This window comes from Podarcis muralis, chromosome 4 (genome assembly GCF_964188315.1).
Source record: "Podarcis muralis chromosome 4, rPodMur119.hap1.1, whole genome shotgun sequence".
Taxonomy (NCBI): domain Eukaryota; kingdom Metazoa; phylum Chordata; class Lepidosauria; order Squamata; family Lacertidae; genus Podarcis; species Podarcis muralis.
This window is the reverse complement of record NC_135658.1, coordinates 98,442,807-98,586,985: the sequence shown is the minus strand read 5'-3', so window position 1 is coordinate 98,586,985 and position 144,179 is coordinate 98,442,807.

The window sequence follows — 144,179 nt, the reverse complement described above, 5'->3', positions numbered from 1 at the left end:
TAGTGGCGCCAGGCAGAGCAGGGAATTTGCATCTATTGCTCAAACCATTGGGATAGGAAATACTGTAAATCTCAATTAAGCAGTCAATTTAAGCACAATCCACCGGGATATCTTCTTCCACAACCCTGAATGAAATAAATGGGAATGTGCTATTTTTCTTTGGCAGGTCCCTTTTACAGTGGTACCTCGAGTTACAAACGCCTCAGGTTACAAACGCTTCAGGTTACAAACTCCGCTAACCTGGAAGAGTTACCTCGAGTTGAGAACTTTGCCCCAGGATGAGAACGGAAATCGTGTGTCGGTGGCGCAGCGGCAGCAAGAGGCCCCATTAGCAAAAGCACACCTCAGATTAAGAACAGTTTCAGGTTAAGAATGGAACTCCGAAACGAATTAAGTTCATAACTAGAGGTACCACTGTATTCCAATGGGATTGCATAGGAAAAACCTCTAGGTGGGATGCTATCTTCCTACTGCAGAACAAGTAAGTTCAGAAATAAGTGCTTCTTCATTGGTAGAATGCCATTTTTATTTTCTTCAGGAACAACCTGTCCTACATAAAATCATGAAACTAGATTCAAAGCTATGTAAAATAAAATTAATTAAATGGAGAATTAATTGGGGCATGCTGCTTTTTTTTAAAAAAAATAGCATGAGCTATATTTTAGACTTATATTTTGTTACATGTTCAGAGGCCCCTGGGCATGGGTGGCCTATAAAAAATAATAATAAAGGGTGAAGAGAATTATTTCAATGGTGTTTCTTGTATACTAGGAGAAAATACAATTTGAGGAACCTAGCAATGTGGATCATGGAACATCCAGAAAGTTTGTGTGTTGAGGGGAGTGTTTTCATAGTTGTTTTTTTAATGACCTGTTACAGACAAAAGGAAACATCAACAAAAACACAAAACTCTCACCCCCCCCCCCCAAAAAAAACTGAACAGTGATCCAAAGACAGCAGCAAGAGCAGCAAAAAATAGTAAATAATACGAGTATGGATTCAAGTATAGAAACAAAGATTGTAGTAGTGGATTCAAGGCTTTGTTCTTCCTAAGATTGTAATGACAATGTATAAACAATATAAAGAAGGCAAAAGAGATAGGAAAATGCTTTATGAATTCCAGATAGAGGCAGACGGAGATCAGAGATGGAGGAATGATATTATTCTCCTTTATGTATGCATAAGATGTAAAAACAAAGCAGGTTTTAATAAATTTATCAGTCTCGGAAAAATCTTTAATAACCCTCATTTTAAGTAGGAGTTTCTCTGTGTGTGCTATGTACCACACCTTCTGATACCAACAGGGAATCAAAACCTTGCAGGTTTTCCCAGTGCTTAGCAAATGTGAGATGTGCAGCCATAAGCAGATAATATGCTATGCATTTATTATCACCATCAGGGCCCTTGTTTTGGTTCATGAAAAGATTCATCATGGCTAATTGTGGGGTCCTGTCCAGCGGTTGGTTTCTGATTTTTCTGAATTTCATCAAAAGTAACATTCCAAAAAGCCTGAGCCCATGAACAGGACCACCACATGTGATAGTATGTACCAGGCAATAAGGAACTTTTCCAGCAATGAGGCGACAAATCAGGATCTGTTTTAGACATAATCTTTCAAGTGGTGTGCCATCTGTAAATGAGTTTGAGCCTACATTCCTTAAGTTGATTTGATGCTGAAACCAGTAGTGAGTTGGACCACCACACTGCTTCCCAGTCCTGATCCTTCCAACACCTGACCCCAATCCCTCTCCCAGACCTGTTGGACACCTACTTTGTTCCTCCATTTTCATGGACCAGCATTGGTTTGACTGATTTGGGAGACCAGATCTTTCATTCTGTTCTTGGCAGCCATTATGATGGACTCCAATATTGTAAATGGCTGAAGGGCTTGCCCTATGGCAAAATATCCGCCCTATGGCGAAATATCCGCTGCAATAAAATGAAAGAGAGTGGTAAATTGCCCAATCTCTTTCTCACTTCTGCTTCTGTGAAGGGCCTTTCTTGTCTGTAAAAGTCCCTTTTCAGTGTACTTGCATATATTTACCATAAAAGTCCCATGAAAACATAGCAGCACTAGAGGTGAGTTTGCGTGTGTGCAACGCCAACACTTTTAACATGCACAAAATGAAGGGATTTGCCATCATCTCTTTTCAAGGAGTTGCTCAAGCAATAAAAAAGAATTAAAATATTTAGTGGGGTGTATAGGATATGGCTGTTTTCCAGTTGTACCCAACATTTCACACTACCATCTAGGCAAAAAAATCCCAACCAATAAGTCACATAGTTAGTTTGTCTGAAAGTAAGGTTTTAGTTGGGGGGAGGGGTATTTTAATGAGGAAAAAGAAACACGATTTCTGTATCTTTTTTCCATTCTCCTACACAATCTCCACGCAGATCTTTCATCTCTGTCTTTCCCCAGCACCTATGGCACCAACTGTCTCAGACACCCTTTCATCTTTTTTGATGGGTTTCCTTCAGGACATGATCCTAAACAACTCCTCCTTCAAGTCTACCTTCCTCTCAGGTCTTGAAATAGCTTTTGTCTTTTTTGCTTAGCCTTACTCCCTCTGTAAATTGCACACTGGACCCATAGAGAACAATCAAGGTCTACTTAAATATTACCAATTACTCTTGTTTTCTCAGGAACAGAGTATACATTTTGTTGCTTGAGTCATCAGTCTGAAAACACACCTTGCCTTCCTTAAAAAAAAAATCAGCTTGACTACCTGTTTTTGATGTAAAAATCCATTGTGACATTTTGACAGCCAATGATTAAAAGACTTTTCTAGTATTTTACAAGCAAATAAGAATTTTAACCAGATAAGTAAACGTACAGAAATGAAATATTCCATTGTTGTTGAGCATTAAAGTAGCTGTCAAGGCTGAAATGCTTGCAGTTAGTGCAGCACAATGAAGGAAATGTTAAGAAGAAACAGGTGAAGCATGACTTGTGAGACCTGCTCAGCTAATGAATGCAACTTACTAGACATGGACTGTGACCTGCTTAGTGCTTGGCAAGTAGTTGCAATCCCAAGTAGGCATCAAAAACAAATGTATAGAGCAGCAAGAGGTAGGGAACTTGTGGCCCTCCAGATGTTGTTGGACTACAATTCCCATCATCCCTGGCCATTGGCAATGGTGGCTGGGTCTGATGGCAGTTGGAGTCCAACAACACCTGAAGGACACAGGTTCTCCACCTCTGATTTATTGGCTGGTGGGCTGTATTGACTTGATGAGTCATGTGTTCTAAGAGCCCAATTAGTGACTTTGAACCTTTAGTCTTGTTTAATGATATTGCCAATGACATCACAGTTGGATCTTTTGGATTCATAACACCAGATGTTGTTGGGTTCCAATTCCTGTCACCCTGAGGATTGGCAAGGGGGGTTGGGGTCCTGGGTGTTGGAACCCAACAACACCTGGAAGGCACTCACTACCTTGTGAAAACTAACTCACCACGCAATTAATCCAGCCCATAGTTCATGGATTTGAGCCATTTGAGTTCAAACCAACTTAAATCTAAATTGTCTGATTAATGGGGTCCAACAACAGAATGGTGATGAGTGGCACAGAAAACAGAGGGATATGAATGAACAAGGAAAACCTAGGGAGTCATAGAATCATAGAATCGTAGAGTCCGAAGGGACACAAGAGTCATCTAGTCCAATGCTCTGCAATACAGGAATCTCAGCTAATAGAATCATAGTCATTAGCTGTATTTAGATTTAATACTGTGTTTGCTACATGAACAAGCTGTATCAGGGGCCAACAATTAACCATGGCTTCAGATCATGATCTGTTGGCAAAAACAAAAACAAATCTTAGTTAAGATGTTAAGTCATGGTTTAGTGACATAGCATGACTTAGCATTATCTGTAAACCAGATTATCCTATAGATCATCTTAGGTTTCCAGACTTGCCTTATTTCCAAGTGTTAGAATTTGCCATTTGTTTGTTTGTTTCTCATGTATACCCCCATGTAATATATATGAGAACTATTACAATCTGCATCATCTATTATACTAGCTGCTTTAGCTTTCTCCTTCACCAGAAATATGTCTTGTCTGCTGTTTTATCTGTTCTAATTCATTCTATCTACTTTATCTATTATAATAAGTTTGTCCCAGTACAAGATGGAACCATTAATTTCAAGAACTGGGCTGGGGCCTTATTTGTAATAAGGGATAGCTCTGAACTGATTAATTGGTACTGGATACTCAAGCGCTGTGAAGAATGATGCTTGCTACCTGATTGTGTCTGGAAAGATATTGTGTGTTGGTGGCACAAGACAGGACAGCCAGCTGTTTCATTTTCTATTTTTTTCTCAATTAACCTTTGCATTTTCTGCAAGTGTCTGAATCTGCATTTTTTGTTATCTATTTTTGATAGTTATTGTCACGTGTTGTGATTCAAAAATAATTTTTTTTGCTTTTAAAGTTGACCTGATGAGGCAATATCCGCTAAAGATTTCTCAGTATTATTATTATTATTATTATTATTATTATTATTATTATTATTAGTCTTATCACTGTCATCATTAACCTAACCCTCTGCTCCCAGATTGTGCCCATGATCCTCGTCTGGGTCTTCAAAGTTCTCCATCCCTTGCCTTCATTTTCTCTTCATTTTCACACTTCTCTAGTTCAACTCCACCAACATCAGCCACCCAACAGTTTCCTGCTTCCTCAAAAGATATCACCCTTTCTCACTCACTGTCCCACTTCTCTTCTTTCAAATCCCTCCTCAAGACCCACATTTCCCCCAAGGCCTTTGGCGCAACCCCACAAGTCCCTGTGCTCAGCTACAATTAAGTCTGAAACCAAGCTGAAGTATGTGTCTCTGAAAAACCACTCTCCCTTTCCTTCTATATGTTGGCTTGCATTTCCTTCCTATTTTTGTTTATTTAATTTATTCTGATTAAGATTTCTTACCTACCCTTCAGCACAAAGGTAAAGGTAAAGGTACCCCTGCCCGTACGGGCCAGTCTTGACAGACTCTAGGGTTGTGCGCCCATCTCACTCAAGAGGCCGGGGGCCAGCGCTATCCGGAGACACTTCCGGGTCACGTGGCCAGCGTGACATCGCTGCTCTGGCGAGCCAGAGCCGCACACGGAAACGCCGTTTACCTTCCCGCTAGTAAGCGGTCCCTATTTATCTACTTGCACCCGGGAGTGCTTTCGAACTGCTAGGTTGGCAGGCGCTGGGACTGAGCAACGGGAGCGCACCCCGCCGCGGGGATTCGAACCGCCGACCTTTTGATCGGCAAGCCCTAGGCGCTGAGGCTTTTACCCACAGTGCCACCCGCGTCCCACCCTTCAGCACAAAGTCCTAGTTAAAACAAATTACAATCAAGGATATAGGATGGGACTATATATTGATCGATCTATTGGTCTATCTCAGGTTACATAATGAAGATGCTAGGTGCATCTCTGAATTTCACAGTTTGGGGACAGCCAGAAAGAATGTCTTCTTCTGCACTGACACCTGCTGCACTTCTGAGGATGGTGGACAAACTGACTGGCAGCATCCGCAAAGCTCTGTGCACTGTGCTTTTCAAGAGTCAACCACAAGCTGATCACCAGAGATTGTATGGTGTTGCGTGACCCACTTTGCACGTTTCAACTGCCACCTGATTGTTGTGGCACACAAAACACAGTGCCCTTGCCCTCACAGTTTGGTTTCAAACTGCACAGCCAAAACAGGTCACCTGATGCCATTGTGGTGTCAGGTGACTGGCACACAGGCAGCCCCACACACCTCTCAAATTGGCCCGTGGTGGGTAGGAAAGATAAGGATCCAGTTTGCCAAACAAATCCAATTTCCCACCTCTGCTTTCTAGTCACTTTGACCACCACTGAATTGTAGCACTTAGAGTGTTGGGCTTTGGTTTGTTCATGAGAAGTCACATGTACTGTGGCAAAGTATCATCCTCCCTTGTCCCCAAATTCCACTACCTATCAGTAGGGCCACAGAGTCCCCAATCTTTTTCTAGTACCACATGTTTCCAGCTCATTGTGACTGACAAACCTCACCCTCTGCAGTTATGGCAGTCAATATCCAATCTTAGTGATCCAGATGGCTCTGAGGGGGTGGTAACAGGAAGAGGACAGAGGGAATCAGGAAGGAAAAGACACTAAACTTCCCTCCCAAATGTAGATGCTCTGTTTTATTCAGCACCACTAAAAGCCCAGCCAGGAAAGAACAGCAATAAGTTGACACAATAAATGGAAATCAACCAGCCCAAAGTTACAGCCACTCTGCTAAACGGACCATGTATGAAGCTGAGAAGGTAGGATGTGACAAGATCAACATGTGTAGTTGGAAGAAAAGCACATTGGTACATGGTCCATTTCCTGCTCCTCAATGGATGCTGCCATTTTGTTTACACATGACAGCCATTCTTAAAAAAAAAAAAATGAACACGCCAGCTCATGAACATCTGCATCTAGAACACAGTAACAGTGACATCAATAGGCAAAGTATTGATAAGGAAAGTGGCAGTTGAAGGTATTTGACAATAATCTCAATCAGCTTTACATGCCTTTGTTGAGGACAAGTTCAGATCTGAGGCCTGAAGAAACTCTAGAAAGATCACCACAAGTGAAACCCACTTTCAAGTAGCATTTGTTTGACCATTCCACTAGCAAATCTGCAAAAATGAATGAAGGATCTATTCAATTGTTGTTGTTTAGTCGCTTAGTCGTGTCCGACTCTTCGTGACCCCATGGACCAGAGCACGTCAGGCACTCCTGTCTTCCACTGCCTCCCACAGTTTGGTCAAACTCATGCTGGTAGCTTCGAGAACACTATCCAACCATCTCGTCCTCTGTCGTCCCCTTCTCCTTGTTCCCTCCATCTTTCCCAACATCAGGGTCTTTTCCAGGGAGTCTTCTCTTCTCATGAGGTGGTCAAAGTATTGGAGTCTCAGCTTCATGATCTGTCCTTCCAGTGAGCACTCAGGGCTGATTTCCTTAAGAATGGATAGTTTGGTCTTCTTGCAGTCCATGGGACTCTCAAGAGTCTCCTCCAGCACCATCTATTCAATAGGATGAACCTAATCAGCAAATATACAGAAGTCAGTATCTAGGAACAACATAATTCAATAAAAGTTTGCCCAAGAACAATAACAACAAAAATGCTGATGAAACATAACTACACTTTCACATTCATAAGGATGAAATATTATAATTCGGATGTCTGTTCTTTCTCTGGAAAGTTAGCTCCTTCTGGAATATATTAATGAATAATAAAACTGACTTGATATTTCCCACTGCAGTCAACTTTGCTGTCATGCTATTAATGATTCATAATGACTGTATGCCTAATAGTTTTATGCCAGATAAAAGCAATCCAACAAAAGAAAGTAGCCAGTATCTTTTCCATATGATTGCTCTCCAGATATTTTCAGCAATATTGCTAAACACAATCACTAAACATAAAAATGCAGAACAGGAGAGCTACAATAGGAGAATGGTTTTAAATCATTCAACAACAGAGCTGAAGTCATATGAAATACTTCACTGCATTACCTCTGCTGGAGCGGAGAGACAGTTGCGCGGGTGTGTGTGTGTGGAGACAGAACCCTGAAGATTGTTAGAAAGAAAACGTATTTTATTTTCCTATTCGAAAGCCAATGTTCTTCCCCATATAAAGCCAGGAATTGGAAAACCTAACCAGACAATCTTAAAATGAGAACATATTTACACTTGGAATGTCTTCGCAGAGTAACACTCAGATTAATTGTGCCCATAGTAATGATATACACAGGGATTTCTTGAAAGCTGTCGGAGTTTATCAGCTGCCTATGTAATTTTCGCCCCTTCCTTTGAAGAAAGTCTTTGCAGCTACAATGTCCTTTTAAAAAGTCTAAAAACAAACGAAAGTGCACGCACACACAAATGGCATTGTTATTCTGGCACTTATTAATAGAACAACGGGCCCTACAACAATTAGATATGAATATTGCAAACGGAATTCAATATAAGACTGCCTTTGAAATGCCACTTTGCAGCGGGTTTTCAAATGCTTAAAGCACAGCAGGAGGTTAACTCTATCTTCAAATATTAAATCAAAACCTGTTTTCAAACCAGTAATTTTTATAGGGGGAAGAAAACCCACACTCCTTTCCATACTTGTTATGGTATCAGGAGGGGATGCAACCTCCCAAAGTTGTTCTTGGCACATTGTCTGCATCTGTAATGAGCAGAGGTTATGATGGGAGAACTTCCAATGTTTCAGCACAGAACTTGGTATGTGCACTCCCCCGCCCCTCCAAATAACCATGCTTACCATATTAAACAGCTATTCTGTGTCTTGGCTCTACCTTTTGGTGCTGTTGAGGAGATTTTTAGGTAATTGCTCGGATGGGTGCTTGATCCTTTCTTTCAGGGATGAGATCTCCTTTCCCCTAAAGGTTGGGTAGTGAAATCTAAATCTGCTTTTGTGTAAAAGAACAAATAAGCTGCAGTTTTAAGCAAAACAGGGACAGAGAATAGAGAATATAATAATAATAATTTATTATTTATACCCCAGCCACTCTGGGCGGCTTCCAAAATACAATAGTCTGTTAAACATTAAAAGCTTCCCTAACTAGGGCTGCCTTCAGATGTCTTCTAAAAGTCTGGTAGTTGTTTTTCTCTTTGACATCCGGTGGGAGGGTGTTCCACAGGGTGCCACTACCGAGAAGGCCCTCTGCCTGGTTCCCTGTAACTTGGCTTCTCGCAGTGAGGGAACCGCCAGAAGGCCCTTGTCGCTAGACCTCAGTGTCCGGGCAGAATGATGGGGGCGGAGATGCTCCTTCAGATATATAGAACCGAGGCCCTTTAGGGCTTTAAAGGTCAGCACCAACACTTTGAATTGTGCTTGGAAATGTACTGGGAGCCCATGTAGGTCTTTCAAGACCAGTGCTATGTGGTCCCGGTGGCCACTTCCAGTCACCAGTCCAGCTGCCGCATTCTGGATTAGTTGTAGTTTCTGGGTCACCTTCAAAGGTAGTCCCATGTAGAGAACAGAGCTTTGCGCTAAAAGGACGAAGGCATCTGTGGATGAAGGAGTGTGGTGCTGGGCAGCAGATCTAGGAGCTGTCTGCTTCCATCTATGCCAAACTTGTATATTTATGAATTAATCCAAATCTTACAAAAATGGCACAAATCTTCAGGGACTTTTCCTTCCAGAGTGACCCAAGCTTAAGGCTTAAGTGGCTCATATACTCCAGAATCCAATTCTCTCATATTCTCTCTGCGGGATCAGGCTAGTGGCTCATATACTCCAGAATCCAATTCTCATAGTAGGCCAACAGATGCCTATGGGAAGCCCATGTGTCTGTTAAAACCCTTGGGTGGTGTTTAATTAAGTCAGTAGAACCACTGAAATCATTGTTAGGTTCGATTGTGGGGTCACTTGCTGCCGTAGTCACCTCTGATGCTTCTTCTGAAGAATGCAGAGCATCCTCTTCTGGTATGCCCCGCAGAGGACCTTAAGGTCCATGAATAATCATAGTTTAGAGGTCCCGGGCCCTAAGGAAGTCAGACTATCCTCCAACAGGGCCAGGGCCTTTTCAGTGATGGCTCCGACCTGGTGGAATGCTCTGTCCCATGAGACCAGGGCCCTGCAGGATTTAACTTCCTTCCGCAGGGCCTGTAAGACAGAGCTATTCCACCTGGCTTTCAATTTGAACTTAGCCTGATCTTTTATTCCCCTTCCTTCCCTCCCCCTCCGCTTTTTATGAAGATTACCTGCTCTGGGATCCCACAGCTAATTCTCCCCTGGTCTCTTCGCTGGCCCAAATAGGACTAATTTAGCCAGCTAGCCCTGGTGATCATCTAACATTTATTGGATGGATTTTCCCCCTAAACTGATTTTTGAATTCTGAATTTATTGTTATTCACGTTTTATACTGTATTTCATGCTGTTTTTTGTTGCATCAATTAAGTGTTTTAAATTTGTTAGCCGCCCTGAGCCCGGTTTTCTGTACTGGGGAGGGCGGGGTATAAATAGAATATTATTATTATTATTATTATTATTATTATTATTATTATTATTCATTTTTGGAAGTGCTGTGTCTATAATCAACCATCCCTGATCAAATTTGGCACTGATCAAATTTGGGATCATGGCACATGAGGACAGAGGGTTTGAGCCTTTTCTTCTGTGCCATTGGTTTTTTTAAAAAATAAAAAATAAAATCACACACTTCCTATTAGCCCTCACAGGCAGGGCCTGCCTTTCCATTAGGCAGATTGAGGCAGCCTCAAGGTACTGGTGCTGTTGTGTGGATGGGGGAGGCAGCAGTGGAAGGCCTTCTGGGTTGGAGGGACAGAGTTGTGTGTGGGCCTCTGCACTTGGAATGGGGGGGGGGTTATCATCTTGTCATTTTCTTACATAGCAGCAAGATGTCTCTCATACAAACCTACCTGGGTTCTTGGGTCTTAGGGTGATGCCAAGCTATGGGTCTCCCCCACCGTTAAGCAGTTGAAGAAACTTGGCCACTGCATCCAGGATTTGGATGCTCATTTAGCCTCTGCCCTCCCGGCCTTCTATTATTGTGCAAAAATGTTTGATTTAATAATAATAATAATAATAATAATAATAATAATAATAATAATAATAATAATATTTATACCCTGCCCTCCCCTGCCAGAGCTGGGCTCAGGGCGGCTACCACCAATAAAATCACAGTAAAAGCATAATAGGAGGGAAAGAAAAAAAAGAGGGGGGGAAAACAATTTAAATTACAGGTTAAAATGCAATTTAAAATGCAGCCTCATTTTAAAAGTAGCCCATAGATCAAAACCATAAGGGGAGGGAAACATAAGGGTCAGACTGAGTCCAAACCAAAGGCCAGGTGGAACAGCTCCGTCTTGCAGACCCTGTGGAAAGATGTCAAGTCCTGCAGGGCCTTAGTCTCTTGTGACAGAGCGTTCCACCAAGTTGGGGCCAGTACTGAAAACACCCTGGCCCTAGTTAGGGCTTTTGAGGTGGGATAGAGGCAATTAGTTTGGCATTGCTATGCTCTTTGCTGCCCCACAGCTTTTATCTTTTGTCGTTCATTGCTATGGTTTTTATTGTGTTTGGTGGGTTTTAAAAACGTGCATTTGAACTTTCGTTGGTTAGCAACGCGGCAATGGCACTGAAATGCAAAAGTGTGTAACAGAACATGTGGAAGGGATGTTGTGAATACGAGGAGAGAGGGGTGCCCAAGGTTGTCTCCTTGATACAGAACTTGAATAGTGACCTGAAATGGCTTAGCTAATAATATAATGAATCAAGGAATTGTAGAGTTGTAAGGGACACTAAGGGACTTCTTGCCCAACCCCTCGCAACGCGGGAATCTCAGCTAAAGCATCCATACTTTTAAGCTGTATCCTTGAAGAATTGAATTGTCTGTAACTTATATGTTTATTTATTTAATGCATTTAAATCCAGCTTTTCTCCCAAGCTGGGACTCAAGGCTGCTTACAACATGTTAAAAACATCATTATAAAATACAAAGTAATAAAAACAAGCTACTTAAAACGACAGTCAAAATAAAACAAAACCCATTTAGAACCAGCATTGAAATACCAATTACCTAGAGGTCAACATTGTCTGCCCCTAGTTTTCAAGGCCTGTATGAATAGATAAAAAGATAAAAAGGAGGGAGCTGATCTAACTTCTCTTGGGAGGGAATTCCACAATATGGACCAGGCACTTGCCCCCTGTCGCCCTCTGGTTGCACCCGTGCCTTTCTTACAATCATGCTTGCTTAAATGTAATTCCACTGGTCTTCAATGGACCTTATTCTCTAGTAAGATTGCTGAGGACTGCAGCCACACACCCCTTCCTATCATAGCACATTATTAGGTCTTAATTGAATGGATAAGGACTATTCTTCAACCATTTAACTCTCCACAAAACTGGCTGTTTTGTTTCAGGTATATTTCAGGGGCAAGGTGAAATTCTTCTGAGGAGAAGCCAATGAGAGCACCCACCATTTTGTTTTCTCCAGAATGCCCTGTTATGAGGCGCTGGTTCATTTTGGGAAATTCAAAATGGTCGCCCTCCATAGACAGCAGTTGACTATATACCGAAAAAATACACACTTTTACAGAGTGGACAGATTAACTCCTCCAGCAGCTTGTTTTATTTGAGAGGTGCCATTTAAAATAGCTCTTCATAGAAAGGGCAGTGACTGACATAGTTTTAACAAGCCTACTTCAAAGTGTGCCATTGTATGCAACTCTGTGTTAAATCCTAAATACTAGGAAAGGCTTAGATGTTCAGACTGATGATCACACACTGCATTTAACATTTGCATTGGGGCCAAAGACATGGAGCCCAACACATGTATTCAACATAATAATGTAATAGCCTGCCTTAACATTGGTTCATCTAGCCCAGCACTGGCAGCACAGAGTGGCAGCATCTCTCCAGGATTTCAGACAGGTGTTCCTCCCACCCTCACCTGGAAATGCTGGGGGTTAAACCTGGGACCTTCTGCATGCAAAGCAGATCCTCTACCCCTCAGCTATGGTCCTTTCCTAAGTATCTTATAAAGCAGAGATATCACCTTGCCAACAAAGGTCCGTATAGTTAAAGCTATTGTTTTCCCAGTAGTGATGCATGGAAGTGAGAGCTGGACCATCAAGAAGGCTGATCGCCAAAGAATTGATGCTTTTGAATTCTGGTGCTGGAAGAGACTCTTGAGAGTCCCATGGACTGCAAGAAGATCAAACCTATCCCTTCTGAAGGAAATCAGCCCTGAGTGCTCACTGGAAGGACAGAAGCTGAGGCTCCAGTACTTTGGCCACCTCATAAGAAGAGAAGACTCCCTGGAAAAGACCCTGATGTTGGGAAAGATTGAGGGCAAAAGGAGAAGGAGACGACAGAGGACGAGATAGTTGGACAGTGTTCTCGAAGCTACCAGCATGAGTTTGACCAAACTGCGGGAGGCAGTGGAAGACAGGAGTGCCTGGCGTGCTCTGGTCCATGGGGTCACGAAGAGTCGGACACAACTAAACGACTAAACAGCAACAGTAGTAGTAATCAAAATCATAACCTGTACATCACAAAAGGAGTGATGGTTGCTATTTCACACATGCATGCATGTGACTTGGACTTTGATGATGTTATAATTATTTTAAAATCTTTAGAGCACTTTGCTATTAGTATATACCAAAGCGGCATAACAATGAGATAAAAAAGAAAGAAAAACCACTCACTCAGTACTTGGCAATGCTCAGCTGATTGTGTGAACTGTTAACATTACAAAACATTGTGCGGGAGGCAAAATGTGGTGAGACAAAAGCGATGATTGACTGACACGCACATGCAAGATATAATTTGATACTGCAAGAATTCCTTGATGCCGCAGTCATCGAACAGCAAGCATGCATTTGTGGGCTGGCTCTTAGCTTTACCACAAAGTTGAAGTTTTGTTTCTCTGAGTGGTGTGAGTTTGAGTATCTTTCTTTTCTTTTTCTTTTTTCTCTTTCGCTTTCTTCTGATGGGTTTGGGAATGGAACAATTCCAACCGTGTACAAAAATGGAGGTGTTTTCAAGAACTCAGCTGGGAGGTATGTAGACATTTATTTTAGGTTGGTGATTCTCAAGGAAGAACGTCAGCCATCCATTTGGAATGCGTATCCAAGCCCCGAGCAAACATTTCACTGATGTATTCGAGTGACATCCAGAAATTCAAAGGAGCGAGCGGAATACAGTGGACTGGAGAAATATCCTTACCTCAGCAGCATTTGTTTATAACTTAGGCATAATGTATGATGCAGTTTTTTGAGCTGTGTGATTTATCCAAACATCTAAAAAAGAAAGACATAACATTGCCAGAAGCTTATTCCGGGGTGTCAAAGCACATTCAGGTTTTTTGCATCAATGGCTGACAATCCAAGCTCTTTTGCTGAAGAGGCTGTCAGAGCTGTTCAGAACATGTACTTAAAAAAAAGGAAAAGATCTGCACTAGGGGAAATGTCTTAAAAGCAGTTACGGAGAATTTTCCAGGAGCCTTAGAAAGAACAGGGAAAGGAAAAAAAAAACCATAGGTAGCAAAATGCTGTTCACAGGAGCATTGAAAATGAGCCTTGCGCTTTGTAGTGTTTTTGGCAGAGAATCATCTGGGATGATTGCACATTTCTTGATCGGGGGTGTCAGACCTGGCCAAGTTCCAGAATGTATAATAGCTTTGTGCTAACCTAAATTCCCCCCTGCAGCTTTAACAGAGGAAGTTCTTTTACTTCTTCACTTCATGCACCAATCTTTTTCCTTGAACAGCTTTATGTTGTTGCACACTCACACCCGCAGGAAGTTGTAGTAATGCTTGAATATTATGTGTGTGTCGGTAACAGGTTCTTCATTTTCTTTTCTTTTTATAAGTCCTGAGGTACAGATTATTTGCCATTTTCACTGGTGTCTGAAGCCTCACTTGCTGACTTCTGGATCAAGCCAGTTTCATTCTGGACAATACATGAAATTACAGCGCAAGAAATTATGGTTTTAGCATGCAGTCTCGATCTTATGGTTATAGTTGTATATTGCAAACCTCTATTTATTTAAGAAGATTTATAAACCTCTTCATCAAAGAGCTTTCTAAGCCCTGTACATAATAAAACATAGCTAAAAGCCCCCAAAAGGAATATACATAAAAATAATGATCATTAAAACACAGTGAAACTTTAAAAGCAAACATAGGTATTAAATTATAAGCAGGTATAGGTTTGCAGCCACAGTGTGTGACCCTTATCACATTTAAGACAACCCTCATTAAGGTTGCAAGATGAACCATCCAGAGAATGACTTTCCCTTATAGAGTAGTTGGAGAGGGATGAGGCAGGAGATCATACTTGGTTCATTCAACTAGTGGAAGATGGGGTTACTGGAGAGAAATGGCATACACGTTTCATTGGATATATATATATTTGACTTGTGAAATCCCAAGCTGTGCAAACCAGTTCTAAAGGAATATGTACTTGTCATTTACAGTGGTACCTTCGGTTACATACGCTTCAGGTTACAGACTCCGCTAACCCAAAAATAGTGCTTCAGGTTAAGAACTTTGCTTCAGGATGAGAACAGAAATCGTGCCCCGGTGGCGCGGCAGCAACAGGAGGCCCCATTAGCTAAAGTGGTGCTTCAGGTTAAGAACAGTTTCAGGTTAAGTATGGACCTCCGGAATGAATTAAGTACTTAACCCGAGGTACCACTGTATTTAAAATATCTATACCCCACCTTGTACAGTAAAATACTCGGAAGGCAATAAATGTGTTGGGTCCAGACTTAGGGAGCAATCCTGTTCACAAGAAGCTGCTGTAAAGCAAGCCAGTATAAGCTAAACTGGCTTAAAGTTACACCAGATCCAAACCCCTTTTAGCAGCAGGGCTGTTGCTGCTCTTCCTAATCCTGGAAGAGGCTATGAGAGGGGACCCTTTGAAATAGCATTGGTAGCCTGATGCTGTCATAGGATGAAAGTGTGTTCAGCTCAGAAGGCAACAAACCGTGTGCCAAGTCAGCCCTTCCCTGCTACTAAATGGGGTTTCTGTTGTGCTACCAGGAGCTGCATGACTTGGAGGCAGCTCTAGACGCATGATCCCACCCCCCATCTCTATCTCTCAGTGTTGGTTGACTACCTGTCAGTCTAGACATACCCATCACATATAACTTTAAATGTTCCCTATGAGCTTCTTTAAAAAGCAAATACATCACCTTGCCAACAAAGGTCTATATAGTTAAAGCTATGGTTTTCCCAGTAGTGATGCATGGAAGTGAGAGCTGGACCATCAAGAAGGCTGATCGCCGAAGAATTGATGCTTTTGAATTATGGGGCTGGAGGAGACTCTTGAGAGTCCCATGGACTGCAAGAAGATCAAACGCATCCATTCTTAAGGAAATCAGCCCTGAGTGCTCACTAGAAGGACAGATCCTGAAGCTGAGGCTCCAATACTTTGGCCACCTCATGAGAAGAGAAGACTCCCTGGAAAAGACCCTGATGTTGGGAAAGATGGAGGGCACAAGGAGAAGGGGACGACAGAGGATGAGATGGTTGGACAGTGTTCTCGAAGCTACCAGCATGAGTCTGACCAAATTGTGGGAGGCAGTGGAAGACAGGAGTGCCTGGCGTTCTCTGGTCCATGGGGTCACGAAGAGTCAGACACGACTAAACAACAACAACAACAACAACATGAGCTTCTTTTTCATTCTGTGGTTCTGTTCTCTGAATACTGAAAGGCTTTTAGTTATGAAAATATGCTTTTAATCTGTAAATACAATGTACCTTAAATATTCACGGTCCATTTTTTGTGTGTCTCCCTCATTGTTCAAGTTCTGGGAGTGGGAATGGAAACCATCTCTTCCATGCTAAACATCACACTAAACATCTGAATTTTACTCATAAATTCATCTTATCAGTGTTCAAATAGTGCACAGATTTCTTTACCATAGTTATGGGTTTCACTAGCAACTAAGTGAAACATTACTTGTTGTGCATACTTATCTTGAAGCCCAAGTTAAAATTACATTTCTTCTGTTAAAAAGACTGAAGTGAATAGCATTATCCCAAAATTATGTTGATTGGCGTATGCCAATTTACTTGTCAATCATAAGCACCACTTACAAAGGAGGTATCATCCTTGCAAGTCTATTTTTAACATGCAGCAAAAGTTTGATTGATTATTACTTAGTCAAATGTTTCATTTTATTGTAGAAACAAACAAATATTTTCACTTCCAAGACAAGGAATTCAAATTGGATAGATGACTTGAAATGGCTTCAGAGTTAGCCAATATGGAAATGCAGTAAGTGTCTTTATTTGCCATTCTATATTCTTCACTATAGTCAATAAAAAAATAAGGATTCTGTGCTATGTGGACAGGTCCTCATCTTTCTAAAGTCATTATATACTTAGTAATTTCTGGAATTAATAAATACAGTCATATCTCACGTTACGTCCACTTCATTTTACGTTCTTTCAGGTTACGTCCTGCGGCGACCCGGAAGTACCGGAAAGGGTTACTTCCGGGTTTCGCCACTCACGCATGCGCAGATGCGCAAAATGACATCACGCGCATGCGCAGAAGCAGCAAATCGCAACTCGCGTGTGCACAGACACGCCACTGCGGGTTGCGTTCTTTTCATGTTGCGAACAGGCCTCCGGAACGGATCCTGTTCGCAACCAGAGGTACCACTGTAGTGTATCTATGAGGTTTTCTAGAAGAATTAAACTAGCACACATGATCAACATGACTGCATTGGGGTAACGTAAAATGGAATTATGCAGGCCCAAATCTAAAGGTCTCTCAGGTATGTTATCCATCTCAATCATTCCCTACATATAGAAATCACATGGAGAAAGGTATTTTGCAAAATGTTAAACCACAGATTAGGGATGGACAAATCTGTAAGTTTTGATTCTCCAGATTTCTCGTTTTTCAATCTTAAATTCAGTTCTTCATATTTCTGCAACGATTTGTGATTTGAAAAAGAAATCCTCATGAAAATTTGCCAGTGTTTTAGTAAAAATTTCTCCTACACATTTTTGCAAGCATTTCCCCCTAGTATAGTGCATTCCAATTTTTTATTAGTTTTAATATATATATATATATATATATATATATATATATATATATATATATGCAGGTTTTGGTGTCCTCGGGTGTCTTCCCGTGTAAAAGTTGGGGTGTCTAGGCGACGTTTCGACGAGGTCTCACTCGTCATCTTCAGGCTGGTGCTTTCGGCTTCTTGTTACTGGAACAGAGCAGGATCTCAGTGTTTGAGTTCCTATAAATACTGTTGAAGGTGTGGTGTATAGCCTCCAATGTTCTGGGCGGAGAGGAGGTTCCCAGGCTAGTGTGCCTTTTCTTCTTTTGTTCCTTAATTACTTGAGGGATATCTTGAGTGATTTCTTGAGTGATATCCTGAATCCCACTTAGGTGGGTCATTAGGTGTGGATTAGTTGCTCAAGCCTTTGTGTCTTGAACTCTTGAACTTTGTGAAGAGTTTTTCTGAGAAGATGGCTGTACTGCATTTGGTTGTGCTCTGGCTTGGCTTCGTGTATAGGGGCGAGCTGTGGTTTTGTGGCCTGTGCCAGCCAGATCTGTGTAGGGGTTGCGGGGGGGTGCAGCATCCGGAGGTGCCACCATGGTTTGGCTACTGGATGGTGTCTGTAATTTATCTGTGGAGAGGGTCTGGGTTTGGGTCTGGTGTGGTTGATTGGTGATGGCGTTCTGTGTGCCTCTGGATCTGGTAAGCACCAGCCTGAAGATGACGAGTGAGACCTCGTCGAAACGTCGCCTAGACACCCCAACTTTTACACGGGAAGACACCCGAGGACACCAAAACCTGCATTCTTGTACCCGTGAAAATCTACGAAAGCATATATATATATATATATATATATATATATCACCCTTCATCAAAAGATTTCAGGGCTGACCACAAGATAAAAATGCACGATAAAAGTACAAATAAATAGCTCAAACAGAAACAACAAAACACATTTTTGTGTTATGTTCAGTAATGCATGCATTTTATGTGTACTTTAGTACATGCATTTTTGCACACAGTATTTCACTAGAAGGATGCATTGCAAAATTCAAGAAGTGCCCATTTCAAAGGACAGCTGGCGTTTCAGTTCACATATTGTTTTGAAAAGTGTGAATTTGGTAGGTTTGCCTTTAAATGTTGACTGAATTGAATTTATCCCCCATCCCAACCACAGATACACTTCCATGGTCTCAGTACTTTGGGGGGGCCACAGTTCTTTTTAAAATCATGGTGGTGCGGGTGCCCTTGGAATTCCAGTTGCAATCCCTCTACCAAGTGAGAGGATTATATCATGATAGCTAGTTTGATGTGTGAGACAGCCCTAAGAGCTCTATCACTTCTTACATCTGGCCATGTGTGCTCCATTCCTGACTGTTTGGATTTAATATGAGGAAAGACTTATGTATTTTGGCTGTTCTGGATTAAAGAATATGAAACTACATCTTCTGTAACCTGAAGTGAAGTCTAGCCAGCTCTATCTGAATGGAGAGAATCCACTTTCCAATACTCAAGAAAGAGTTTCCACCTCCCTTCTGAAGAGCTGCGAGCATTCATCTTTTTGACTTGTTCTTCACTTCACCTAAACCATTTGGATCAAATATTGTCAAAACAACCTGATTAGCTGATAATTTTACCTCACCCCTTGGATGTCTTATAGTAATGGCCAGCCAGTCAAAATGCAAAATATTAAACAAGGTCACAGTAGTATCTCATCCCACTATAATTCACAGATTACAAAAGGCATTAAAATTCTGATACCCCATTCATAAGGAAAAGATTGTAATGAGAATAGAAAATGGCACAACATTAATTCATTTTGTGACAAAAAATATAATGAGAATGGGAAATAGTACAAACATAACTCATTCTTGCTACAGCTATAAGATTGTAATGTCATGGTTCATATCACATACTCAGAAAGAGAGGTAGGGCCTCAGAAGTATTGCAGTGCAAGTCAGTGTTGAATTTAGATGCCATTATTATACCTTCAGTATTATAAATGCTATTTTAGCTGTTATATTAAAATTCCTAATTTTCTATTTCAACATGTTTGCGATTTTCAAAAAACAGTTTTATTGCATGTCTGTCGATTGTTTTAAAACTGTTCATTTTGATCATATGGTTATCCCTTAAGCAGAGTACAGCAATTTTAGACTTATTTACAATTTCTTGTTTGGAACCAGAAGCATTGAGTGATGGCTGACATACATGGTAGGATGTGTGCATTGGATTCAGATGGATCATGAGTTGAAATGGAATTGCTCAGAGGTATTTTGGACTTGCCAGAGGTGAAGCAGGATCTCTATGAGGTCAAAGTAGGAACTGTGAAGTGATCTGAGGTACCTTGGTGATCCAGATATAAAAAATGAATGAATGAATGAATGCTGTGGGCTCGACAGGTCTAGCTTGCCTTCAGAGGCCTTATTTTATAAGCACTCTCCAATCCTGGAACTTTATTGGAAGAATCTCCTTTGCAACTTTTGCTTCTAAGCTAAACCTCAAGATGGCAGGAAGGGAAACAGGAAGTGTGTGGAGAGACAGCTTCATTTGTGACCAACAGGTCAAACCTGTTACCAAAAGGAACAATTTTACCCAGAAAGTGAAACCTTAGTTCTTCCCACCCGAAAATCAACTTCAAAGGTGCCTAGCATCAAACTGCCTGCAGTTTGACAGATTTCTCATTCAGAGTTGCCCTTCTCATGTCTCCAGTTTTCCCACAAAACATTCAGGGAGATCAAGTGGTTCTTATACAGAAACTGTAACGATTGCCCTTGTGGGAGAACTACTACAACTATCGTTCTAAAATGTGGGAGGATTCTTACTTTTGGAAGGGGCTATCTTGCCTGCAAATTTCACTTCAAAATGGGAAAAAAAGAGTTAAAGATATTTTATTTTACTTTTTAAATAAATAAATCCAGAATTTTTCACTGAAAATTGTCAAGTCAGCATAGCATCAAACTGTCAATTTATCACACACACACACACACACATTTGGGGGGAAGATAAATATTCCCTGCAGCTCTGGGGTGTTGTCTGTTCTTAAAATGCCTCAACAATATGGTAAACAAAATGTTTTATGCACACACATACTTGTCTTGCTGAAGCCTGAGGTCCCACGAACAACCTTTCTCCCATGAAAGCCCGCGGTCAAAACAAGCATGCCTACTTCAACACACACAGTAGGTCTGAAAATGGTTCAATAATTTGTATGGAACAGATCTGTGGACCACATACTGAAACCCCCCGAAGAGTTTGGCATGGCCCCAGGCCTTATGTTTGGCATTGCTGATTTAGAAAGAGAGCTCCGGAGTTTGCGCTCTCCGACGCTGTCATTCTGAGGGATGATTCAAACTCCTACCAGTCATTCCACATGGAGTGCCCAGGCATGCAGCCATGTGGAGAAGGTAACACCTGACTGGGCACATTCGTGGTGCAGCTGCTGCTTCCCAGCTGCTCGAGCCTCCCCAGGTGTAACAAAGACAAAACAAGTTTCCCACAGGTAGGGATTAAGGGAAGTTAAATATTTCATTTTGTTCTATTTTAACATTGCATTTGATGAATAGGAAATCGAGATAGGCTATCCTCCTGACCCAGGCATGGCACAGCATGGAAGACTTGAGCAGGAAACTCAAACTTGCACAGGTGTGTGCTTATAACTGCCTACTTGCGCTCTCAGCCCTTGCCAATCTTGGCTTGTTTGTGCAAGTTGAGGGGGTGACCAGGTACCCCCGCATCTCTGACGGGGAGCCCCCCACCACTGTGAAAGATAAAACCCTCCTTAAAAAAAAAAAATTATGATTTTCAGGTTTATACATTTCAATCATTTTACATTCATTTTCACATTTCAAAACTGGACTTCCTTCCCCCTCTTTTTGCGGTTCATTAAATTTATTTTTAATATTTTCTGCATATCCAAATCCAAAAAAACATTTATTCATCTACTTTAAATATATACTCTTATGAAAATGCAGGCTATTACAATAATCATGGCAATGCTCTTATCTGTTTACAATTTGTCTGTAAATATTCAATAAACCATTTCCATTCTTTTGTAAAAAATAATAATGTTATCTTGATTTCTTATTTTTCCAGTAAGTTTCACCATTTCTGCATATCCCATAAGTTTTTGTATCCATTCTTCTTTTGCTGGGACTTCTTCTTCTTTCCGTTTTTGGGCAAGTAACATTCTTGCCGCTGTAGAAGTGTACATAAATAAGTTTCTGTACCATTTGGGTAGTTCTGTCCCTATAATTCCCAAAGATTTGGAAAGATAACACACTTCATGGGTCCTGAAGTATTGGACAACTGCCACTTGGTGGTTCAATTGCAGAAACACATGGAGAAAACTAGTTGCGTGACCAGACAGCGATAGCCCCAGCCCCCAGGGATCATAAGGAAGGAATAAAGACTCTGACAACATTATATGGAATTAAAATTAGGCCACAACTTTATTAAACTTCCAAATGTAGGAAGACCTTGGTTTAGGCCTTGGGGGTGTATCCCTCCCAGCCCCACAGCTGGGGGGAACTGGGGCTCATCAGGGTAAATGGGATATGGGGCGCTCTGCGAGACGTAAGTGTAGCAGGCAGCCCAGCCCATATCCCCACATGCAGGGTAGTTCACTGATGACCTTTCAGTGTATGGCCAGGGACACCCATATATATAACCCCTTTAAGAGGGGGACCCTGGAATCGCCACCACAGGGGGGTGAGTCACCACTTCACGCCCCCCCCCCCAAGATAGGGAAGAAGAGATTAAAGGATTCCACCCAAGGCCATAACTGCCAAAGTTGTGATGAATTGCTATGGGGAAGACAAAACCTGCCAATGCAGGAAAATATCTTCCCGGTCCTTCAACAGCAACCAGTCAAAGACCATAGCAGAGCCCACTAAACAGGAAGAAAAAGTTAGCCTGCAAACAAGAAACATTAAATAAAAGGAGGGTAGGGAGGAAGAATCTCCAGAGTCGGCAAGAAACTTGATTACTGAGGCTGGGCGTGAACCTCCAAAAATTAACACTGAGAGGCAAGCTAGCCCCTGTTTGCCACTAAGCTGTCTGGGAACTGTAGCATCACGTGCGATCCTGCAAAGAGAACCCACAATGTAAAGTGTGGTGCTCATTATTTGGGTTCATTCCCTCCATCAACTTAACTCCGGTGCTCCCGCATGAGTCGTGTGACCTGCATGAGATCATGGAACCCAAGAGACACAGTTTTTTGGGGTGCTTGCATGCCACCCCAAAACATGTGTGGCCCCAGGCTGTTGCCCCAGAAAAGCCACCTTTTCTGGGGTGAAATCTTGGCATGAAATTTTGCGAGATCATGGTACCCAGAATAGCAACCATGATCTCCTGCAAGAAAACAGAATGTCCAGTTTTTTTGCAGACACTTGCGGAATATTCAATCTGGGTTCAGGCCTGGTTTTAGCAGGGAATCAGACTTGGCCATCCTGACTAATGGCCTTCTCCCAGAGAACAGGGGAAGTGTGGTGGATCTTTTAGTGGCTTTTGGCTACAATATTCTCCTGGACCATCTCTGAGTTGGAGGTTGGAGGCATAGGTTTGGTCTCAGAGAACAGCATTAGGAACTATGCATTGACACTGCAGCAACTCAGTTGTGGGCTACCTCAGGTCACTGTTTTGCCCCTTGTGCTTTTTGACATCTATATGAAGCTGTTGGAGACAGTCATCAGGAGATGTGGGGCGCAGTGTCATCGGTGTGCAAGTGACACACAGCTCTATTTCTCTGCTACATATGAGTCAGGAAAGGCCTTCAAAAGCTGAACCAATGTGTGGAGATGCAGGGATGGACTAGATAAGGGCCAATAAACAAGCTGAATCCTGCTAAGTCAGAGGCATTGTAGGTGAGTGGTTCCTAGTCCTGAGAACTGTGAGGTTTTTAAGCAGAGGTTGGATGGCTACCTGTCATGTATGATTAGTTGAGATTCCTGCATGGCAGGGGGTTGGACTAGATGACTCTAAGAGTCCCTTCGAACCCTGCTATTCTATGAGGATCTGTGCTCAGGCCGCTGTTCACAAATCCCTTTCCTAAATTGCTGAAAGGGTATACACTTTAGAGAAATGGAAACATCTGCAAGATCAACCCTCTGTATATTCTTAACACTAGTTAAAATTAATCCCCTAAGAAGGGTCATGCATAACCCCCACCCATCAGCCAAGAAGGTGACAGTAAATATGTAACCAACAAAAAATGATCCTTTAAAAATAGAAACAGATACTACCTTCTGACCTTAGCTAGATATATATTGACTAAAAAAGTGGATCCCTGCACAGAAAAGCTTAATGCTGTTTTTTTCGTTATCTAATGATTAATCCATACATATTTCACTGAAAAGCTAGACTCAGAAAAAAGCTTGATAAAATTGCCTTGCATTGATTACATGACTGCTGTTCAGTTGTCCTGAAATCCTCCTTCTGACTGGTATAACATATATTTTAGATATGTCAGCAAGGCCAGCTCTAATAGCAAAGCAAGATTTTTTTAAAAAAAGAAGGTTCCATGCGCTTTGTGCAATCTACATGTCCATATTTATGTCACATAAAAATGTTTCAGAAGGTGAGGGGATATCTTTTTTAAAAAAAGGCTTTTCACTTAGTGCAATAACCACTTGCACAAATGACTCCGGACATCCTCCCTCTTTTATGCAAGCGACAAATGGAAAATATAGGTGCTATGTGTTTTGTTTTAGGCTAGTAACCCTTTGTGGACTTATTTCCAAGGTTGATTTAGGGTTCACCTCCAGAATCCAGTGCATTATTAAAACATGGTAGCATACATTTCTCTGATGAAAATAAGGACTTCCTATTCCATAAGGACAATTTTACTCTTTATACCCCATACATCTTACTGGGTTGCCTCAGCCACTCTGGGCAGCTTCCAACATATATAAAAACATAATAAAACATTAAACATTAAAAAACCCTTCCCTATACCGGATTGCCTTCAGACAGCTTGGGGGTCAGATAACTCCATGCCCTCCAACATTTCTCCAATGAAAATAGGAACATCCTACAGAAAAGTGGGACATTCCAGGATCAAATCAGAAACCAGGATGGCTTCTCTAAATCAGGGATGTCCCTGGAAAAAAGGGACACTTGGAGGGTCTATGGGAGAGGGAGGCCAGTGGACTTTGCGTACTGGGTGAAAAAACATCTGATTGCACAAGGGAATGTTATGACTGCACTATGTTCATAAATGCATCCATCCATATGTAACAGAAGCAATTGTGCATCTGTTACATATATTTATGTATCTTTGCTTGCTCTTTTAGAGATCTTTAAGATTTATGATTGTGGAGTCCTTTCGCTTAAACACCATTAAAGGAGGAAGATGTAACCTGGGTACAATAGGGAATGAGGTGAGACGAGTCTTAAAGTAGGGAATGCTGAAACTGCTGTAGAGTGTTAGTTAATTAGAAACATTTGTCAAGGTTGGGGGGGAAATCTCTCTCTCCGTAAACTCATTTGTTTGGGAAATAGTGTTCATGTACTGTTTATAATGGGGTTGAGAAGGTGCAAACAAGGTCAATAGGTAGTGCCAACACTGAGCCCTTTTATTTGGCTCAGTCTTTTTGACTCTGAACATCTGCTTGACTCAGCCTCACTTTCACATTTGTTTCTAGCATGGTCAGTCATTCAGACTATTTAGCAAGAGGCCTGGGAATGCTTCACATGTGGTTGGAGGCCTCAAGAAGCCTTCAGAGGTCAGAACTCTGGCAATCTGGGGTGGGTTACTTTGCTGTCTATCCAAGTCCTGTTTCCCAAGTTGCTCCTGGTATTTTGAATGCCTCTCTGCTCGTTTCTGGAATCCTGTGTGTCTGAATCACCCCACTGTAATGTGTAACAAACTCCCAGAACATATAGCTAAAGAGGAACATATGCAAAGTATTCACATTCACGCGCTTATCCAAGAATAGGCTTCATTTTTCCTCAGTTGAAGACGACAGCTTCTTCCTTAAACATTCAAACAAACGGTGTCTTTCTCTCTTTTGTTTATTCTCCCAAGCCTTTGACAGTAAACGAATTATTGGCAGTTGCCTAAATGCTATTAATGTGGGCCACAGGCCGGTTGGCATAAGAGGGACATTTGATGTCACAGCACAGCCATGAATGGCTTTAGGTCAGCTTTGGGGGTCTGGCAACCCAATCAGTTATATAGCTGGCAACTCCCATGATGGCCTTTGGAAGCATGTGGTGCCACAAGAAGGCTCATAGCCCAGCTTGGATCACATTTAGGTCGCTGTTGTATGAACCAGTGCCTACATGTGTGTATATGTGTGTGTGTGTGTGCAGGATGAGACTGCTGCTTTTTGAGCTAAATTTTGAGCTGCTCTGACAGTACAGATTGCAGGAAATGCACGAACTCTCTCCACATGGAGGCACCAGCCTTTCCTTGCATCTTCACACAGTCCCCAAGGCCATCATGTTTGGGCTCGTTCACTGCATGAATCGGCTTATGCTATAAAAACCTGAAGTCTAGGCAATCATGGGGTACTGATTAGGAAACAGGGGTGCTTGACCCATACATTGTCTATTTGTAGCAGTGCCCTCAGCTTTGCTGCAAACATCTTAGCTCCAAAATGAGCCTGAGAGTTTGCAGTTTCCCCATGAATATTGCCCCCACTGGAGACAAAAACTTTCATCGGGATTCAGTGCCAAGAACCTGTTATTTAATGCTAGTGGACGCAGAACACCAAAGTGGAATGCATTTGAATGGATATCTGCAGAGTGAAAGGGCAGCTGAGTACTTCTGAGCATGTGCAGAGTGACTCTCCTTTACCACTGAGCAATTATATCCGTACACACACTCTTGCATTTAGTGGTTCAGGTGAATTACTTTTGGGTAATGTGGGCTCATTTAAAAGTCATTGCAGGGATGCCCTTAGCCTGTTCTGCATCAGTTCCCCTTATCAGTCATATCTAATCTCGCTATCATGGGAGCCACTGACTTCGGCAATATTTGCAGACACCGAAACACTCCGGAATTAGAATCTGTACATCTTTCCCCTCTTGTAGGCTCCCTTGTCCTCAAAGGAGGGATTCAAATGTCAATCTATTTTTCTTTTTAAAAAAACAACTTTGATTTTATGGAGGACCATCATAAAATTGGGTAACCAATCCAATTGTAAATTGCTTGATGAATCTTCTTTGAAAAGCTGCCAATAATGCTAATCATCAAATGGTTGAATCCAGCTCTGGAGAAATGCATTTGTGAGGAACGGCAGTGTCTGTGACTTTGACAAAGGAATTGCTGACTTGCATCACTGTTTGTCTTTTGATGTGAAAGAGCAAATCGATTTATAGAGCTTTTGCTTGCAGATGTAGGATATGATTAGTATGCAGAAAGACCTTTCCACAGTGTCATTTGTTTATTTAGCTGTCTCTGCACTTAGCCCTGAATGTGTATACTTAATTAACACGCACAAAGCGAACAGAAATAAAAACCCAGATCTACGACCAAAGAATTCTCTGTGCACTGTGTTATTTGTCACCCCTCCATACCCAAATAAACTATTTCAAAGCCTGCATGCAAAAATATGGTCTCATGCAAGTTTCACAGAATTCAAGGTGTCAGTTGGTTCCGTTCAAATGACCCAAGGGGGGTGGGAATGAAAAGAACATGTCCCATACATATGTGCACACGTTTTGAACAGGGTTCAGTTAAACTTCTGAGGCCAGAACTGAGAACTCTTGCTGTAAAAAGCAACTTATATTATAGGCCGCCTTTTGGGGGGCAAATCCCATTCAAGACAGCTTCTGCAGCATAAATACACAATACAAAATACTTACAAATAGCAGCAGTATTAGCTATCATTTAAAAACATAGGCAAGTTAAAACAAATAAAGCCTTGTAAAAGTCCCATTAAAATAGAGAGCTATTTTGGGATGTCTTTCTTGGGCAATTGCTTTTGAAATTCAAAACTGGATTAATTTTCCAATCATTTTCTTAACAAAGAAAACATTACTTCAAGACTTTATCTTTCTTGCCGGTAGACAAAAAACCCCCACTTGTTCTCTCTGTTTGCACCCTGAGACATGTGCTTGCCAGACCTTTTATAAATTTATTCCCTCCGCATTGTATTTGGCGAAGAGACTCCCCCTCCTTTGTTATTGTTGTAGGGTGCAATCTCCTTTTCATTCTTATGCCATTCAGATGAAGCATTTCCATGCTTTCTGTCCCTCCCTCTACCCCTAACTACCAGTTGTCTTTAAATTTTCATTTAAAACAGTTGTTGAGCCTTTATAAAAATGTCCCTCAGATGTTTTCCTGAGGTCAATGTACTTTGTAAAACATCCTATGAGACCTGAATCATTCTGTTATTCAAGGCCTTGCTGGTCTCTCGCTTGGAAATTTTAGCTGAGAAAGAGCTTAGAGAGAAAAGCAAAGACGCCCGAGACCTTCATGTCAATAATGAATGATCAATAGAGGTCGCGTGCTAGAAAATTGACATTCAGTCAGCAATTCTGCATGTATTCATGTACTTTTTACAAGTTTCTCTGGAGATGGGGTGTTCAAAATCAAAAAGTTACCTAAATATAAAGTAAGGATAACCAGGTAATGGCCTGAGATATCTGGCATCAATAAACTTCGAATTCTTACTATTTTTATGCACCCTCTGTAAACAAACAATTCAACCATTTGACTTCTAACCAAACATGAGGAAAAAGTGGGTTTCTTGGGGCAAATGAAAAGAGAGGAAAATAAAATAGAGAGAGCAGGAATTTCAGGGTAGCAGTTACAAGTCCTATCATCCTTGTACATTGGTCATTCTAAATGGGACGGACAATAGTTTGAGTCCGACAACATCAAGAAGCTGTTAGGATGGGAGAGCCTGCTATAGGCTATGAAAAGTAGTGTTCACCTGGGCTATTAACGCTCAGTCAGGAAGCGGTGGACTGGCCTGGATTTAATCCCTTTCTGCCCCTTCTTCTCTGCCCTCTTTGTGTAACACCCTCTGTCCCACCCTTTTTGTAGTGTGGGCTTGTGCTACTTGTCTTTTTTGAAGGATTGGGTATTAGGGTGGGGGGCGTTTTGAGCCATCTTTGGTACATGGGGCTCCTTCAGACTGCGGGCTACTGTTCTTGATTTGTCCGTTTGGGTCTACTTGATAGGCTGTAGAGGCTGCTGAAGAAAATTAAGATAATTGTGAAATGAGGATTGGGGGTACCTGGGAGATATTCACCCAAAGATACTCACTCTGGGGTGGGTGGGTGCTGCTGAGAGCCCTCAGGGACGGGTATCCATGCCTGGGTAAAACACTGTCTGGGGCCTGGGAGATAGCTCTTGCCATGGCTGGCTCAACACCTTTTGGTGCCTGAGGCAAGACATCTTAGCCCACACCTTTAGATGCTAGACAAAAACATTCTCCTTCTCGCAGGCCTTTAGCTAATTCAACAATCTATGACCTTTTAAATGTGTTTAATGGAAAGATGGTTATTGGGGTGTTTTGTTATGTATGCTGTGTTCTCATTTTGTATTTTTATGTTGTAAACCCCCCCCCCCCGGCCACGATCTTTTGATGAAGAGTAGTAAGCAACAACAACAACAACAACAACAAATGGAATTGCACAAGGGAGAAGCCATGAATATGGCTAGTATTTTTGATGCCTGCCAGTCTTATAATCATAATGCGCTTCTTTCTCAGGTTGAAAAGTGAAGAGAATTCTCTCCATTGCAAGTAAGGCAAAAGGTCTCACATGTTATACTTGCCGTTTGTTTTTCTTCTACATCATCTGAACAATCCAAGTAAAATACCTTCCTGTTAAGTCCCATCTGAAAGCAATGGAATGGGACCCAGCTGGAGTGTGCTTTATTAATAGTCTGACGGTAAGATTCCGTGTCTAATAATGACATTTTATTCATTTTTTTAATATGTAAAACACCTTTTCCTTTTTACAAGCTCACAGACTATGTTCAAAGCATTGTTGTTGTCGTTTAGTCGTTTAGTCATGGCCAACTCTTCGTGACCCCCTGGACCAGAGCACGCCAGGCACTCCTGTCTTCCACTGCCTCTCGCAGTTTAGTCAAACTCATGCTGCTAGCTTCGAGAACACTGTCCAACCATCTCGTCCTCTGTCGTCCCCTTCTCCTTGTGCCCTCCTTCTTTCCCAACATCAGGGTCTTTTCCAGGGAGTCTTCTCTTCTCATGAGGTGGCCAAAACACACAAACAAACCAAATCATAACCATAATAAAAAAATTCAGAATAAAACTCATTTAAAAAACAACAACAGTTGTTGTTGTTGTTGTTGTTGTTGTTACAATAAATAAATTATATACCACTTACTGCCAAAACAGGCTTCTTAAGAGGTTCACAGAGTATTAAATTCACTTACACTTATAATGTTAAACAACTTCAAAAGCCCGACAGAGCAAGCAAGGTCCCCCCCCCCCCCATTACGGATTTCAAGGTTTTCTTGTTTAAATAGAAACCTATTGATGAAGGAGATGTGTTAGCACTTCCAGTTTTTCAGTTTCTTTCTGTTTCCAATAATGCACTGGCAGTTTTGGGAATTAACCTGCCTCCATTACATGTGAGTTGCTATAAAAAACAAACAAACCATTTTCAGGGGGGTGGGAATATCTTCAGTTTATAGACATTAGAGCATCCTTTCTCCATCTTGGGTCCCCAGATGTTATTGGATTACAACTCCCACCACCCCGACTAGCTGGGGATAGTGGGAGTTGTAGTTCAACAACACCAAGGGTCAAGGTTGAAAGAGGCTAAAATCTGACAATTTACAATTACAGCAAAAAGATTCCCAAGAAATCTCCATTGACTCAAATACATACACAACATGTTTAGCCTGTCATTCTCTCAAACTCTCAAACAAGAAAACTAAAATGTTTGGAAGGAAAATGGAGCCTTCCAAAAATACGCAAGTGGCTTCTACGTATTTGAGAAATGCCCTAGGTATGCAAAAGTTTGTTAGTTTGTGAACCAGAACATAATAACATTTCAAAAAAAACAACTGCCTGAGAGGAAACTGTGAGATTACAGAATGTTGATGGTGGTTGAGCCAAGAGAAGAGAAGATTATTAAACCCAAAGGACAGGCAGGACAAATCTATGGCTGAGACACAGAATATGCCTGTATCACAGAGTTAAAAAATACTAAGGATTACTAAGGATTACAGCTAGCAGCTCTCTAGCACGGGGGGGGGGGGGGGATGGACTTTGTGACCTGGTGGGCCACTTCCTTGTAACCCCATCCCGCCTTATGGGCCAACTTTGAGAAGTGGGCAGCGTCACTCGTACTTCTGTCATTTGTATCCCACTTTTTCTTCAGAAGTTTTAACTGGGAGGCTGAGACATTGGATTAGAGATCAAACTGATTTACTCCTCAAAATTCCCCTATGCAAATGTTCACGATAATTATTCTCAAAAATTTAATATTTGTGTTAGACTCCCGTTATTTTCTTCCCAGCACTGGCTATCTGACAATTGATATATTGTAGTATTGGGTAGCTGCCATGCAATATTATTTGACGTTCGAGATTTGTGCTCCGAGCCCCAAAACCCATCCCCCATGGAAATAAAGACACAGTGGAGACAGAATTTAGTTTAAATGTTAATGGGCAGATTTTGGCCACAGCTTTATTAAATACATAAGTGCAGTGGCGTAGCGTGGGGGGTGCAGGGGGGGCCAGCCGCACCGGGCGCAACATCTGGGGGTTAGGGTTAGGGGGCGCAAATCCACGGGTTAAGGGGCGCAAATTACTTGCCCCGGGTGCTGACAACCCATGCTACGCCACTGCATAAGTGTGACTGGTATTGAATAAGGCATTGGTATCAAACTATAACTGGCTCCTGCCCCACCATGCAGGAAGCCTGGAAGGGTAAACAACCAGCAGGGAGCTCCATCAATGTATATTGACTTGTGTTCACCCCTGGGGTTCCTGGGGGTCCTGGCATGGCCCTAGTCCCTCTCTGGGCTTTGGATGAGATCCAGACCCCCGGATTCCTTTAATGGAATACCCTATTAATTGGAGGGGCAGGTAATGGCTGCACCTCCCCTCCCCACATTCCCCTAAACCAATGCCTAACCACCAAACCTTACAAAGTTGTGACGATTGCTAAGAGGTAGGCAAAAACCAAGTGGCCACAGCCAATCTGCCACATTGGAAAAAAATCCTACCCGGCCCCTGTTCCAAAACAGGCGACCAACCAAAGGCCAAAGAAAGGCCAAACGCGACCTAATTAACAGGTGGGTGGGCGGTGTTTGGCAGCGCAAAGCAAAAGGAGGCCCCTACGTCTCGCTGCCAAATAAATACCCCCACCTCGCCAACACTGCTGATTGGCTAAAAGCCATTGGCATAACTGTGGCACCACCGGCTGGAGCGGGGCAAGCCCCACCCACAAGCTGGTTAGGGAAGAGTTTCAGGGCCGTGCACAACATGGACTCTCTGTTAGGAGGATCTAACTTCTGATAGCTGATGCTCAATACAGTGGTGCCTCGCAAGACTTGCGGTTTTTTCGTCTTGCGAAGCAAGCCCATTAGCGGCTTAGCGGATTAGCGCTATTAGCGGCTTAGCGGGCTTAGCGGATCAGCTGATAAGCGGCTTAGCGGATCAGCTGATAAGTGGCTTAGCGATCAGCTGTTAAGCGGCTTAGCGGATCAGCTGATAAGCGGCTTAGCGATCAGCTGTTAAGCGGCTTAGCGGCTTAGCGGATCAGCTGATAAGCGGCTTAGCGGCTTGGGGAAAAGGGGGGGGGAGGAAAAAACCCTGCAGGAACTCGCAAGACATTTTCGTCTTGCGAAGCAAGCCCATAGGAAATTCGTTTTGCGAAGCACCTCCAAAACGGAAACCCTTTTGTCTAGCGGGTTTTCCATCTTGCGAGGCATTCGTCTTGCGGGGCACCACTGTATTTTAGAATTGAGTGCAAACTTGGCTAAAATAAATTGAAAGTGTAAACAAGAACCAAAACAAGGGGGACAGAGGTCAAGAAAGCAGGTCCTTATAGTAAAGAAAAAGAAGTTTATGACTGGGTGTTATCCTGAAATTTACTGTTCCAATGCCTAAACATAAAATCCATCGTTTCACAGACTTGTTTGCCTGTTCCTCATAGTTATATTCCATATTTCCCAGTACCATTAAAAAATCAACTGAGCTGCAGTTTTGGGTCCCAGGTTTGAAAATGCATGGAAATCTCAATGAGTACGGAAGACTTCTCTACTACAGATAGGCATCCCAGAGAACATGGAGACTAGTGGGGACTGAAAGATAGACGTGTAGCTAGTACTCATGCACACACTTCCTTTCTTGTGTATTTATTTAACCCGTTATGGACACTAGAATAGTGCCAGAGTGTTGAGAAGGACTGATAAGTCCTACAATGAGCTACAATGAGCTTAAGGGGATGTTTAAGATATCATTTTAAAAAAACAACAACCCAGAGGCCTTCCTTTTGGGAATAGTAGGCCATGACATTCCCCAAAATATGAGCGAATTATTTTTGTATGCTGCTGTGGCCGTGAGAATATTGATAGCTATGAACTGAAAGAGTGATAAAGTACTGAGAAAATTAGATTGGCAAAATAAATTGTTGGAGTATGCAGAATTGGCTAAATTAACAGAAAAATTGAGAGACCGCATGGAACAAATTTTTATTTTAAAAAAATGGAGTGTGTATAAAAATTATCTTAAGGATTACAGTAATAGTATGAAGTCTGTGGCAGCTCCTGTGATACATTGGAGTACCAGAAAAGAGAGTATATATGAATATAATGAATAATAAGACTGAAATAAATTGTGCGATAGGTTAAATAACGTTTATAAACATGAGGGGTTGGCAGGAAAATGGATCTGTGAGAAGAATACGATGTAATGTAATAAGTACAATTTTTTCTTTATTATGTATAATTTCATTACATGTTGTTTTCTTTATTTTTGTATATAATTTCAATAAAGCGTGTTCTCCTTCATGGAGAACACGTGTTGCAGTGGGGGCCGCCAGGACACTCCAAAGTTGGGGGCGGGCTAATTGATCGTTGGCCACTGATGTGATTGGGACTTCCCTTGTTGTTGGGAAGAAGTTAAAGTTACCATTTGTTGATTGACAGCCAGAAAGCTACGGCTTCCTCTTTTCGCCCGTGCATCGGATTGCCTGTTCCCCCCCCCCTCCCTAGAATTAGGGTTGTTCGCTTTGACCTTGCTATGCCTGTCATGGGGTCGTCTGCTCTTGGGGCAGGGGCCCAGTAGGAATTTTGTCCATCTGGCTGATTGGCTGGGGCCATTTGGTTTTTGCCTACTGCGTAGCAAATCGTCACAACTTGTAAGGTTGCGGTTAGGCATTGGTTTATGGTTTGGTTGGTTGAGGGGCATGGATTGGCTGTGCCTGCCCCTCTAATGCTGCTGCTGCAAGGGATTCCGTTAAAGGAATTGGGAGCTAACTATTGCTTGTCCACTCTGTCAAGGGGGCTCAGGCCATAGCAATGAGCTCCTGGTTGCATTTGGGGTGAGGGCAGGTTCCCTGCTCCGCGTAACCCCCAAGTGTAATTCCCCATTCTGACTTTTGTATCGTGTGGAATGTCAGTCTGTCCCCCACGGTGGGGGCAGATAGTCGCAACCAATGCCTAAGCAACCACTCACAAATTTGTATATTAATAAAGTTGTGGCCAAAATTATGCCAAAAATCTTAAACAAAAAATTCTGTGTGATATGTGAGTTATTGGGGTGGCCCTGGGGATCTCGACACGCAAAGCATTAAAAAAAAAAAAGAGTCTGGGAAGGGTTACTGACACATACTTACACCTTTCTCATTAAGATCACTTGGACTTCATAGTGCTAAACTCAGCATGAATTGCATGCAGTGTATTTTAAGATGCTTCCAAGAGACTGTGTTGCTGAATAAAGCACTGTAAGAAGAATCCATGTTCTGGCTTGACCGTTTGTTGGGAACTGTCATACAGGTGACCCTTCTGATGAGTCTGAAACACAGTGGAGCTGGTTTGGCCAAGGGAGAACAGGCTTGCCCAAACTGCCCTGCTCTCCTGCAGCTGGAATCAGTCAAACCGAAAGCAAACATTCCCTGACTGCCTGCATTTGTCAGTTGGACCTTGCAAATGTATTCTAATGCGTATGTTCAGAGGGAATGTCAAAGTGAAGCATTATAACGTGTATGTTCTGAGGGAATGTCAAATAATTATTAATGGAGTCGTTGATTTCATTGTTTCTGTGAAGCTCTTTTTTGCAGTCCGTGTGAAAATCCTGGTTTTTCTTGAAAGACCATAATTGAAACAGGAAAAAACAATCGACAATTCCTAACCAGAACTTCCTGGGTTGAGGGAGAAAGAGAGTCAGAAGTGACAAGTTAGAAATGGGTGAAACACAATCAGTTACAAACATGCTGTTTTATTCTCTTTTAGAAGCATCAGCCTAAAGGTATAGAAAAGTTAGAGGGGTTTTTTTATTGACAATATTGCTGGTGATAAGACATCTGGCCAAATCGGGCCACACCACACCCTCATTTTGATAATTTGTTCAGAGTCACAGTGAGTTGGGAACATCTTGTATGCCTCTCCCAGAGCTTAGTATTTAGAGTAATAGGGTTGCATTAAACTAAGTACTTCTTAGAACAAACCCATCAAAATTAATGAACCTATGCTAATCATGTCCATTAAGTTCAATAGGTTTACTTTGAGTATGACTAACATTGGATACAATCCATACTGTTCCATTTAGCGATTCATGTCTAATAGTGGATAGAGCTGGACTCTGACGGCTCTGTCTCTTTTTAAAGGGCACAGAAATCCAGGGCTGCCCCCGACAGCTGCTTCCTGTGCCCAAGCGCTAGAAGAGACACAACAGTAGCAACATAACAATTCGGGGTTGACAATAAATTTAAAGGATCTGTTATAAAAGGAGAACGCTGACCTCCCTCTTAGCCTATATTACAGTTGGTTTCTTCTTCTAAGGGCATATAATTGCATTTTAAGATGTCTCTCCAAACGTTTTTGTGTACGCGTGATGATCCCATTTTAATAAAGCATTGAGAAACAAAACAAAACAAAATCTGAATAAAATATTTTTCCTGAAAGGCTCAGTCAAAGGCTAGCTACATGGAAGGGTGAAGAAACGAAACACAAGCTTTTTACAGTCCCTTCTTTTCAACAATGCAACTGCACTTTCAAATGTGCTTTGTTGTTTTCTTTTAATTCACTAAAATTAATCTTATAGATGTAGATGCCAGATTTGCATTAATTAAAACTCCACTGTAGAAGCCAGGCTTAATTGCAATCAAATTTGCTTAATTATGCATGGCGAGAGATTCCCAAATGAGAAAGGTTTTAGTAAGGATTTTTGTTTTTTATACTGACAAAATAAATTGAAATTGTCATTTTTTTGTGTTTTATGTAACACTTGTAAATAATTTGTGGAGCACCTTAAGTCTTCTATGTAAAGCAATGTTATTGCTTAAGTAATTATAACAATCTGCATTTTTCATTGTTAATTGTCGGTGTCAGCCTCATTAATTTTAATTTACAGCCTGTAATGAAATTAAGAAAATTTTATGCTGATCTGCTGAAACTTGTATCATAGTAAGTTACTTAAGGAAACTAAAGTTTTTTGAAAGAGTGGAATTATATTTTGTGCATTGCTGCTAACAGCACCTAAGTCTTACCTTTCCTCGACAAAAGAGGAATGTGCAAAAAACTATTTCCTACATATTGTTTTGATGTAATCATGCCAGCTTATAGCTACAAATAATAGCAGCAAAAAAAGAAAAGGGATTCTGTGGCTTTTTCAGATTTTTGGCGGCCTGTACAGAGTTGCCTAAAGGCGTTTGTGGGGCCACCAACAAGCTTATGGTGTGGAGGTGCTATAACGCAGTGCTTCCATGTGGAGCTTTCAGATACGGCCTCACCAAGGCTGGTGCGACTGTGGTGGCTTCAAGAAGGACCACTACAGTTACACAAACCATAGAGACTGCATAGTTCTTGGGCAAAGGAACCTGTTCAGTCACATGATTCCTGCTTGGCTTGTGGGCCTGCTGGGGGTTCAGACACTAAAGCAATCACATGACAGTCACGTGATAGGAGCTGTCAGGGGTCTGAAGCAGGCAAACGTAGTTTGTCCACTGCTTCCCAGTAGGCTGACTACTGCAGGAAACAAGATGTCGGACTAAATAACTTCCGTTCTCACGCAGCAGGGCTATTACTTATGTTCAATGCTGCCAATGTATGTATTCCATTTCATTCCATGGCATCCCTGGCTGCATTCAGTGATTAGATCTCAATTGCCTGGTACCCTTCAATATTCTCACCTGAGGTCCTTTTTGTGTGCCCCCTCCAATGAGAGATCCAGAAGGTGGCGACAAAAGAACAGGACCAGGGGCACCAAAAATAGGGGGCAGAAGGGGCTATGGCCCCCACAATATTTGTGGGCAGTGGGCCGAGCGCCCCCCCCCCATATTGAGGGGCCCCTAGGACTTGCCGATCAGAAGGTCGGCCATTCGAAATCCCACAACAGGGTGAGCTCCCATTGCTCGGGCCCTGCTCCTGCCAACCTAGCGGTTTGAAAGCACGTCAAAGTGCAAGTAGATAAATAGGTACCACACCAGCAGGAAGGTAAATGGCATTTCCGTGCGCTGCTCTGGTTCGCCAGAAGTGGCTTAGTCATGCTGGCCACATGATCCGGAAGCTGTACGCAGGCTCCCTTGGACAGTAAAGCGAGATGAGCGCCGCAACCCCAGAGTTGTCCGCGACTGGACCTAACTGTCAGGGGTCCCTTTACCTTTACCTTTTACCTTCTTACTGAAAACAGCGGGTGTTCCTAATTATTCCTTAGTAGCAAGGCTTGCATTGGGTTCTGTTTACATTTAGCCCCAAATGTAAACTATGCTGCTTTAGACATGGGTCAGAGCTACTCAGAAGCTCTGATTTCATCATATGGCATCAAGCGAGTGACAGGTGGGTGTGGTCGACTGAAAACCACCTTGTGAACTGGCCGGCCACCTTGGAGGCTTAATTTGGCCTGTGGTGGGTGAAGGGTCCCTACCATCAATCTATGGTCGCAGTCCAAAGAACTGTGCAGGTGGTTCCACAAACCTTTTCTCTAGAATGGCTTCCCTCTGCTCCCTGCAAAGCAAACTACTTCTACAAAAGTTTCAAAAGCATTTAGTAATGACAGGAGACAGCTGGGGCGTGGGTGTCAGCTATGCAGGGTGAGTCAAAAATTCAGTTGCACTAGTGTGCATCTGTTGCATAAGCCTAAGTGCTGTATTTTTTGCTCCATAAGACTCACTTTTCCCTCCTAAAAAGTAAGGGGAAATGTGTGTGCGTCTTATGAAGCGAATGCAGGCTGCGCAGCTATCCCAGAAGCCAGAACAGCAGGAGCGATTGCTGCTTTCGCTGCGCAGCGATACCTCTTGCTGTTCTGGCTTCTGAGATTCAGAATTTTTTTCCTCTTGTTTTGCTCCTCCAAAAACTAGGTGCGTCTTATGGTCTGGTGCGTCTTATAGAGCAAAAAATACAGTAATTTTTATGAATCCTGGCCCTTTCACGAAAAGTGTCTCTGCATTCCATTCCCCTTTCCAAATTAAATTGGTTTCTTTAAATCTTTTACAACTTTTTCAGGCCTACCTTCATCATTAGATAGATGGATGGGTAGATATTGTTAGGAAGCAAGATGCTGGTATTTTAGTACCTGATTGTTATCTGAGATGAATGCAGTAAATCACACCTTTTAGTTCTGATTATAATTCTGATTACACATATTTCAGAATAGTTACCACATCCTGTTTCTGTATTTACAATTTCTAGAACTGCTGCATATATGTTATTCAAGAAGAAAGCCCCCTCCCAATTTGTTTTGGGTGATTAAAGTGTTTTAAGGACCAACTAATCAACACCAATAGATCCCGAGTATGGCTTCTCAAACATTGTTGGTGCCATCATGAAATAATTGACAAGAGATGGAGGCAATGCTATCACATTAAAGGAACTGTTTAGCAAGGTAAGGATAAAATTTGATTGCATTTCACCCCAAAGACTGAACTCATATGAGTAAAAAAACCAAAATACCTTTGCTATGTTTTGAATTATCATAGGGAAATATTTACAAAGCAGGGTTTTGAAAATCTAATATTGACAAATTGATAATGCAAAACTTACTCTGATTTTGGATGACCAGACATGAGAGCTTTCAAGTGCCATAAACTGCGGCATCAAACTTCATCCATCATTTTGGGAAATGCTTGGTGAAGTTACTCAGATTGGAGGTCTTCAAATCTTCAAATGCCATATATCATGCGAGGGCTCAGAATCAAATAAAGTAGTTAATAGTGGGGATACTGACAAGGGCATGTAGTTAGGTCCAAAATGAATTGCAGCACTTCCCAGACAAAGGAAATTAACTTGTCTAGCACCGATTGTTTACAAGGCATTTTGCTGGTTTCTAGAAATTGTGGGCAGTTCCAGAGAAAACAGAGTGTAAAGCAAAGCCCAAGTTTTATATTGTTATTCTCATGGCGTGTGTTACAAGACTAGATCCAATCAGCATGTTACAGCGTCTGCCCAGGTTACCTACTCAAGGGTGGACCCAGCAAGAGACACTGCCTCTCTCTAGGGCCCTGCAACTTCTGAAACTGTTAATGGAACAGCAGAAGAAGGTGAGCCTTTGGATATGACTTACTCACATCTTTTAAAATGCTTTAGGAATGGAGCCTCATAAACGAAGATTAAAGCCCATAAATTCTTACAGAGTAAGAGTCGGAGTCAGACCATGGATTAAAATATAAGCAGCCAACAGATGCAGCATCAAAATAATGAGATATTAAAAGCAGGGTGATGAAGGGTCATCTCTATGAACAAATTTATATAGTGACTCACGATCTAGAAATTGGACAGAATGCAGCTGGATCTCTCCCACCCTCCACCCTCCCCGTTCTCAAGGATTTGTATTTGGAATAACTCCAGTGTGATGGCTAACATGACCTTAATATCAGCTCCACCTTTATCATTTTGGCTGAAGGACAACCCCAGCATAATATGTTGCTTGCCCCAGTCAACTATATTGCATTAACTTGTTTTAGCGATAATCGTAACCCTGGTGAAAATAATGAAGAACGGCGAGGGGACCCAGTTCTTCCCCACGGAACTAAAATGCATCACTTAATTCCCTTGTTTAATGAAGCTGTTGCTGTTTTTGTTGGTTTTCCAATATGATTATCTTGCACTTATTTATTCTTTTAATTATTTCTAAACTTATATCCATTTTTGACAGTACTCCTACAGTGGTCCATTGCAATCGTAAAAACAAAAATGCAGAACGGCAATACTTGCACTGTCAGCAACAACCAAGTGTTGCAAAGTGCAACGCTTGCATCTAAACATAACGATGGCTCCCCGCGGGTTCAAAGGCCTGCTGAAATAATTCTTAACAACAACAACAACAACAACAACAATGTTTCCGTAGTCCTTCTGGGTCAATGGAATGGATCAGACATACTTCCTGCTGAAGCAGCAGGTGTTACTCATTGTTGTCATGTGATGCTATTTGGTATGACAAATATTACTCCATTCAGTATTGGGTGGCCAAGTGGTGTCCTAACTTACAGTCTTATGTTTGAACGGTTGTCAGGGAAACGTCCTCCAATTATACTGTATACAGTGGTGCCTCACAAGACGAAATTAATCCGTTCCGCGAGTCTCTTCGTCTTGCGGTTTTTTCGTCTTGAGAAGCACGGCTATTAGCGGCTTAGCGGCTTAGCGGCTATTAACGGCTTAGCGGCTTAGCGGCTATTAACGGCTTAGCGGCTTAGCGGCTATTAACGGCTTAGCGGCTTTAAGAAAAAGGAAACAAACTCGCAAGAACTCGCAAGACGTTTCGTCTTGCGAAGCAAGCCCATAGGGAAATTCGTCTTGCAGAACGACTCAAAAAACGGAAAACCCTTTCGTCTAGCGAGTTTTTCATCTTGCGAGGCATTCGTCTTGCGGGGCACCACTGTACTGCCTTGATTTTTTTTATGAGTTGCCGGCTTACAAAGATTCTTTTCGATAAAATAAATAATTGAAATTGTCCTCTTCTTGAAGGGTGGCCAGCCCAAGTCTGATTCAAATATTGCCCATCAAGAATCAGCATCTGGACAGCGGTGGTCAAATCCACAGCATACACTCCAAGCACTCTTACAACCATTTTAACAGAACCACAGCTCCCACCCCCAGAACCAAATTTCCCATGGGCAGAGCTTCCTCATAGCTGCCCCCACAGAACCATGGTTCTCCTCTAACGACAGACCAAACCATCTGTGGAAAATGTAGCAACTAACAACTTGGCAAATAATATGGAGAGCCAGAGTTTCTGATGACAGATTTAGAATTTAACTGACTTCTTGCAATTAAGTGAGCTTCTATGATCAGAGGGCAATTACATAACAGGGATATAATCTTTTAACTCTTTCTTCCTCAGCTCTCTAATTAACTTGAATGATTTTGTTGGGCTTTGTGTGTGAGAGTTTTTTTATATAATAAGTTGTTTCCAGGGTCAGGAATCTATTAAAGAAGGTTAATAGGGTATACCATTTGTTTCTTGTTGCTGCTAATGGGTGGTTTTAACTAGTTTTTTTCTCCCTCGACACATTTGCCCAGAATTTACAGCCCCAGTTACACTCAGCTAGCAGGAATAGAAGATCTCCAAGGAGGATCCCTTTTGGATCTCACATCCAAAGCTGTTTTCAAGACAGCTTTTGAAAAAGGCAAAGCCACCTGGATCTGCTTGCAGAAAAGCAAGCCACAAGACTTAAGGTGGCAAGTTGCCATTCATGAGAAACTGTGCAGAACTCAAGACTGGTATGCGTATGCTACTTTCCACAGATCTCCTATGTTTCAGTTTACAAGTGCACCTCAGGAGCAACTGCATCTTTGGCCAACTCTTTGGGTCTCCACACTAAACATATATTGTCAAGTAGAGAATGGCAAGAGCACTGAATTAGCTCTGCACTGCACTGACTCTGGCACCACATTGTCCCAGTGTGGTGTAGTGGTTAAGAGTGGTAGTCTTGTAATCTGGTGAACTGGGTTCGCATCCCCGCTCCTCCACATGCAGCTGCTGGGTGACCTTGGGCCAGTCACACTTCTCTGAAGTCTCTCAGCCCCACTTACCTCACAGAGTGTTTGTTGTGGGGGAGGAAGGGAAAAGAGATTGTTAGCTGCTTTGAGACTCCTTTGGGTAATGATAAAGCGGGATATCAAATCCAAACTCTTCTCTTCTTCTTCTTCCCTCTCTCCCTCCTGTAAGCAGCAATGATGCGACCATCCAGAATAAATAGGCCCGCTGAATATATATGCATGTCAAAGGCACAAACCCCTTTTCTTAAAAGAACAATAGAATAAGATAGCTATAATTATTATGAGGTATTTAAGAAATGCACAACGAATACTCTTAAACTACAACAACAAGCATTTAAAATGCAATCCTATATACACTTTCCTTGGAGTAAAAAGGTAAAGGGACCCCTGACCATTAGGTCCAGTCGCGGACGACTCTGGGGTTGCGGCGCTCATCTCGCTTTCTTGGCCGAGGGAACCGGCGTACAGCTTCCGGGTCATGTGGCCAGCATGACTAAGCCGCTTCTGGTGAACCAGAGCAGTGCACGCCGTTTACCTTCCCGCTGGAGCGGTCCCTATTTATCTACTTGCACTTTGACGTGCTTTCGAACTGCTAGGTTGGCAGGAGCAGGGACTGAGCAACGGGAGCTCACCCCGTCGTGGGGATTTGAACCGCAGACCTTCTGATCGGCAAGTCCTAGGTTCTGTGGTTTAACCCACAGCGCCACCCGTGTCCTTAGGTCCTGCTAAACTCAATGGGGCTTGCTGCTGACAATACACATGTAGGATTCTACTGTTAATCTTGAGTACATTTCAAAATTTTGCTCTGCCTTTCAACACAGGAGTACCAGTACAGGAGTGCCAGCTTGGCCCTACGACCGTGGGTGCTCGGGGATGTGGGTGCCGTGCAGCATGCATGGTCCTGGCTAGCACCAAACTTTGTGGGTGCTCAGCCACTTCATGGAGAATTTTGTGGGTGCTTGGGTACCCAGGGCCCCAGGGAGTTGGCACCAATGCTGGTGTACATCTTTCCTCATCTGTTCCTATGATGGTATGGTGGTTGTTGGCCTCTTTCTGTCTTGGGAGACAATGGAGTGGTTCTCTGGAGGTGAAGTTAAATATCTAGAGAATCACAGCGCTTGCTGTGGCTGCGGAGACTGGTAACTGCTGCTTGCAGCAGTGTTTTTGCTGTGTTAGCAGCACTGAAGTGACGTCTCTGGGATGCAAGCCTGGGCAGTGTGTATGGAGGTCCTGGGCTGCCCAAACAAGAAGTCTCCCCCTCTTGTCTTTGCTGATGTGGTCCAAAGGAAAGCAGAGCTATATGTTGGCACCTGCTTGGCTGCAGGAGTTGCAAGAAGGAGGCATACAAGACGTCATCCAACTATCTTATGATAGGGATAAAATGTCACTAAGGCCATTTTCAGTGACAAGTATGTACAACAGAGAGCAAAAGGTTACTATTTTTTTTAATGTGAACCTTAACTCAGCATGTGAACTTCAGTAGGCAAGCATAACGAAAGACTGATTTTCAAGCGCTCTATCTTGCGGATGTAGGTAATGGTCTAGCAGAGTTTAGCGAGTTGTAATCTCTACAAATATACCTATTAGTCAACTTCATGCAGGTGATGTTGGACTGCAATTTCCGTCAGCCCCAACTGACCAGAGATAACCAGAGCTGCATGCAATTTCCCCTATATTAAATGAAGTTTTGTATATTATTCCTACCAGTGCTTTTTTCTGGGGGGATACAGGGGTACGCATACCCCTAAACATTTTGTGAATCTTTGTCCATTTACTGTATTTATTTTTCCTGATTTGAACTATAAAATGGTGATTTTCTTGAGTCAAAATTAGAGTACCCCTAAACATTTTTTTAGAAAAAGAAACACTGATTTCTACCCATATAAGCATTCTTTTTTGCATTTTTTCTTCGACCCCCCCCCAAAAAAAAACAAGTTTTGGTTGGGGAGCACAATTCGGAGAAGGTCCCATTTTGAAAAGGTAGCTCAATTTTGGTTTGCTACAGGTTTGGAAACTACAAATTAGGTAGGTTTGCTTTAAAATGCAAACTAAATTAAGCTTTCTCCCCTCCCTATTTATGAGTAAATTTGCATAAGACTGTGCTACACAAAATCAGTTCTTGTCCTTACAGTACCTTAAAAAATGAATGAATCCAAGGATTTCAATATTAGAAATTTTATTTGTTTTTATTCTGTAAGGCACGAGGGGAAAAGTTGTTCCTTTGGTAGTTGTGCTGGCTGAGACTTACAATATACTGCAGCCCAAACAAACATTATAATTACAAATATCAAGGGAAATTTAGGCTAAACAGCAAAATAAAAAAGGGGGATGTGACTGTGGAAAATTAAATTAATAAAACATTAAAGCCTTAACAAAGAAATCTGCTTTCAATTATGACTAAATTGCTTGCATAGCTGGAAAGAAAGAAACATTTTCAATGTTTGCATTTATCAGTGTTCCATGGCAGTCGGAACATTTGCTGTGAAATTAGGAAATGAAGAATCTGACTACTTTCAACACCTGCAAGATTCTAGGGAGTTTTATTCTATTGCATGCACACCCACATCCGGCAAAGAACCAATGGTTATCCATGCTAATTTTGTCATGCCTCTTTGTGTACATGCGGGTATAAATTGACATGGGTGAGCTCCAAGTATTGAATCACAGTGCTGCAGCCCTATTGACAAACCTCAGGATGATGCATGTAGCATGCAATCTTTGCTAGGATAGTGCCTAAAGTCAAAATCGAGTACCATCAAAACACATTGGGTGCAATGTTGTTGTTGTTGTTGTTGTTGTTGTTGTTTAGTCGTTTAGTCGTGTCCGACTCTTCGTGATCCCATGGACCAGAGCACGCCAGGTACCTCTGTCCTCCACTACCTCCCGCAGTTTGGTCAAACTCGTGCTGGTAACCTCGAAAACACTATCCAACCATCTCGTCCTCTGTCGCCCCCTTCTCCTTGTGCCCTCCATCTTTCCCAGCATCAGTGTCTTCTCCAGGGAGTCTTCTCTTCTCATGAGGTGGCCAAAGTACTGGAGCCTCAGCTTCACGATCTGTCCTTCCAGTGAGCACTCAGGTCTGATTTCCTTAAGAATGGATGCATTTGATCTTCTTGCAGTCCATGGGACTCTCAAGAGTCTTCTCCAGCACCATAATTCAAAAGCATCAATTCTTCGGCGATCAGCCTTCTTTATGGTCCAGCTCTCACTTCCATACATCACTACTGGGAAGACCATGGCTTTAACTATACGGAACTATTGGGTGCAATAGCAGGTGGGAATGCTAGATTTTTCCTCCAGGTGCCCACTCCCTTTTTATTATTATATATACACTTAAGTGGCAGGTCTGCTGTGAATCCAAGGGTGGGCCTTTAAAGCATTCCTTCTCCCACTCGTTTTGTTTCGTTGCCCTCTCACTGAAATCCAAAATGTTGCTTTGTATGAACCAATGTCTGTTGTCTTTGTCCATGGAGTTTTCTTGGCAGGGATACTGGAGTGGCTTGCCAGTTCCTGCTCCAGGTGGATCACATTTGGTCAAAACTCTCCACTATGACTTGTCCATCTTGGGTGGCTCTGCACGGCATAGCTCATAGCTTCTCTGAGTTATTCAAGCCCCTTCACCATGGCAAGGCAGTGATCCTTGAAGGAGACAGCATCTTAAAAAGCAGAGACATCACCTTGCCAACAAAGGTCCGTATAGTTAAAGCTATGGTTTTCCCAGTAGTGATGTATGGAAGTGAGAGCTGGACCATAAAGAAGGCTGATCAACAAAGAATTGATGCTTTTGAATTATGGTGCTGGAGGAGACTCTTGAGAGTCCCATGGATTGCAAGAAGATCAAACCTATCCATTCTTAAGGAAATCAGCCCTGAGTGCTCACTAGAAGGACAGATCATGAAGCTGAGGCTCCAATATTTTGGCCACCTCATGAGAAGAGAAGACTCCCTGGAAAAGACCCTGATGTTGGGAAAGATGGAGGGCGCAAGGAGAAGGGGATGACAGAGGACGAGATGGTGGGACAGTGTTCTCGAAGCTACCAATGTGAGTTTGACCAAACTGCAAGAGGCAGTGGAAGACAGGAGTGCCTGGCGTGCTCTGGTCCATGGGGTCACAAAGTGTCGGACACGACTAAACCGCTAAACAACAACATGAACCAATGTAGCTTATCATCATCAACATGGAAGAGATAGTAGGGGGGAAGACTGAAAAGCATGGAGTGCGTAAAACAGACAAATTCATTCTCTGGTTCAGCATGCACAAACACACACCTCACATATACAAAAATGTATCAAACAGCCTTTGGGTATTACCCATTTTGTTTTCATCTGTTTATTGATTTTTCTTTAAAGCAAGATTCCACCTCCCCCTTCCTTTCTGCCCGGGGCAATGCTTTAAAATTCCATTGACTAAATAAAGTGTTAACTTTAAAGTAATTCATATGTTTGGTTCTCTTTTAATCTTTAGGCAAACACAACATGTCAAGGACATTATTTTCGTTCTGTAAAAATGCTGAGGACCACCTACAACAGCCATGACAGCTGTACTAATCGAAAAAGCAAACGAGGCCACAAAGGACTGTTCTTTGACCATATAATCAATTTTCCACTCAATGCATTGTTCATTCGTGGAGACTTTAATGCTAGAATTGATTTTAACAGCCATTACAGAAATACTTAAGTCAAAGGGCTTGCGACCTTTTTTTTCATTCTTTCTCTTTTTCTTGTAGCTGGTCCAACAGAAAAAAAGTGCATGATTATGTGGATAAATCAATGGGTGTGATTCATAGTTCTTATTAAGAATATTCTGGGAATCATATTCTGCTTATGTTGTAGTGAGCCAAGGGTGTAACAAGACTGGGAGCACACAAGATTGTCAATTTGCAAATAGGGGCATCAGATGCTGGTCATTATCTTTGATATATAATAAAACTCAGGTAAGGAAACCTTATAAGAAGTCATTAAGATGTAGCTGTGGAAAATACAATTTCCACTTAACTTCAGGTCTAGCAGAAAACCTGGTATGGGCTCATCTGAATTATTATACACATTCAGAGTACTCTTGCATAGTAACATAAACAGGCCCACCAAAAATGGCACAAAGCAAGCTGAAATCATCTTATCAACAATGTGTTGTGGCCTGAGAGTTGGTTGATAACACTCCCTGTTCTTTCTGACATTTTCTGAAGTCAGACAGCAGGCTGTGTGGAGCACTGTTGCGCATTCAACCACTGCATGCCAGCATGGTGCTGGTTTTGCTTCCCCCTTTCAGTGATTCTCCATAAAACCAGTGCCTGTAACATCATGGAGTCACCTCTGCCATGGAGGTTGCTCAATGTTAACAGCCACCACACCACCTCACCAGCCACTGGTTTAGTGGATCACAAGTTGTACAGGCCTGGATCAGAACCCAACCATTTCTCTCCTCAGTCCTTGTCCCCACTGACAAAAATGAATGCAAAAAAGATATTCATTTTAGAAAGAGATTAACACTGTGTCCACCACCATTGTCTCTTAACAAATCCTAAAAAGAAAAGCTGGCCAAGACTGCAGCCATACCCTTCTCCTGACTAGCTACAAAGAGTGTGGTTTGAGCTGTTTGGAGGTGTGGTCTTCAAGGAAATGGTTCTGAGCATGCCCAGAAGGCGGGAAGGACTGCTTTTCAAGCAGCCCTACTTGTCCTTGACAGAGATAGGAACTGCCCTCATAAAAACAGGAGGGAGGGGAAATCGTGTCCTCCCTAAAAGAGGGCATGTGTTGTGGTGACACCTGGAGACTGACCTCCTGTGTTGTGGGTGGGTAATTGGACAGCCACAACACCTGATTGGTAGGTCCCTCGATGTTGAGTTCAATCTGACCAATGGGGCTCAGTCCAAACAGATTGAGGGACCTATTTATAACCATGCACGGGACCCTGAGCTTCCTCTTTCGGCTCGTGCATTCGGAACACCCGCTCACCTTTCCCTATTTTTAGGGCCTTTTGCAATTGACCTTGCTATGCCGTCGTGTGTCGACTGTCGTTGGGACAGGGGCACGGCAGGAATTTCCCCACTTGGTTGATTGGCTGTTGCCATTTGGGTTTTGTCTGCTACATAGCAAATCGTCACAACTTGTAAGGTTGTGGATAGGCAATGGTTCATGTGATAGGGATGGGGGAACGGTCTTGCCATCCCTATGTGAAGGGTATTCCATTAAAGGAATCCAGGGACTCAACTGGTTTGGTCAACCCCCAGGAGGGGGTTGTGCCTGTGCCTGAGTCCAGGGGGCATCTGGATGGTGAACAGAGCCTGTCCCCAGCTTTTCGCCTACCCAGGTGTTCACCCTTGGCTGACCTATGCTGGTGCCCTGGGTCAGCGCTGCCTGCAAGGGTGCAGGGAGCTAGTCGAACCAGAGCCTACGCAACCACTCGCCTTCTGTAATCAATAAAGTTGTGGTCTAAATTCTGCCAAAAACCAAACTAAAATTTGAGTCAAATGTGTTTTTATTTAGGGGGGAGGTCTCTGGGTCTGAACATGCAGAGGCACATGGGAGGGACTTCTTTGCCAGAGCTATGTTTTTGGATTAGAATTGGCTGAGTGATGCAGAGACCTGACTGGTTAGGGTAGGACAGCTAGCTGACAGAAATTTCTGCAGAGCTTCTTTGAGTTCAAATAGATGCGCGGGACAAGAAAAATTATGTGGTTTTGAGATTATGGGGATATATATTTTTAAGATTTCCTAGATATTCTCCTTGGTAAACCTCCTTGGGAAGGATGTGCCCCTGTAGCTCAAGTGAAACAGCCATCACTGGGTCTGTTTCCCTTCCCCATAAGTAAGCGAGTAGTCCTGATTTAGGAGAGTTAACATGTTGGTGGCAGTGAGTTAAAAAATTTATTCAATAGTCCTCCTTTCAAAGAAGTTGGGAGCATGTTTACACTTACTTAAAGCCACACAGAGAAATTAAGCATCAGAGGATTTTCCTAGTGCAGATATAAGCCATGACTTGTATTAAGTATGTTTTGTATACCCAAATCTGGATACATTGTCAGAAGATCAGACTATTATTCCTAGATTTGCATTTAGGGCTATAAAGATGCTTAGTATATGGATTGTGTTCTAAATAATGTTAAATGCAAATCTGATAAAATAGCTGCAGATTTACCGTGCAACAAATTCAGCTTTTTCCCCCTGGCTTGTTTGTTTAGCTCTGTTCTCTGTAACATTGCAGTTCTTCTGCAGAAGAAATGTTGAAATAGTGCACAGGGAAGCGGCATAATTCAGTGGTTGGCTGTGGTGTGTGATGAGACCGTAATTCACAGGTGATAGATAACAGAAGGTAATTTTATGGTTACTAAGAACGAGTTTGCATTTGTTGGGATAGTTACTATATAAATTTATAGATCTATTTGGTATGTACAGCATTTTAAATTTTAGTGGCAGTACATGAAATGGTGGCGGCGCAACACACATACAACAGCCACTGCATCCCTTTTTAGCAGCCACTCACAAAGGTGTACCGTAACTCAACATGAAATAGGGGCAGACTGTTCTCGCAAACTCATTGTAAATCATGTTCCTAGGCAAGGAAGGTGTTATTAAGGTGTGTGTATGTTTGTGTATATATATATATATACTCTTGGCCTTCTTTCATCATTTTATTCGGGCAAAATGTTTCAGAAATGTAATGCTTTCCCTCTCCAGTCCTAAATTACTAGGTGCCTTTTCCCTACACATTACATTAAGCACTAAATGCTTGTCCAGGATTTAAAACCGTTGTGTGGGTTTGGCTGACAGGTCACCTTGCCCTCTGGTTATCTATATGAATCTTGATGCTGTGAGAAGAAAGCAAATGAAGTTAAAATATCGGGGTGGGGGGTGGGGGAGGTTTAGGAATCACAAACGTTAGTCAAGGCATGACCATGTTGTGATAAAAATGTCATGGCTAGCTTGAAAGAATCGACAGCTTAATGACTCGCTGGTTCTGGCAAAGTTGGTAAGAGGACTGATGAGAAGCTATTTTGAGTATCATTTATTTATTTGTTCCAATTTTCAGGTGTTGTACCTCAGATAAAATCCCAGGGCAGTTCACAATATTTTTCTGATTAAAACAAATAATCCTCCAACAATTCTAAACCTGAGCCACACCAGGCATGGAAGACCTCTGGCAGCTAGGAACCAATGAGAAAATTCTGCTCCGAAAAACTTCTGGGAAATGATATATAATGAGATGAAAAAGATGTTGAAATATACATTTATTAAGAAACCAGAAGCATTTTTACTTGGCATTGTAGGAGATAATATTAATAGACAGGACTGTAAGTTGTTTTTATATGCAATGACAGCAGCAAGAATATTATATTGGCACAAAAAGACTATGAGGAGAATTATTAGTTAATGATAATTAAGAGTAATAGAGAAATTAAGAAATGCAGAATAAGTGATAAAGAACGGAAAATCATCAGCGATGTTGACGGAAGTCTAAAATATTGTATAAGATAAGAAGTTATGTTTTATGATTGTTGGAAATGATATGTTAAAAAAACCTAATAAAAATGTGTCTGTGTGTGTATATGTGTGTGTATATATATATGTGTGTGTGTGTGTGTGTGTGTGTGTATATATATACACACACACACACACATATATACACACACATATATATGAGAAAATTCTGCTCCACGATTAACATAAAAAGTCAAGCTTCTAAGAGTGCATTTTTTTTTAGCACTCTTCTGAGTAATTCCAACAACCAGGAGAAATAGAAGACACAAATCAGGGATGGAAACTTCTCCAACTTGATGGTTGTTTATTTGGAACCCAACACAGCACTGCCATTCATTTATCCTAACCATTATCTGAACATGTGAGCCTGAACACTGTATAGCATGCAAAAAAAATGAACATCAGAAATGAAAATGCTGTAACTGTATCTTCAGAGGCATCCAGACAGGTGCAGTTTGGAATAGTTAGGTCAGCCATCTTGATTCAAAACACTGTCTGACAGTATCCAAATGTAGACCAAAACTCACTCTTTCTCTTGGAAACCATTGTGCCAAATTGAGCAATGGCATTATCAGAGATGTCCAAATCACTGCAGATTGGACCATCACACCAAATTGGATGATGCAATGATATCTTCAGAGGTATCAAAATCAGCAGGTTTGGAACTATCAGCCCAAATTGGGCGAAGTCATACCCAATTAGGTGGTGGTATCTTCAGAGGGATTTGAATCCATACAATTTAGAAAAGCTTTGTCTGCCATCTGGATTCCTACAAAATCCAGACATAAACCAAAACATGCTCCTCACTCTCAGGTACAGTCAACACCAAGCTGGGGACCAATGCCATCAGTCATGTCCAAATCAGCACAGTTTGGACTCATCACACCAGATTGCCAAATTCACTGATGATATCTTCAGAGTTATCCAAAGCAGGGCAGTTTGGAACTGTCAAGGCAACTTGAGTAAAGTCATGTCAAAGTCACATTTCAGTCCATCACCTTGAGGGGTCTGACGGCTTAGTGCTGTTTTTTCTGCAATGGGCTGAAATGGATATTTTATTGCATTGTTCTTTTTTGCTGTAAACTGTCTAGAATATTTATGGATTAGCATGATGGGCTGTGATAGGGTGTAAGGTCTCCATCAGACTTGCAACCAGCCCAGGATCAAATGTCTGGAACTGATCTGTAGGACACCTGCACCCAATGCAATCACATAAATGGAAGCAGACCCAGAACCACTCCTATCCTAATGATGCATGCACTCCCAATCCCAGCCTAGTTATGAGCCAGATCTAGATGATTGTATATGGGATCTTCCAGTGGTGAACATCTGAACAAATCCAAAGCCTACACAGAAAGCAACACAAACTTCTACATTTTTTTATCTATAACCTTTCTGTGAAAAGAACAGGCCAGCCAAGGAAAACTTCAAATAAGATCAAGTGAGCCAATGGTGCAGAAAATCCACAGCAAACAGGAAACAGACTGTGTTCCATACACACCGAATTTCACCCTCTGCTTCCCTCCAGCATTTAATCAACCACAAGGGTTGTTTATTGCCTTGTATACCCCAATGCCGGCACCATTATTGCTTAATTAAATTGTTTCATTCTTTTGCTATTTCCAACTGACATCTCTTTAACTCCTTGTATTATTAAGGAGTGAGTTTGTTCTTTTTTTTTTTTTTTTTTAAATAATTTTTATTGCATTTTTTCAGACATAGGCAGAAAAAAACAAAAGAAAAAAAAAACAAAAAGCAAATACAAAGAATCATAACCTTTCAACAACTTATTTCTATCGAGCTTCCCCGCATCTCCCGCACAATGCATTCTTAACAATAAATTTATCAGCAAATTATAACCTTGTTTCGTGTGTTTCTTTTATACTTTCAATTGCAGTTTAAGTTTAAATCCCTTGTTGTCCATTTACTCTAAAAACAGAATATATTATCATTTTTAACATTTAAACATTGATTCTTTCAATAATGTTATCCAATTCCGTAAATGTTGCATTCTCATTGCTGGGGCTAGCATTTCAAATTATGCATCATTTTATAGTTCATATAACTTATAAAATTTTTGCAAGTAATTCTTAAATTTTTTCCAGTCCTCCTCCATTGCTTCTTCTCCCAGGTCTCGGATTCTGGCAGTCATTTCGGCCAATTCCATATAGTCAATCAGTTGCATTTGCCACTCTTCCAGCGTGGGTAAATCTTGAGTCTTCCAGTGTTTGGCGATCAAAATTCTTGCTGCAGTGGTAGCATACATAAAAAACGTTCTATCCTTCTTTAAAACCTTTTGGCCGACAATACCCAAGAGGAAGGCCTCCGGTTTTTTAGGGAAGGTGTACTTAAACACCTTTTTTAACTCGTTGTAGATCATTTCCCAGAAGGCCTTCACTCTTGGGCAAGTCCACCAAAGGTGAAAGAATGTTCCTTCAGCCTCTTTGCACTTCCAACATTTGTTATCAGACAAATGGTATATCTTAGCAAGCTTGACTGGGGTCATGTACCACCTGTATACCATTTTCATAATGTTTTCTTTCAAGGCATTACATGCCGTAAATTTCATACCGGTGGTCCATAACCTTTCCCAGTCTTCAAACATGATATTGTAACCAATGTCCTGAGCCCACTTTATCATGGCTGATTTAACTGTCTCATCCTGGGTGTTCCACTTAAGCAGCAAGTTATACATTCTCGATAAAACCTTGGTCTTTGGTTCTAACAATTCTGTCTCAAGTTTCGATTTTTCCACCTGGAATCCTGTTTTTTTGTCCAACTTAACCACCTCGTTAATTTGGGCATAATGAAACCAATCTCGCACCTTATCTTTTAAATTTTCAAAGCTCCGCAACCTCCAATTGTCACCTACTTTTTCTATTAGTTCCCAATATTTCGGCCAGCCGGTCTCCATATTGGGTTTTTTCCACGCCTTAGCCTCCACTGGTGATAACCACCTCGGAGTCTTACTTTCAAGTAAGTCTTTGTATTTCTGCCAGACCATAAAAATTGCTTTCCTGACAATATGGTTTTTGAACATTCCATGTGTTTTTGCCTTGCCGTACCACAGATAAGCATGCCATCCTAACGAGTTGTTAAAACCTTCCAGGTCTAGGACATCTATATTCTCTAATAGAATCCAATCTTTCAACCAGCAGAAGGCTGCCGCCTCATAGTCTGGCAGGGCAAACCCCCCTCTTTCTTTTGCATCAGTTAGTATTTTGAACTTTATTCGGGGCTTTTTGCCCTGCCAGACAAACTTTGAGATATCCCTCTGCCACTTTCCAAAACATTCCACTCTGTCCACGACCTGCAAGGTTTGAAATAAAAACAACATTTTTGGCAAAACATTCATCTTGACAGCAGCAATTCGGCCCAGCAAGGAAAGCTTCAGTCTCGACCAAGTTTCCAAATCTTTCTTAACTTCTGACCAGCATTTCTCATAATTGTCCTTAAACAAATTCAAATTTCTAGGCGTCAAGTTTACCCCCAGGTATTTCACTTTCTTAACCACAGTTAACTCTGTTTCCTTCTGAAACCCCTCTATTTCTAAAGGCGTCAAGTTTTTCCCCAAAACTTTGGTTTTTTGTTTGTTCAACTTAAATCCTGCCACCCGACCAAATTCTTGTAGGAGTGAGTTTGTTCTTAACATCACAGGAATGGGATATTAAATTGACCTGGCAACTGCTTTGACACAAGTTCAAATCAATAATACAGGTATGCCGTCCCAGGACTAAATTTACACTGAATGTTTTCACTTTGCAGTTGTTCTGCATCATTGACAAGTCCCCCTTGCAAAATGACCTATGATTTATGGCTGATTCCGTAGGTGGGGGGAAAACAACAGCATAAAGAGCGCCCCCTCATGAGCAATGAGAAAAAACAATGGCCAATGAAACTTTGTTCTCACAAAAATAGAGAGAGTGAAAGCAATGGATTACAGTGTTTAAAATGCTAATAAGTCAAGTCTAATGAGCAAGAGCAAACTTACAATCATATGCAATACAAAGGCATCATCTGCTAACTATGAAGGTATGTTCAATTTACTGCAAAGGATCTGTACACAAAATTCTGCCACTGGTCTGCTTGGGCCCATTTCAAATGGTCTTAACAAGCAAATAAAATACACAGCATCGTGCCCAAATCCCTATGGCAGGACCTCCCACCCTAGATGGAAGAAGCCTTCACCTAGGGCAGGGGAATTGACATTTAGTCATTTCCGTAAGAGCCCAGCATCAAAAAAACCTTGCATCCTCAAGATTAAATGTCGGTGATACAGGCACCCACACTGGAGCTGGTGCCACAGTGAGACCACCTGAGAGCTCTCACTGTTGACTCAGTAGACCCAAGAAAGATCTCAACATCCTCACCTGGAACTTGGCAGGATGGGACAGAAAAAAGGAGGTAAAGATCTTATTATGTTTCTGCAGAATTTTGACATCATCTGCCTACAAGAAACCTGGCTGCAAGATGCTAACCTTCCACACTTGCAGGGATACTCTCAGCATAGCCTCCCTGCTGTCAAGAGACATCAAAAAGGATAAGGAAGTGGGGAACTGACCACCTTTACCTCACTGGATTTGGCTGGGGAAATCAGTGTTGTGGAGTTGGATCTCCTTTATGAATACTTCAACATCTACCTTCCACCAGCACATATCCTAGCTGTGGTGGTTAAGATTTGGACCGATCTAACAAGCCTTATAGAGCAGATAAAGATGAAATACTCAGATGCCCGAATCCTACTATGTGGAGACTTTAATGCCCACATTGGCGATGGCCCAGAGGGAAGCCTAACATCACGTGGAAAATAAAATACACCAGCATTTCCCAAACTAAAACACTTGGGGTGCACCAGGTTGGGCAAGCCTGCTATTCACACTTACTGAATTCTTAGCCTGCCATTGCATACCTGGGAGGAAGTGCCACTAAATACAGTGGCACTTATTCTTGAGTAAGCACACATAGGATTGCGCTGCGTTTTGTGAATATGAAAGTCAACAATTAATAATTTAATAATTTGATGTTTTCCAGTTGTAGAAATTTAGATTTTGATTTCCTCGACACCGGAAGACATCTGGTCTTCCTAACTTAGCATCATAAAAGTGTAGAGTTGGGAGAGATCCCCTGCAATGCTGGAATCTTAACTAAAGCAACCACGACAGATGACCAATGAAGGAGAGTCCACAAATAGGATTAGGACTGTATTGTTAGCTAGCTCTTGTGATAAAAAAGCCATATTCATAGGCACTGATCCAACACAGCATGCAGTCAGTCTTTGCATACAATGGCCACTAATGAGGTTGGATGCTGCAAATTATCTCTTTGGGAGGTAAATAAGAGTAGAGGGAACTAAATCCATCCATCCATCCATCCATCCATCCATCCATCCATCCATCCATCCCATTCCTCCATTCTAATTGTTAATTGGTAGAATAACTGATCTGTTAACTAGGCTACATTCATGCAGCTACAGAAGTTGGAGCAAGCACTCAGGTGAAGCTCTTTGGCTCTTAAAAAGCCCTATGCAGCCTAGGACCCTCGTACTTATGGGACCGCCTCTCCTGGTATGTCCCGCAGAGGACCCTAAGGTCCATGAATAATAATAGCTTAAAGGTCAAACTATCCCCCACAGGGCCAGGGCTTTTTCAGTGATGGCTCCAACCTGGGGGAATGCTCTGTCCCATGAGACTAGGGCCCTGCAGGACTTGAACTCCTTCCGCAGGGCCTGTAAGACAGAACTATTCTGCCTGGCCTTCAATTTGAATTAGCCTGATCCTCTATTCCCTTTTCCCTTTTCTATGAAGAAACCCTTTCTGGGACACCATATTTAAATTCTTCCCTGGTCTCCTTGCTGGCCCTAGTAGGACCAACTTAGCCAGTTAGCCCTGGTGAGCATTTTATGTTGTATTTTATGCTGTTTTATGGTGTTTTTAAGTCACATTTTAATCAATGTTTCCTATTTGCTGTTAGCCGCCCTGAGCCCGGTTTTTAAACCAGGAAGGGTGGGGTATAAGTAAAAAAAAATATTATTTATTATTAAATGACAGTATGTCATTACAAGTTGATGTTATAGTAACTGTTATAGTAACTCCTGCCCCAAGAAATCATGTAGCTACTACTGTGACAATGGAGTGGACTGCTTTCAATTGAAAACAAATGCATAGAGTGGGGAATGCATTGAAAACAAATGCATAGAGTGGGGAAAAATTAAACAGAATCATTGGACTTAAGATTCATGAAACATGAATAGATGTCTGCCTTTCCCCCATGATCTTGTACCTGTGAGCTTGTACTTGTTAAGGACAGAAAATAACTTCTACTGTGACTCCTCCAGGGCATTGGTGTATAGGATTTGACTCCTGGAAATCATTCTTTACTAGTTTTGAAGTCCAATTTTATGAACATCTTCAAGGTTACTCCAAACATTTCAAGATGTGTCAAGCTATCAGGTTCTCATTTATGCAACCATAAATCATTGACTATGTTACCGAGCAGCTATTTTATTGTTTAATCTGCATAGTGAACATTATTATAGAAATAACGTTATCAAATGCCTGCATATCCAAATTAAATTAATAGGTGTGCAAAAGGAAAAGTAGAGTTGCAGTCCTGAAAACAACTCATCCTACAGCTAGTCGTACAGCAGAGTGGTTAAACAAATGAGCTACAATCCCAGAGATTACTGATACAAATCTCATCTCAGTTTTAAAAAACCCACTGTCTTGCCTTAGACAGTATGTTTTGTTTGTTTGTTAGACAGTATGTTTAAACCTCACCCACCCATTCTGATTTGCAATATGGGGAGAATGATGCTATCCTACTGTACAAGGTTGTAGTAATTACTGAGGTAATTTATGCAAAGCTTGGAACGCAGGAAGCCTTACATAAATAATATCATCAGTTTTATTAGTGCATCCACTGCCAGTTGTCAAATTATAATTTAACACATTTTTATTGAAAATTCTTTTTTAAAAAAATTCTTCAGACAGGCCAGAAGAGAGAAACTTACGTGTGAAAGAGATTACTGAGTTTTTAAGCAACCAATAAATCAATATTAAAAACAAAAAATGATGGATAACATTATCAATTGATGGGGCGGAGTATGACAGCATATTGATGTCAGAAAACAGATGCGTTGTGCTAGATATTAGGGAGGGTAAAGTTCTGGCATCAGCCTTGCATTTCTTGTAATGTTGACTTCCACCTGAGTTCATGCAGAACTTCACAAGGTAGTATTTCTTCTGTATGGCATGCCTCATCATGGAATACATACAGGACACATCAGTCAAGAATCTAGAAAAGAGAGTTATTGTCTCTCCCAAACAAGAATAGAACTGCAACAGGAAGCTCTTTACTCAAGCCAGACACAACTAAGCCCAGTGCCACCTAGTGACTAAACTATATAATAACATTGTCCACCTAAGCCTAGAAAGCTTTGAATTTGCTACATCTGAGACAGAGCTATCCCTGGAACTCTCATGAAGGGGAATAGGGAGATGATGATGACAATCATGACAATGATAATTCAGCCCAATTTAAACAATTCCACCATTTACCTGTTTTTTAATTATATCAGTGTATGGTTCTGCCCTGTTTTGATCTTCTTTTCTGCATATCAAGTGATTAACATCAAGTCTGTCTCCAGAGAGAAGCCTACCAAGATCCTGTTTTGCTCTTTATATTTAAAGCCCTGTCATACAATGTTAAGCAGTCCCGGCTTCCCCTAAATAATCTTGGGAACTGTAGTTTGTTAACAGTTCTGAGAGCTGCTTAGAGACCCATGTTCCTTCACAGAGTGAAAATACTCAGCATTTCCTAGGAAGAGGGACTGGTTGTTAAACCATTCTGGAAGCTGTAGCTCTTTGAAGGGAATAAGAGTCTCCTAACAGCTTTCAGCATCTTCAACAAACTACAGTTACCAAGGTTCTTTGTACAGTGCAGCTGGGGTCAATATGAGTGCAGGCTGTCCCATGAGCTGGACTCTTGTTCAATCAGGGTTCCAGCTTGCACCGACAGCTTATGTACATCTGGCAGGCTTCGTCCCTGTAGGTGTGCCTCTAGCCGATAAGAGAGCTTGGGGCAGAGCCAGCAGGAGATGGTGCCAGTGCATGTTTTCCCACTTATTGTCCCCCATGTGTGGATAGACAAATGCTCAAACAGGGATAATATAGCTATCATGTTTGAAAGTTATCACGAAAATCCCTGTGATGTGTTTGAGAATTGCGTTACGCGTAAGATTTAAGCTATGTTCAATTTTATTCTAAACTCAAGCCAGGCTTCCATCCAAAGAACAGTTCCGTGCAGATCCTCTTTGGGATCCCTGGTTGGCACGACACATTCATCAGATGTTACACTATGTTATTACCTGAGGCTGATCACTCTTTGATAGTTGAAGTGATAGCTTTTTACAGGAAAATGAGACAAATTACCAGAGTGCTCTTTTGGTGACTCGTCAATATAAATGCGTCCCCAAGTGGAGAAGTTGTGCGAAGTTCTTTGGCTGATAAATAACAGTGCGTCATTACTACTCTGTGCTATAGTAACCCTCAGCCAAGTAATCATGTGGCTAGCGTTGTGTCAATGAACTGGACCAAGTCTACTTTCAATGGTCCATTAAAAATATATATATACATAGAGCGAAAGAAAAATAAATGGAATCATTGACTTAAGACCCCATGAAGCATGTATACATGTCTGCCTTATTTCCATGACTTCCCAACTTGTGCTTGTAAGGAAGGAAAATAACCTTTACTGTATTGGAGGAATGAAAGGAACTAGATGATTCATCTCTGCGAATCTGCTTGTTGAATTTGATGGATCATTCTTAAAAGCGACGTTGCTAATCTTCAGGTTTTCTTTTTTAGGTTATTCACAGATCAGTGGGTTTTCCGGCTAATACAGGTCCTGATGCTCTTCTGTCTTCACACATGGTATTCATCATATCTTGACAAGAAAAGACCTTCAGTCTACAAATAACCTTCACTGAAATAAGACATGTAAGTGGGTTTCTTTATGAAAGATAGATTTTATGGCTGAATCAAAAATAATAATAAAATGCCCCACTGTGGCAAGCTGGATCATTGCCTTGGCGAATATATAGGAAATCCTTCTCAAAGGGGCATCACTGTTTTGTGGTTTGGGGAAAAGGAATAACAATAGCAGCATTGCATGCTTTATCATCAACCACTAATTCAACAGGAAAGAAAGATGAGGGGAGTATTTTATCATTCTGAAACGTGCTGCCTTTAAAATATTTAAGTATTCACATTAGTACTTGTCAATCTGATACAACGTGATGCATAATGTGACCTATGCATGAGAGTGGAACAAGATAAGATGCTACAGTTGGGGTGAATTTTGCTATTTGCTGCCGCTGTGCTGTTGCTTCCAGATATCCAACAATTATTTAGTGAAAAATAGTAAGAATAGGGAATAAATACACCATCATGTCGTGTTAAAAACAGAGAGAGGACAATTCACTTGCCATTATTGCAGCTTTGGAAAGGGAAAGCCAGAGGGCTCGACAGGGCCTTTCACCTTTCCTTCCATTTTGTCAGGATCACAGGGAATCAGCCGTGATTAACAATGGGAATAACTCCCAGGCTCTAGGGAGGAGACACACACATGGATCACTCGTATGGGAGCACACACTGTCCTCCTGTTGTAAATAATGAGTGATGCTCTGTAGTTTGAGGAAGGGAGGGAGAGGATCCAAGTAAACACTACAGCAATCCTCTCCTTGTGTGCCAAGACTACCATGGCAATATTGTATGTGGAGATTGCCATGCATGCATGTAAACCTTAGTTTTATTCAGACCATTAAGAACTGTGTTGGCAGATCAGATCATTGTCCATTTAGCTCAGGGCTTAGGAACCTTTCACGCGCGCACCCCCAGATGTTGCTAATCTACAACTCCCATCAGCCTGCAGTTAGCATGGTCAATGGCCAGGGATGATGGAAGTAGTAGTTCAACAACATCTGGAGGGCCAAAGGATTTCCACACCTGATTTAGGCCACTGTTTGAGAGCCAGTGTGGTGTAGTGGGGTTAAGAGTGGTAGACTCGTAATCTGGTGAACCGGGTTTGCATCTCCGCTCCTCCACATGCAGCTGCTGGGTGACCTTGGGCTAGTCACACTTCGCTGAAGTCTCTCAGCCCCACTCACCTCACAGAGTGTTTGTTGTGGGGGAGGAAGGGAAAGGAGATTGTTAGCCACTTTGAGACTCCTTAGGGTAGTGATAAAGCGGGATATCAAATCCAAACTCAGCCTTCTGTTCCCAACAGCAATCATCCAGATACCTCTAGAATCTTACAACCAGCACATGATGGCAATGGCCAAACCTCTTCATTTGCCCCAAGGACCCATTCCTCAAATGCAAAGTGAAGACAGGCGGATATTCTGAAGTATGGCGGGAATCATTCGAACAGAGATCTGTTGCATTTTGAGCCAACTCTTTTCAGGGCAGAGAGTGTATGTTCAAACCACTTAGAATATCAGCTTGTTTCTGAACATGGAGATTCCATTTAGCTATCCTAGTTAACAGCGCTTTATGAATTTCTCTTATCTTTTTAAAAGCATCAGAACATCTTGCAGTCAAGAATTCTAAACCTTAATAATGCATTGTGTGAAAAAGCACTTCTTTTGTCTATCCTGAACTATTCAATTTCACAGGGAAATCCCAAGTCCTGTTGCAAGGCGTTTGAGAGGAAATTTCTTCAAACAGCTTTCACCACACCATTCATAGCTGCGGAAATCTCTGTCATGTCACTCTCTTCATTGACGTTCCCAGCCCTAAACAAAGAAATCCCGAAATGCTTTAACCTTTCCTCGTGGGAAAAGTTTTCCAACCCCTGAATCGTATGAGTTACCCTTTTCTGTACATTTCCCACCTATACTGTATATTTAAGGAATGGGGGAGGATGAGAACTACACAAATTATTCTATACCCTCCAACATTTCTCCAATGAAAATAGAGACATCCCATTCCATAATTGTAATGTTACTATTTATACCCTACACCTCTTACTGGATTGCCCCAGCCACTCTGGGCAGCTTCCAACATATATAAAAAGAGAATAAAACATTAAACATCAAACAAACTTCCCTGGTACAGGATTGCCTTCAGACGGCACAGGAGTTGGATAACTCCATACCCTCCAACATTCCTCCAATGAAAATAGGGACATCCTAAGGATCTGATCAAATCAGAAACTGGGAAGGCCTCTTTAAATCAGGGACGTCCCTGGAAAATAGGGACACTTGGAAGGTCTGGTATTCCAAGCATTAGCTCTCTGCAGGCATTCACAAACACCTGGCGACAATTGTGTGATAGAGGGAAGGAGGACTCTACACAGTTGTCCTGTCCCATCCATTGTGTCCAGCAATGTCTACTGAGAGTATGTCTGCAGTGGAGCACAAGTCATCTGTTCCCATGACCTGGAAGCCTGAGCATTCAGTGTTTCAGCTTACAAGGAGAGCATGCATGCATCTGGTAGGCTGCCCCACTGCAGAGAACCCTGAGGACAGGATGATCCAAGACAGGGGACATGTACATTCTTGCTCTTGTCTTCTTCCCCTCACAATGATCACCAGGAGTTTATGAACACTAGGAAAGGACTATAGGCAGGGCAACTTTGTGCAGCCCCATTCCTTGCTTTCTTGTGGTTCACCATGACAACAAAGAATGTCTGATAATCGGACATTTTCTTCTTGTAAGGTTCTCTTCCCTCCCTTCTCCCACTGACTGTTAGGTTAAGGACAAATCATAGACCAAGTGAGACTCCCTCAGTGAGAGTGAACTGTGACTCACGGTGTGATTCAGTGCTCTGTGTGTCTCATGTGAGCTTTCCACCATTCTCTGGAGCCAGCAAACTGGGAAGTGCTCCAGCTCAGTGGTAGAACATCTGCTGTGCATGCAGAAGGTCCCTGATTCAATCTGCAGCATCTCTAGGTAGGACTGGGAATATTTCCTGACTTGAAACTCTGGAGAGCAGCTGCTACTCATTGTAGACAATACTGAGCGTGACGGCCTGACTAGATATAAAATGACTTCCTATGTTCATATGCCTCTACCTCCATGTGGAAAGCCCACATAATAGGTATGCAATGGAACAGGAAGGAGAATGCTTGGATTACCACTTAGTAAGCCTCTGAATAGGGCCTTGTTGCCTAGTTCCATGCCAAAAAATTAGTTTGGAATTACTCTAAAACCCTAGTGTCCTTTTCCACACGGCAACAAAAGCCCACCAAATGCCATTGAAATGCTATTATAGAAAAAAGCCATGCGTTATTTCCATCTGGCTTTGAGCACACAAGATGTTCTATAAACTGCTAGAAGAGCTCTATTTCACTGTAATTAAAATTTAGTGTTGCACTTTAGCAATAAGGCAACTCCATGAGATGTGATTATCATGAGATAATGACCTTGGGGTGTTGCGAGATGTGCAGGAAGCCAAATGCCTCTAATTCTCCAGGGGGGTATGATTATTTCTCAGAAACCACTCCCCCTTTGCAGTAGCCTGATTAGTATTACTCGGATGGAAGTATTACCTGGGTTATGAAGGCGCCCAAAAGGTTTTAAAGCAAAGATTATGGGACAATGCACACAGTGACTTGCGATCTCGGTCACACGCAGTCTGTAGTCCGCTGGCAGCAGGAGTTCAATATGGGTATGTCTTTGAGTTAACATCTTACATCAAAAACCTGACAGTACCTAACTATCGAAGGCTTTTCACCAAAGCCAGACTAAATGTCTTCCCCTCTGCAGTGCTGGATGGTAGGTTGAGAGGAGTTCCCTACCAGGACAGACTTTGCTCGTGTGCTCAAGACATCGATTCCATAAATCATATTTTGTTGCATTGTGCGAAGTATGAGCAAGCCAGGGCTGAACTGATACTACCCTTGCTGGTGCCTTTCCCGGGAAAATCAGAGGCTCACTATGTCAGGTTCCTACTGGAAGACCAGACAAAAGCTAGAACGTTGGCAGTGGCAAAGTTTTTATCGGTGGTTGCAAGAACAAATGAGCCCTATATTCTAAACAAAATGCTTGATTAACCTGAAGGTAGGCTGTATGAACTGTGTATTGATTTGTAATGTTTTGTTGGGTCTCTGGACCATAATAAAGATTGTTGTTGTTGTTTTCAGGAGCAAATGCGGTTCTGTGAGGAGACCGTATGGTGGTGTGGTCTGGTATTCGTTCAAAGACAGCAAAGCAAAATACTGGACCCTCCATTTGTAGAGTCTAGTGTTGTTTTAAAGATTGCAGAATTCTCTAGACAAATCTGAAAATGTTAGGGATATCATCCCTCTGTAAGGAATCTTCCATAAATACACTCCGCTGATCTCTCTTCCCCTCCCCATTTTTGGATCCATAATTGGAATCTTGTAATAAGCAATAAAGGCATGACGAGCAAAGCATACTTCAAGTGAGGGAAGGCGCGCAACCTTTAGCCTTGTGCTTTTCGAGGTATCAGAGTCAGAAAATAAATTCTTCAGAAATGCGCTGCCTGTCACATCTTATTGCTTAATTACTATGTACTTATTGAGCAGTTTGCTCTTTAAATGAGTGCAGAAACAGCTACAATTACTGCACACGTGCACACGAGCAGTGTAACAGTTGCAAAGCATTAAGCGCTATCTGTCAAGAACGACCTAAAGTTAGAAATACAGACTATATGAGTATAAATATGGAAAGGTTTTTAGGGTCGCTAGGAAGTGACCTTCTTACTGAGAGCTATTTACAGGTAGGTAGCCGTGTTGGTCTGCCGTAGTCGAAACAAAATTTAAAAAATTCCTTCCAGCAGCACCTTACAGACCAACTAAGTTTGTTATTGGTATGAGCTTTCGTGTGCATGCACACTTCTTCAGATACACTGATGCACTTCTGTTTCAGTGTATCTGAAGAAGTGTGCATGCACAAGAAAGCTCATACCAATAACATACTGAGAGCTATGTTTAAAAGAGAAACGGAAGTAAATAGAAAGCAACCTTTCGGTTAGAATCTTTAGACTGGAGATCAGAAAAAGATTTGCAGGGATAGTCTTCAGGAGAAAAGAACTTCATTGGGTTTAAGACTCTGGGATTGAATGGGTTGGTCTGTGTGGGGATGGTGGGTTCTCTCCTTCAGCAGAGGTATATAGGAAATGACTCTGTGCACTTCTACGAATCTTGCCATGATGCCTCTGTTGGCAATATCACAAAATGCCCAAGCCTCAGTATTACATATTACAGAGAATTACAGATGCACAAAATATTCTTCCATTGCTGTCTCAGTGTCAAATACTGCAATTTCTGGAGGAGAGGGGGGAAATGTTTCAAACCTTTTCATTTCCATTGTTTCCCCTAGTTGTTGTGTATCTGGTTAGGGGCGTGCATCACCTCTGTGCCTGGGTTGAATTTGGAGGTGAATGAGGGTGATTTGTGGGGAGTCTTCCCCCTTCCCTAGTTGAAGTATTATGTCAATAAAGCCCCTGAGGCAGATTAAGGCCCTCACACAGCCTCATGTTGCTCTGCTTATCTGTTCTTCATAGCTCTATGTTTTCCTAGAGATCTACACTTTTCTATAGCTCTATTTTCTCTAGGCCCATTTCAATACATACATACATACATACATACATACATACATACAGTGTTTTTAATGGTATGATTACATTACATGGATGTTGTGAGCCACTTTGCGATATCTAGGCAAAAAGCAGCATAAGAATCAGGTAAATAAATAAATACAAATCAGGTAAATAAATAAATAAAGCCAACTGAAAATGAGAACAATATAAATGAATACATGAATAATTGTATAGGCATTCGTTATCTGAGGCATTAATAGTAGACAGGATATTTTGTGACTCTACCAAACAAGATAATCTACTCATATGAAAGATCTTCAATTCCTTTGCAGAATAAAAGTTTAGATCAAATGTTATCAAGTATTCATCAAGTGGCTCATTATATCAAGTGTTTCCACTAAACTAGCATGTATCATGGTCACAATTCAAACATAACTCGTTGATATTGATATGTGTTTTTAAAATGTGACTTCAAAACATTAGTTTCTAGTGAACTTTGTTAGATATAGACTGACCAAAAGCATTACCCTGGTTTCCAGGTCTCCGTGGGAGCACTTGTCATTCTGTGTTGGAATGAGAAATTTCAATAGGACGTTGCATGGAACAAATAGATTTTCAGCATCAGAGATAACTGGCAATGCAGAATTTGAGTCTAAGGCAAATTGTAGCACGAAAGAGGAGAGGGAAGAAGGTCATGGGAGGGTAGATGAGATTAGCTGGTTGGGAATGGGTTTAGGAGATTAATTGTTCTGGTTACATTCATCTCAGGCTTCAGTTTACTGTTGCCCACTAGGTAATTGTCAGTGACATCCACGCTTGAAATGTTTGAACACATGCCCTGAAACCTAGACTTGCCCAGTGTTGTTAGCGCAGTAAGATTATGACACTGTTTAGATATGCTAGTCTGTAATTGTATTGGCTTGGTTTTTTTAAATGTACTTTGTTTCCCATCGAAATGAGAAAAATCACAGCATAAATCATCATCATCATCATCATCAAACCTTTATTGGCATCACTTACAAACATTCAGAATAAATAGGCCAGTGCAATCTCGTCGCCATTTCAACAGTACAGTCATTTGCCAAAGGGAAGAAGAGGTGAGCAATCTATTTCACCTCTGTGGGACTCCAGCAAGGGCAGGGCCCTGTAGCGTACTTCGGCGGCAGAAAATCAAATAGAGGAATTTGGCTACTGTCTTGGTGAGCTCCAGTGTGGTGCAGTGGTTAAGAGCGGTAGACTCGTAATCTGGGGAACCGGGTTCGCGTCTCTGCTCCTCCACATGCAGCTGCTGGGTGACCTTGGGCCAGTCACACTTCTCTGAAGTCTCTTAGCCCCACTCACCTCACAGAGTGTTTGTTGTGGGGGAGGAAGGGAAAGGAGAATGTTAACCGCTTTGAGACTCCTGAAGGGGAGTGATAAAGCGGAGTATCAAATCCAAACTCTTCTTCTTCTTCTTCTTCAGGTCTCTCCCCTGGAATAAGAAGCATACAACCTCCTTCTCTGGTTTCCATGTTGGAATGCATAGGTGGTCTAAAAATTGTTGGCAGAGGTCATCATACATATTACATTTAAGGGCCATGTGAGCTAGAGTTTCCACCAGGTGGGCATCACATGGGCAGACCCTATCGCCTTCTGCTATACCTGCAAACCTACCCCAAAGGACGTTAGAAGGTTCACAATTGAACCTAGCCAGTGAAAAAGCCCTTCTTTCTTGCAGGTTAAACAAAATTTGTAAATAATTAAGGTTAAATTCCTGCGCCCAGGAGAGTCAAAAATAAAGAGGAGAACTTGTTTTTCCCGCAGCTGAGATTAGTTCCTGGCAGTCTATGTCCCACAGCTTAGTTTTTAACATGGCCTTGGTGATTGGAAAAGCCACAGCACCCAGGAGATCCTCTGAAAAGCAAAAATCACATCGTCATCTTTAGGATTTCTAGGGAAATGCCATCCTCCTTGGATACTCCCAACATTAGAGACTGTCAGTGGCATGAAGCCTGTTTAGAGTCATGTCCAAGGCTAGGAGATACTTGTGCCATCATTTAGTCCTCTTGTGATGTTCATGTTTTAGATCAGTAGAAAGCTGGGCATATTAAGGTTGGGAATGTCTATAGGTCAATAAAATTTATGCTTCACAGACAGACCTTGCTAGATGTTATTGCCTCTCTGAAAATGCCAGGTGAAATCCCCAAGGAGAATATGCAGTACATGGTTTATGACATGGATCAATTGGCTGTATTTTTAAAGGGGGGGGGGGGGATGCACACAGGAAAATCAAGCTTGATATAAATTGTTTCCTCAGTTCCCTCTGCAAGACTGTCTGAAGTGTTAGAATGGATTCCAAATTTTGAACATCAGACACTTCGGAAATTAGCCATGTTTACTTTCAATTTCATATTTAAATACTTTTTAAAGTAGCAGTACGAAAAATACATATAATCGGCCACCAAATATTTAAAATATGTTACCTGAAATGGGGAGCAATGGCAATACCAGTCAATAAATGAGGAGGGAACCCCTAAATATAGCTTCCTATTTATATAAAATAAAATACAAAAGAAGGGGAAACCCTACTTTTTCTTTTCTTTAGATCCAAAATTTTATTATTGCTATCATATTCACATAATAGCTTGCTCATTTCTCCATTGCATCTATATCCTGCTTTTATATTTCCTATGGAACCTTTAAGGCATTTCACACAAAAAAAATGTTTTTTTTTAAAATAATGCTATATATACATACTTACATAGATGTGTGTGGTAGAGAGATTAGACAGGCAGAGTGCTTGGTTGATTCTGGGTTTGTATACATTCTCAGGTCCAAATTAGCTGTGAATGGAACTGAACTGCAGATATTAAATATATTTAAAAGCTGGGATTTGGGCTAGGGTGTGTGTGTGACAACGGGACTGTGGGGAGTGGAGAGGCAGGGTTTAAACTTGTCTCTCACAAGCTGCAAATAGCAACTTCAGAGGAGTGGTTTTCATTGGTAGGGGAAAGAGTTAAACTCTCCCTCTGTACTGTCTATGGTCAGTTCATCTGCAGCTGCTATTTTCTTTTTCTTTTTAAAAATCTCACAGTTAATGCCATGCCTAGTTTAATCCTTAGTTTGTTTGGTTTATATGTAGCTTTCTTTAGCTGCTCTGACTTCCCCTCACATTTTTTTATTGTACTGGATGAACGGTCTTGACTTTAAGTCACAAAAGACCACTTACCAACAGAAACTGATCAAGACTTAGGACTATGGGATGCTGTTTTATTCTAATCATGACATTGGTCCATCTAGTCTACACTGACTGGCAGTGGCTATATAGGGTTTTAGGTAGGGAACATTCCCAGCCCTACCCAGCAATATTGGAAATTAAACCATTTGAATCCAAAGCAGATACTGTATCACTGAGCTGTGAGCCATCCTTACGTCTGTGTGTGTGAAGAACCAAATTGGAAGAACCAAACTGCATAGCTTTGCCCTGGATTCATTCTTGGTCACCCTTGGTCTTTTTTGGTCACCCTAAAAATGTGACAGAATGTTCAGAGGGGAGAGGGGAATATTGGCACCAGGCTGTTCTAAGGAGAGAATGAGAGCTCCAGGTTGGTTGTCAAATGCACCATAGAAAGGTCTGTCTTCCGTTGAAAAGATTCGAAGAGCAACACCAGCGAAGTGCTGTCTCAGGAGAACTTTAGAACAAGGGTTTTGTTTTACAGGACTGGCATTCTGAAAAGTGCTCATGGGGCTCAGCTCAGACAACCTTTAATTTTCTTGAGATAATGATGTAAAAATATGTATACACAAATCTGAATAAATCATGTGACTTTGTGAGCAAAGAGCAAGCTCTGAAACATTCCTGAGAGAGAAAACTGCACCTTCAACTTCTCACTGGAAATATACCACAGTTATGGTTAATACCTTGTATGCCAACTCTCTCTCTCTCTTAAAAAAACAATCTAACAAAGCATTTGTGTGTCTCTCTGTGTGTCTGTGTGTCCCATTTACCATTCAATTTGTTAAATGTCACTGAAGAAAAATAAAATGAAAAAGACATCAGTTAATAATGTACTCTTTTATGTTTCACCATCCCATGAGCCTCTGTTTCACCATGTTGACCTAATTGGCCATGACAGGAACATGGGCCTCGTTTCAGAATATTCCAGATGTAGAAACGGCTACGTCTTTCTGGGAATGAATTTTCCACTATCTTAGCAAGCACAATCAGGTGGCCATTATAGTAATTTTTCACATGAACCACAAAGATATGTTTTTAAAGACACTTTAGAAAAGGAATAAAAAGAGGCTTTGGGATATAGAATGCTTGATAACAACTCCGTATTGATGAAGAGAGATGTGTGTTCAGTTTAGTTCAAGTTTACTTGTTACATCAGATTGCCTTTCCAAAGTCCATAGAAGCGCTGCCAAAATCTCTTTCGTTCTTTCCCCATAATGTATCGGACCGTTCACCCTGGGAGAGGAGCATTTATCAAAGGGAGTTCAGACACCAATTGCTGTACATTGAAAGAATGCATAAGGGAAGTTGTTGGGCTGTATGATGTATGTAACTGCCATGTTCCCTTCATTCCCACATGAAGAAGCACATCTCTTTGTGCGCAGAACCTGTTCACCTGTCAACCAAATGTGTGGACAGAGGAGGCATAACTACTATGGGTGTTGGTTGTGGGGGTGAGAAAACCCACACAGCTTCCCTCACTTGTTCTTTCAACATGGGGGGGGGGAGTTCTGAATACCCCCCTCAGGTTTTCATGCCCCAGTAGTGAGAGCCAATGCACTAGCACAGAAGTATGGCAAATGCACAACAGGATGAAGTCATGTTTGTTTTGTTTAGTTGTTTAGTCGTAGAAGAGTTTGGATTTGGTATCCTGCCTTTCACTCCCTTTAAGGACCTTTGTCGGCAAGGTGATGTCTCTGCTTTTTAAGATGCTGTCTAGGTTTGTCATCGCTTTTCTCTCAAGAAGCAGGCGTCTTTTAATTTCATGACTGCTGTCACCATCTGCAGTGAACATGGAGCCCAAGGAAGTTAAATCTCTCACTGCCTCCATTTCTTCCCCTTCTATTTGCCAGGAGGTGGTGGGACCAGTGGCCATGATCTTAGTTTTTTTGACTATATTTTCAGACCACATTTTTTCAGTTTTTGCACTCTCCTCTTTCACCCTCATTAAGAGGTTACTTAATTCCTCCTCACTTTCTGCCATCAAGGTTGTGTCATCTGCATATCTGAGGTTGTTGATATTTATTCCAGCAATCTTAATTCCGGCTTGGGATTCATCCAGTCCAGCCTTTCGCATGTAAATTAAATAAGCAGGGAGACAAAATACAGCTTTGTTGTACTCCTTTCCCAATTTTGAACCAATCAGTTGTTCCATATCCAGTTCTAACTGTAGCTTCTTGTCCCACATAGAGATTTCTCAGGAGACAGATGAGGTGATCAGGCACTCCCATTTCTTTAAGAACTTGCCATAGTTTGCCATGGTCAACACTGTCAAATGATTTTGCGTAGTCAATGAAGAAGAAGTAGATGTTCTTCTGGAACTCTCTATCTATCATATGATGAAGTCATATCAGAGATCACTTGTTCCTACAAGATAAAGAGAAGAACCCAACGTGAAGATGCTGTTTTCAGCAGCAATGCCATGGTGGATACCTTACATAGTTGTGGCCAATGGGTATTACTACTGCAGATGTTCCCCAATGCTTTGTTGGCATCCATCTGTCTCAGGAGTCAATGGAAGAGTGCACTTTTGGGGGTAAAGTCAAACTGTTAGAGAGTTATAGTGTACGCTGTGGCTGTAGAGACAGATTTGGGAGAGACATGTTTTATTGCAGGTGGAGCAGATAAAGGTGTCCTGTTTTGCTGCTACAGGTGCACCATGGCATTTTCCCTCTCTGAGCTCCTACCAGCAGTCACTGCTGTGGTTATATGACCTGACTGGTATCATTGCCAAAGGTAGGAGTGGAACCACAATAAATGTCACAATATCTCAAAAAGCAACATAACACCAAAAGCACATTGATCTTGGTTTCAGTTTCTTAAATGTACAGCGCCATGATGACCAATCACACATTAGAAGAAGAAGAAGAGAAGAGTTTGGATTTGATATCCCGCCTTTCACTCCCCTTCAGGAGTCTCAAAGCAGCTAACATTCTCCTTTCCCTTCCTCTCCCACAACAAACACTCTGTGAGGTGAGTGCGGATGAGAGACTTCAAAGAAGTGTGACTGGCCCAAGGTCACCCAGCAGCTGCATATGGAAGAGCGGAGACGCGAACCCGGTTCCCCAGATTACGAGACTACCGCTCTTAACCACTACACCACACTGGGTCTCACAAAATATCCAACATAAGATGTGTTTTAAACCATCTGGTTCAGAAAGACCCCATAAAGGACAATTCTATGTTTTATCATGAGAGTGTCTTATGTTTCATTTTCTGGCATGCCTGGCGGGATTTGACAATCCAGGTATGTCTGTGGGTTCTCGGTATTAGATGCATTCCAGAAGTGCAATAGATGACCCTAAGAAAAGCTTGGGATTGTGCATGCAATGTAGTTTACTCTGAGAGCTTGATCTCAACTCAATAATGGGTTATATGATGTTCCTTGGTATTTTGTATGATCCTGCTGGGACCATATGAGTCAGGATGGGGGAGAATTTCAATTCAATTTGCAACTAAGGGCAAATCTACCTACTTTCTGAAGCAATATGTGAACTGAAACACAGTGTTCTTTGAAATTCACACTTCTTTGAACGTTGCATGTGTAACAAAATTCATATGCTAGTTGAACGGGGCGGGGGGAGAATATTAGAGTAAATAATATATAAAATGCACTAGGCATGGGGAAATTGGTTTGTAAATAAGTGTGTATATTAAAAGAAATTCACACAAAAATGCTAACGAATTTCCAACAAAAATATAAAAACTGTTGCGGAAATGTAGAGAACTGAAGTCTGGAAAAATGAAAATTGGAGCGAAACCAAAGTAAACAGAGTCATCCGTCTTTACATATGAGTTAGTTGAATCACGAGAGATCCCTTTCCTCCCTAGAATGGAACTTCTGTCACTTGTAAAAGACAGCTATGCACGGTATGCAAACTGTACTCCTGTCTACATCACATATGTAGTATCTTTTCCTGCATGATCTCAGGCTGCAAAGGTAACATAACATCAACAACATTTCCAGCAAGGGTGTTCATTGTTGGCAAAACAAAGGGTTAACTCAGCTTCCTTCTTACAAGACAGCATCTCCTTAGAAAGCCTTTATTATGGTAATTTTCAAATTTATTGCAGTAAACTACAGGTAACCAAAAGGGCTGTTTGGTTGAAATGAACAGCCCTTTTTGATGTGAGCCTAAGGAAATGTGTTTGGAATATTTAGGTCTCAAGTGAGACTCAAAGGTTATTCATTCACAAGTGAGATAAATTCATACCTGTCAAGTCAACTGAATCTTTTGTGTGATCACCAGGCCTTTGAATTATTTATTCCCCTGTTCCTTCCCACAATCCCACCCCAGTGAAACACACACACACACACACACACACACACACACACACACACGGAGAGTCAAGAACATTCACATGTTCCACTTCCTGTTTTTAGAAGGTGATTGATTCATTTTTGTTTCTTTCCTCCTCTGCCCCTCTCACTTGTTTTGGGGAGCAGAATTTAAAATGATGACTGACACCCAATTTTACATGTGGGAAACCACATCTGTGAAATGTGTATTTGGATTTGAATTTTCAACATGAGAATCCAAGGAGGAGCAACAGAGTAGATAGCCAAAGCTAAGCTTGTGTCTGACCTGCCCTCTGCAAGCCTTAATAAAGAGAAAGTGTATTAAGGCTCGTGTGTGGAAATTTCATGCTCTCACAGGTGGGGAGATCACGTGCATGGATGATCCTCCATACAAAAACAGAAAACTTACACATAGAAAACTGTGCCATGTCACCCCTGTCCTTGATATCTAGATTTCTATGTGCAGAAAAATATACTTATTTGTCTGTGTGGAAGACTGGAATATTCAGTTCAATCTCTTTATCGGAGTCAATTCCCAGTATGTGTCCTCCACTTGCAACCTGAAGTGGTAGAGTGTAGACACAGGTTTAGGCCCTCATTCACAAATAGCCATCAGTGTACAAAAGGATGTTCATGAAGCAATAACAGCAGAGAGTGTATGCCATGTTGTGTGTAGTCCACTTTGTAGGCGACAACATCTGTTCTGCCCCAGGTCTGCTTGTACGCAGGGCAGACAGCTTAGGAATCAGTGAAAGGTCAGCAAGTGCTACAGGGATTATAGTTATTTTTGATGGGCAAAACATAGAAACTCTGCCTTTAAAGGCTTTGTATTTATTCCTGGCTACCTATGTCGTTTCACCTCTCTCCCTTCAAATCTTAGTTCACAACCCACTTTTTCTGAGAAGACTTTGGCCTTGCCCTTTAGACCTCATCACCATCTGATCCTGCCCGTGGTCTCTTAGATCAGTAGCTCCTTCTGAAGTGCCACAATTTGGTCATCGTTCCTTGACATATATCTCAGTGACCTGAATGCAAATCAAGTTGTTCACAAAAGAGTCGGAGAATGACAGCTACTTTCATTCTTAGAAGCTTCCAGCCCCCTTGGAAATTATAAAAATGAAGAATAACAAAAACAAAACAAAAACAAAAACCCAAATAAAATGAAGAATAACAAGTGCAAGTAGGGTAAGATCATTTATCTTGATGGATGTCACCTTAGAGCACATATTATCCCGTTCTCTCAAAGTGTTTTTCCCCCTTATTTCATCTCTGACATTCATTGTAAATTTAATGATCCACATACGATTTGCTGGTGTCTCAGCCTAGTGTTTTGAATCATGAAACTAGTGCTAAATTTATGGCACTGCAGTACCACTTAGTGAATCATTAAGCAGTACAGTGATTTTAATGATTTGGATCATACCGGACCTCATCACTATATAATGAGGTTCCATTTAGTGTAAATTTTATGTAAAAATTCAATTTGCAAACCAACAACATGAAACTACAACATTTTGTCACAGTTGACATTGTATTTATTTATCATGGTTTCCAAGTCAGGATTACATAGAAGGAGAATAGGGTATTGTTACAGCATTCCTTAACTGCTGAAAAACTACAGTCTTTACCCACCCCTAATTCCTACACTAAAGATCTTGACACTAAATGTAAACTCCCCACAGGCTCCAGGAAAGCAGAGGAGGCTAATTTGTGCACTCCAGATGTACCTCAGAGCCAGGGAATTAGTGGTGGGACGATGATGAGTGGACAGAGGGAGAAGGAGCAGACTGGGAGAGGTGTTGGAGCAGATGAGACAACAGGGTTTAGTGAGCAGGAAGAGGCTGTGACAGAGAGCAGTGCAGACTCAGAGGTTGAGTGTAGGCAGGCTGTGGAAGAAGACAGGGAGTCTTCCCCTCCTGCTGTGACCAGATCCCCTCCACCCTGGTTTCCCAGAACACGCAGAGAAATAAAGAGAGCAGAGCAATGAGAGGCAAGAAGGAACCAGAGGAAGGAACCAGAGGAAGGAGCCTTCAGTCCTCGCAAATGCTTCTTTGGGGCAAGACCTTATGGAAAGAGTTGCTGAGACCACTAGGCCTGACTCCAACCCTGATATTCCCTCTCTGCCTGGGGATAGTGGGGACTGGGCTTGTGGCCTCTGAGCTGCAATCCTGTCACTCCACGTGCCCCATCCCCCCCCCCCAGTTTTGTAAGGTAAACTTTTCTTCCTTATATTATTTCATTAACGTGCCCATTAAGAATGCAAAGAAGCACATGTAGATAAATGCAGAATCAACTCCTTTCTCCCTGACCTGTACAGAACTCAGATGCATTTTATAGGTTTTTGAACTTTACATTTTTAAAATGTCATTATTTTTGTATCTTATCTTTCCTTAGAAAGTTCCAAGCAGCTCCCAAGCTTCCAAGCAGTTTGCCATTCAGATACTGATTAGGTGCACACCAATTTAGTTGCAACAATGCTTGAGCATCGGTGTCCCCATGACCACTTACTTCCTTAGATTTGTTAAATGGCTTTGTTAACTGAAGAATCAGTACATAGCAGATGTTTGAAGAGTTGGTTTGAGACAGAACTTGCTCAAATTTGAGCATGGGGTTGCATGCATGTACCCATCATCTAGCCTCTGCTACTATTAGCATCTTTCCCAGATTTGTGAAAGCTCATCTATAAACATTAAATTGTAACTATTACTTTTTGCCATTTTTAAATAGTCCGTGGTCTGTCAATATTTACACTGAAGCTAATGCTCAGGAATGGGACCACACTTCCTGTGTGATGGTGACACTTTGGGTGTTCTCCTGTACCTGCCAGCTATACCTGGGCACTTTTTCCTGAGGATAACTGTATCCTGAGTGAAAACCAACCTGGCATAGTGGCCAGCATGTCAGGCTAGAACTGGGGAGACCTGGGTTCAAATTCTGGTTTGGCCATGAAACTTATTTGGGCCAGTCATGGTCTCTCAAGTTAAACTAACTTGTAAACTGATGGGGTTCACGCCGGCATGTTGGCAATCTATAAACATTTATTAAAAACGGAATTATTAGACCATGCACACCGTCCTGAGCTCCTTGGAGGGATGATTGATATAAATGCAAATGCAATCAGGATGATATCCACTCCCTTTATATGAGCAGACAGACGGGGCAATCAGTTCTGCATGGGTCCTACCATGGTGGCACAAGGTAAACTTCAATTTTGCCAGGATGCACAGTTTGGGAATGTAATTTGCTTTGTGTGACACCCAGATTCAGACTGATGAGCAGGCTTCCACATCTGTTTATCACTTGCTGAATCAGGAGCTGCCAACGTAAAGAGCACGAACAACCTGTTTTTCACTCTAATACCAATCTCTATCCACGTTTCGTTCTTTTTTCAATGGGAGGTGTAGCTAGATGCACCGCCCCCACCCACACCATGGCGTAACTGGTCCCTGCAAACTATGCTCCTCTAAAGTTAGGAACTGGGGTAAGAAACATTTGGGCAGGCCTAGCCCACTACGAGGTTCTAATAAATAAATTAATATATCACAGAAGGCACAAAAGTTGATCTCAAAATCCTTCTCCCCCGGCCCCTCGCCTCAGTCAACCATGCATATTTGAAAGATCAGCATTCAAGTAAGATGAGTATTGTTTGATTACAGCCTTGAACTTATCTAACCATAACAGAATTTTCCAAACCTGTACATTTCATAGGTGGTCTATTGTTGATCTTTTCATTAGCTTTCTTTTTGGGGGGTGGGGTGGGAAGGTTCTGATCAGAGATTGTGTACGCTTCAATACTTTTAATTTTGCAGGCCACTGGGTCTTAATGTGAATGAAGACTATTTGGAGAGGGTGGGGGATGCAATGTGGCTTTTTTGTTGTTTAAAATAACAAGGGTATGAGCATGCAGAGGAATTGCTGACATTTTGTAAAGTTCATGGTGTGATTCAGTATATTGCAAGGGTCTCTGATGGGGCACAAGAAAATGCTTTAAAGGGAGGGAGGCAACCTGATACGTTAAGCTGACCGTAGACTTGACATCTCCCTCTTTAATGCTGATAGGAGACCTGTAACGAAATTTCACTAAACATCAAACTTAGTAGCCAGGATTGCTGAATGGTGCTGCTGTGCTCAGAGGCAGAGTAACTCTGGGTCTCTGTAGTGCTTCTGGGTCCAAAAGCAGAAACAACAGGAAAATGCCTGTATAGATCAGCTGGTTAGAGTGTGGTGCTGATAATGGCAAGGTTGCTGGTTCAATCCCTGTATGGGACAGATTCCTACATTGCAGGGGATTGGACCAGATGATCTACAGGATCCCTTCCAACTCTACCATTCTATTACTCTAACAAAATTTGCAGGTTTGGTGATGGCTGTAGGGATGGACAATCTATTTCTTCTCTGTGTCAGTTGTGCATCTTTTCCATCATAACTATTTTCTGCCCCAAGTCTGCACTGTTTGTGATTTTTTATTTTTATTTCATTTTTTAAAAACTGTGCAAAAAAATAATGCATTTTGGGTATCCCCCCTAAAATGTGCATTTTGGAATATGCATATTTTTAGACCAGTAATTGCATTGCTTAATTTGGAGACATGTGAAAACTGAAGGATGGCTGCAGATTAATACATGTGTCAGCCTGGAAAGTACAAATCAGGGTGGTTCACTTCAAAATGCAAGTTGAATGAAATCCTTGAATATCCCTAGGTGGTTGTAAGATATCCAGGTTTCAAATAATATTCTTAACTTGCACCTTCTGTGTTTATTAGGGATGTGGCCCCTGCAGCTTCCTTTTTCATTGCAACAAGCAAAATATCCCAGAAATGTCTGCCCTCCTCATTCAACTACTCTGACAGCATGTGATGTTTCAGGACTCATTAATAGCTACACCTAACAAGACCCATCACCAGAAACTCTGCACAAGGACTTCCACTTACGCAATGGGGCTTCCTCGCCTCTTATTCCCACCATGTCCCTCTCATGCCCCCTGAAATTGGTTCTGGGACAGTTGGGAGAACTACCAGAACAGCACATGGCAGGAAGAGAGGGGAGACCATTCCACTTAGTTAATGGACCTAACTTAGTCATACTCGGTGAGTCTACTCTGAGTAAAACTTACTTGAATAACACCGCTACATTCTTTGTACAGATCCTAGGCATCTGTTTTTAGGGACAATAAACAATAGTTTACTTAATAACTTTACTACTTTATGTGACTGCTATAAGGATTATGGACATAGGGTACTGAAGTACTCAGCCTAGGCACTTATGGAGATGTGTGTATTTCTCACTGTGCGTATCACACTGTGTTGGATTCCATCTGCCTCGAAAGACAATGAAATGTGCTTCTGAGGGTGAAGTCCAGCACAACTGAAACTGACAGAGCCAAGGAAAGTATAAGGGGCAGAGTCTAATTCTAGCCCATAATGGTATTTAACTCTTCAATGGTCATACTACTATACAAGCTTTTTTCTCTTTCCCACCGGATCACTCAAATAATTTTAACTGTCAGGAAGCTGTCAGCGGCTCTCTGCTGGTTGCCCAGGAAAGTATAAAAACAAGGAAAAGTTTCTTACCATCCTTTTTTATTTCACAATTACAGAGAGAGACTATAGAACCCAGTCTCTTGGATAATGGCATTGTCCCGAGTGAATCTCCACCCCCCTGTCTCTCCTGCTTCCTCATTCGTCACTTCTATGGGTGCAGCTACGTGCCCTCTGTCTTTGAGCTCTTTGCTCTCCTACTTTTAAGGCTCGTCGGGTTCTGGGAGATGGAGGGTCTGGAATGCTTTCTAGTGATAACGTGTCAGCCAGTTGCTCTGGCTCTGCTTCCTCCTCCTTGTCCATTATTTCCCAACTTTCCCCCACATCTGCCTCTGAGCTGTGACCTCCCTCAAACCCCTGTTGTAAATCTATACTGTCTTCCTCTTCCTCCTCCCTGGAAGGGTCAGGATGGGGAGGTGGTCTCCACCATTCCTCCTCTGCCCACATAAACACTGATATCGATTATGAAAATCCTTCCTCAGTCAGGGAAAGTCTTGAGTGAGCAGACTTTGGGGTGTTCCCCCGCCCCCCAGATGAGGTTTTTGTCGTTCGCATACCCTGCCATATTTGCTGATTTTTTCAGAGGGTCCCATTCTGAAATTGCTCCCTTTCTTAAAACAAGCTCCCGTTCTTTAAAGGGTGGCTTCCATTGTCTCAAATGTAAGAGGCAATTAAAAACAACTCCAGCTCTAGGGATAGTAGTGTAACCATTTGTCCAACTCTGGCTACAGGGATGTCTCCATCCCTGATATACAGCAGGGATGTTTCAAACATTTCTGGCATCTAAAGAAATGGTGACAAAATAACCCCTCTCCCTTAATCAATGCTAGTAAATTCATACTTTTGTTTGAAACGCGCCATATGTCTTCTAATACCTATGCACAATAGGGTGCAAGTTTAATGGCTTTCTTGTTGTGCCCCTGTTGTAATTAAGCTTTAAAGGACATATGGCACATTGAAGTCTTAACAGTGATTTTCCTTATTCAGATTGTTTTCTCTTGCATGCTTAACAATGCAGTTTCTAGCAAAAGGGGTGGGTTTTTGTGTGTGTGTCAACCTCTTTAAAGAAACACCAGGTGAAGATCCTGGCTCCACAGCTATGAAAAGTGGAACTCCATTTAACATTAAGAGTCAGAGTTTTACCCACAGATTCTCTTCAGTGTTAAGGGATAAGCAACCAATAAAAAAACCCCAGCCCTCACTGCAACATAAAGGATGGTATCGATGTTAGCCTACAGAAAAAGCAGGCAAAAGCATACTGTGTCTCAATCTGTGCCTATAAATATCAAATGCAGTAAATCAAAACAAAAATGATTTTGAACATGGAGGTTACTGAGGGGGAAAGTCACTAAACAACAACGTTTTGTATCTTAATCAAGTAGTTTACTGTGGGGTATGATTTGTGCATAGAAAGTATGGTTCAGAGCACCCAAGGAAATGCGGGTGTCTCTGTACCATTTTGATGATGACATGCCCAGACCCTCCAAATGTCCCTATTTTCCAGGGACATCCCGAATTTTCTCTTCCCCCCTTTTTTTCTTTTTTGATTTTAAAAAGCCTTTGTTTAACATTCAAACAATAACAACAACTAACACAACAATTCACTATTCACTACATCCCACCACCCTTAATAATACATAACATTGCAAAACATCAGAACGACTGGATCAACATTCCATATATTTTTAAACCTTATCTATTTTACATAACAAAGAATAAAGAAAAAGAAAGAGAGAGAAGAAAAGAAAGAAAGAGAGAAAAGGAGAAAGGGAGAGAAGGCATAAAAAATAAAAAATGGGGGGGAAATAAAGTTGACTTCCGATTAGACTCATTGTATTGTTGTTCCTATTATTGTTTTACACACAGTTTCAAATTACCATTTATTTTCTTTGCTCTTATCAAAAAAGGAGTTGTTATCTATAATTTTTATTTTACAAGAATCATTCGAGTTCTGCCAGGAGATTATTGGTATTACAATAATTTTTCAAATACTTTTTTAAAAAATTCTATTCTTTCTGTACTTTCTGTATTGGATACTCTCTCTCCCTGTCATCATAGCTAACTGCAAATACTCTATCCTTTGGACCTGCCACTCATTTATCGTAGGTGTTTCCTCACTTTTCCAGTTTTTTGCTATTAAGATCCTGGCTGCTACTGTTGACAGTAGCACCCAAATATTCAGAAGCTGTCCCAGTTTTTTATTTGATCTCAGAAGCTTCCGCTTTTCCTCAGACCGTCCCTATTTTCATCATAGAAATGTTGGAGGGTATGGAGTTATGGAGCCCCCGAGCCAAGGAGATAAGTAACTATAGAACCTTTAGAAGACATCTGAAGGCAGCCCTATATAGTTTTAATTATGTTTGTATATGTGTTGGAAGCCACCCAGAGTGTAATTATTATTATCATCATCATTATGGAATAGGACGCCCCTGTTTTCTTCAGATAAGTGTAGGCCAATGGAAAGGTATAAACAAAAATAATTTTAAAAAACAACTCACACACACACACACACACACACACATGACCTCCAGATAGTTCTTGTCATAAACAGAAGATTTTTCAACTTCAACTATTTTTTTAAATAAGAAGAACCATTTTTAGAAATGTATAGCAACAAACTTGTAACAAAGAAACAAAAAGGATTTAACAAGTTCAACACAGGAAAATAGAATACACAGGTACACGGGCTTCTCCTGTCTTCTCGCAAAGCTGTCCAACTCCAGATTGTAATCTTGTCAGGGCGAGGATGATGAAAAATACAAAAGGAGAATGCAAAATGCATAATAAAACAAATACACGAAACCCCAAACCAATAAACTGCCCTACCAAAAACCCTGAACACCTAGTTGAAGAGAAATGTTTTTGCCTGGCGCCTAAAGATATGAAATGAAGGTGCCAGGAGAGTCTTCTTAGGGAGAGCATTCCACAAACAGAGAGACTGTTCTCATGTTGCCAACTTCCAGACCACTCACATTGGAGACACACAAAGAAGGGGCTCACAAGTTTGGCATTTCTAGGCAACTAGTAAGAGCCTTTCTGGTTCTAGCTACTCCGCCTTCTGTCCACCTGCCTGCCTTTCTCCGTAATAGACTCCTACATATATTACTGCAACACTGGAGAAGTTGTTTTCTTGTAGCTTTCCCCCATGCTGCTATCTGTGGTGGACTTTGAGCTCTCAAATTTCAGTGGCGTCCCGTGCAACGCTAAAATTTTGCACCTCCAGCTCTTGCGCACAGCATTATTGTGGTGCCCCCTGCTGCGCAGCTCCCGGCGCCACTGGTTGCGCTACCCTAGAAGCGCCTCTGCTGCTGTGGCAACAAGTGCACTTCACAGATACAATACTACAGCAGCTATTAGTACCTACTATCCAATTGAATGGAAAACTTGGCATGAGTAGTCCACTCATATGATTCTCTCACATTTCCCAATAGCATGGAATTGCATGGTAGAAAAGCAACTCCCATGGCGTGCCACTCTGTGCAAAAGAGGACATCGAATATCAAATTCTGTGGGCAGCACCAATCAAATGTGTCTTTCCCACTGATTAAACAATAATAAGGTGGGAAGACCCTCTGAAACTGGTCCCATTCAAAAGCGTCTATTTGCTCCAATGCTGACTTTGAGAGAAGTTCAAAATCTGCATCATAAATAGTTTGAAGAGAGCAGAAAGTTGCCGTGTTTGTAAAATGTCTACCGAGTCTACCGTTAGAGACTAATGCTAATTGTCTTCCTTCCTGGCTTTTATTTGTTTTAGATCTCTGCAAATGAACTTGCGAATCTGAATGTAGTTCTTAGTGTCCGTATCACAAAAGCCGCAGGAGGTTCTAATTACGATCGTGGTTGGAAATCTCAGCATGATCAACTGTCACTGTCCTTTCAAAGTCCGGGGGAAAGCCAATCAAGGCACAACAGAGAAAACTTATATTGCCCTGGGAAGAAATAATGTGAACTTCAAGTTGCCAACAATCTGGTGTTTCTCTGCAAGTGATAAATTCACTAAAAATTACGTGGGCAACAAATTAGAACCTTTGCAATGTTTTCAGCATGGAGCATTTGTTTGTTATATAAAGAAACATGAAAGCCAAAGAAACTTCAGTAGCTATGATACAGCAGCAAGTTATAGCTATCTCTCCTGGTTTGTTTTTATGTCCTGCTGAGGGTTGCATCTGTGCTGAAATTAACAGATCCATGTTAACTAGCTGTGTGTGCAACATTTGAACAATCTGAGTTTACCTGCAGCATAGGCAGAAACAAAGGAATTTAATACAGTCTTAAACCATTATTATTATTATGCTTTCATTAGACACATCTGCAAAACTCACACTATGGAGTAACACTGACCTATTCAATTTGATGCTTGCTCACCATGGGCACTTTTATAACTATTTCTCAAATCTTTTGAAATGTCCTGTTTTCTGTTCCTTAAAGAAAAATGTCACCAAGCTTTTTAAAAACTGTATATTGGTTTTGAAATGACTAGTTTGCACGTGGCATTTGATTTGCATCTTTCTATATTCCATTGCATGTATACTGAGGCTGTGAACTGGTGAAAATAATTCAGTTTATGCATTGCAATAGTATTTTGAAATCCAGGGCATTTATTTGATGGGCCATTCTAGACATAATACAGATTGAGGGAAGAGTTTCTAAAGTCAGCATGCCACAACAGAATGACCCTCCCTCATCACCCTTCTCACTTCAGATGGCACAGAGACTTAGTTTGGCTCACTGGTTAGAGTGGACTAGGATCTGGGACATAGCTGTCAACCTTCCCTTTTTTTGCGGGAAATTCCCTTATTCCAGCGCCGTTTCCCGCTGCTTCCCGCTGCTATCCCAGATTGTTAGATATCCCGTAGACTGTCCCCAGGACAGGTGAGGCTGCTGATCCCTTATTTTCGAGGCTGCTGATCCCTTATTTTCAAATCTGAAAGTTGACAGCTATGATCTGGGAGACCAGGGTTCAATCCCCTCTCAACCTTGAATTTTGCTGGGTAACCCTGGGGCAACCAGCACGAACCTTTCCACAGTTACCGTATTTGGTGGTATAGATTTTTGTGTGTTTTTGGAAAGCTGCCACAAAACATCATCATTCTTTGGCTAGTATTCCAGAATAATGTACTAAAAAAAAAAAATGCTTTCCCCTCAATTGCAAAAAATCTGACTTTTGGGAACGATCTGATATGGATACTCAGTTATCTTCATTTGTGTAGCATTTGTACAAGCATTGTCCTGGTTTGTGTGTGGAGGCAGTGAGGGTTGGGTGTGTGGTTTAGGAGATGTCTGTTTTACACCACTTCCCTCTGCCTAGTGCAAGCTGTCAGTTTACGAGCTTAGTTCAGAGAAGAGATGTGGAAGACAGAGATTGTGGCACTGACTCAAAGTACTGCCCATGACAGCAGTCATTAGCTGCAGACAAATTTCATCACAATAACCAGGTTCACCATAGCTCAGGCAGAAACGCAATTCCTCTTCCAATCTCCTCTTGCTATGCTTGTAATTATGTAAGTATTTTCTTGTTGTAAGCCTTCTTGAGCTTCTTGGAAAGGTGGCATACAAATAAAATGTTAATGATAATAATACTCCTCCAAAGTTAGAAATTCTGGAATACTGGGCATTAAACGGCGTTTCCGTGCGCTGCTCTAGTTCTCCAGAAGCAGCTTAGTCATGCTGGCCACATGACCCGGAAGCTGTATGCTGGCTCCCTCGGCCTGTAAAGCGAGATGAGCGCCGCAACCCCAGAGTCGGCCACGTCTGGACCTAGTGGTCAGGGGTCCCTTTACCTTTACATTTAGGCATTAAATAAAAAAGCAGTAGGCATGCTCATAACTCTAACATTTACTGGCTGGAGGAATATGATGGTGTTTAAGGAGTGTGACTACAGCCTGAGGCCGGCTCACCCACAAGGCAAGATAAGGTGACTGCCTCAGGTGGCAGGGTCCATAGAGGCAGCAGATCTTGATTTCAATCCTTCTTTCCTCCCTTGTTCCTGATGTAGATCTTCCCAAACACCATCTTTCATGGTGGGAAGCAGGTGCTATTTTGGAGTTTGCCTCAGGTGCTCAAACGCCTTGGACTGGCTCTGCTACAGCCGCAGAACTCTTCTTAGTCTGGCCATTCGTGTGGAAAGAAAAACCTGTCACTCAGCCACTAATGACAGCAACATATAACCAAAGTTTCAGACAATCAGCTGCAAATTCACTCTTGAAAACATCAGATCAAACAGCAACTATACCACCATAAATGGTAGGTGCAGAAGGGATCCATCTCTCAGCCTAACCCAATACGGTGTCCTTAAGATCAATGCTATTTTTCTAGAAACAGAGGTGCCAGAACTCACCATGAATATCTCCCTCGTTCTCTTAGAATGGCAATGGCTCCTGTGAGTTCCCCCTGAAAAAAGCCCTGTTTAAGATGTTGTTGGACTACAACTCCCATCATCCATGGGATTGTCAGGAAGGCAATTACTGCATAAAGAGACACAAAGTAGACTTCTTAATAAATGAATGTGTTTAAGGAACGTGTTTGATCAAAAACAGCTCTTTGAATTGTTCCCAGTAATGACCCAGCAACCACTACAGGTGTTTCAAAATGGACATACAGTGGTACCTCGCAAGACAAATGCCTCGCAAGATGGAAAACTCGCAAGACGAAAGGGTTTTTTGTTTTTTGAGCTGCTTCGCAAGACAATTTTCCCGATGGGCTTGCTTCGCAAGACAGAAACGTCTTGCAAGTTTGTTTCCTTTTTCTTAACACCGTTAATACAGTTGCGACTTGACTTCGAGGAGCAACTCATAGCACGCGGTGTGGTAGCCTTTTTTGAGGTTTTTGAAGACTTTGGTGATTTTTGAAGCTTTTCCAAAACTTTTCCGAAACCGTGCTTCGCAAGACGAAAAAAATCGCAAGACGACAAAACTCACGGAACGAATTAATTTCGTCTTGCGAGGCACCACTGTAATATGCTGCACACTGTATATCCAACAGCAGTTAGTAGCCATGTGGCTGTATTTTGCACTAATGCAATTTCCGAACTGTTTCTAAAAACATCACTGCAACTATAGAGCAGTACTTGCATAGTTCACATTCATTTGTGGACTTCTCGTGTGCCTTACTATTTTTTGATCTAATTATTTCTGCTAAAATTCCATTTAAGAAAGGTACTCCTTTCATATTTTTTTAAAAAGAACTTACACTTGCATGCACACAAACATCAAGTAGGGGGACACTACATTCAGAATGTCATGGTACAGCCATTAATGATACTCAGAGGACTGAAAATTACCATTTCGGATGTGTCCGGAGCAGCAAACTGGTAAACAAGCCTGCAGTTAGTGCTATGGATGATTTGAATCAACAAGGGTGAAAAGATTTGGTTACTCTGTGTATTAGCGCTAATAGGAATAGATTATAGAGGAATATTTGTGATGTGACCTTCTGTGCACTAATTGAAATAGTATTCAGAGTCAGCAGTGGAGTAATCAAGTTAAACACTGAATCATAAATCATCATGAAAAGTGCTGTCACAACTGAGCCATTAGTGCCCTGTATCGCTGGGCAGCCTCACGAAAATATCTGCTATGCCGATCTTTAGGTTAATAGGAACAGAAATGGCATTTAAAGACTATTTGGATCAAATCTGCTCTAAGGTTGAAAGTGTTACTCTGTTAATTTACTGGTAATTTGAAGTGATGTAGTTAGGGTTAGCAGCCACACAGCTGAGCCCCAGAGAACTAAACAAAAGGCAGCGGGAGTTTCTTCCAATATTTATTTAACTGCTATAGGGTGCTGCAACAGCAACAAAAAGCCTCCATTTAAATGCACGCACGGTGATCAGAGCACTTTGTTTTCAGAGCATGTTTAAAAGGGGAGATTTTACCTTCATCGACAGCACTATATGCCCAACACAGTCTGTGGCTCTGATCCAGCAGAGAGAGCCCAGACCAGCCAATGCTGCTGCCAACTTTTTAAAAAAGTTGAAATCCCAACAATCTGCTGTAGATCAGAGAGGGAAGAGATGATCAAACGCAGACCCCTCTTGGGCTTCACCTTCCAAGCAGGTGATCAACAGCATTTCAGGGTGGAATAGCATAACAGCAGCCATTTGTGTGCACGATTCCAAATCTAGCCAAGGATGCCCATAAGTAAAATGATTGTGTAGGTTTGGTCCCCTATCTATGTTGAACTGTCTGTTTCAGAAGTGGAAGAATAATTATTTATGGCTGGTAACAAAAATATTCTGATATTCTGATCAAAATAACAAGCATATGTAGCATCACAGCTGGGATGATGTACACTTCTCATAAGAAAGGCTGGCTTCTCTCAGTGCTGAGAAAACATGCCCCAATTTGACTAGTTTCCCAGCATATGATACACCATAATTTGAGACAAATAAGATAAAATTGCATTAACAGAGCAGTTGTAGAATATGGGAAAGGAATAATTTAAAAACAGGAAAGAAAGAAAGAAAGAAAGAAAGAAAGAAAGAAAGAAAGAAAGAAAGAAAGAAAGAATACTTTTAATGAACCGTCTCAGTTCCTGTAGATGATTATTTAAACTGGTATGACAAAAACAAATGAAACGTTGCACTCATTTTTATCCTGTCAACAGCATGAAACTAGAGACAAACATTTGGCTTTTAAAATAATCCTTTGAACTTGGCTATTCAAGAAATGAATTATTTGAACATGAATACTAATTGCTAAATTACTTAAAGGTAAAGGTAAAGGTACCCCTGCCCGTACGGGCCAGTCTTGACAGACTCTGGGGTTGTGCGCCCATCTCACTCAAGAGGCCGGGGGCCAGCGCTGTCCGGAGACACTTCCGGGTCACGTGGCCAGCGTGACAAAGCTGCATCTGGCGAGCCAGCGCAGCACACGGAACGCCGTTTACCTTCCCGCCAGTAAGCGGTCCCTATTTATCTACTTGCACCCGGGGGTGCTTTCGAACTGCTAGGTTGGCAGGCGCTGGGACTGAACGACGGGAGCGCACCCCGCCGCGGGGATTCGAACCACCGACCTTTCGATCGGCAAGTCCTAGGCGCTGAGGCTTTAACCCACAGCGCCACCCGCGTCCCTATGCTAAATTACTTACTTTCTAGAAATCTTTCTGATTCATGTTTTGGCTGGAAGTCTGTCTTATGAAGAAAATTGCTTTCTTCAGGTGCTGCTAGACTGGTTTAATATCCAATCTGCAGTCAAAGAACTGGATGTGAACCTCCCCAGCTTCCTGCTGGGGAGAAGGATTTCAGCCTATGCTTTAATCCTGGCCAGCATTGTTTATAATATATTATCGTTTTGACAGTGTTTGATAGCTGACATGCAATGGTATCCATCAACTAATTGTATTGGATCGATGACATGCAGTGGTATATAGTGTTTAACAGCATATGATAATGATAGTGTATAGCTTTTCATGTTTGGTGCCTGCTAAACCACAAACAATCCAGGGATGTCATTGAGTCCATACATGCCTTTGGCATGCACAGCTAGTACAGAGGACCATCTCAATTGTTTTGAGCAGTGCGCAGAACCAGTGAGTTGGCCATAAAGGAAAGTAGTTTTGAGGAAGGATAATGGTCATCGGATACTTGTGCTTCTAATTCCTCACAATTAATGTAACGTTTGACAGGGGACTCATGGCTCTCATTTGAAGCCCCTCTTCAAACGTTACTTTAATTGCAGAGAATTAGAAGGATGATGTTTCTGCAAGCTGAGCAATTAGAGTAATATGAAAAGGCTCTTAGCATGGCTCCCTGTTTGACAGCATCTCTGACACAATCCTTAAATCAATGACAGGCTTCCAAAAGGCAGAAGAATATTTCATGTGGTAGAACAATTGTCTGGGAAATGTTGTAGAAAAACTATCAACTGCACGAACCACCAGGAAATTATTAGTGCATAACAGTGAATTTACAAAAGCAGCAACTTTCGACATTTACATTTTTCTAAATATGCTTATTCTTGACTGTCATGGACCAGTTCACACTTGATGACAGCCCCATCCAAGCACTTCAGAAGCATGTGGTGTCACACTCAGGGCGACAACATTTGTGTGGATTGGGACCTCCACTTGGCAGGCGCTGCAATGTTCAAACAACTTTGATCACACAAATTGCTGCCTACGTTGCCCCCACATGGAGCTCATCTGCGCAGCGCTTCCCAGCCTAAAAAACATCAACGGGAAGGAGCTATTTTAAAAAAATTCACATTTATAGAATGATTTTCTGCTTAAGAAGTTCTAAGTGTTTTACAAAAGAGAACAAGTACAAAGAAAGCACATTGATGCCTCTCAGATCAAATATAAGCAGCACAGCTCATAACTGGGAGCAGTGGCAGCAAAATCACACCAGTTAAAAAGCCCAGTCGAATAAATCTGGTCCCGTCTACACCATACACAGCTTCCCCCAAAGAAACCTGGGAACGGCAGTTTAACTCACATTCAGCTACAGTCCCCAGCACCCATAACTATCCACAGTTCCTAGGGGTCTTTGGGGGAAGCCATGTACTTTAAAGGTGTTTTATGTGTGTGGTTCAGATGTGGTCACCATCTCTGCTCACTGAAAGGTGATGTCAGCACCCTACAAATCTCCAAAGGTAAGGCGTTCCACAGTCTGGGTGCCACTACTGAAAAAGCCCTGTCCCGAGACAGAGACTGGGAAAAAAGAGCAAGGCCTCAGTTGATTATCTCAGTAAGTGGGCAAGTTCAGATGGAAGACTGTGACCCACTGATGAGGGGAGAAGGCTGGCCTCAATAAAGGAGAGATGAAGATGCCATGGTGAAACTAACCACTTAGATTTTGAGCATGCTGAAGAAAGAGGTATGATGTCCTGTGTTTTCATTTCATTTAGGGAAGAAACCTACATTTAGAATGTCAGAGAAAGGTATTCAAAGGTAAAATATCAAGTGAATAGCATCCATGTTGGCCTGTGGCTCATCAGATGTCATTGGACTAGAGCTGCCATCATCTCTGACCATTGACCATGTCAACTGGGGCTTATGGGAGTTGGAGACTAGCAAAAACTGGAGGCCACAGGCTCCGCATCCCTGTGCTTAAATGATAAGTTGCAGTAGACCGTTTTGGGGAAAGGGGAATCTGAGAATGATCACCAGGAATATATCAGAAAGTATTTGGGAAATCTGACTGCAATTTCAGTAGTTATTCAGAGAGAAAAGAAAGTGGATGCACATCCCTTCAATTATCAGGTTCCCTCCAGTATCGATTTGGAAAAAGTGTACGGCAAAGGCAGAAATGAGTGTGTCTGTGAGCTGAGTGCCATAGGCAACCATGTAATAGCCGGGGATGCAGGAAGGCAGTGCATGTATTTATGTTTGTTGCTCCAAGCTGGGTGGTGATTTTGACCAGTGTGCAGGAAGAGGAAAAATGGAGCCTGCTCAGTTTCTGGGGAAAAAAACAGGGATTTTGCTTGTAGAAACTTAAAAGTGGTTTTTGAGACGTGCATCATCCAGAAATCTCATTCTGTTGCCCCTCCTGCTTTCTTCTATCTGGGCAAAGGGCAGGAATGAAAGTAAGTAAGTGATGAGGGAGAAAGGCTTAATTCAAGATTGTGTGTGAAAATGCCCAGGGATTTGAATAGTGGTTGGGAGAGAGCTTTGCAGAACTTCCTTTATTGTGTTGTGTGTGTTTTTAAATGAAAATCCTTCTTTTAGTTCTACTATATATTTATTTGTTTAAACAAATAGGGTAGTATTCAATGCTAATCCTACAAAGATTAGACCCATAGATGAACAACTCACATTCATTCATTTTGAATGGGTTTACTCTGAGTAGTACTTAGTTCCATACAACTCATAGCACGTCAGTTTGTTTCTAAGAATAAGAATGTGGTGAACATCTATAACTATCTATTTCTATAATTAAAACTGAAAATATGCAGTTAGAAATCTGGATCTACCTGTTTAAGACCTTAGATGAACACTTGAAAAAAATGTTGCTGTATGGCCCAGCATCTAAAAACCCAAACAGTTTTTTTCTATAGCCCAATGAAAACTGAAAGTTTGGATTTTAGCCATTTCAATCCAGTCATACTCACTTAGCTTTAATCAATGAGTTCCATCTACAATGAGTTATGGACTAAGCTGCATGTGGGCATTCTTTCTAAAAAGCTGACCCATTTTTTCTTTTGTCTTAAGGGATGGAGCATGAAATCCTTTAATAAGAAGAAACAATCATATTTTAGTGCTATCTTGAAGCAAACTTTAAGGGTTGTACCCGCTGAGTAGAACCATTGAACTTAGGCCCATTATTTTGAACAGGTTTACTCTGAGTAGGACTTGGCTGGCTAGATTAAATTTTATCGTTAAATGGTTCCACATTAATTATCATTCACTAGCATTAGGAATCATACTCTGTTTTCAATACATTGTTTAAGTATTTATCTTATTTTGCATGATATGTTACATTTAAATTATAATGCTTGCAATCTAGGGAAAAGTGAAGCTTTGAACTCTCATTGATTTTGACTGGAACAATTAAAGTATGTGCTGTTAAAATTAAGCAGTTGCTTAAAACAGCTGTATACAGGGGTGCGAACTTGAATAAAATATGGGGGGAGGCAGGTAAGCCCCGCCCTGCATAATTGATCACATGATGCAGTGCATGCACAACATTTGAATGGCCATGCCCATCAACTTTGGTGGGGCCCAGCCCCTCTAATATTTTATGGTGGGGGCCAAAGCTCCCACCGCCCCTAGGAGTTGACTCCTATGGCTACATATTCCTGCATTGCAAGGGGTTGAACTGGATTATTCCAATGGTACCTTCCAGCTCTGATTCTATAAGTTGAAATCAATGGGAATTCAGCGCGCTTAACGTTACCTAGGTGGTGCCCAAAGTCCAGTAGTCCTTTGAACATTTCTGATCCTTGATGCCAACTCTGTGTTATCTCACAGGATAGCGGGGCAAACTTTTTGGACTAAATTACGGGCCAAGTGGATTGGACCATAAGTGCTCCCTTTTACAGTCTTCCAGTGCCGTGTTTAGGGAGCTGTAGATGGTTCCCCCACACAGGGTGTCAAGCCAAGGGGGTTCAAAATTGAGAAGATGCACAATTGAGAAGATCCATTTGAGGGCGCCAAATTTTGGCCTCACACAGGGCACCATATTTCAAAAGATTACCAAAGTCTGACCCTGACCTCTGTGCCAGTTTCACTAAACTCAATGGGACTTACTTCAGAATAAGAGACGCATCAGATTGCATTCATTATTATATGATGACAATCGTATGACTTCACTCTGTGTATGTTTAAACTGATTTCAAACGGAACATTTTTCGATGCTGAAATCTTAAAAGGCAAGGGAAAGGAAGGCGTAATGAATATAAATCAGAAAGCAAAATATATTCGGGCTAATAGCACAACACGTCACAATACATGCAAGGCAGAAGAACAGGAAAGAGGAGAGCTACATGGCAACTGCTGCTAAATAAATTGATACAGTTTATTTTGCTTAATGCCTATGTTGCTTGCAATTTAATACAGGTCTAAAGTATTATATGGATGTTTAGCTTATTTAAATTTATTTATTTTTTCATCATTTGCTATATTAGGAGACTGGGGACATGAAGACATAATTATTACAACTCTTGTGATATCGAATGGCCACAATATAAAAGTATATATTCTGCTGAATCTGTCTTGCACACCCCTATTCCTTTAAACTTCTAAGTCACTCAATGATAAGAGGCTGATCTAAATGCTTCCACTGCATTAATCAAATACCAGGTCTAATTAAAACTGCCGTGCACAAAGCTTTTTCAAAATGTTGCTCAGGTATTGCAATAATTTCTGATCACCCAAGCCTGGAAGACAAATAATTAGGAGCTGCCAGAGCATTCTGATGAGTGATGTCAGCATCTCCAAGTGACCTTCCCTCCACTAATTAATTTTCATCTTAAGAAAAGAGACCCTGTTGTTGCACATTATTAATTGAGTTCACTAAAAGATGCGCCTGATTAATTTTTGTTGATAATACTTGTCATTCCAGGCAGCGGCTGTAATCATTCTATTGGGTTTTATTATTTTTTTAAGTTGATCTAGGTCTTTTGCAATGCGACTGATATAATAACCCTGAAACAGAAAATGTAGAGAAAGGGCATAATCCATAAGGGGACTACATAGGTTTCATTGTTTATTGTTGCTCGCTTGGGGCAAATGGAGCTGTGATTTCTGGCTTGCTAACTTATTCTCATCAGAGCAAAACAAACTTTGACTTTAAATTCCTTCCAGAGCTTAAATTATATTTTCAGTTTTCAGAAAATTGGTGGGGGTTTGACTTGAATACCTCAGAACATATATCATTCCTTTATTACATCTATCCTATAATTGGCTAATATTCTTATAAATCTGTTTCTTTAGTATTTGAACCACTGGTACAGTGGTACCTCGGTTTACGAACTTAATCCGTTCCAGAAGTCTGTTCTTAAACCAAATCCGTTCTTAAACCGAGGTGCGCTTTCGCTAATGAGGCCTCCCACCGCTGGTGCCCTTCCACCGTTCGGATTCCGTTCGTAGACTGAGGTAAAGTTCACAAACCAAGACACTATTGTGGCGATCACACAGGGTCACCAGACGTTTCACCATCTATTGATCCCTGTGCCACCACTTTATTTCTCGCTGCCACCACCCAGGCCCTATCCTGGTACAATGCTGAGTCCAGTCAGGGTTAAATTGGAACATAAACTTCTGTTTATTTATTGAAGTTTAACAAGTGTGTGGTTTCATGAACGGTATCTGTCAATTACAATCATGGGGTGCCTATCCAGACCTATAACTTCCGCTACCTGCTCTCACTCACTAAACCACCTCTCAGATATTTACTTGTCTTCCTAGCCCCTAACTGTTCCTGACTCAGCTTATTTCACCAAACTAACTCAACCTACCCCCAGACTCTATCCCAATTCACTTCCACTCCAACCAACCACCCAACTCCCAACGAACTCCTTCCTTCACCCCTCCCAGAGCTGGTTTTATAGTCCCTCTGACTCCACCCCCTGGGTTCTGATTGGGTAACCTGTTTAACCATTTCACCTCCAGCACTCTCATGTTAACGTCACAACTATTTCCGGTTTTGCGGAGTTTATAAATAGTTTGTAAACAGGACTGTTCGTAAACCGAGGTACCACTGTATTTGCCTTGATCATGAAAAATGTTATAGACATGTCTTTTAAGAAATGAATATTTAGGATTGTGATAAAATAGTGGCAGAGAACCTGTGGCTCTTCAGGTGTTGTTGGATTCCAGCGCCCATCTGCTCCAGAGAGCAAGTCCAGTGGTCAGGAATGATGGAAACTGGAGTTCAGCAACATTGGTAGGGAAAATGTCCCCCCCTCCCCACTGTAATAAAACATAGATGGAAACATTAGCAACTTTGCTTTGCGGAGGGCTGAGGTGCACCACTTTTGAGACCATCACCTCTCAAATGGATTCTCATGTTCCCATGATACATAAAGGTAAATGTAAAGGGACCCCTGACCATTAGGTCCAGTCGCGGACGATTCTGAGGTTGCAGTGCTCATCTCACTTTATTGGCCGAGGGAGCCGGCGTACAGCTTCCGGGTCATGTGGCCAGCATGACTAAGCCGCTTCTGGCGAAACCAGAGCAGCGCACGGAAGCGCCGTTTACCTTCCCGCCGGAGCGGTACCTATTTATCTACTTGCACTTTGTCATGCTTTTGAACTGCTAGGTTGGCAGGAGTTGTGTCAGAGCAACAGGAGCCAACCTTCTGATTGGCAAGCCCTGGGCTCTGTGGTTCAACCCACAGAGCCACCCGCGTCCCCATACCCATGATACATTATGACCTATTAAAAAACAAACAAACTTGCATACGGAGAAAGGCACACAGTGCGCCATTGACTCATGAGGCCACTAATGGCGGTTACGAATGCTAGTGAGCTACTTCATCTGTAGAGAACAGCATTCAGAGACTGGCTACAAAGGACTTAAATAAACTGTGGCTGAAACATGTTGGTCATGCCTAGTGAGAGCGTCCTCTATGCTAACAAAACTCAGACTGTAACTTGGGTAAGGCCAGGTCAAGACATTTTGGACACAAACAGCTGGAATTTCGCAGTTGGATTCTCCATTGGTTGGACTAAAATACACCACCACATGTACACATACCAGCGATGTGTATCATTTTTGATTTGTAATATTTGGTTGAAATGCAACTGCTTATTGTTCGTCTCTTAAGTGGGAGGGATTGTGGGAATGATTCAGAATCTTTCAATCCCACCCCCCTTGCCCAAATGTGCTACATATTTGGAAAGAATAAATTTAGCTTTATCCCAAGTCTCTACTAAATTGGCTATAAAAACAAAGCTGGTATGTAGATAAATTGATACCATTAGAAGCCGAGTGACAGCAGGGGATTGAAAAATCTCTTCTGCTCTCCTGTGCCATAATTTAAGGAATCCTTCAAGGAATATGTAAAGCTAGTGCCATATAGTATTTTGCAGGGAGGTATAATTAAGGGTGAAGAGGGACTTTCTGTTTTTTAATTCACAGCAGATTCTGCATCTTTGGTGTGAACCCAACTTTCCCCCAAATTCTCAATTTGCATGAAAGATGTACATACATTTTTATCAAACTGAATACTGTCAGCTGTCAGTCTTGCTTCTTGCTCATTTTTCAGGTGACTTCTTTTAAAAAATCACCGCTGTATGCATGCTTCTCTGTGTGTACATTTACCTTTGACTTACTGGGGGGGAAAAAGCAAAAACATTTCAAAGGCAAATGGGAAACGATTCAGGAGATAGGAGAAGTGTTTTGGTGATGTCTATCGTGATTAGTGTTGGCCATAGCCTGCTTTTGCAAACTTGCAGAACCATTTCCCACTCTTGTGCTGAGCCAAAAGTTTAGTTAGAACTATTTCAGTAAAAATTGAGGTAGTTGTGGATAGGGAAAGGGAACAGGGATGGGTTGAAGAAGAAAAAACCCCAGTAATGTTAGAGGAAAAGAATTTGATTAATGAGGGGAGGGCTAACGCAAAAACGTGTTGACACACTATGATGTGCTGCCTTGCTGCTACTCCTTCCCCCTTCAACATAGTTTTCTGGGACACCATCCTCCTAAAATGCCCCAGGAATTATATTATATCAGGATTAGAGAGGGGGGAGAAATTTGATTCCGTTCACATTTAAAGACAAACCTACCAAACTCATACTTTCCAAAACAGAACACAGCCGTTCTTTGAAATTCACAAGTCTTCTGGTTTTGCAGGGCCAGGAAATGTGTACAGAAATTCATATGGTGGGATAAAGTGTCCATTAAAATGGATATGTTGGTGAAAATAACATACAAAAATTGCATTATTTTAGAGGGAGTCACTTTGCAAGAAGTTTTATATTAGGCAAACATTTATACATGCAGGTGTACATTAGGATACATTTTCATGGGGAGTTTTTCTTTCTTTTTTTAAAAAAAAATCACCAACAGATATGGAGAACTAAATTTAAGATTGGAAAAGTGAAAAATTGGGAGAAAGTGAAACTGACATATTCACTCATCCCGAGTTAGGATATAGCACTGATTCAAGTGAGACATTGTTGGGGAATAAGAACACCACCCGGCTTCAGTAGCCACCCTATTGATACTTTCAATGGCAGAAAAACTGTATTTAAAAGTGAGGGCACTCTTGCTGTTAAACCTTTCAAAAATATAGTTGAAATAGCCCCCAAATTCAACAGTTGATGAACTGTAGCTGCCAGTTAGAGCCTACTTTCTTTCAGAGACTGGTCCTGGTGATAACAAGGTACATTTGTGTTGATGAGGGCACTTCAAAACTTGCACAACTACTCTAAAAATGAAAGATTACCTCTTTGCTCACCTTATGCACACCTAGCGCATGAATCCATATCCCACTGGAGTTAGCTGGAAGACAAGCAATTATTTCAGTGTGTTTATATCCAGAACGCTAATAGCTGAGGAATCTAATCAAGTGTTAATTCTGTGCTTTGAATGAAATGTAAGCCATGGAATAGACAACGGATCTTGCAATTAAGGTGAAACTAACCGGCCACCTCTGTCAACAATGCCCTGATAAAGATTTTAAGTCCCCGAAACATGTGGGCATTTTTAATGCTGAAGTGTATTTTAATCACAGTTTAATCAGCATTAACAGTGATTACCTATTTATCAAATATCAATTTCGCTACAAAGCTTGCGGAAATTCTCCCTACACTGGTGATTCACAACTGTGCTCGGATTGCAGTGATAAAAATTAATCACATATCTTTATTTTTCATGCGTGCCGAGGAATCAACATAAAACAAATGAATATCAATTTAAGCTCATGTCTTAGAGGTGCATTATGTTCCGTAATGTGCAGGAAATTGTTTTAAAACAGTTATAAAACATGTTATTATTTTATTTATCCCCTAGCTGCCATAGCCACATTAGTAAGAATGGAAGAAAATGTTACTCTGTGAAAATGTTACTCCGTTAAGGGTATATTGAGGATATGGAGTATCTTGCCCCCCCCCCATACTTGCTGATGTGATGTCAGGGACTGGCTGGGCAACGAGAAGTGGTGGGAAGAAACAACACTGGGAACCCCCAAGGGAGAGGAAGGAAGGAAGAAGGTTCTTCCTTCTTCTCAGAGGAAGAAGGTTCAGAGCCCAAGGATTGGTGGTGGGACACAGGGGAGAGGTCAGAGGGGGGGGGATTGGGAGCAGGTGCTGAAGGGACAACAGGATTTAGTGAGCAGGAGCAACCTGTGACAGGGAGCAGTTCAGACTCCGAGACTGAAGCAGAGGAGGGGGGTCTAGAGACTGCTGAAGAATCCCAGGAGTTTCTCTCTCCTGCTGCGAGAAACTCCCCTCCCCTCTGGTCTCCAAGAATGTGCAGGATAATGAGGGCAGAACAGAGGCCAGAGGTGCATGGATGCAGTTTGAGACTGCTTGAGAATCATCCAAGAGAGGAGGAGCCTTCAGAGGAGTGGAAGGCAGGGACCTTCAATCCTGGCAACTGCAAGGGGGCAAGACCTGCAGGGAAGATTTGCTGAGTTGTATGCTGTTTCCTTGAACTGAGTTAACTTCACTGAAAACTGACTCTCCTTCTTCGTGCTGACCTGACTCCTGCCTTGACATGTGACTATAGTAGCCCCATTCACTTCTGTAGCATTTAAACAATGTGTGCAGATGACCATCTATTGTAACCAGCTGAGTCCACTGAACAGTTATTGATTTTGCAGCTCACGTGTAAAATCTGCACACCAGCAGAGAAAACAGGGGAAAGCATGCTAAGCGCCACCCTCACATACCCATAACCATCCACTTATAACTTGTGGGAGATGACGATGGGAAATCTCTCCTCGTGGAGGATCCACACATGATTTAGCACTCCCCACCATGCAAGGGAGCCTTCATAAGTAATGCTGTCAAACTCCATGACATGGCAACAAGAGGGGAAAACTTTAACATGTGCATTCCCCATCATTCAGCTGACGAGTCGACTTTACATACGAATAGAAGAGTTTGGATTTGGATTTGATATCCCACTTTATCACTACCCTAAGGAGTCTCAAAGCGGCTCACAATCTCCTTTCCCTCCCTCCCCCACAACAAACACTCTGTGAGGTGAGTGGGGCTGAGAGACTTCAGAGAAGTGTGACTAGCCCAAGATCACCCATCAGCTGCATGTGGAGGAGCGGGGAAGCGAACTCGGTTCCCCAGATTACGAGTCCACTGCTCTTAACCACTACACCACACGGGCTCACATTCAGATAGGGCTTCACAAATATCAGCCCAGGCTTGGTTGCTTGGCATCCATCTGCCTCAGGAGACAATGGAAAAGTGTGCCTTCAGGGGTGAAGTCAAACTGTTGGAGAATGAATAATGGACTTAGAGCAGAAGCCTAGGGTTCCTGGGGGGTATCCCAAGGGCCACAGGATATTGTGAGCCTCCTTCTCCACCGGTAGAGTGCAACCACAGGAATCTCTAGGGTTATACTTCCTCCACTGTCAGTGCTGTGATGTCGGGGGGGGGGGAGCCTGCTGGGGGCATATTCATTTTCCTTCCACCCAAACGCTTACTACCCTGGCCAGTGCAAGCTGAACATGCCATAAGGAGCCACTCAACTCCACCCAGCAAGGCTACATACAATCCTGTGCACATTTAACTGGGATTGATCTGGTTTGTCTCTAGACAGACATGCATGTAAGTGCGCTGTTCATAATTTTATCAGTTATTTATATATTTAAAAACATTGTAAACCACTTTTCCCTCTAAAAAGTCTCTGAAACTGAAATTAAAAATATCAATGCAGCCAGCAGTCTTTAAACAACAAAAAATAAAACAGAAATTGTCATAAAAATCAAATCAGCAGCACAAATCAGGAGGAGAGCTAGTCCAGAACAAAGATGCAACAGTACAATCTTTGCAACACAAATGTTAGCGCAGAAGCTGGCAAAATGAACCTCCAGGATAGAGAGTGCCTGCCTGGATTTTGGTACCATGATTTGTAACTGATTACAAATCCTCTGAGGCTTTAACACATCATTTCCCCTAAATGCAAATGTCAGCAGTAGCAACACGAGACTTCTAGCCTAGTATTGGATTCAGATTCAAGACTCTCTTGGGGTCATCACTGTGCTTACCTACAAGGGAGCTGCAGGTATATATTCAGTGAACTGCACACACATCCCCAATGACAAGAAGATAAGCCAATAATTACCAAATGTATTTTCATCAATGACCTTCTGTAAAGTGTCAGTGTCATTAGTACTTCAGTCTCCATCCAGACTTAAGAATAGCTTCCTTCCTATGGAGAACACGTTAGAATGATGGTTCTGCTTTCTGTAAGATTTGTATAGTCATTCAGATAACTTTTATCAGATAACGTTGATAATATCTCCATTTACCACCTAACTAAATGGAAGTTGAGATTTTGCCTGTGCTACGTCTTAGGTTTCGTGGGTCAGCATGAACTTCTCAGAGCAGGTAAGGCTCCAAATCAGCATTTATTTACCAAAGAGGAAAATAAGCATCTCCATTGCATGTTGTAGCCAGTAGAAAGAACTAGTTCACAAAAACACCGTAAGGTTGAGGGAAACCTCAACTGAAAATATAATAGTAATTTATATTCATTTTGAATTTTTATTTGGGGATTTCTATGCCACTTGTTTAAGACTTTCAAGACAGCAAACCATAAAAGTCAATTTAAAAAACAAAAAAATCAGAAACAGGAAACATTATATCAATTGAATGAACCAGTAGCCAATAAAACCATGCACAAAAGAAGGAGGAACTGGTATTCTGAACAACATATTAAAAACTGGGGCGAACAGGGCAGACTTCACCTTACACCTAAAAGGGAAGAATGAAAGACACACACATTTAGGGAAAGGACTAACACATTTGGCAGCACCAATGGGAAGGCCTTTCCTCCAGTAGTTAATCACTTGACCTCAGAAAGTAGGAAGACCAGAGGACTACAGCTCCCATCATCCCTAGCTAGCAAGACCAGTGGTCAAGGATGATGTGAATTGTAGAATTGTAGCCCGAAAACAGCTAGAGACCCAAGATTGATAAACACTGGTGTAGAAGTAAACTTCTAGGGAATGCCTGATCTCAGATGAACCTACCACATGAAGGCTGCATCCAGGCTGCTAGGAAGAAAGGAAAGGTGAACAGCAGAGATTACAAGGAGAGGGCAAACAGCAGCTATTTAGGACACCAAGGTTTCTTATTGCCTGGTGCCCAAACACCTCACTCATCAATCACAGCTCTGACTTCATTCATTGGCTAAATACATTGAAAGGCGGGAATAGCCAGGCTGGCTCACCTTTCAAAAATCACTAGAAGAGTACCTGCACATTTTGCTTTGTAACTTTCTTTCTAGGAGTGCTAGAGACTCACATTTATTTTAAGAAAAAGGTCAGAGTCTGTGGCTCCTGCTTGCTGTGGGTCTGCTACCCCCTGTGCCCACCTCTCATTGCCCCTGGCCCCGGCTCCCTCACCTTTCATTTAAATAATTCCTTACATATGTAATATACATCCCAGATAATTAAGCTCATGTTTGTGGATCTAAAAACCTGTGCTTTAATTACTCATGGAAATGTTGGTGCTGTGAGCAAAAATAATTCAGGGCATGTCCATTAATGTCCTTTTCAACCTTCTACTGTTCGTAACTATATTATCCTGCAGGAAATACTCCTATAAAAGTTTGACCAGCTTTGACGCTCAGGGGGAATAAAACAGAAACACAATTCTCTTGAACTAAATTAAGTCACAGAAAGTTTCAAAGGCAGGATATAATGATTTCTCCTCATCCCACAGTGCATAATGCTCCATTAATTAGTATTTTCAGCCCACCATCTATCGCCATGCTATAAATTTTACAGAATGGAATAACTCCCTTGCATCAGTACTACTAATACTGTCTTGACAGCTTTTCTTCCAAAGCCCTTGGGTTTTCAAAGTGTCAGCTCGTAATACGGCTTTTTAGAGTTTAGGAGTTCATATTAATGTGTTTAGAAAGAATTAATATAAATGCCTAAACTTTACAGCATAGTATTAGTCCTATTATTAATTCTGAATTTAATTATTTTAATTAAATATCTATAGCCACCCATCAATACAATTCTCTAGGTAGCTTACAAAACAAAATACAAAAATTGAAACCAAAATCCATAAAAGTAACAATATAAAACTTTCCCAGCAGAGACAAAATAAAGCAATTTGCAGCTCAGCTAGAAATCACACTTAGGGAGAAATCCTATAGTAATATCTGCTAGGGTGAGCAGATTAGGATCCAGAGGACCCTGGCTGAGCCAGGAGATTCCCAGCATAGGCAGGCTATGCAGACTTAACTCCCTCATCCACAGTTTAGCTGGAGGTAATGCCAGAGTACCTTCCTCATGCTGGCTCAGTCAGGACCCAACTTGCTAAGCTGAACCTAGTGGTTCTTGCACCAATGCAGACCTGAAAAGGGGGTGTTCTTGGGGTTTGGTGGGGCATGGCTGGATCCTAAGCCCATTCAGCTTGGTCACATGACCTGACAACCAGGCATAAATTAAGCTGACAAAAATAGGGTTGCCATCTTTCAAAAAGTGAGAATCTGGACACAAAATTTGTTGAGCTGTTTCTGCAAAATCTCAAAAGAAGGAGAAGGAGAAGGAGAAGGAGAAGGAGAAGGAGAAGAAGAAGAAGAAGAAGAAGAAGAAGAAGAAGAAGAAGAAGAAGAAGAAGTAGCAGTTGTTTTTGAGGTATTTTTAGGGACATTCGCCAAAATCTAGACTTCTGACATTGGTTGCCATACATCCGGATTTTCCCATTCAAGTGATTTCTGCCTGGACACTGCTTCTGACTGCAGTATTCTGGGAAATTCTGGACGTATGGCAACCCTAGGCAAGAAGGATGGTCTAACTCAAACACTATTTTAAAGTCTTGCGTCCCCTCTACCAGCCTTAGGCCAGCACAACCAGCAGCACAACCCTGTTCCCGAATGTATCTTCACACCAGCTTAATTTACACACACTCGCAAGTCACTGGTGAAGCTTTTCCAGGTCTCGTGAGGCTGCGGGTGCGTGTGACGTCATGATGTCGCGCGCACTGGGCACCCATAACCTGGGGCCCAAGTCAGCTTCCCTGCTCTCCACTGTCATGACCACTCATGTGCCATGTGTGATACAAACATCTGTATATGACTTATTTGGTGAGAGATACAGCTATGGGTTTAGCAGTGACAACCACGCCATAAAGTTGATGTATTTCACTATATACTGCTTCACATATGTCTCAGGGTCAAACTAGACATTATGTTAATCAAATCATCATCAATGTCATTTGTTTTTCCTTTTTAAATACCAGATGTGGAGGAGGGGGATCCCCATTGGGACCATGGCACAGTGGGGGGGAGAGGATTCAATCTCTGCTATTTTCCAGCGAGAAATTCCTCCCCAAGATGCTCTTTGCCCCCCAAAGGCGCCATTTGGTCAAGATTAGTCTGGTTGAAAAGCAAAAGATTTATACGATCTGAAGAGAAACCAGAGGGCTTGTCCAGTGATATATTCTTTTTGGTTTGAAGTTGTTATCTACATCAGTTTTGTGCAGTGCAGGCAAAATCCTTGATATTTGCAGATGTCCATGTACTTTAAAATTATATTACTGTAGTATGAGAATTAACAGCAGGACAAGAAGAGTGGACTTTGTGAGACCTTATGGTTGCTTGGAGACCTATACTACGAGCCTGAAAGGATAGGTGTTCACCCACTGAACAACGACCTCATAGCCCTGGCTCCATTTGAACAAAAATGTTGTGTAAATACCTATGTGGACATATGGAACCCTTCTCTTACTTTATATGTTTAACTTAAGATACATGTGCTGATTGTTGTTGCATTCAAATTGTGAACAGATGGTTGTTGTTTTTTTAAAAAAAAAGATTTTTATTAAAGTTTTCAAATGTTACAAAAAGAAAAAAGAAAAAGAAAAAATACAAAGTAAAAACAGTTTTAAAAAATTCAATCTTTCCGTATCTTATCTTTCATTTGCTTGTTCCCCAGACCTCCTCACACCTCCCTTTTTTGTATCCAGTTCAATTAGTTGGTTCAGCAAATCCTTTCCCTCTTTGTTTTTATCCTAATCTTTAATCTTAATATATTATAACTTTAAATTATCGCCTGTTAACAATCCATTTTTGCACATCTTTATAACATTACTGCTGAAAACCACTTAACTTCAATCCAACATCGTTCTAACATTCATTAATTTTGCAGTATTTCTGTAAATAGTCTTTAAATTTCTTCCAATCTTCTTCCACCGACTCTTCTCCCTGGTCTCGGATTCTGCCGGTCATTTCCGCCAGTTCCATATAGTCCATCACCTTCATCTGCCATTCTTCCAGGGTGGGTAGATCTTGTGTCTTCCAATACTTTGCGATAAGTATTCTTGCTGCTGTTGTGGCATACATAAAGAAAGTTCTATCCTTCTTTGGCACCAATTGGCCGACCATGCCCAGGAGAAAGGCCTCTGGTTTCTTCAGGAAGGTATATTTAAATACCTTTTTCATTTCATTATATATCATCTCTCAGAAAGCCTTAATCCTTGGACACGTCCACCAAAGGTGAAAGAATGTACCTTCAGTTTCTTTACATTTCCAACATTTATTATCAGGCAAATGATAGATTTTTGCAAGCTTGACTGGTGTCATGTACCACCTGTATATCATTTTCATAATATTCTCTCTTAAGGCATTACATGTCATAAACGTCATACCTGTGGTCCATAACTGTTCCCAGTCAGCCATCATAATGTTATGTCCAACATCTTGTGCCCACTTAATCATAGCAGATTTCACCGTTTCATCCTGAGTTTTCCATTTCAACAGCAAGTTATACATCCTTGACAAAGTCTTAGTTTTGGGATCTAACAGTTCTGTTTCCAATTTTGATTTTTCCACCTGGAATCCAATTTTCTTGTCCAAATTGTATGCCTCCATTATTTGATAATAATGAAGCCAAGTGAACAGATGATTGTTGGTTTGTGTTATTGCTAGCATCATCTATACTATTATTTATTTTATTGTATTTATTTTTACTTCTTTTTATTTTTGTTCAATTTAAAAAAATATTGTTATTATTAATATTATTATTTACTCTGGTACAAACAAACTATGTCATAAAATGGAATATAGACTATGGGAGATTTACTTATGAAGGGAGAGATCCACTCAGGGGCACCTCTCATCTCCAATTTGTTGCTGCTTTTCTACAAAGCAGTAGTTTGAGAAAGGCTTGTGTAGGCAGCACAGTTTATGTTATTCTGCTGCTGCTCCCATGGGCTGATTCATGTTCATCATTGGGTGGTTGCAAGAGATGTCGACTTGCCTGTGTGAATGAGCAGTCATAAACAGAGGTTTCCAGTCAGCGTGTGCCCCCCTAAAAACAATGCTTTTTTGAGTTTTATTTATTTATTAACGTTTTAATTTATTTATTAATGTTACATCAGTAAACATTATCATATTACATCACAAGGCTTATTATAATATAATTTTCAGCATATATGCAAAGTTTATATACCTAAAGAAAAGAAACAAGGACAAAAAACTATTCCAGAATCATATATGTACCAACACTTTGGACTTCCTGTCTATCCCGTTGTATATTCCTTTTTTACAAATGAATGTACTCTTATTATTATATATTTCTTTGCATTTTATCTAATGCATTCCTATATCAATATGTAGCCTTGGTCTTATTTCTCAACTCAGTCTCTCTCCAACGTCAATCGAATGCTCAATACTTTCTTTCTTTTTTTTCCATAAAATTTTTATTAGTTTTCCAACATAAAATAAACAAAAGACAATTAACAATACACAAACAAACAAAAACATATAAACACACATAATTTCATAACCTCTTTTTCTTAAACCTCGTTTCACCGACTCCCCCATACCTCCCTTTTCTGCATCCCAATTTTAAGATTTTCTCAGCAACCCCTCACTTCAATTAACATATTGTTCACTTTCTTTGATCCTTCTTCTCTTACCCAATCATTTACAGCTGTAATTCTGTTTTTTTCGCTACCCTTGACATTTTAACACTCATTAATTTTGTAACAATTCTTAAGATAATCTTTGTACTTCTTCCAGTCTTCTTCCACCGTCTCTCTCCCCTGGTCACGGATTCTGCCAGTCATCTCAGCCAATCCCATATAGTCAATCACCTTCGTCTGCCATTCTTCCAGCGTGGGTAAATCTTGTGTCTTCCAATACTTTGCTAAAAGGACTCTTGCTGCTGTTGTAGCATACATAACGAATGCTCAATACTTTCCAATAGAGTCAGCTCACACAGCTTGCTGTCGGTTATCACATGCAGAATCATTAAGTGAGGGGAACCAAGTGATGATTAGCTTCTCCAGGTGCCATGCGGTGTCTGGGAGATTAGTACAGACTGAATGAGCAAATAAGAAGAGCCCTTATTTGGATCAGACCAAAGACCCACCTAGTCCAGCCAACCAGGTGCCTCTGGGGAGCCTGCAACCACAACAGCACAGCAGCAATAGTTCCACTTGCGAATCCCAGAAGCTGGCAACCTGGAGGCTGAATCCAATCATTGTGGTTAGTAACCATTAAAAGCCTTAAAAGGTAAAGGTAAGGGGACCCCTGACCATTAGGTCCAGTCATGGCCAACTCGGGTTGTGGCGCTCATCTCGCTTTATTGGCCGAGGGAGCCAGCTTCCGGGTCATGTGGCCAGCATGACTAAGCTGCTTCTGGCAAACCAGAGCAGCACACAGAAATGCCGTTTACCTTCCCACCAGTGCGGTACCTATTTATCTACTTGCACTTTGACGTGCTTTCGAACTGCTATGTGGGCAGGAGCAGGAACCGAGCAACGGGAGCTCACCCCGTCGCGGGGATTCGAATTGCCAACTTTCTGATCGGCAAGCCCTAGGCTCTGTGGTTTAACCCACAGCGCCACCCGCACCCCATTAAAAGCCTTAGTCTCAATAATAATAATAATAATAATAATAATAATAATAATAATAATTTTTATTTATATCCCGCCCTCCCCAGCCAAAGCCAGGCTCAGGGCGGCTAACAACAATAAAACAGTACAAAAGTACAGCATAAACAACACTCTAAAATCATTCATTATAAAATTAATTAATTCAAGCCACTGGCAACCATTGGGCCAGAGCTCCGCGAAGATTGCCGAGGGAGGGAGTCAGGCTATGCCCTGGCCAAAGGCCTGGTGGAACAGCTCTGTCTTGCAGGCCCTGCGGAAAGATGTCAAGTCCCGCAGGGCCCTGGTCTCTTGTGACAGAGTGTTCCACCAGATCGGAGCCACAGCCGAAAAAGCCCTGGCTCTAGTTGAGGCTAAATTTGTCTAACCCCCTTTTTAAACCATTCAAGATGGTGGCAAGCCCCACATGTTACATAGTTTATGCATTTGTGTGAATATTTTGTCTGCCCTGAATCTTCCAGTTCTTCAGCTTCGCCAAATAACTTCTTTTGAACCACTTTCTCCACACAATGCAGGGCTTTCGGGTCCCTAATTTCCCATCTGATATCAAATCCCAAATCACATCCCCTCCAAAACGTAAGCAACCTTGGTGAAGTGAATCAGTTGTGGGTCTGTTCCATGCCTGAATGAGAGACTTCCCATAAGCCCCACATGTTCTGCGTGGATTTCCATAATGGAACAGAAATGGGGAGTCCAGTGTTCAGGCTGAGGGTGCTATGGCTTATTTAGCCAAAGTGACAGCCCAGTGAGGACTGAGCATGCTCAGTGGCTACACAACACTGACAAACCTTTGGGTGCAAATGAAGGGGGGGGGGGAAACAGATGGAAGGAGGAACAGAATGGCAGTTCAGGGAGTTACTAAAACCCTGAAAAGAATCACAGCTCACTCCGATATAACAATATAAACTCAAACTTGCACTCAGTATGTGTTTTCTACTGAAGCAGCAATAATCTCTCATATCAACTTGGATAAAATATGTGGGATACCCTTTTTTAAAAAAAAAAAAGCCATGAAAAGCATTTCTGCCAACATTGTACAAAATACTGAACATCTGCTATATCTGGTACCCTGGGAGTTGTAATTATCATTTTTGAAATCTGCACACAAGAGTTATAAATATTAGAACTCTAGCCTATGTGGAAAGCTATGAAATATTTAAGTTGTTTGGCAGGCTTAAGAAAAACTCATAAACTTAATTTAAGCAACCAAACACTGTTGTTGTTTTTACAGAGTTTCCATCTTTCATGTCATTAGTCAGATAAATTAAAGCAAACCGTGGCACAGCACAGAAATTGCAGATGGCAAATTCCCTAGATAAAAAGAGGCCTGTTTTGAGATTTTAAAATATCATTTTGCCAATATTTCATTTTCCTCCTTTTAGATTATTTTATCTCATATTTTGTACTGTGTGTCATATATTCTGTGTAACACAGGGACATGGACATACACACACACACACACACACACACACACACACTGAAGTGAAGTGAAGCTTTTGAATTTGTTACATGTCGCCATTCACACATCAATTCTGACAAACTGAAATTCCTATTTGGTGTGTTTTTTTATATTTAGTAACCAGACCATCACAAAGCAACAGTTTAACAAAGAGAATGAATGACATACCTATGTGAAAGTAACACAAGTCAGCCAATTTTTTTTTACACAAACACAAGTAAAATTATATAAAAGCATAAGCAAAACTTAAAATTCTGAATCTCCCTGGTAAGACATATCTTTCACCTTTAATGCCAATAACTTCACATAGAAAAAGCATTGTTTTCACAGGTCTCATCTGTCTTGCCTACAGATAGATTAGTCTCATAGATGAACCTTGCACTTCTCCCTAAAATAGGAGGGGGAAACCTTTCTACCCAGTGGGACACATCTTTATCTCTCCTGTCCCCCCCCCCCCACCCGCCAACTTTGACAGGTGGGAAGGGCCATTCAGCTGTCAATCACCTGGTGTCATAATTTGTCAGGTGATTATTTTATTCATTATTTTGGGAAAATAGGAAAGAGTGACCCATATCCTATTAGGCTTTTCTATATTTGGTGAAATATTCAGAGAATTAAATCAGCATTTTTAACATAGCATTCTTGTGGCAAGGCAGGAGAGCAGGACTGGAATACATCTCTCTCTGATGATGGCACCCCCACCAGGGACCTCAAAAAGACCTGCAGACATCTTTTTTCCTCCTTTCCTCAAGCGGAGAAAAAATTGCCCAGCCCACCTTCTCTCAAAAGCGCTTACTGAGGCTTACAGTGGCCACTGGTTAACAGGAAAGACAGTGGCTCTGAGAGGTGAACAGTTGCTGGACCTAGCTCAAGTGGTCCAGCCTGGCCAGTAGCCATCTCAAGCTCCCACCACTCCCCATCCCTTGGTTTTATGCTATGCTTGGTCCTCAATAACTCCCCAAAGGGATGTCCCAGTAGGCATGTCATGATGATGGTTAAACTTCAGGCCGAAGGTCCTTTTGGCCAACATATCCTAACCCTAACGCCACGCCAGAGTATGTCTCTTTGCCAATAAAGTTGGGGCCAATTTTCACTCACTTCTTTCATGGTCAGTTATTGGGTCAGTTGATGCCGTAACGAGGACCACTGCATCACACCATCTCATTCACTCTGATTGGGTGGACATCTACATGGATGACTAGTTCAGGAAGAGAAATGCAGTAGAGAATTTTAAAGAGTGGCATATTCATGCCATCTAGGTATTTGGGTGGGCCTTGACTCAAAAATGAAGCTGGTAAATAATTCACACACAGCCCTAAGCTTTGCTAAGCAGCGATGCTGAGAAGAGCCCAACACTGCTGCGTAGCAAATGGAGAAAAAGCCAAAAGTATATGGAAGAAGGAAACAGAGCGTGTCCCTTGATAAATTTTGTGAAATCACTTAGATAAGAATTGCAGGACAGAGATAATGGTTGGCCAAACAATGATTTTGCAAGTAAGTTTTCCCTTTCCTTTTCCTTCTAAAGCCCATACTAAAAGTGATTTTAACAAGACAGAAAATTCTCCAGGAGGGAGAATGGCAAAATAACTTCGCTGTTGCATTCAAGGAGGATAGCCAAATTCACAGCAGCTTCAGTATGAAATAAATCCAACAGCAACTTTTCATTTGCGCAAGGGTCTGTTCACCCTCCCAGTTATCCATATGCTATTAGGGAAAGAACATTGCTTTGCAATTAGGTCATGAAGGGATGGCCAAATGTGTTTTCCCTGTGAAAGTTGTTGAAGAAAGCCTGCAGGTAATGAGGGAGGGGAGGTTTGCAATGCTGGTAAAACATTATGTGGCTGAAATCTGCAATCAGGAATGGCTGGGGAAAGAAAACTTCCCTTTTCCAGGTAATGTCTGCAATCAAAAGGAAGTGGCAAAGATGGGGCCTTTTTGCCCAGGCAGGCGCATTATGTGACCCATGAGAGCAGCAAAATAACCAGACTGTACAATGGTGATGGGATAAAATCAGGCCAAATGTTTATTGACAGCAGCAGGCAGGGCAAGGGTTGGCATGGCATTGGACCCCGGGATCAGTTCATCATTCCACAAGCCCCGTGCTGATGGAATGGATCTGCTGGGGTTGGATTGCTCCAAAGCTATACGATGGGAGTTGGCCTGTGTTGAACCTTGTCATGGTGCAAGCCAAGCAAGCAAGGTCTCACTGAGGGACCAGGGTGTAGATTCCAACCAGGCAGATACCGAACCCATACTTGCCATGGTCAATCCTTCCATCCGGCCCCTTATGGGGGCCCCCCTACACTATGTTGATCCTGACCAATGCCATTTCCGTTCTCACGTTCTTCTGCCTAACAAAGGAAAGTCATAATTTCACTGAGGCTGAAAAAAACCCAACCAAATGCCAATCAGTTTGAGAAAAAACAACTCATTTTTAGCCCTGTAAAACAGCAACCCAAAATTGCTCAGTGAAGGCTCTAACCCAAGGGTGGGTGAGCGGGAAGCTCTCAAAGCAAAATGGCTGTGAGCTCCAGGGGAAGCAGCCTTGTGTAGGCTTTCCCTCTCTTCTGCAGCAAGGGCACTTGGGACATCTTTTTCCCATGAGCCCATCACACAGAGAAGATACTTGGCACAACCTTGCCTGGTATTTTGCTGCAATCTATGGGCCACAGCATCGCAGGGCAAAGGCGTCCTGTGCTTAGTGGGCACAAAATGGAGCTTAAAATAAAAGACCCTGTGGGAAAGTTCAATGATCTGTGGGAGCCATTTTTGCAATCCACCATTGTAGTGCTTTTGAAAGATTCTGGAAACCTGCATGACCTGCTTGGTCACAATGGTTCGGGGAAACAATGACAATCATAATTATGGGCAATAGTAGCTTTCACCTACTGCCTTCCGAGTCTCTTAAAAACTGTTGTCTGTCCCCAGATTCGACAGCCAAACACTTTGCGATGATTACCTAATAGGCCACGTTTGTTGAAACATTTTTAATAGACCCTTTTTATCACATGCAAAAGGATTTCAATGCTAGCTCAGTCTCTGGTTTCACCCTGTCATGAATCAATTTGTAGAGACATTTAGAAGTCAATAATCCACTGCAGCTTTGATGACAGGTGATTAATTTCTACATTTTAGAGACATAATAAGATTTAGCAATAAAAAGGCCTTGAAGTAACCTACCAAACAGCTTTAATCTCAGCCTTGGGACTGTTACTAAATATGAATGCTGGTACACAAATGTGGATGATTTAAGTTAGCAAATTTTATTACAGAACTTCTCTCGTCTTTTCCATATTAATCTTGTGTTACAATCAGGTTCGCCATACAGTCAGTTTATTGCCATGTTCTTCTCCCCCTGCCACCTTAGGTAACACAATACTTGTTGGAAGAGGGTTAAAATATATATATTATCAGGCTCAACACCAATACCTGTCATTCTGGGGCATTTGGGGGGACCTGTGCCCACTGCTACTTGGTCCGCTTTCAGAAGTGGGATTTATTGTGTTAGTTGTACTGGTTATAATCCTAGTGCTTCTGTCCCATTCTCTGAAGTTCCTTTTTATACTGCAGGCCCTGTTGCATTACAGAACTGTGGCTTTTTGATCAATATAGTGGCATGTTATGCTAAATTTTAAAAGGTGGGAAAGAACCATATGCTGGAATACCACCCCAAATTTCATGAAATGAAATTACAATGGAAAATTCCCAACAACAGATCTTTTTCTGGAAGCAATCAATGTGGAAATTAGTGCTAAGCTTCCCCTAAATTCTGCAAAGCGTGTTCTCCTTCATGGAGAGCATGTGTTGCGGTGGGGGCCACCAGGACACTCCAAAGTTGGGGGCGGGCTAATTGTTCATTGGCCCCTGATGCGATTGGGGCTTCCCTTGTTGTTGGGAAGAAGTTAATGTTGCCATTTGTTGATTGACAGCCAGAAATGCTAAAACTCCTTGCACGAGGCTACGGCTTCCTCTTTTCGCCCGTGCATCGGATTGCCTGTCCTCCCCTCCCTAGAATTAGGGTTGTTCGCTTTGACCTTGCTATGCCTGTCATGGGGTTGTCTGCTCTTGGGGCAGGGGCCTGGTAGGAATTTTGTCCATCTGGCTGATTGGCTGGGGCCATTTGGTTTTTGCCTACTGCATAGCAAATTGTCACAACTTGTAAGGTTGCGGTTAGGCATTGGTTTATGGTTTGGTTGGTTGAGGGGCAGTGGTTGAGTGCCTGCCCTTGGTAGGTTGAGTGCCTGCCCCTCTAATGCTGCTGCTGCAAGGGATTCCGTTAAAGGAATTGGGAGCTAACTATTGCTTGTCCACTCTGTCAAGGGGGCTCGGGCCATAGCAATGAGCTCCTGGTTGCATTTGGGGTGAGGGCAGGTTCCCTGCTCTGCATAACCCCCAAGTGTATTCCCCCATTCTGACTTTCGCATTGTGCGGAATGTCAGTCTGTCCCCCATGGTGGGGGCAGATAGTCGCAACCAATGCTTAAGCAACCACTCACAAATTTGTATTTCAATAAAGTTGTGGCCAAAATTATGCCAAAAATCTTAAACAAAAAATTATGTGTGATGTGTGAGTTATTGGGGTGGCCCTGGGGACCTCGACATGCAAGTGGCTTTTACATCATGGGAGTCTCTAGCCCCTGTAGAATCCAAGTGTGCAAGTGTCTTTCTGCCCACTGGCCTGTCCGTCCGTCCGTCCGTCCGCCCCCCCCCCCCCGCTTTTAACCACTGAATGAAGTCATAGCAATCAATGATGTTTAGGAAAGCACAACTTTCCAAAAAGATATTTCATTTTATTTAGCAAAGAGACAAAGGAGAGGCTATAGACACACACCTGTTTCTTGAAGAAGGATCTTCTTGGCTCATTTTAAATTTTGAGGGTCTTCCCTGGTGGAGAAGGAATTGATACACCTTAGAGGGCAATTAAGTGTAGCTGTGATTGAGCAGTAATATGTCTACCCAAAAGTAGTGCACCTACTCAAAAACAAAAGGGAGCAACAAAGTGTTCATGAGTTTTCTAACAGGTCTTATTTCATACCAAAAAGTGCCCTCCAGTTTATAAAATATATTTTTAAATAATAGTAGTAGTAGTAGTAGTAATAATAATAATAATAATAATAATAATAATAATAATAATAATACCATCACATAATTATAACCATGTTGCGGGAGGGGGGTGGTTGTGGCTGAGTGTGGTTTATGTCAACCCTTTGGACTACAGTCATCTAAAGACTGCAGACAGTCAACCATCTATAGTTACAAGTCATGTACTTTGCCCCTCACCCCATAATTATTTCTGTGGTCACTGGCTATTCATTCCACACCCTTAGAGTCAGGGACATCAGGCAAGTGCAAGTCCCTTGGCCATCAGAGTTTTGTGCTCTACTTTGAGAAAGGTTTCTACTTGTTTGAGGAAATGAATTAAGGTGGGTGACTGGGCTCCTGAAGTGGAAAAGATGAATGAGGTGACAAAAAGCAGGGCGGAGTACAGCTCAGGAGCTTTCTGCACATTAAGAGAGAGATGAGTTACAATATATGTGCATTTCCATTTCTACAGGGAGGGGACATCAAACCGTACCTCTGCCTCGGCTCCACCAAATACATCTAATCCAGCCCTGCCAAACCACAGCAGATATATTTTCAAATTGTCAAAGAGGAAGAGCACAGGGCACCTTTAAATCTATTTGTTGTGCTAACACCCATTTGAAGTTCAGACTACTTGAGAATTCAACGGTTATTACAACAGATAAATTGTGTCAAGAGCCTTAAGTTGTTGTTCTTCCACTGAAAAGTAAGTTTTACCCTTGCAGTTCTGTAAACGACTGATTTAGCCATCCAGTGGTTCTGTTGTTTGAGTGGGAATAAAGGTAAAGGTAAAGGTACCCCTGACCATTAGGTCCAGTCGTGACCGACTCTGGGGTTGCGGCGCTCATCTCGCTTTATTGGCCGAGGAAGCCGCCGTTTGTCTGCAGACAGCTTCCGGGTCATGTGGCCAGCATTACAAAGCTGCTTCTGGCAAACCAGAGCAGCGCACGGAAATGCCATCCAGGGGTTCTGTTGCTTGAGTGGGAATAAGACAGGGCTTTTATGATTACCTATATAAATCTCAAAGGGCTGCTTCAAACACACATGCTCATTGCTTGATGCCTTCAGCAACTTACAACATGCATGTGTGAATGCAGCACAGCTTGATAGCTCAGGCTTTCTCTATATTGATCAAATATTCACCGCTTCCTGCTACACCATAGACAAAGGTCTTTAGAGCTCTCCTGAATGCACCAAGCAGCCTAATCTGATGCAAAGCTCTCCAAAGTGTGCTTCACAAATGAGCCACTTCCAAAAAGAATCTGATACCTGTAATGTTTAGTCTTCCCTTTTATAGTGGTGTCACAAGGTAGGGATAGATACATCAGGGAGAAAATGGTCCCCCAAAGAACCTATTAATTTGGGGCTGGAGGAGTATTGGTGGGTGGAAGTGTGGGTTTTGCCCTTCCCCCTATTCACCAAATCTTCCCAACAAATGGCCTCCCAGACTGTTTTAAATTATTTTTCCAATCCAGGCTTAACCGGAAGTAAGTCCAGCTGAAGGGGAAACAGCCTGGGGATAAATTTCCAAGAGATAATTGTGCACCCAGGAAGGATTACGTATCATTCTTTCCTGCCCACTGATTCTTCCTTTCCATGCAGAAGAGAAAACAGAGTCTAGGCATAGGTAAATCAGATGGGTGTTCTACTTACTATAGGATATATACCTGTATTATAAAGCAACTGTTGCAAAAAAAACCCCCAACCAACAACTTTAAGAACCCCATACAAAAATACCCTTTAGGGGAGTGCAAACTCAGCCAGCAAAAGAGAAACTAACATTTAGACCTAAGTTGCATGTAACATTAAGCGAAACTCAGGGCGAATGAGCAAACATGCAGGTTTCCATACCAAAAATTGTGGCCGTTGTGCTCTTCCCTGGTCCTGTTGCCTTGCGTCAAAATTCACACGTATCTGAATTTTGCAATGCAGTTCTCCAATGCATTGTACAAAAATGGGTGTGCTGGGGTACTATGCACATTAAAATGCATATATTATTGAAAATGCATTACATTAAGGAAATTAACACTGCAATAATGTGTATATTAGACAAAATTGCAGACAACCTTGTGCATATTAGCAGAAATTCGCACTAAAATGCTGATGAATTTTCACGAGGACTTTAAAAATAGTAATAATAATCACGAACTGATGTGGAAACTTGTGAGGAAAGTATCCTAACAGGCAATATATAATTAAGAAATATTACTAATAAATAAAACCCAAAGAGGGATACAACATGAAAATGTGGACTCCTCCTATCTCTTATAGCTTTAAGTCACATGTTTGTTTTGACTCATGAGTGAATGAGTGGATAAACTTTTTATCACTCCTCATTTAAAATTTGGTAGGAATATTATAGGCCTCATAAAATATTTCTGGGGGGAAGGTCAAATCTATTCACCTCTGCCTTAAATCATATGAGCTATAATATAATGCTATGATAAGGATAGTTATAATATAACTGTTGCTGTTATAATAAGGATAATTCAACACGAATCTTTATTTAAGCAATTGATACAGCTAATTTTATGCTACAGCTAGGAAGCCTGGCTTAAGTTGCCTATGCTTTCTTGTTTACCTCCTATGTTTCATCAGTAAATTATTTTAAAAAGGAAAAAAAATCAGTTCATGTCCAAAGTTTCAGGAGGTACGGAAATTCCTTGCGGGGGGAAATCACTGGGGGTGGGGAGGGAGACAACAGACGGCAACATGTTGTACATTCATCTCATTAATAAGCAAGAAGCAAACTGTTAAAAACTTTCTCCAAGCTGTATCCCCCTAAGCAGGCACCGAAAGAATGTTAATAATGTTGAGTGCAAGGCATTAACAGACTGCGTAAGCCTCTGGTTGCTACCACAAAATCTCCTCGATGGAGAAGGAAGAACTATATGCTGCGCAAATGTTATGTATGAGAAAATAAAATAAAAAGAAGACAGCACCTTAGAATGTACATCTGCTGCTGAAGGCAGACTCTATATTCTCCACAGGCTCCCTTTGGAAATGCTAATGTGGCCAAGATGTTCATGACTAAATAAAAATGCACTGAGGTCGTGCATCCTATTAAAGTCAGTATTTTTAAAACTGCTTGCTTAAAACATTTACCTTGACATTGTAAATTATATTTAATACCAGAGCCACCTCTTGCGAAGTCAACCTCTATTTGAAACAACGATATCTGATGTGTGATTGATTTTTTTTATTTGCACAAAAAAATATGAAGCAAAATCAAATTTCAACCCATTTAAAATTTATGCTTGCCAAGACAACCTTTGGCAAGATGCAATATTAGAGGTGCATTACTGTTAGAGAAGACCCTGCACGTCCCTTGTTTAGAGTCCTTCATCAGCTAACCTTAGATCCCACTTGTGTTTTTCATTTAAGTTGGCTGAATTAAAAAAAGAAAAGCATCCTTGGTGCATCTTTTGAAGTAAATTGATGTTTTCTTTGCCGCCCTGATATCAGCTTTATTTCTTGCTGAATCAAATGTACAGTGGGGGTGGGAGAGGATACTGAAATTTGAAATTCATAGATATTGTGATGCTTCAAATTGCTGTACACGAGTATAGAACCCATTGATCTCAGCGGTCCTTTACTCCCAAGCAAGTTTATGCAAAATGGTGCAAATACAGCCTGACCCTAAAATATTTACTCAGAAGCAAGACCCACTGAGCTCATAATGATAATCTATCATGAATTTTGCCTGCACAACAGCAACTGAGATATACCATGATTTACATAGAAGAACATAAGTAAGAATGCCTTAGAACAGTGTTTCCCAACCTTGGGCCTCCAGCTGTTTTTGAACTACAATTCCCATCATCCCTGACCACTGATCTTGCTAGCTAGGGATGATGGGAGTTGTAGTCCAAAAACAGCTGGAGGCCCAAGGTTGGGAAACACTGCCTTAGAAACACAGGCTTAAATTTCTGAATAATCATTATCGATGCCACTACCTCCTTTTCCCAACTATATTTTCCTTCCCTCTCTTTTTTTCTGCTTGCACTGTTCATTGGACAAGATCAAAGAGTAGTTCATACAAAGCAGGGCTTTATTATTGCTTTTAAAATGGAATTAAATGACTGAGCAATTACTTAGTGCAATGCCTACAGATCTGCATAAATAAAAAGTAAAGAGCAGGACTTGCAAACCTGGTGTCTTCCAGATGTTGCTGGACTCTAATTCCTATCAGCCTCAGCTGGCATAACCAATTATCAGGGATGGTGTACTCTGGTAACAAGGAATGGCCAGTGCAGCACAGCATGGAATCCGAAAGGGCATCAGGTTGGGGGAAGACCATTCTGGAGCTATGTTTAAGGATGCTTCCCTTCCAGAGGAGAAAGTGCAGGAAAACACTGCAGAAGTAAAGACACCACCTAGAACAGCCTTTCTCAGCCTTGGGTTCTTAGATGTTGTTGGACTGTGGCTTCCATCATTCCTAGCCAGTATGGCCAGTGGGCAGGGATGGTGGTCATTGTTGTTCAAGAACATATGGAGACCTGAGGTTGAGAAAGGCTGATCTAGAAGAATTGTCACATCACGTTGATTGCTGAAGCCCAGCTCAAGTATCACCTGGGTATCTTCCTGTATCCATCACTGTGCACCTCCCTTTGAAGGATTTGTAGCGCCACACCACAATCCTGGATTTGCATGAAGTCAGAGGGCAGCCCCATTGGAGGATCAGTAGTGCCTCGTCCCAGCAAAAGAGAAAGCAGGTGAGTGAGAAGGGAGGGACCATGTGAGGGGGGAAAGTGGGATCCTCATAACAGAGGGTCCTGGTTGCGCTCTGGACCCAAGAGCTCACCTGACAGGGTTAAAATGGGGGGGGGAGGAGCAGGAAGTCCTGGCCATTCCCCTGGGATCATGCCAGGCTGCTTTAGCCAATAGCCAGTAGGTGGCGTGATCCCAGGGGCTTTAAAAGCAGCAGTGTGATGCACTTGCATTTGCACTGCTGAACACCCGCCCACCCTCCCTAGTTTAGGTAGAGTTGCTTGGCCTTGCTTTGGTTTGGGTCGCCTGTTTTGGAACAGGGGCCGGGTAGGAATTTTTTCCATTTGGCAGATTGGCTTTTAGCCATTTGGTTTTCGCCTACCCCTTAGCAAATCGTCACAACTTGTAAGGTGGCAGTTAGGCATTGGCTCAGTTGGATTGTGGGGAGGGGAGGTGCGGCCATCACCTGCCCCTCCTGGAATTGGGTATTCCATTAAAGGGATCTGGGGGTCCTGGATCTCATCCAAAGTCCGCTTGAGGGGCTAGGGCCATGCCAGGACCACAGGAACCCCGGGGTGAGCTTAGGTTGGTCCTCATTGACCTAGCTCCCTCGTTTGGTTTACCCCATTGAACGATTACCTTGAGAGGTGGAGTCAGTTATAGTGGGGAGTCAATGCCTAAGCCAATACCGCTCACGTGATTGTATTTCAATAAAGTTGTGGCCAAAATTTGCCCCAAAACTTAAACTAATATAAGTGTCTGTGTTTATTTATTTTGGGGGTGGGTTTGGGGGCCTTGAGACGCAAAACAATGGCAGACATTTGATTAAAACAGTGCTGGAGGGACGCAGAGGGAAATGGCCATTTTAAGCAACAGCAGAGGTTAAAGTAAAATGATTTGGAATATTTGGGGGTTCCTCATCTTTTATCTTTCTCACTTGAGGCAGCTGAGAAATGGGAGAAATTTGAGTACAGTGAGAAGCGACAAACACGGGAAGGAATAGGGTTCAGAAATGGGACTGGGAAGGTGGAAAATGAGTTTATCTGCATGGGGTGAGAAGAGGAAGCTCCAAGGAGTTAATGTGAGAGGAATGGCAGGAGAATTGGCAAGTAGACTGAGTAGGGGCACAGCATCTGGTTATTTATTGTTTTCTAAGGTGGTACAGTACTAAAGCTAATGACTGTATCTATGTATCTGAAGAAGGGTGCATGCACATGAAAGCTTATACCTACCCAGGACAAACTTAGTTGGTCTCTAAGGTGCTACTGGACAATTTCTTTAATTTTATTTATTTCAACTGCGTCAGACCAACACGGCTACCTACCTGAGACTGTATGTATGTGTGCATTAGAACCTCTTATTTTTAAAATGAGCCAAATGTTCTTCCTGGTTTTCAGAGAGCACAAACAGTGGGCAGAGAGAGGTAAATAAAGGTGGGCTTTTCCTATATGACATGGCTCCTGTGCCATATAGGTTATCTGAGAAGAGGGCCTTAGTTGTACAAACATGAATTCCCTTCCTTCGCTAATAAAGCACTACAGGCTTTGTCCCCAACTATTTAGTGATGCCTCTGGGTGAGTGAAAGATGGCAAGGTAGCAAAAATAATGCCTATTACTATAAAGCTAGTTTACAACATCATAGAAGAACCTTGAAAAAAGATATCACTGTGGATTAGCTTTTGTATTATTTTCATACAGGTTATAAAACTTTCACCGAGGGCTTTAATTATCTCATGTCCCATTATTTATTATCTTTGTCATGCCAATATTTTCAAACATCTCACACCCATCGGTTCACTTCAGACTCTGCTTCAGAAATCAGAATACTCTGAAAAGAGTCTTTTTGTTGTTGCTTAGCGATCAAGCTTGTAAACCTGGAATCAACACGCTAGCAACTCTGTTAACAAAATAAAGGTGATAAGGAAGTATGTTATAAAGTTCTCAGCCACTGGGCCATCTATTGTACTTTGATAAATTTGCGCTACGGCACAAGGCCGCTTGACTGGAAAACTCCACAACTGTCAAGAGATGAGCCAATATTTCTTCACACTGTATTCATGATATGACAGAGAACGAGAAGATTGTATACTATGACAAATGCTTAATGCATCCAGCTTGCCTGTTATTTTCTCAGTAATCCTCTATGTCCAAAATAAGAAATAGTATTGAAGCTGCCTGGGAGGTCAAGATAGAAAATGAGTCATGAATGTCAGAAGAAGCTATCCATGTAAAGCAAAAAAACAAAAAAAGCCCACAGTGCTGTCACTCTTCAATGCAGCCTTCATGATTGCCTCTAGGATTCCAAGGGCTCACGTATCCAGATGATCAGTAGTGCCCCCAACTGTATTTTAGACCTTGTCGATCATTTTGTAAGCCCGCACTCAAAGGGAGCAATCCTATACACAAAAAGATGGCATAAAGCAAGCTCAGAGTATATTAAGCCATCATAAAGTACACCGGATCAGAACTCCATTCAGTAGCTGGGCTATTTGTGGCGGGGCCTGGCAGCAGGGAAACCAGCCTGTAGTATAGTAGTAGTAGTAGTATAGATTTATTGCGGCCATTGGCCCATATCGAAAACAATACATCAAAATTTATCCATAAACAATACAATTTAAACAGTTCCAAGTTAAAACACCCATATAAAACCAATTTTACTTCAGTTAAGTAAACACTATACACAATAAGCTCCCTCTATGTAAACCGCAATTCAAATCCATCAGATTTTGGGGGGTATGCGTCTTAGTTCTGGCACTTATTGATGGTTCTTAAGTTTAGCTAAGCTGTCAGAGTCATACAGTGATCCATAGAATCATAGAATAGAATCATAGAATCATAGAGTTGGAAGAGACCACAAGGGCCATCGAGTCCAACCCCCTGCCAATCCATTTCTCCTCTTTTGAAATAAAACATTAATCAGGTATCTAGCGACTGCCAGGGATCTACTTGTATCTTCGTTGTTTAATAAGTATATTATTTGGGCTTCCTGAGGTCCGTCAGCAATTTTCGATAAATATGGGGCCAGAAACTTGGACCGTGAGGCCGAATGTAATGGACAACAGAAGATTATATGATATAACGATTCTATAGATCCACTTTTACAGTCACAGAGGAGTGAGATCTGTCCGTTGGAGAGTCTGTTACCCAACACGTTTGATGGGAAAACATTGAATCTAGCCTTTATAAAGGCATACCTGTGTGTCACCACAGATAAGGTAGTTAAATAAGATGGAAGTTTTGTTGGTGGTGTTAAGCCAAGGTTTATCGGCGAACAGGTGCAAACCAGCCTGTAAAATAATATTTGAGTCACACCGCCCTTTTTTACTGGCTTAATTTGCTCCAGATTGCCAGGTCATGCTACTGAGATGAATGGGCTTAGATTCCAACCTAAATCCCCCAAGACCCAGGCTATTACCACATAATGCCTCAATTTCAGGGATTATGAAGGTTTAAGATACACCAGTTTGGAATCAGTCAGCTGAGCCAAGATGGGGGAGATAAACCAGCATATCGCCATCTAAGTTGAGGATCAGGGAGTTAAGATGGCATAGCTTGGCTGTGCTGGGAACCACCTGGCTAAGCCAGAGATCCACTAGATTCTAACCCAGAATTTACTTTAGGAGTGATCCTTAAAAAAATAATGTAAATTCTCAAATATTGACTCGATCTAGCCAACTTGCTCCATTTAAGGGTATTTGCAGCTTTGGGAAGTGAGCATCGGGTTGGGCGGCAAGAGCGCATTTTCCTTATTGGATGTAACACCTCCTGGGACCAAGTCAAGTCCAATAGGAGTAGGCCTGATAACAATCAGGGCACAAAGATGCCAATGTGTGATGAGCTCAGGGAGCGCAGGTGTTAGGTAGAGGCAACATCCGATGCATGGAGAAAAGGTGGTCCTAAGAACCTTGTCATGCTAGAATATAGCTGGTAGTTTGGTGTGACCTGATTGCCCTACAACACATTGGCTTTACACACTTTCCCCAAATGTGCCCATAAACATATGCTACCAATGCTTGCAGAATGTTAGAATTTCAGCACCCAGAAAATGATGCTAAAGCAGTCAACCGAAAACATGTGCGTAAAGTAATATGTATGTTTTGACATTTGTGCATTATTTGTATTCTTCTCTTCAGCATTCCATGGCTCTAATTTCGACTTTAAAAGTTGAGCAAAATCCATTTCCCTTTTACTCTTCAGTCAGCATTTGCTTATCAAGTCAATTCTTCATTAAGTAAACCCTTTATCTTGAGCATTGTGTGTCGGTCTCAGGGAATTTGTTTTGCGAAACAAGAGGGGGGGCGCAAATGTTTTGATGCTTTCCACGTTAGTAGGTTGTCACACAGCGCGTTAAAAAGTTTGGTTCAGAACGCCAATAAACTGATGGAAGAAGGATGGCGTTGTCTGCAAAGCAGCAGCAAAGCATTATGTGTTGAGCACAGGGGAATGTGGGCCAGTGGTTCCATTCAGAAGGAAATGCATTGCTCCGGTAGTTCAGTCTGAAATTATGGAAGGTTGTTCACGAAGAAAAATGTGTACAGTAATTGCATCACATTTATAATCAGCTTTTGAAGTTTTAAGCAGTAATCACTTGCCTGATAGCAACTCCCAGTGAACCCAATCAGTTTCACTAGGGCAGAGCAATCCTAAGGTAAGGGGGTAGAGTCTGTGGTGGGGAAACTGTGTGTGTGTGTGTGTGTGTGTGTGTGTGTGTGTGTGTGTGTGTGTACATGCAGTACAATAAGAAACAAACTAATCTAAATAAAAATAAAGGGGAAAAGATGAAATAAAACAAATAAAGAAGGAAGGAAGGAAGGAACTGAGAAAGTGGGAAGGGGGGCAGAGAGCCCTCTATCAGAGGTATATTTTATGTCACACAAACAGGGGTGGCGCTTAACTTTCTTTTCCCAGCCTCCCGCCCAGGAATATCTTTCCTTCCCTGCATTTCATGCAGGTTCCTTCATCACCTCCCTGTGAGTCTCCTCATCAACCCAGAGTAGAGGACATCAAATAATGAAATAAAACATGAGCAAGAATAGAATTAATAAAAGACAAAAGCTAAATATCATAGAAAAAGAAAAACAGAGTTAAGAGAAAGAAATAGAGAGGACTTCCAATTCTGCATCTGCCAATTATTTATATTCAGATTATTCAAGGTATTCAAAATATTTTACCTAATGCACACATTTTTTTTTGAAAGCAATCTTCCCTGACAATTATATTATAGTATGTTTTTTGTGCGATGACTTAATATATTTACTCAATATGGAGAAAATTCAAAAGCATTATTGCCATTTACCACAATTTTTAAAAGAATTTTGAGTGTAGAACTAAAGATATACTGAGAAATATGGTTCACTGGGAGGAATGCAGTTTACAGTGGTACCTCTAGTTACAAGCTTAATTCATTCCGGAGGTCCGTTCTTAACCTGAAATTTTTCTTAACTAGAGGTGTGCTTTCGCTAATGCTGCCACTGCGCCACCGGCACACAATTTCCATTCTCATCCTGTTTCCGTTCTCAACTCGAGGTAACTCTTCCAGGTTAGCAGAGTTTGTAACCTGAAGCATTTGTAACCTGAGGCATTTGTAACTCGAGGTACCACTGTAATTGAAACAAAGAACATGCTTTTAGTGGGTAAAATAAAGACAAATAATAAGGTTAAACAAACTTTAGGTTATAATCACCTATCTTCTTCTTCTTCTTCTTTTTTTGCAACATTTCAAGTGAGAGATATAATGACTAGTAGAAACTCATGTTACATTGACACAATTAACTCATTCCAAACTTGTGAAAAGGACCTAAGCATTCGTGCTTATGTGCATTGTACATTGCAGGTTTTGTTCAGAAAGTGGCCCTGGATGACAGTTCACATATCCTTGCACTTGATTTATTTGATTACTGTACGTAAGTTTACACATGCACGATCATCACTTGATGAAAAATTTGTTGTTGTTGTTGTTTAGTCGTGGCCAATTCTTCGTGACCCCATGGACCAGAGCACGCCAGGCACTCCTGTCTTCCACTTCCTCCTGCAGTTTGGTCAAACAAATGTTAGTAGCTTCGAGAACACTGTCCAACCATCTCGTCCTCTGTTGTCCCCTTCTCCTTGTGCCCTCCATCTTTCCCAACATCAGGGTCTTTTCCAGGGAGTCTTCTCTTCTCATGAGGTGGCCATAGTATTGGCGCCTCAGTTTCACATTCTGTCCTTCCAGTGAGCACTCAGGGCTGATTTCCTTCAGAATGGATACGTTTGATCTTCTTACAGTCCATGGGACTCTCAGGAGTCTCCTTCCGCACCATAATTCAAAAGCATCAATTCTTTGGCGAGACACAATGGTCTTTAATGGAATCAGTTCACATATTCAGCAGCCAGTCTTCAGTAATCAAAAACATAAAAATGACCCAAGGCTTACCAGTTACCCATCCCTATTAAAGGAAAAGACTTGCAGCTCATTTAATCCCTTCCTTTGTCTCCTTTCCTTCGTGGCTGAGGAGAACCATTGGTTTCTCCTGATGGAACACCTTTGGTGTGGTGACTTTTAGAATTATAGACTTGGCCAATCGGCGTTCTCAGGTTTGTTTCCATCTTACAAACCTAAAGATGCTCTCCACTGAGATCTGAATTATATTGCCTGGGTTGCCCAAAGGAACCTCTAAAATGAAATAAAAACACCCAGGAAAGCTGATAAGAGTCTCAGCTAGGAATCATTTGTTACACACTGCAGTGACTCTAATCTACTCTTGTCACATATTTCCCACTCTTTGGGCAATTACTACATATATTTTTCATCCCATTTGACTAACAATAATAGGTAGCACCAGTTGTTAAATGGTGGTACCATTTTTCATACACAATGGATGTCAAAATGCCATCCTGGTGGTTAATTGTAGAACCTTCTATTTGAGTTGAATCTGTGAACTAATATGTACCTTTTCCTCCAACCCAAGAGAGTGAATTTCAGTCTTAATACACTCTTTGTCTCTTTTTTGACACTTTGAGCATCTTCTTTTTGAATTACAAAAACAAAAATGATACCATCTCTGGGGGGGTAGGAAACAGATTGGAACATCTGTCTTTTGATCTAACTTTGCAACTTGGTAAGCCATCCTTACTTGTTAAATTTGTAGAATTGCTAATAAAAGGCATAATGTACCAAATGGTGGTAATTTAGATGGAACAAGCATATCAATCACAGTGAAATGGGCTCAGAGCTCTATATTCAGGCAGAATAATTAAGCAGAATTATGAGACTAATCCATATACACTGAAAAACAAGCTTCTAAAAACTTATTCTAGAGAGGTAGGAGTTTTCTGACAGTTGTAGAGCTCAGCACAATGATGATGTGGACTTCTAGAACTTCTACTGAAGATGCTTCAAGCACAGGCTTTCAGTGGGGATCAAAACTCAGGGTCTATATGGACAGAATAAAAGTGAATTGTACAGATCACTAGCCCTATCCAGGCATTATAGAATATAGAATAGAATATAAACACAAACAGGGGGATAATGGGCTGAGCTTTCTGCCCTCCACCCCCAACATCACTGCATGACCTGGCCCTACAAACTCCACCCTCAACCTTCTCATATTGAGTGGAAAGACCTGTGGGAAGCTTCTAAGCACTTTCATGCTTAAAAGCCTCTGAACAATTGGGAAACTTGCCTTATCGGGATTCCAGAATGTATGGAGGCACCTTTGTGCATTTCTTTGGGAAAGTTTGGGAAAGGGCAACCGAAATGACCAAGGGATGGTGCAACTGCCCTGTGAGAAAAGGCCACAGCATTTTTCATTCAGAGACAAGGCAAGTAAGAGGTGTCATGACAGAAGCTCATAAAATTATGCATCACGTGGATTAATTGTATAGAGAAAGGTTTTTCTCCTCCTTTCATAATACTATGTGGGCATTGATTGAAGTTGAATGTTGGAAAATTCAGTTCAGGCTTCTTCACGCAGGGAATAGCTAAACAATGAAACTCACTTCCAAAGGAAGCAGTAATGGCCACCAACTTTAAGATTAGACAAATTCATGGAGGATAAGGCTATCAGTGGGGTTAGTGGCTACTAGCCCCGAAGTTTATGCTCTGCCTCCAGTATGCCTCTGAATTCCATGGGAGTCATGGGTGGGCAGAGTGCTGCTGTGCTTGACCTCCATTTTTGGCTTTCCCATCTAGTTGGCCACTGTGAGAACAGGATGCTGCACTAGATGAGTGTCAGGGACTGAACTGAAGGAGGATGGAGATGGAGAAGGAATGGTGGAGATCACCCCCTTCCCTTCTCCTGGCACTTCCAGAGGGGAGGGAAGTAGTATTGATTTACAGCAGGGGATTGAGGAAGGTCACAGCACTGAGACAGGCAAACAGAAGAGTTTGGAGGTGTTAGGAGAAGAGGAAGCAGAGCCCAGAGAGCCAGAGCAGCCAGCTGACATGTTGTCACTGGAGAGTATTTCTGACCCCCCTTCTCCCAGAACTCGGTGTTTGTTAAGGATACAAGAACAAAGGACTCAGAGGCAGTTGGCCCCAAGCGTCCACCATAAGGGAAAATGCTTTTGCTAGCAAGGAGGGAGGAGGAGCTCAGTTGGAGCAATGCCATTCTTGGGGCATACTGCATTCTTTTGTCTCTCGCTATTATGAAGGAATATAGGGGACGCGGGTGGCGCTGTGGGTAAAAGCCTCAGCGCCTAGGGCTTGCCGATCGAAAGGTCGGCGGTTCGAATCCCCGTGGCGGGGTGCGCTCCCGTTGCTCGGTCCCAGTGCCTGCCAACCTAGCAGTTCGAAAGCACCCCCGGGTGCAAGTTAGATAAATAGGGACCGCTTACTGGCGGGAAGGTAAACGGCGTTTCCGTGTGCGGCTCTGGCTCGCCAGAGCAGCGATGTCACGCTGGCCACGTGACCCGGAAGTGTCTCTGGACAGCGCTGGCCCCCGGCCTCTTAAGTGAGATGGGCGCACAACCCTAGAGTCTGTCAAGACTGGCCCGTATGGGCAGGGGTACCTTTACCTTTTTATTATGAAGGAATACACTCATTAAAAAGGACTCTACCTTGTTTCCTCTGCTTCTTGATGCCACCAGGGGAAGGATAGAATTCCCAAGGTCTGACAATGAGTCATTGCCTGGTCCAGCAGATTCTCCTTGTGTACTCGTTTGAAAGGGCAAAGCGCCCTTCAGATCTTCCCACTCAACGTGGCGACAGAAGAGGACACTGAGGGCGGAGCAGTGGGGGGGGGAGACATTTGAGAATATACATTCTCATTTCTTTTATATACTATTTTCCCTCATCGTATGAAAAAGAACAAAAGGTAAGAATGGTCATTTACATGTCCCCCCCCCAAAGTTAAGCAGACTCTATGACTTTCTTGCCCATAAGACACTGCCACCCAATAACATTCTGCAGCAGTGGCGTGTGGTCAGTGGACCAGGGGGCTAGGCTAGTCCCCTAAATGGTCCCGGTAAATTAAAGTATTAAAGTATTAAAGCCTGGCACCATCTTCCCAAAGCCTGGGAAGGTTCTGCCCGGCTTAGGGAGGGAGGCACAATGCTCATGCACAGGATAGTGGAACATCATGTGGTCACACCCATGACATCACACACACACAGAGTTGCCCTCGCAGGCTGGTGCCTCTGGCTCTAACTGTTCCCCTGCAAAAACAATTCACCGCACACCACTGATCTGCATACTTCGACTACCAAGTGGATACTTTCTACCTAACATTCTTCCTGGTGCCAAAGCGTGTTCTCACTAAAGGAGAGCACGGGTTGCGGATGGGGCCGAGCAAGACACCCTCTGGGTTGTCAGGCAAGTTAGGCTCAAGGGCTCGAACTAGATTGGTGGATGGAGTTGCTGGGGTAAAATTGATGTTGCCAATTTTAGGGGTGGGATCAGAGATTATTTAAGCTAGGGCCACAGCTTGTTCCTTTCTCTTTCGCTGTGGACACCGGATCTCCCGCCCGCCCTCCCTTGATTGGGCTTCGCTCTGACCTTGCTATTGCCTGTCATGGGGTCGTCCGCATTGGTGCGGGGGCCTAGTAGGAATTTTTCCTTTTGGCTGATTAGTGTGTGCCAATTGGGTTTTGCCTACTACGTAGCAAATCGTCACAACTTGTAAGGTTGGCGGTTAGGCATTGGTTAAATTGGTTGGTGGAGGGGTATGGATTGGCTGTGCCTACCCCTCCAATGCTGCTGCTGCTGGGAATTCCGTTAAAGGAATTCTGGGGCTTACCATCCCTTCGTCCAAACCCTTGGAGCAGGGTGCGGGCCGTGTAAGTTCCCAAGGAGCAAGCAGGGAATAGCTGAGGGTCTGTGTCGCAGTCCCAGCTGTCCCTGGTCTTGTTCCTCCACACGCTGACTCACGGGAGTCAGCGCTGTCCCCCAAGGCGGGGGGGACAGCTAGTCATAACCAATGCCTAAGCAACCACTCACATTTTGTATGATAATAAAGTTGTGGCCAAAATTATGCCAAAAACCTTAAACAAAAATAATGTGTGATGTGTGAGTTATTGGGAAGGGTGTCTTGGGGACCTCAGCACGCAAAACTTCATTATGTTTGCCATTAACCATGAAAGATCTTGATGTACAGACATTCCCATAAATATTCATAAATAACAGCAGAATCCTGTGCATGATTGCTTAAATGTAAGTTCTCCTGTGTTCAGTGGGCCTTACTCCCTGGTAAGTATGCCAAGAGGGAAACCTAAGTAATGTCAGGGACAGTGCTGAGGAGGGATGCACTGAGGAGGAATGGTGGGAGCCTCCCCCTCCTCCTGCTCCTGCTCAGGATCCTGAATCTTCCCAGGAGCAGTGGGACCGTATAGATTTGGAACAGTGGTTTGCAGAGGGACATAGTTCAGAAGAGAGAAGTTGAGAAGTACTGGGTGGTGAACAGCTAGAAGAACTGGGAGAGAGAGTTGACAGACTCACTGCTACTGGAAAGTGTCTATCCGCTCAGCCCAAGGAGAACAAATAAGGAGCACAGAAAGCACAGTGGTCGCGAGATTAGGTTGCAAGACGTGGGTGACTAGAGGGGAAGTGGGTGGAACCCTCAATTGGGAGCACTTTCATTCCCAGGAATGGATTCTTTGTTCTCTCGCTGTGATCATTAAAATCTCTAACTGGTAAGAGACTCCTTTCGCTTTGTTTTGCTTATCTAATGCCAAAGGAAGGGGGGAGGAAGCTGAGTCCCTGAAGCCTGACAAGTAACCTTGTTCATCAACAACTCTCAAATTCTCAAATTTAGCCAAATTAGAAAGTGTGCATTGTTGGAGATACCATATGCAATTTTCTTTCAGAGGCTGGTAGGCCAAGGTTTGGAGGTTGCCTGTAGTGAAAAAGGTAACTGGGGGGGACATTCGACGGGAGTCAAACTGAAAAGTACATTTCGTGGCGCATGGTACACTCTCATAGTGAACAACAACAGGGGCAGATTCTTCCACCTGCCTCTCAAAAATCTCTAGGATTAGATACGATTCCCATACGTTATTGGTTCCCGGCTTAAAACTATAGATGCTGAGACAAAAACAATACATGAAGATTATACTGTACTATTAATTTTTATTGTGAATATGTAATATGATTTCCAGTTTATGTTTTGTTTCAGCTGCTGTACTATATATGTCTTTGTTTTTACATTTTATTTTTAAAAATTGCAAAAAAATTCAGTGAAGCAGGGGGAAATTCTTCAGTTCTCCTTCAGGCTTCTATTGCTGAGACTTCCTAATTCCTCTAATTTTGGGCCAGTCTTACACTTACTGAAATTCATAAATTATCCACAACGTCTCTATGCACTTATTATATCCTCATAGAAACACTGGTGGGAAATTTCATAACCAATAACCTCTGCCAAAAATTCCATATGATCTTGCAACACCGCCAAATAGGAATAGCATCTGCACTATTTCTTGGGCCAAAGGGAATCGAGACTTTTTGAAAAGTTGAACATGCATCAAGAACAGTAAAACAGAGTGCATATCAATCCATCTGCCAGCAAAGAAAGGAGTTGGATACAAGCTTATTTAAAATAGCAATATTCACAAGCAACTCCAGGGTGGCATAAATTATTATTAGAAATACAGAACTAGGTAACCAGGATCTAATGAGAGGGGAGGAAACTGAAGGAAAAGAGCCAAACAATAAAGAAAGAAGAGGAAGATTGCAGTAAATGTCTGGGGGGAAACAAACCACAAGCTTGGGCAAACTATAGCTTAGCTCTGGGGCAGCAGAACTGGGGGACGAGCAAGGTGGTTGTGATCTTATCTCCACGAACCCCCACATTTGCTCATTCATACCATGCCACTGTTTGGTTTAGAGTTGTCACAAAGTGGGCCACATCCATACCATACATTTAAAGCACTATAATACCACTTTCGCAGTCATGGCTTCCCCCAAAGAATCCTGGGAGCTCTGGTTTGCTAAGGGCACTGAGAGTGGTTAAAAGGTAAAGGTAAAGGGACCCCTGACCATTAGGCCCAGTCGTGACCGACCCTGGGGTTGCGGTGCTCATCTTGCTTTATTGGGCGAGGGAGCCAGCGTACAGCTTCTGGGTCATGTGGCCAGCATGACTAAGCCGCTTCTGGCGAACCAGACCAGAGCAGCGCACGGTTAGGAGGCCCTTATTCCCACCCAGAGCTACGGTTCTCTCAGGGTCTTAGTAAGCAGCCCCTCTGCCCATTAAACTTTGGGAATTATAGCTCTGTGAGGGGAATAGGAATCTTCTAACAATTCTCAGCCTGTTGTCTTTGTCCATGGAGTTTTCTTGGCTGGGATACTGGAGTGGCTTGCCGGTTCCTGCTTCAGGTAGATCACAATTAGTCAAAACTCTCCACTATGACCTGTCCGTCTTGAGTGGCCCTGCACGGCATAGCGCATAGCTTCTCTGAGTTATCTTTCTTGAGTTCCATGATCACTGCAGATCGTGACAGCAGTCACAAAATTAAAAGATGCCTGCTTCTTGGGAGAAAAGCAATGACAAACGTAGACAGCATCTTAAAAAGCAGAGACATCACCTTGCTGACAAAGGTCCGTATAGTTAAAGCCATGGTTTTCCCAGTAGTGATGTATGGAAGTGAGAGCTGGACCATAAAGAAGACTGATCGCCGAAGAATTGATGCTTTTGAATTATGGGGCTGGAGAAGACTCTTGAGAGTCCCATGGACTGCAAGAAGTTCAAACCTATCCATTCTGGTTTTTTTTATTAAATAAATTTTTATTAATTTTCCAAACACATAATAAAAACAAACAATACACAAAACAAAAACATACAAACATATAAACATGTATAATTTCATAATCTTATTTTCATGCACCTTACTTCCCGGACTTCCCCATACCTCCCCTTTTCTGCATCCTTGTTTTACATTTCTTCAGCAACCCTCCAGTTAACCAAACCTATCCATTCTGAAGGAAATCAGCCCTGAGTGCTCACTGGAAGGACAAATCCTGAAGCTGAGGCTCCAATACTTTGGCCACCTCATGAGAAGAGAAGACTCCCTGGAGAAGACCCTGATGTTGGGAAAGATGGAGGGCACAAGGAGAAGGGGACGACAGAGGATGAGATAGTTGGACAGTGTTCTCTAAGCTACCAACATGAGTTTGACCAAACTGCGGGAGGCAGTGGAAGACAGGAGTGCCTGGCATGCTCTGGTCCATGGGGTCACGAAGAGTCAGACATGACTAAATGACTAAACAACAACAATTCTCAGCACCCTTAACAAACTACAGTTCCCAGGATTCTTTGAGGGGAGCCATGACTGTGTTAAAGCCATGACTGTGTTAAAGTGATTTCGGTGCATGTGGGGAAGGAGCCATAGTGTTTTACAAAGACATACGTCCTATTTTTGCTGACCCGGGGGACAAAAGATTCTACGTTGTTGCCCTTGTACACTGCCATAGACAGCTAGTCGGGGGCATTCAGCTTGCGCAGGCCTGGTTTTTATGTATTTTATTTCACCTTTACAAAAATAACATTATGTCAACAACACACAGGGACTGTGGCGCAATATTAATGGAACATTTTGCATTCCAAATGAAAATGTTCCTTACATTAGATGTGCAATTTGAGCGCCAAACAATGTGACACTCAACATTTTCCGCAAACTGTTTTTCAGCTTCAAAGGCAAACATTTACAACAAAAAATGATCATGTTTAATCTGCAAAATAAATACATTTGATTTTAATTGCTTGGATAATGACCGAGCAAGTACATCAGGCTCATCTCGCTCCTAGAGATAATAATGAAAGGCAGAGAGGCCCAAACAATATCCCAAGAATAGACCAAGAGAGAGTGCCTCTGAAGATGGCTCCGGTAATGAAAGTCATTCTTTTGCAAATGACTCTCCTTCTGAAGACCGGCCTGAAGATGCTGAAAACAGAATGATGCCTGTGGAAATGGAATTAATCAATATGAAGATGAAGAACAGCAGTCTATCACTGAAGAGCTGTTTGATAATAATGAAACTGAGCAAACAGCCGGTGCTACAGAAACAAATGAAAGCGGATAAAATGTCAATGATAATAATGATTCCAGGATATATATAGATATATGTTTTCACAAGAGATAGAGAAGGAAAGGAGGAGCTGTAATGGGTTTAGGGGTTGCTCGTGCGTAAGTTGGCGCCACTCCTGGCTAGGTTGCCTGGCTGAACCCTTTCTGACTGAACAGCCTCCAGCATCGTGACTGTCTCAGTCGCTGGCAGAATCCGTCAGTGGGCGTTTCTTGAACCTTTTCCAGCATAAAAGCTGTTTGACGCCAAGTCTCCTCCTACTCTCCCTGCGCGGAAGTCTTCTGCGCAGGGAGGGTGTGGGCAGCGGAGGACCCGTACTCTCTCCGCTGGTCTCTGGCGAGGAGTCCTGGAGCCTCCTCTCCGATTCCCCCATCTGCCCCCCTTCTCCACTGGTGTTACACTGATTTCCTTCCCCAGCAGATGGGCTGCCTCTCTCCCTACTGGGACCCTCTCCGGCATCCCTCTGGAGCCTTCCCTCCGCCTCTAGCTCCGATGGCAGTTCCCTGACAGGAGCATAGCCGAAAATGACTTTTAATCAGGAGGATAGCTGTTGCACACCACCCGAATCTCTGAGCGGTGTGAGATTCCTGGAGTTCCAGGCACTTAAGCAGAGTTGGGGTTTCCTTTAGAAATGAGGAATAGCAGAGACTCCGGTGTCTTTATGATATATGGTTTATTTGCACGTATATGCAACTTGAGCCTACGATGGAGGGGTTCACACCAAAAGGGTCTTGTTTTTCCCATAGCCGCAGCCTTGGATTCAAACAGAAATTGAACATTACTCTGACTTTGCTGATTTACCTCTAGGTCACATCACTGCAACTCAACTCTAGCATTTCCTTCTAACTGCGAGTGGAGTTGCGGAAAGGGCCCCACCAATTGGCCGCTCACACAGTGCTCCTTTCCTTTGTTCTCTTCGTGTTCCTTCACTCAGGCAATCACCTCATCAGGAAGCTAGCCTGGTTTATATGTTAATACTTGCTCCATCGAGGGGCTAGAAAGGTCTTTGCCTACTTCCCCAAATTCACATGTACAGTGGTACCTTGGGGTAAGAACTTAATTCGTTCTGGAGGTCTGTTCTTAACCTGAAACTTTTCTTAACCTGAAGCACCACTTTAGCTAATGGGGCCTCCTGCTGCCACTGCGCGATTTTTGTTCTCATCCTGAAGCAAAGTTCTTAACCTGAGGTACTATTTCTGGGTTAGCAGAGTCTGTAACCTGAAGCGTCTGTAACCTGAGGTACCACTGTATTCAGAAGACGAAGCCTGTGCATGAATTTGTTTTATGTGCAGAGATCAGTGCATAGTGATCAACACACAATCTTCGCAGTAAGGCTCTCTTCCAGTGGCAGAGTATCACAATGACCGATAGTTTATCTGCTGCAGCTTTCTTCCGCCTTCACAGCCATTGTAGCATACCACTTGTTATAAGAGCCGTCTTTCCCATAGGGCTTAGTGGTGCGTTGCGCCAGGGCGCTGGCCTCTCAGGGGCACCCCAGCGAGTTGGGGAGCTGCTCGGGTTTGCCATCGGCCTCCCTTTTCCCTGCATGCCCGCTAGCTGCGCCCTGCCAACCATAAGGCTGGCAGGCGTGCAGCTTCTCTCCCAAGCTTCCTCGGGAGGAGAGCGATCCCTGCAGAGGCTTAGGATAGAAGCTGCGCCCCGCCAACCTATGGGAGTGCGCAGCTACGGCCACCCCAACACTATCTGTGGTAATTTGGGGGCGCTGGGCATCTGCTAAAGATGGCCCTGCTTGTTATCTTCTACCTGTTCTGCCGTTGAGGACTTATTGGATCATTCTTTGTCTAGCTCCTCCCTCTTGACCTCACTGCCTGGGTGACCCTACTGAGAGACTCTTGACGGCTTCGCACGCAAGGATCATAGGAACGTGCAAGCCCACCCACCACAACAAGGTGATGATCCAGCAAGTGAGATTGAGATTGAGACTCAAAGGAGAAAATGGACTTTTTATCCAAAGGGTAGCCATATTACTTGGTTGTAGCAAAAACAATAGCTCTACGGTCTTTAGTAAAACATGAATAAAGTATAGCTTTGGTGTCTAGAGTTCACAATGGCTGGAGATGCATGAAACTGTCCAGTAAATCATGAGGTGCATGGATAGAACTGGGGGCAGAGCTCTCGTCTCCTGGGAAGCCACAAAGATTGAGGCCCTCTCTACACTAAACTTTTAAAGCCATGTTAGGCCACTTTAAACAGCTGCACTTCTGTAAAAGAATCCTAAGACTTGTAGTTTTTTAAAGGGTACTGAGTTGGTAGGACATCTCTATCCCTCTTCCAGAGGGAAGAGGACTTGCCTGCCCCCCCCACCTGAAAATTGTAGCTCTCTGAAATAAATAGATGTCTCCTAACCACTCTAGCCACGCTAGCAAAGTTATGCTTAAAATTCTACAGGGCAGGCTTAAGCAGTACGTGGACAGAGAACACCCAGAAGTGCAAGCTGGATTGTGAAGGGGCAGAGGAACCAGAGACCAAATTGCAAACATGCACTGGATTATGGAGAAAGCTAGAGAGTTCCAGAAAGACATCTATTTCTGCTTCATTGACTATGCAAAAGCATTTGACTGTGTCGACCACAGCAAACTACGGCAAGTTCTTAAAGAAATGGGAGTGCCTGATCACCTCATCTGTCTCCTGAGAAATCTCTGTGTGGGACAAGAAGCTACACTTAGAACTGGATATGGAACAACTGATTGGTTCAAAATTGGGAAAGGAGTACGGCAAGGCTGTATATTGTCCCCCTGCTTATTTAACTTATATGCAGGATTCATCATGCGAAAGGCTGGGCTGGATGAATCCCAAGCCGGAATTAAGATCGCTGGAAGAAATATCAACAACCTCAGATATGCAGATGACACAACCTTGATGGCAGAAAGTGAGGAGGAATAAAAGAACCTTTTAATGAGGGTGAAAGAGGAGAGCACAAAATATGGTCTGAAGCTCAACATCAAAAAAACGAAGATCATGGCCACTGGTCCCATCACCTCCTGGCAAATAGAAGGGGAAGAAATGGAGGCAGTGAGAGATTTTACTTTCTTGGGCTCCATGATTCTTTGGGGGAAGGTGAGATCATTTAAAGTGGTGTGATACTGCTTTAACTGTGTAGAGCAGTTGGAGCCTGAGGAAAATGCAGCCCAGTGGGGCACATGCTGGTGATGGGTGGAGCCAGAAGCAAAAGGCGACAGAACAACAAATGTCATTTTTTACCTTTGTGCATCAGGTACGCAGCTAAGCAAGCCTACATCTAAGCAAGCAAGGAGGCAGAGTTCAAGGACACACCCGAGACAGGCAAAAACATCTGAGGCGCAAAAAGCCACTCTGAAGTAAGCAAAAGTCTGTGTTTTGTTTATTTGTTGCTGTTGTTGTTGTCGTTTAGTCGTGTCCGACTCTTCGTGACCCCATGGACCAGAGCACGCCAGGCACTCCTGTCTTCCACTGCCTCCCGCAGTTTGGTCAAACTCATGTTAGTAGTTTCGAGAACACTGTCCAACCATCTCGTCCTCTGTCGTCCCCTTCTCCTTGTGCCCTCCATCTTTCCCAACATCAGGGTCTTTTCCAGGGAGTCTTCTCTTCTCATGAGGTGGCCAAAGTCTTGGAGCCTCAGCTTCAGGATCTGTCCTTCCAGTGAGCACTCAGGGCTGATTTCCTTCAGAATGGAGAGGTTTGATCTTCTTGCAGTCCACGGGACTCTCAAGAGTCTCCTCCAGCCCCATAATTCAAAAGTATCAATTCTTTGGCAATCAGCCTTCTTTATGGTTTATTTGTTACTTTAGTGCAAATGTATAAACACCTATTCAGAATTATTGGGGGCAGCCAAATGCAAAAGACAGGCAAGTCTCCCAAAGCCTTCCTTACAGCAAGAGGGAATTTCTGAGTGACAAGCAACAGACACTTGACTTTCCTGCCCAACACGGCTATTAAAAGATGCCGAAGTTGTGTCCTCCTTCACATCTACCTACGCTAAGCACTGGTTTTGTACAAGGCAAAAAAAGATGGTGCTGTAATCAAAACTACTCTCATGTGTTTGAGGCAGAAACTTTGCGGCGGCATCTACTACAATCATGAATCAAGGGAATGCAGAAATGGAAAGGGTTTTTGGGGGTTTTTTTTTGTTCGTTTCCTTATGCCGTGTACAAGTAAAACCAAAAGCATTAAAGCTTCTCTCTGCTCTTTTGAAGCACTAAAATGCCTCTAGGTCTTTGCATTAGGAAACACAACATCCTTACAAGGATCAGAAGGCAAGATCCCACGGGGTAAGCTGATACCTCGTAATGCAGTAGCACTTGCCTTTTGAACAAGTTTACTATAAAAACACATAGGACAAAAAGATCATTTTACATCACTTAGAAGAAGGGCAAAGTCAAAAACAGAGGGTTGGTGTTTTATCTGAAAATGGTTCACAATTGTCGCCTGGCCCTCCCTCTACACAAAAGCAACTTACCAAGGCAGCGTGCCTCACCCTTCAAAGACAGCCCAACCAGCGCTGTTTATAGATCAGAAACATCAATTTCACTACCTGGGAGTAGGGGGGCAAGACACTAAATGCATCCTCCAACATCCCCACTCAAATAGAGAAATTTCTAGGATATATACGCGCAATCCTGGCAGCCGGATAAAGCCACTAACGGCACAAACAGAACCCTCTTGGACATATTGTTCCCTATCCTATCAGAGGTATGTGGATGTGTTGGCTAGAAGAATTTGTGTGAGGTGTTTAAACTGTTCCCCCATTAGCAGAAGAGTGAAATGGAATTCTTCTGCTATTAGCTAAGCATATTGAAGAAATGTAGCTGAAACAAATTTGCTCCTAAATATTATCCATGGCAAGATTTATGAAGTATTGTTATCTATTTGGGTGGGCCCACACTCTAAACTCCGGAAATTAATACACGGTAGGGTTTTGATTATTTGGGAGTAGTGAAAGCAGGGCCGGGTTTCGGTTTGATGAGGCCCTAAGCTACTGAAGGTAATGGAGCCCTTTACATGTCCAGCTGTCCTTTGTCAACAACAAATTGTCACCGTTTTTTTGTGTTGAATATATGCTATATGGTAATTTATGGACCTCATAGGTATCTCCCCTTCATAGATCACTGCCTTGTTGTGACAAAGGGGCTTGAATAACTCCAAGAAGTGATGAGCTATGCCGTGCAGGGCCACCCAAGACGGACAGGTCATAGCCGAGAGTTTAGACTAAATTTGATCCACCTGGAGAAGGAACTGGCAACCCACTCCAGTATTTTGCCAAGAAAACTCCATGGACATAAAAAAGGAGAAGCTTTGAGAAGAAAGTGCGAGTTTCCAAGGCATGCTCTGGTACATGGGTGATGGAGAGTCCAACACGACTAAGACGACTAAACAAAAATAGGTATCTAAAGACATTTGCACATAACAAAATATGTATTTTATCAAAGTAATTGTTGAAATGAAATACAATTAAGAAGAAGTATATTCATAGGGACGCGGGTGGCGCTGTGGGTAAAAGCCTCAGCGCCTAGGGCTTGCCGATCGAAAGGTCGGCGGTTCGAATCCCCGTGGCGGGGTGCGCTCCCGTTGCTCGGTCCCAGCGCCTGCCAACCTAGCAGTTCGAAAGCACCCCCGGGTGCAAGTAGATAAATAGGGACCGCTTACTGGTGGGAAGGTAAACGGCGTTTCCGTGTGTGCTGCGCTGGCTCGCCAGATGCAGCTTTGTCACGCTGGCCACGTGACCCGGAAGTGTCTCCGGACAGCGCTGGCCCCCGGCCTCTTAAGTGAGATGGGCGCACAACCCTAGAGTCTGTCAAGACTGGCCCGTACGGGCAGGGGTACCTTTACCTTTACCTTTATATTCATAGTGAAACACAATTAAGAATTGGGGGCCCTAAGCTATAGCTTGTTTAGCTTATACGTAAATCCGGCACCGAGTAAAAGGAAGATTGGAGGCCAGTGGAAAAATACAGGCTAAGCTTCCTTTCCAAGGCAGAACCCTCACCTGGGATAGAGGTGTTAACATGACAAAGGGTTTGATTGCTCATCTAAGAGGAATCCTTGGGCCTGGGCATACAGAGGTTGCCACGGTGATGGGGTGAGTGTGTGAAGTGACAAGAAAAGAGTGTCTTTAGCAAGGTGTGCTGGGAAGAAGGAGGAGGAGAACAGAAATGTAGAATCCATCTTTGGCAGGCTGGCTGAAGGCTAACTGGGAGAGATGACTTGGACTCCAGGTGATCCAGTGATGCATCACCTGCAGCCACTGCTTGTTGGAGGCCAGATCTGCCTCCTCCTATTCAGCCCCGCTTGCTATTGTGCACAGGCGCACCAGAACTCCAGTAGCTGAGCCAGAGCATCACCAGTGTCAGGATGCCTGTGCTGTGCTGAGGCGAGTTATGGGGAGAGGGGGCAGGATAGCTGCTCTCCACAAAGTCTCCTCCATCTTCTCTGCCTTTTTGCTCAAAGTAAGACTTCCTTCTGCTTCAGGCAGGGTGTGGGGATGGATTGCAAGTGAGGAGCAGGGGAACCTCTTGGGGAAAGTTTCCCTCCAGGGAGGTCTTACACCATTGCCCCTCCTGCCAAAGCCTCTCATTCAGATGACATTAATAATAACAAATTTTATTTATATCCCGCTCTCCCCAGCCGAAGCTGGGCTCAGAGCTGCTAACAACAATAAAAGATGGCAGACAACTTTTCTGGTTTTCCAGTTACTAGTTTTGTTGCTTCTGGGAGGAGAGGAGGAGGGAAAGAAAGAGGCGAGGCAGTGAAAGGATCTTCTCTTTGCCCAGAACTAGGTTGCCCTCTCTTCCCCATAAGCAGCGAGTTCTCCGGGGTGGGGTTAGAGGGATAGAAAAGCAGTCAAAATAATATCAATGAGGGCAGCAATTTTAGATACCAAGGAATGGATCAATCATTTCGCAAAGTTCATGACATGAGGGGGGTGGCAGAAACCAGCAGGGAGAAGAGAGGAGGGGAAAGGTGCATATTTCCCTGGGAGTTGAAAGTGCGAGCTTTGAAAAACGCTTTGAAACAGGCACATTTGAAACCGTGCGACATAAAAAAATAAGTTGCAAACTAATTAAATGCTCTTGGCCTTCTTTGGACTACAACTTCCACCAGTACTGATCAGCATAACTAGAGAGCATCAATTTGGTTGGTTCTGAAAGCAGTTTCATAATTTGGAAGCTGTTTATTTTATAATCTTTGGAATATCATTTTTGCAACCTAACTCTGTTTTTATTTTTGTGGCATGCTTGTTGTATTCTTAATTTTTAAAAAAATAAAAAATAGAGGCATCAAGTTGACATTGTCCTTCTGTCAAAGTTAGCAGGGAATTTAATGAACTGCTGTGTGAACTTCCCTATTACGTTGTGCCATGCTTTGAAACATCCCAGCTGCCTCTGATGTAATCCTGAATGGACTTCAAGTAGAAATAATAGACTCTTTGATGCTGCAACAGGTGCACTAGTGGACAATTAAAATGTTCCTTTCATAAAAACCCTTCCATGTATGTGATGAAAGAAGTCAACTTTGTGCAATTTGACTTCTCAAGCCATTTGCTACTGTGTACAGAAGTGGTTCTTATTTTGTTTATTGACGCATGGCACCCCCACCCAATTCAAGGTCGCTGTCCGTGGAAGAATGGAGGCCATGCATCCAGCAAAATGAAAGATTTTGCTTCCATTTCAACTGTGCCCTCAATTAAAATGCTTCCATTTCTCCATAGAAGTGAAAGGCAGTTGTTCAGCCATATGTGCGGGTACAGGGATGCCTCACAGACTGAGGACAAATGAGGGTCAGACTGTCCATTGAGTTTATCGGATAAATGTATCCAATTGGTGGGATGTTGTTGTTGTTGTTTAGTCGTGTCCAACTCTTCGTGACCCCATGGACCAGAGCACGCCAGGCACCTCTGTCCTCCACTACCTCCCGCAGTTTGGTCAAACTCATGCTGGTAACCTCAAAAACACTATCCAACCATCTTCTCCTTGTGCCCTCCATCTTTCCCAGCATCAGTGTCTTCTCCAGGGAGTCTTCTCTTCTCATGAGGTGGCCAAAGTACTGGAGCCTCAGCTTCACGATCTGTCCTTCCAGTGAGCACTCAGGGCTGATTTCCTTAAGAATGGATGCGTTTGATCAAACCTATTTACAAGTTTATCCTTTATATTACCTTTTAAGTTGAATAAACCAATAAAGTAAGCTGTGGTATAAATGAGTACTGATTGAATTTATATACCACCTTTCAACACAAGATCTCAGGGTGGTTCACAGAGTAGAGATCAATGCTGTTAAGGTCTGATTCTTGGGTCCACTTTCTTGGTCACACAAGTGTAGTAGAATCCAATGCTTTCTGAATTCCTTTTTAAAAATTTTATTTTGCATTTTTGCATTTTACTATGTTTTGACAATAGAAATTAAGTCTAAACAAAGCCCACCTACCTTTTCTGCAACTCCCTGCCACACCCCCACAGTTCCTTATTTTATATCATATTCTTACTGCATAACCAATTCAAACCTATTTACAAGTTTATCTTTTATATTACCTTTTAAGTTCCATTTCTTACTGCTCGTGTTTATGTCAATCCTGCTAACGTTTTTAATTGTTTACAATATGTTTTCATATATTCAACTAATTTTCCCCATTCTGTTAAAAGAAGTCTCTATCTTGATCTCTTATTCTTCCTGTCGGTTTTGCCATTTCTACGTATACCATCAATTTTAGTTGCCACTCGCCTTTTGTTGTAACTGCTTCTTCTTTCCATCTTTGGGCGTATATCATTTGGGCAGCGTCAATGCTAAGTGGATTACATTTGCATACCTGTAGGGTTACCATCCTAATTTCACATACTATATAGTGGGATTTCCACTTAGACATGCATTTTGCTATTTTAAACAAAACATGAAGTCAAGTCACCATCAAGTCGCAATCAAATTAAAAGTATCCTTGCACCCACCACCTTCAAAAGGTGTTGCTGTTTTCAGCTTGCTTTTAAATTTGTTTCCATCTCATTCTTCATGTACATTATATGCCACACATAGTGAAAAAATAATTCTGAAAAATCACACACGTTTGTCAACAAATGATATAAGAGTGGTCCTCATGAACAGGGAAGATGAAATGTAATAATAATAATAATAATAATAATAATAATAATAATAATAATAATAATTTATTATTTATACCCCGCCCATCCGGCTGGGTTTCCCCAGCCACTCTGGGCGGCTTCCAACAGAACACTAAAATACAATAACCTATTAAACATTAAAAGCTTCCCTAAACAGGGCTGCCTTCAGATGTCTTCTAAAAGTCTGGTAGTTGTTTTTCTCTTTGACATCTGGTGGGAGGGCGTTCCACAGGGCAGGCGCCACTACCGAGAAGGCCCTCTGCCTGGTTCCCTGTAACTTGGCTTCTCGTAGCGAGGGAACCGCCAGAAGGCCCTCGGCGCTGGACCTCAGTGTCTGGGCAGAACAATGGGGGTGGAGACGCTCCTTCAGGTATAGTTCGAGTATATGTTGAAGATATTTCAAGCAACGTCCTTGCCAAAAGGGTTGCGCCAAAAAGTAGGTGGCACTTTCCAGCACCAAAGATGTCTACCATCCCATTCTGACAGGTCACACAACTTACATGTTACATATGCTGAGAATTTGAGATCCAGTTGGTAGCTTCCACTTACTATTACTATTTTGTTAGCAAAGGTTGGCTAGCAAGGGGGGGGGGGACTCATTTGGATTTTAGTCTTACATTACATTATTTACAATTATCACAACTATCAGTGAATATCGTTAAAATAAGCATGTTTCAGTTGTTTGAAGTTTTTCACAGTACAGAAAAATTGAGTCCAGGCATTTGAGTCTATGGCTTATTTTGTAACATTGGGCTTAGGCCAAAAAGTTAATTCCATGTAAATGTAACAGGGGGAAAATGCTGCCGTTGCTTTTTGCTATGATAAGATCTTTATTAAACAGTAGTACAATTTTTAATTTTTTAAAAAAATAATCATGCAATTAGGCCTGATCCGATACTTTTTGTTATCTGAGATGAAAGAAAAGATGGTACCATTCTGATGACAAGATATGCCATCAGGATTTAGATAGCAACATTATATTCTTAAATGAACACTACATGATTTAGAAAGGGGGGGGGGACTGCAAACAGGGGGGGGGGGAGAAATTGCTATATTAAGGAAACTTTATTTTCTTTTTTTGGGTTGGGTCAGAGATGCCTAAGTCAGTGTGAATTATTCTGAAATCTCAGCTCCATTATATAATTGCTGGCTAAATAACATTTGGTTAATGTGGTATAATTTCTTGTCAGAGCAATATGCTGTAGCACTCCAGCGACACCAATAATGTACAGAAACATCAGCCTTCTTTAAGTACATGTTGCTTTGCTCCATAAATACCAGGACACATGCAACAGAGTCACATCTGCCTACACGCCCAATATTATGCTAATGCAACATTCAGTATACCGTGCGCATTAAGCAATTATTTGCTGGATGGGAGCATTAGGAAACCATAATTATTCTAGTCTACTACCCATATTATTTGTACACGCCATGGGAAACATCCAGGAAAAGTTAGGGCTGAATAAATACTATTGAAATAGTGCTTAAGAGCTTTATTTCATCGTCTTCAACGGTGACCCAAGATACAGTTCCCCAAATGCATGTATAAGAGGCTGCCTCCCAAGCAATCCCATTGCACTCTTCTGGATTCTGCACTGAGATCCATAGCCTTCATCTGCCCCAGCTGCAAAAAAACGTGTCTCTCCTGCATTGGTCTCTACCAGTGCCGGATTTACGTATAAGCTAAACAAGCTATAGCTTAGGGCTCCACTCTTTTGGGGGCACCCAAAAAAATTAAAGGGGAAAAAACTGGATTATATTCCCAAAATATAAGGTAAAAAACAAATAAAATAAAACCTACATATAGCAACAGTGTTTTGTGTTGTGTAGGTTCCTATGATGTAAGTAATGGGCCCTGTCTGCTTGCCTGCTCCCTAAAATATCACTGGTTTGCTCCTTTCTATATATAGGGTGGGACACAGGTGGTGCTGTGGTCTAAACCACTGAGCCTCTTGGGCTTGCCGATCAGAAGTTCGGCAGTTCGAATCCCTGTGACGGGGTGAGCTCCCTTTGCTCAGTCCCAGCTCCTGCCAACCTAGCAGTTCGAAAGCACACCACAAAGTGCAAGTAGATAAATAGGTACCGCTCCAGCAGGAAGGTAAACGGGGTTTCCGTGCACTGCTCCGGTTTGCCAGAAGAAGCTTAGTCATGCTGGCCACATGACCCGGAAAAACTGTCTGTGGACAAACGCCGGCTCCCTCGGCAGGTAAAGCGAGATGAGCGCCACAACCCCAGAGTTGTCTGTGACTGGACTTAGCTGTCAGGGGTCCTTTACCTTTACCTTTTATATACAGGGTGCCCATAAATTACCATATAGCATATATTCAACACAAAAAACAGTGGCAATTTGTTCCTGACAAAGGACAGCTGGACCTATAAAGGGCCCCATTACCTTCAGTAGCTATGGGCCTCATCAAACCTGGTCTCTACAGCCATGCCAGGCGCTGTAACTCTCCAGGGTGTACTCTTCTATTGTCTCTCTCTCAAGACAAATGGATGCCACTAAGGATGTATGCCACTCCTCTCTTATGAAGCCCTAACTCCTCACGCTGGGGAGGTGAACTCAGAGTAAGCACACTTTTGACCCTCCCATTGACAATCTGTTCTGTGAAGGTGGCAGTGGCTCTACAGGTCTTGCGAGTCTGTGGACTGGGACAATGAACTACCATGCTGTTATCCATTTTAACACCTAACATCCTCCCAAAATAGGATCTCTTATTCTTACCTATTGCAACAAAACATGGAATTTCAACCAAGGCTGTTTTTTGTTTGTATATGGTGTGAGTGGATAGTTTTTCAAATGTGAAAGGCTCTCTCCCTTTCTCAAAAGCACTCATTAAAGCAACCTTTTATCCTTCATGAAAATAATAATCCTTCATTGTGTTTCGGAATCCATATGATTTGGGTAAATATGGAACAGGGATAAAAACTCGCCTTGTAACTCAGACTAGATACAAGTTTAACTAGGAAGAGGCTAGCTACTTTCCGTAATTATCTCTTCAAATGGAATATATGCTGTCAGGTTCTGAATGCACATGTTTAAAGGAGAAAAGGAATAAACAGGATCAAAGAACATTCAAGAATTAAGAGCACGCCATTTTAATCTTTGAAAATTGCACTACATATCAAAGGCAAAACACATTATAATGAATAATACAGGAGTTTGATATGTAAAGTTTGAACACCATCTAGAGGGTCTGGATGACATCATTAAAAATGTTGGGTAAAGTCTTAAAATCCAGGCATGGGTTGTTTTATGTTAGGGGCCACCTAGACACTTGGACCCCATTTCAGCTAGTTTGGTTCTAAGTCCCGCTGCAGCTGATAAAACAAGCCAGGCCTATGACTAGCTTACAGTGGGGTTTGGTCACAGCAATCAACCATAGCTGAAGTAGTACCTTAATTTTTGTAGTGGAGAGTGTGAAAAAATGCCTGGCTGCTTACACTGAAGAGAATTGATCTATTGGTGCCTGAAAAGGAGAACATGGTAACATGGACTAAGATTACTGCTCCGTTTTAGTGCTCCAGACCTCTTGGCCCTGTTGTATGTGTAACAAGCAGCAACAACAACAGCAACAACAACAACAACCCTGCACCTTGAAACTGATTTGCAGTACTCTAGGGATCAAATCTGGCTACGGGTGGGCGAATGTGGCAATTTTGGTTTCTCTCACTTGCCCGTTTTTCCAATCTTAAATTTAGTTCCTCACATTTCCACATCAGTTTGTGAATTTTTTTAAATCAGCATCTTAGCGTGAAATTCTCCTAATATATACATATTGGCAGTGGTTTTTTCTGAGGGGACGCAGGGGTATGCATACCCCTAAACATTTTGTGAATCTATGTGTGGCCTCATTGAGGGGCAGTATTTCAATACAAGTAGGAAAATGAGAGTACCCCTAAACATTTTTTTTAAGAAAAAAGCACTGCATATTGGTATGCAATTTTTCTAAGATACACATTTCATTCATAGAATTCATAGAATCATAGAGTTGGAATAGACCACAAGGGCCATCGAGTCCAACCCCCTGCCAAGCAGGAAACACCATCAGAGCACTCCTGACATATGGTTGTCAAGCCTCTGCTTAAAGACCTCCAAAGAAGGAGACTCCACCACACTCCTTGGCAGCAAATTCCACTGTCGAAC